General features: G+C 38.4%; 5 protein-coding genes and 1 long non-coding RNA gene across 11 annotated transcripts; 3 read left to right on the plus strand and 3 right to left on the minus strand.

Annotated features, from left to right (window-relative positions):
- The first annotated feature begins 3,263 nt into the window (after nucleotides 1-3,263).
- il4r.1 (interleukin 4 receptor, tandem duplicate 1) lies at nucleotides 3,264-14,991 on the plus strand. Its single transcript, XM_015360053.2, has 10 exons — nucleotides 3,264-3,568; nucleotides 4,065-4,179; nucleotides 5,087-5,219; nucleotides 5,407-5,576; nucleotides 6,217-6,368; nucleotides 6,879-7,032; nucleotides 8,101-8,194; nucleotides 10,561-10,639; nucleotides 11,711-11,796; nucleotides 12,168-14,991. Exons 2-10 carry the CDS (start codon nucleotides 4,125-4,127, stop codon nucleotides 13,498-13,500), a joined length of 2,256 nt encoding a protein of 751 aa, XP_015215539.2. The 5' UTR covers nucleotides 3,264-3,568; nucleotides 4,065-4,124; the 3' UTR covers nucleotides 13,501-14,991.
- A 4,001-nt stretch (nucleotides 14,992-18,992) lies between these two features.
- On the plus strand, nucleotides 18,993-43,859 carry LOC107078980 (uncharacterized). The gene is made up of 4 exons (XR_001479950.2): nucleotides 18,993-19,811; nucleotides 21,243-21,317; nucleotides 23,583-23,663; nucleotides 43,784-43,859. It is a non-coding gene; the product is annotated as an uncharacterized lncRNA (long non-coding RNA).
- Nucleotides 27,506-47,971, minus strand: LOC102692296 (ADP-ribosylation factor-binding protein GGA1). 4 transcript variants are annotated; one of them, XM_015360019.2, is made up of 17 exons: nucleotides 47,839-47,971; nucleotides 45,822-45,906; nucleotides 43,807-43,882; nucleotides 41,893-41,991; nucleotides 40,791-40,914; nucleotides 40,158-40,258; nucleotides 39,067-39,147; nucleotides 36,368-36,505; nucleotides 35,452-35,533; nucleotides 34,913-35,005; nucleotides 33,788-33,937; nucleotides 33,380-33,450; nucleotides 32,889-33,067; nucleotides 32,450-32,574; nucleotides 31,767-31,936; nucleotides 30,881-30,991; nucleotides 27,506-28,817 (listed from the first exon to the last, which is right to left on the minus strand). In XM_015360019.2, the coding sequence occupies exons 1-17, from the start codon at nucleotides 47,879-47,881 to the stop codon at nucleotides 28,707-28,709; spliced, it is 1,839 nt and encodes a 612-aa protein (XP_015215505.2). In that variant the 5' UTR covers nucleotides 47,882-47,971; the 3' UTR covers nucleotides 27,506-28,706. The 4 variants fall into 4 exon arrangements, with proteins under 4 accessions (XP_015215505.2, XP_069037055.1, XP_006637165.2 ...); XM_069180954.1 differs by having other exon boundaries at nucleotides 31,767-31,932; nucleotides 32,446-32,574; nucleotides 34,892-35,005; nucleotides 47,839-47,970; XM_006637102.3 differs by having other exon boundaries at nucleotides 34,892-35,005; nucleotides 47,839-47,962.
- Nucleotides 47,972-49,143: 1,172 nt separating this feature from the next.
- Nucleotides 49,144-67,021, minus strand: ears2 (glutamyl-tRNA synthetase 2, mitochondrial). Its single transcript, XM_015360020.2, has 10 exons — nucleotides 66,645-67,021; nucleotides 60,827-60,982; nucleotides 60,528-60,717; nucleotides 57,851-58,323; nucleotides 57,158-57,266; nucleotides 54,845-54,998; nucleotides 52,566-52,696; nucleotides 51,131-51,266; nucleotides 49,682-49,766; nucleotides 49,144-49,572 (listed from the first exon to the last, which is right to left on the minus strand). The coding sequence occupies exons 1-9, from the start codon at nucleotides 66,919-66,921 to the stop codon at nucleotides 49,683-49,685; spliced, it is 1,710 nt and encodes a 569-aa protein (XP_015215506.1). The 5' UTR covers nucleotides 66,922-67,021; the 3' UTR covers nucleotides 49,144-49,572; nucleotide 49,682.
- A 1,258-nt stretch (nucleotides 67,022-68,279) lies between these two features.
- Nucleotides 68,280-79,287, minus strand: LOC102685620 (UNC93-like protein MFSD11). 2 transcript variants are annotated; one of them, XM_006637071.2, is made up of 13 exons: nucleotides 79,021-79,287; nucleotides 78,161-78,216; nucleotides 77,947-78,054; nucleotides 77,456-77,535; nucleotides 74,321-74,417; nucleotides 73,948-74,006; nucleotides 73,179-73,320; nucleotides 72,394-72,443; nucleotides 71,860-71,925; nucleotides 71,504-71,629; nucleotides 71,021-71,195; nucleotides 70,763-70,898; nucleotides 68,280-69,886 (listed from the first exon to the last, which is right to left on the minus strand). In XM_006637071.2, the coding sequence occupies exons 1-13, from the start codon at nucleotides 79,108-79,110 to the stop codon at nucleotides 69,734-69,736; spliced, it is 1,338 nt and encodes a 445-aa protein (XP_006637134.1). In that variant the 5' UTR covers nucleotides 79,111-79,287; the 3' UTR covers nucleotides 68,280-69,733. The 2 variants fall into 2 exon arrangements, with proteins under 2 accessions (XP_006637134.1, XP_015215546.1); XM_015360060.1 differs by lacking the exon at nucleotides 78,161-78,216 and having other exon boundaries at nucleotides 79,021-79,108.
- A 497-nt stretch (nucleotides 79,288-79,784) lies between these two features.
- ubfd1 (ubiquitin family domain containing 1) lies at nucleotides 79,785-99,193 on the plus strand. Of its 2 annotated transcripts, none has more exons than XM_015360001.2 (7): nucleotides 79,785-79,884; nucleotides 80,819-81,097; nucleotides 81,547-81,755; nucleotides 82,891-82,956; nucleotides 83,385-83,490; nucleotides 86,206-86,288; nucleotides 96,897-99,193. In XM_015360001.2, the coding sequence occupies exons 1-7, from the start codon at nucleotides 79,869-79,871 to the stop codon at nucleotides 97,005-97,007; spliced, it is 870 nt and encodes a 289-aa protein (XP_015215487.2). In that variant the 5' UTR covers nucleotides 79,785-79,868; the 3' UTR covers nucleotides 97,008-99,193. The 2 variants fall into 2 exon arrangements, with proteins under 2 accessions (XP_015215487.2, XP_069037059.1); XM_069180958.1 differs by lacking the exon at nucleotides 79,785-79,884 and adding an exon at nucleotides 80,565-80,583.
- The last annotated feature ends 44,986 nt before the right edge of the window (nucleotides 99,194-144,179 follow it).

Below are 144,179 nucleotides of genomic sequence, written 5' to 3' on the forward strand. Positions count from 1 at the left end.
TTATTTTGATTGAAATTCGGCTATTTACATACACTTCCGGATCATTCGTGTCGCTTAGTGTAACTAGCTTCACGCTACTAGCAAGAGCACAGCTCCTTCTCACCCGGACGAAATTACCGGCTGTACCCAAACACGAACATGCGCAGTCCGATTGGTCCCCAGTTCCGGTTCATTGGTGGCGAAACCGCAGTTCGAGACACTGGGTCGCGGCTTGTGAGTCCTCGCAGGACTGCACACACCGGTTTAGTGTGTCAGGAAAATAAAAGTGGCATCCCTTGCAGCTCTATTAGCTGTATGTTGCAACTTTCTTTAGGGGAGAGTATTTCACTGCGTATGACCGAACGTATAGTGCGACTTTCCTGTTTACAAGAACCTAAAGCGCTGTACAAATAAACAGCATAAAATATCAACACTTGAAAATAGAAAAATAAAACACAACGAAAACAGAATGTAGTAAACACCAGAAATACAACGATAGGTTGTGAATGCTGGTTTCCCCACTGCCTACATTTCAATAAAGCAAAACTGAAACCTGGACGACTCGCAGTACTGTAAGGCTCTGTTAAAGCTGTGCAGAACTGTGCTAATGCAACTCATTGTTCCAGTTAAGTTTATGAAGTGCATGATATATCAGGCACAGTATATACTGCACATGTACATATGTAATTTGATTAACAGGTTAGTTTAAAAAGCGAATTAGTAGAGAGTTAAAATAAGCTATTTATTTGATGCTTATAACAATATTGTACAACAATCAGTGATTGTTTAGCTTTTATTTAAATCAGCCTTCTACTGTATAAGCTTCCAGAGACACTACGAACTGTTTGAGGGGGCATCATACAAGGTGGATATTGACTCTTTTTCCGGGGGTGACAAAGCGATTACTATGTTGAAAAAACGGATGAATATTACATTTACATCTGCAATGGCCTTGTTCGACCTATGGGTGTGTTCTGCTGTTAAAATTGATTACTTTTTAACATTCTTATTGGATGCTCAGTTAAAATCTCGCAAAGAACAAATATATAAGAAGTGCTCATTCACCCGATTCCTTTAACCTATTGAGGAGCTCCAGTCAAACATACAATACTAGATACTTTAGTATAAAATGATTCTTTATGTGGATAGCATGGTGGTGCAGTGGTTAACATTGCTGCATTGCAGTGCTGGGGCCCTGGGTGCTATCTGTGAGGAGTTTCTATGTTCTCCCAATGTTTGCATGGGTTTCCTCCCACAGTCCAAGGACAGGTTAAGGATAGGTTAAGTGGCTTCTGTGATAATTGGCCCTAAGTGTTTGCCCTGATGGATGGATACTTTATTATGGCATGTTATTATCATCAAAAGAAGATTTTGATCCTCTGGATTCAAACCAAAGCAAGTGACAAGGTTTTGAACCATTTTAGTTGTGAACAGGAAAGACTATGAGGGGACCTGATTCAAGAATTCAAAATCCTACATCAGTGACAAAGTCAAAGTGAACATCTTTTGAATCTGCAATAAAACACATTTCAGACATCACAAGAGAAAACTATGGAGAAGTGCTTTTTAAAACTGAAAACAGGAAACATTCCTTAACAAAACAGGTGGTAGGGGCCTGGAACAAGCTAAATGAAGCTTTCATTTAAAAAAAGGCTGGATAAGATTCTACAATCAAATAGTAACTAGCAACCACAGGAGCTTAATAGCCTCCTCTTATTTATAAATGTTCTTATGTTCTTTTGTTGTTGGCTTCATTTTGGGCAAAACCTGTTTTTGGCTACTGAGTTTTATTATTATTATTATTATTATTATTATTATTATTATTATTATTATTATTATTATTATTATTATATCACTCACTGTAGTTTGTATTATACGTTAAAACTTTTATTGACATTGTAAATATATGTTGAAATAAGGTTTAATCATACATAACCATCAGTTAACAAAAAATCAGTTAATAAGCAGTGAGTTTATAAATACTGTCTAGAACTCGGAAGTAGTGGCTCAATAATATATATGGAAATATAATGATAATAATAATAAAATAATAATTTTTAAATTCACCAAAATGTAACCAGATTCCTCTGAAAACTTTTTAGTGAAATTTATTCTTCAATTTTAACACAATGAACAACTGACAACCTTGTTGTGTATTAATTATATATTATATAATATATTATCTATATTGTGTTATTAATTTGATATTTATATTTTTATTATGAATAATTCATATGTTCATTGCAAACCATGGTCAGCACTGAATGAAGTGCTATATTCCTTTATCCTAAAATGATATTTTTTTTATATCCTACCTTCTGATTTATAAAGATACAGTAGTAAGAGTTTTAAAGAAAGCCGAAGAGCTGTACTCTGAAACAGGTAGATACTGTATAAATCGTGTCATCAGCCTTTATTTTTCAATCTGACCCTTTCTCTATCATCATAACTCCGTCACATTTTTCAGTGATAATGTGCAAAATTACTGTACTAAGGCATTAAATGTTTAACGCCTTAGTACAGTACCCACCTGAACTATTAATATTTAACGCTGCGCAGTTTTTTTATATACTGTTATCAATCTCTGACGGCACCAGGTGCACACTAAAACTTAAAATACATTGATGATTGCTGGTTGCTTTTATCTTATTCAATTTCTGTTTAACAAAGTCCTAATGAAATTAAGTTTGCTACCGGTACAATAACGTCTTTCACAGGTCGATGTCGGTCAAAAATATAATCTGAAATTATGCAAATATCTATTTGGTATCTATGGTTATTTGTAGATTGTTTGATCTGGCCACCTGCTTCATATAGCGCTGAAGTGAATATATACTGTACAGTGAGGTCGTAAAGCAAGCTGTATTTGCTATTCAAATTTACGACAAATACAGTGTATCAGCTGTGTGTGAATAAAGACATTGTCAAAAGAAATAACGCACAAAATTAACAGTACAATGCATTTTGTAATTCGAAATTATTCATTAATCGAAAACAAACCTAAAAACAAATGTCAAATGGTATGAGAAGCACTCTGGTTTTGTGTAAGAACAAAACAGCAATTCAACCTAAGATCACATTTAAACGATTGCATTGTTCAAAGAAAAAGAGAGTGATGGAATTAGGTTTGGTTTACTTTCTAGTTAAGAATACTATTGCCCTAAAAAGATCTGCGTTTAGTTGTAAATGCAAATTGTAAAAACCAAAACTTTGATCCGTAATCCCCACCTCCAGAATTCTCTCCCGTTGAGTGTCATACTGAAGCGGATATACTGGAGATCGTTCACTGGTTCCTGGCATTTGGGTGGACCGTAAATGCGTCTTTTTGTGTACTGATTAAGCCAGTTCCTCTTTAGTCACACAGTATATTCTTTGGTGGCGCTCTCAAAGAGTGAAGGACCTGAAAACCTAAGAAACAGCTGTAATTTTGTAGGAGACGGCTTTGGAGAATGTGACCAATGCTAACTCAGTTATGAACATTATTTGTGGAAATGCTTATTCATATTCTTAATGTTTTAAGATGTGCCTATTTTCAGAAGATTGCGACTTGAGAAGTTTTACTTTATACTAATCGGAAGATTTTAACAAGGTAAAGGTCTATTTAAGAGCTCTGGCAATATTACCTTTCAAGTTTAAACCGTACTTTTTTTGTTTATGACACATCGACGGAGACTGGTCTGTGAAGTACAAGGAAATATTCCAAGAAAAAATGCTTTCGAAAGTATGTGCGTAGTATGGAGTCAGTAATTACATTTGTGTTAAAAAAATTAAAGAAACAAAATAATATTTTTCTTCTATTCATATTTTCTTTAATATATATATACAGTATATAGGTTACACAGAGAGAGAATTTTTAATCATATTAGACAACTATCGAACAATTTTAGACACGTCATATTTAGTTTCGTAATTTCCAAGACTCAGAGGTTCCCACAGAACTGCACTCGTTTAAACTCGGTTAAGCAACATCGAAAAAAAACATAAAACTGTAGCTCAAAATGAAGACATGTTTATACAGTAGGGGTACATATTATTGGTGGTTCGTTAAATAATTATCCATTTTAACCTGTTTTTTTATTTTGTAGACTTCTGGAAATAACATTTGTGCGGCTTTCCCTTGTGAAATTGTAACCTACTCTGCAAACATGAATTATATGGTTTTAGCGATTTTGATTCAGCTCACATACAGCCTGGTTCATGGTAAGAGGATTTAATTTTTAAATAAAGCGTGATGTGTTGACCATGTCATGGTAAGAAACTAGTGGATTCAATGTGGTAATAGTTTGCTTCATTACCTTTTGTATTTCTTCTAAACTTCGGGAGATTGAGCCTGTTTTGTATGTGTTACGGTTTCAGTTGGTTAATACTTATGTGCTTAACACTACAACAATGAATCAACAAAGACAATCATCCGTGGACAATTGTACACGGACATGTTGGCTTTCCCCAGAATAATGCATGATTCTGCATGCATTTTATCTGAGGTGTGGTACATGTTTACTGTACTGCATAGGGTTGTTTTAACCTACAGTATATTAGGATGAGTGTTTGATATGGCAATTTTCTAAAATCTTTATGTCTCCAGAAGCAAGTCAACTTTCATTCTATTGAATTACTATATAATGCTAGTAAACACATTTCCTAGAAGAGTGCCAAATCTGTACTTATTAACCAGCAGATGAGCTAACCATGTTTATGTACACATTAGTTTTTGTCTGTGTTAGGTGTTGTTGTTTTCAATTACTTTGAAATTTGAAAGAAGTGGGGGTACTGTACAGTATAAACTGTGTGACTGAAGCCAGTTTTTTTTTTCAATTATGTGTTCACTTAAGAATTCAGAACAAAAATGTAGTGTCCCTATATTTCTATGTTTGGTTTGATTTAAATGAAACCATTTAATCGTTTGACTAAAATGTGTTATCAAGGATTTACACAGCTGAAAGAAACAATTTAATGTATTTGACTGATTTGCCTGTAGCACAAGATAAGTGATTATCTAATTTATATGCATCTCTTCATTCATGTGTTGTATTTAACTCCTTAACCTATGATTTACAGAAGACATTTGTTGAATCTGTGTCTCATATTTTGTTGTCTGTCCTTTTAGCTGAACTGGATACAGAGAGCCTGAAGTGTCACAATGACTATGAGACAACAATGATTTGTGAGATCGACGCAGAAGGGCCTGAGGACTGTAACAATAGTTCTGCTTTAGTTTTTTCAGGAACTAATTCTGAAAAGTAAATGAATGTTGTTTTTTAAAGAACTCTTTTTGTGTCCTTTACTGTTACAAAGTACATGTACATGTATAACTTAATTTTAGGTAATTTTAATTAACTTATTCTAATAAAAGCTCTTAAGTGATATGTGATATGATACATGATATTTCTTTAATTCAATGAATAATGTTTAAACTTCTGTTTTCAGAAACTATACATGCACTCTGGTGTATAAAAATGCAGACTTCAGCTCCTTAAAAACACATTGTTGGTGCAAAACTCAGATGCCACGATTTGTTTATAATGACAATTATACGGTATACCTATTGACTGGGAAAATAAGTTCACACTTGAAGAATATAATTCCCTGCAACAACAGTAAGTATGAACACAGCCTGAATGGAATTAATGTATTCTTGTAGTTTAAAATATTATTAAAAAATTGCTAGTAGTATACATTTGTGAAATAAAAACATATGTTTCTGTTTAGTGTGTAAATGTCTGGTATATTTGGCTATATGAAAGTATCATTTAAATGACAGCAAAATAATTAGTATAATAAAATATTTCTTTAATTGTATTAACTTACAGCTTAGTTTCACAGATAAAATGTCTTTATTTGCATAGTGTCAGCAGAAACTGATACATTTTGCACCTGTTATGACAAGTCTATCACTATCATTTTTAATTCACAATGACAAAAGACATGATAAAGAGCACCTAAAATACCAGTGTAGATTCCAACAAAAACAATGTGTATACACACTTTAATGAGATAATTAATGGAAGTTGTGTGTAGTATCAAAAGACACAAACTCACTTTACTGATTTATAAGTGTTTATTGTTTTGCTATATAACAGAGTGCATATGGGCATTTAAAAAAATACACTTTACAGCATGATTTTCAATTGAGGAAGTTCATGATAGAAATACAATATCAGTAAAGCAGAGGTATGTTTATTGAGCTCCAGACCTTAAATATCAACTAAATTAAGACCTGCTTTCTGTTCACTGTAGTCAAACCAAGAGCTCCCCATATACTGAATGTGAAACATGGAGAGAATGGAAATTTCCGAGTCACCTGGGAAAATAATTACTCTAATGAAAGCTTCTTATATGATAGCCTGAATTTTCAGCTGAGCTACGGGATAAAAGAGAAGGGAGATGAAGTAAGTGAGTGCTAAATTATTTTAAAAAACAAGTACTATAGCTTTATTGGACAAAGATAGCATTGTTTTTAGTAGAGGTGCACCAGGTCTATTAAAGGCAAATAATACTTAATAATTAGGGAATAACAGTAATCAGTACCTAACACGGTGCATGTGAAGTGGCTGCTACTACCTCAGTTTTTGGGTTTGAGTGCAGGTTTGTGAAGTTTGCACATTCATCCTTTTTGCAGATTTTCAGGTGTTCTGGTTCATTCCCTTCCATGTGTGTTTTGTGATCTCACTCAGGAAGCAGATCTGTGTTATTCCAATATACTGTAGGCCTGGTCTGTCAATCACTTGGTGGAATTGAGCAGCTTTTTGACAATGGATGTTAACACCTATCAAAGTTGTATATGATGTCTGTTAATGATTCTTGTACTTATTAATCAAAATACATTATAAAAACATTCATAGTGTGTGGATACTCATAGTAAAAAAGATCAAACAATTATTATTCTTCTTCCAAAACAGGTTGCAACAGTATTAAATGTCAGCGATTTCTTCTATGAGATTTTAAAGAGCAGCCTAAACCCTGGGCGTGATTATGTTGTGAAAGTGAGGTCATACTCAAGCAACTACCAAACACAGTTCAGTGACTGGAGTCAGGAGCTGGAGTGGCACAACTGTGAGTCATATATATAAACTGCATTAAAAAAACCTGTCTGAGAGTCTGCCATTGTAAGCCTGTGTGGTGAAACCAGTTCCTGATTCTTATCCATACAGTTAGCGTAGTTAAAAACAGTTTTAGAAGGAAAGCCAGAGCATTCTAGCTCTTGAGTACTGGAGTTGTTCCATTTCTTTATTTCAGTATATTTAAAAGTCTAAAAGTTTAAAAGTTTAGATTTCAGAGACTTTTTCAACCTGTATTAGAAGGTCTTGCTTCTTACGCCTTTACTTATTACTCTTAAAGTAATGCCCCGTACTTCTCCTGAGTTGTCTGAGCTTCAGGACTTACCTCATTATGTCCAAATTATAATAGAATCCATTGTGTGTCTGGGCAGGGGCAACATTGACATTGACCTGTATTTGGACTAAACATTAAACTCTCTGCTTACATCTGGTTTTTCCTGTTTACAACTGTTTTTTGTGCAATGTATTTTTATATTTAGAATGTGCAATACAACTTTTTGTGTACTGTTCCGTACTGTTTTTTGTATATTCTGTACTGTGAGCAACTTTTTTTAAGTGCACTTCTTACTGACTGTACTGATGCTATTGTATGTATTGTATTGTTGTATTATTTCATTACATTGTGCTGTGTTGACTGTGCTAAGCTGCTGTTGCACTGCAATTTCCCTCATGGGATCAATAAAGTATCTATCCATCTAGAATAGTACAAGTATGTGTAGGAGTTTTCTGTATTTTTAAACTTGCTCCTGTCACACCTCTGTAAAACGCATATACTATATAACTGTAAATGTATGAGATAAATCTAGACTAAAATGCTTATTAACTATAAAAAATAAATTATTCTAGCTATATGTGAAGTAACCTGCCAGTATATAGATTTGTCTCAGAAACTAGAAACTGACACACATAGTTCTAGAAGTTTTATTTTTCTAAAAGCATTCTACCAACAGGTAATTTTCAAAGCTGCATACTTAAACATTTGGTAGAAATATTACACAGTAAATTAGAAACCACTTTTCTGATTTCTCTGTTAACTGTTATATAACTTTATTATGTTGTCCAGCTATGACTGTTCCTGACATACTGAAGGTGGGAATCCCAGTTCTTTGTGTATTGCTTATTATCACCATTGTTTCTTCTTATCGATTCTACACTAGGTAAGTTTGATTTAAGTATCCCCTCATTTAAATAATGCTTCATAATATTAAGAAAACTGTTGGAAAACTAGAAACGTCTTCCCCTAATTAAATTCTAGAAAATAAAGATCAATGCTACAGTGGGTATAGAAAGTCACCAGTCCTTTTCAAAATGTTCACCTTTTGTTCCCCTAAAGCCCAAAAGAAGACTTTTTCCGGTTTTATTTACAAATTGTACCTTGCAGCATCCAAGTGAAAAAAGAAAGCAACATTTCTGAAAAAATAACAATAAAAAAGTAGAATAACTGGGTTGGATAAGAGAACACCTTTTGCTTGAATTACAGCCTTAAGTCTGTTTGGATACATCTCTACCAACTTTGCACAACTAGAGGGAGGGATATTTGCCCATTCCTCCTTACAGAATTGTTCAAGCTCAGTCAAACTAAGCACCTTGGGGCAACCTTGTTGTGAAAGGTGCTATATAAAAATACATTGAATTGAATTGAAACTGCATGGTGAAAGTTGTGGGACTGCCCTCTTAAACTCATTTCAAAGATCTTCAATTGAATTTAGGTCGGCACTCTGACTAGGCTACTCAAGGACACTCACGTTCCTGTCCTTCAGCCACTGTACGGTTGCTTTGGGGCATTATTATTTTGAAAGGGGAACCATCTTCCCATTTTCAACTTCCTGGCTGAGGGCTGCAGGTTTTCTTTAACAATTTCCCTGTATTTTGCACCATACATCTTCGCTTCCATCCTGACAAGTGCCCCAGTTCTAGCTAAAGAGAAACACCCCCACAACATGATAATGCCACCACCGTGCTGTACTGTAGGAATGGAGTTCTTTGGATGGTAAGATGTGTTGGGCTTTCTCCAGACTTACCGTTTTGCATTCCGGGCAAAAAAATTTTGGTCTCATCTAACCACAGCACCTTTTGCCACTTGGCCACAGAATCTTTAAGGTGCTTTTTAGCTTAACATAAATGAGACTTGATATGGCTCTTTTCTTGCCACTCTCTCATACAGGCCAGATTTGTGAAGCGCTTGTGATAGTTGTCACATGCACACAATGGCCAGTCTTTACCTTAAAGGCCTGTAGCTCATTCAAAGTCGATATCGGCCTCTTCGTAGTCTCTCTGATCAGTCTCCTTCTTGCTCAGTCATCCAGTTTGGAGGGATGGCCTGATCTAGGCAAGGTCTGGGTGGTGCCATACACCTTCCACTTCTTAATGATGTCTTCACTGTGCTCCATGGGATACTTAAAGCCTTTGAAATCTTTTTATACCCATTTCAAAGTTCTTTTGAAAGCACCTTTCTGCCCATAGTGGGTTATTTGCTTTGAAATATACTTCCAAGCAGTGGAATCCTTTAGAAACAGCTGCTTTTATTCTGAACTAATCAAAATCACTCCAGTTGATCACTGGTGGGAACCAATTAGTTTGCTGTGCATCTGTAAGGTGATTGGTTATACCTGAGCAAGTGTACAAATGCAATTGTAAGGGGGGTGTTCACTTATCCAAATAAGGTATTTTACTGTTGTAATATCAATTAATTTTTAGAATGTTTTAGAACTTTTTTTATTTTTTATTTTCACTTGTGTAGTGTAGGTTACTGTGTGTAAATAAAAATGGAAGAAGCCTAATTTAATTTTATATTTTCAGAGTGTCATACAACAAAAGGTACAAATTGTGAAAGGGGGTGGTGACTTTCTATACCCACTGTTTAAATAATTAACTTTATTTAACATAGCGCCTTTAAAAGTGGGTTCACAAATCGCTTTAAAGAAGAAACACTAATTAGAGGAGATAGCAGAATTGCACATGTTTGGAATTCTTGTTTGGGGTTTGGAATACAGTAGGAAAGCAAAGGGGCATACACAGAATCAGTTAAATGGCCTGTGACCTATAGAGTGTAGACGGGCTTGGTGGACAGACAGGAGATCAGAATTAGTTGAACGAAGGTTGCATGGTTGGCAACAGGATGATAGTAACTTAGACAGGAACTGAAGTGCCAAGCCATGGCAGAGCCTTATAGATGGGCATGAGAAGTCGACACAAAACATGATAGGAAGCCAATACAAGGACTCCAGGATAAGAGTAATGTGATTACTTGCAATGGACCTGGTCTGGATTCTGGCTGCCGAATTCTGAACATATTGAAGTTTATTCAGAGTGGATTTAGGTACCCCAGTGAGTAGGGCATTATAGTAATCAGTTTGAGAGAAATCAAAAGTGTTGAACAGCTTTTCAGCAACAGTTAGTGACAACATAGGAAGTACTCTGGTAATATTTCTGAGGTGGAAAAATGATGTTTTTACAATATAATATTGTATTATTATAATCCTTGTCTTATTGTCATCGTAATATTTTTTCCTTTTGTTCCCAGACTGAAAAAGTCATGGTGGGATAAAATCCCCAACCCTGGTAACAGTCGCATAAACCATGTGTACTCTGCAAATACGAAGGTACAGTAATTAAATCATTATTCATGTGAAGTATACTTTCCAAAAGAATGTGTCCAGAATGTCATGATAAAAATTCTGGGGTGGTGAGGCCTTTCCTAACTCAAAGAGTAGTTGGACAGCAGTTAAGCTGTTAAGTGTAATAAAATCATAAACCTAGAGTGTGAAGTACTGAAGGAAACAAATACTTAAGCATACAAGTATATAGTTTTAAGTCTACGCTGCTAATCACAAATCTCAGTCACAAAATCACAAATTGTGAAATGACCAGAGTCAGAGCACCGGCCTGTGTAGCTGGTGCAGATGTAAATAGTATAGTAAAGCCTGTGGCTTTCCCTGTGGCTGTGGCTTTCCTATTAATTAAAAATGTACAGACCATCACTATATGATATACAGCAAGCAAATCCTGGATGGGGATGTGAAAGGTGGTGCACCAATGCTTTAAAATTCTGTGAAAGAAAACTCATATTCAAGGAAAACCTGTCTGACAGGTTTCTCACAGCAGATTTCTAAAATAAGGCATTGTGTTTTAATTCTTCATTTTAAATTTCACTCTGGCAAAGTTAATTCAGCATTGTTGAACATGCAACAGTATAAAAGCATTTTAACATCTATGTTCTGTCATCAAGGCTTTGGAATGCTCAATTTAAGAACAAAACCTGAATTAAATCAAAATGTTGTCCCACCTGTTGATTGCAAATTAAGCACTAAATTTACAGACATCTTAGCTTGTTTCCACTAGGTTGAAGCAAAAGGCTATCAATATTTCTGTTTAACATTAACACATTTGTTTTGGTAAGCTATCAGCTCCTACTCCTTTAGTACAATGTCCATATAGGCAATCATTAAAAAAAGTGTGATATACGTGGGTGCTAGTAAAACATTAAATTGGTTTTTATTAGCAAAGATAATTATGATAATTATTATTCATCACATGTGTTACCATTAGCATAGACAGATGTGTTTAAGTCTGATGTTACTGAGAGCATCCTAGCTATACTCTGTATCAGTTTGCTACTGTTTTTAGAATCTTTTTAAAATGTAGTATCATTTATTTTTGTTTTACATTTTCAGTTGGTGCTTTCCCCACTTTATTGCAAACCTATCATCAACAATTTAACACTTGACATGCAGACATCTGGAATAATTGAAAAGCTATGGTGAGCCCTTTAAAATAAAGATTATACATTCAAAGAGGACTAGGTCGTGTTTTGCTGGATTATTGATCACCATATCATATACCTACATCAAGCAACTAAACCTTTCTGTTTTGTATTATATGTAAGAACTATAAAGTCACTTCTCACAGTTCATTTTTTATAATTACCAGGTTTTTACAGTTTTGCTAGTAGAGCTTTCTTGCATATTTGAACTCATACAGTAGCTGCCTTATATAAATTACATGGAATAATATTGTAAAGGAATGAAATGTAAATGATTTCTATTTGCAGTCTTATATGTGACATGTGTTGGAAATCTTTGCATGTATTCTTATATAGACTAAACCAATTATAATATATTTCCTGCACAGGCCACCATCACTTGATGGAGATGCCACATTGGAAAAATTTAACTCTGTTATCAGCAAGACTGTTGAAGAAGACCAAAAAGTGGTTGTGACAGAATCTCCTTATCATGGCTGTTCCAGTTCGTATGAGGCTGACTACCCTGATACAATCACCACCTATTCACTGACTAAAGAGAGGGACACAGCTAACTCAGAGATCATCACACAAACTCAGAATGCACTGCGTGCACTGTTTTGCCAGCATGATATATTTCACGGCCACCACCCTAAAGCCTTCATACCCACAAGTGTGCTACACAATAGCATGGATGTATGCAATGCATATAGTGGCAGTGACAACTGTGCATTAATGAAGAATAGGAATCTTGGATGTGGACAGCTTAATGTTCTGCCTTTTACTACTGATGGCCAAGCTCATCATTTCCGGAGCTCTGTGAGCTCAACAGGTTCTTCTGAATCAGGGTACAAAAGCATTCCGTACTCTTGGGTATCTCTTAAGGAGTATCCTGTTTTCAAAATGGAAAGTTCAAAAGAATTAGTTTTGAGTGAAAGACCACCAATGACTGCTCAGCCAGAGGTGTGGTGTGATCCTAGCTATCAAGGTCTCTGTCTAAACACATGCCTTAATAATAATGAGAAATGTCCTCTCTCCTCCGTGAACACAGACTCTCTGAAAGGTCCTTTCTTACCAACACCTGTGCAAACCATCTCAGAGTATCAGTCCTATGATGGCAATGGAACCCTATTAACCAATGGAACAACAGTTTTTCTCTCCTCCAGATCTCTGCTTTGTGGAGCTGGTAATTTGCTGTCATCTCCAGGAGCTCTTCAATTAGCAGATGGGTATCAGAGCTTAAATGACACTAGAACCAAAAGAAACTCGGACGTAACTAATTTCAGTGTGGCAACTACAGAACAGACCCCTACAGACATTGATTGGGAACTTGAAACAAAGCTTATCTGCAATGTCAACCCTGCCTATGCAGATCTGAAAATCTCTGCATGTAGTACATCATCTTGTGTAGAAGGCTACCAACCTTTTCAAACTATGGTTGAAAAAATAGCTATTGATAAGCCACCTGTTCAACATTTAAAGCACGTTGTATCATCAAAGAGTTTGCAAGATTTACAGTTAAGCTGTTTCTCAGGCTTGAATCTCACAGAGATCCCAAAAGATGGACCCACCATATGTGTTTCAGATTACCATGGTCTGCAAAACCCACACACCAGAATTAATCCAGATAAAGACTCTCATCCTGGCTCTGTTATAGCTATTCCAGAGATGACAATAATGCCTATAGATTCTACTTATAAAAAACTAAACATTTCCAAATAAAACAGATAACAAGTAATACATATGAATGCTGTAGATCCTATTAAGATGCATGTTTTATTGGAATGGTATCAAGTGACATATCGAGAAGGAAAAACTGGGGGCTCCCTGCATTCATAGGCTAACCTCTACAAACTGTGGGTCCATGTCACCAGCTGACTTTGACCAGGATGCCACATGAGTGGCATAGCAGTGCTGTGGGAATGGCTGAGATTAGTCAGCAGAGTCATTTTTATCTCCCAGTGACAACAGTGACTTCCCACCTCCACTTCCTGGTGACTGCACACATGCAGTGACATTGCTCTCGGATGCACCACTCAGGCATCCTGCATAAAAGCCTCCAGTACATCACGGACCTTGTAGTGTGTAGAAAGATAAATGACTTGATAATTAACTTTCTCTTCCTCCTCTCTGGAAGCTGAGACACAAAGACACAATTGGTAATTCCAGATTGGGAGGGTTTAGAAAAAAATATTTTAAGATTCTACATTTCAGAAAGAAGATAATGAATAAAGACTAAAGAAACATACCTTAATTAAAAATGTAAAAATAATGCTGAGTTATATTAAAAAAGAGAGATGACTCTTTCTCCCTTCTGGAAGATGAGACACAAAGACACAAATGGTAGAGTGGCAGACGTTGGCAGGTGGGATCCTCTTTCAAGGTTATCTTTCTTTATGTGGTTGGGAACTACCCCTACACCGGAATTTCAGGCAGAGAAAATGTGCTCACTCCTTGTTTGCTAATTTTAACTTAAATCATAGTTTACAAGGCAGAAGGCAATATTGTAAAAGACTTGCCCATAACTATGAAAAAATGTATATTATTTAATTGCAAGAAAGATGTAATGTTAATCTCTATTTTCTATACTGTAAATAAATTCATTTTTTTGTTTGTTTACTTGCCAGTGGAAAAAAATGTTTAGAAGTCTGCAGCCTTTTTATATTTTTTTTCCTCTGTGTATGTTAAGTGAAGTCTAATACAAAAAAATAAGGATACACGGTTTATGTGGTCATATCTTTATGAATCATTGTAAATAATTCACAAAAAAATCATGTCTTTATGAATCATTGTACTTTTATTTGAAACAAAAGATCCTGATAAAGTATGATTTCAAAAGGCTCCTAAAAGATCATGATTTTGTTCAACGCCAAGCAAGCGAGCTTTTAAAAGAGTTGCTACAAATATGTTTGGTGGACTGTTCCGTACACTATTTTTCACTTAACCATTTGTTTTTAATTAGCTTGGAAGTGCTGTGTTTGCCGTCAGCTTTAGATATAAACTGTTGGTTTCATTGTGTTTCATTGTCTGTTTTTGAAGATTTTGCATTTACCACCAAAATTGCATTTTTTGTAATTTGTTTTATATATGAACCATATCCAATTCATGTCAGTCACTTGTACTATAATTGCAGTGGTTTGGGGTGTTTCTTTAATGTAACTGGTCATTATACAATGGTTTGAAATGCACAGTTCAGTAAACATTTGCAGCTTTCTCAGTCTGTTGCTGTATTTTTATTTCTGTAATGGTTTGTGGTAATATTATCATGATTCTGAGAATTTCTGCAGATGAACACAGGTAAACAACACAGAGAGAACACTGTCACAAAGTGTAACTTCTTGATTACAAAACAATTGTTTCTCTTTACCGAACCACATTTTGAATTCACAGTAAAAATATTTATTTTCCATGAGACAGGATGTTAACATTCTGTTAAGTGAAACATTACTAACACTGTGCTTCAGATTTATGGTTTATGACATTAGGCACAGTCTAACTTTTTTTATGACTTACTGTAGGAGTTAATTCTCAGCTGAGGTAAGAGTGAGCATAATTCCAAGAAACTGCAGTAGTTAATAAACATTAACTGACACACTCTTTCAGATTCCAGTAATCTGAAGCAAGGGGAGGGAACAACAGGACCAAACTTGGTCTTGGAATGCATGTTTGCTTAAGCAAATATAAACATTTTTAAAGCTGTAGGTCATGAATGTTGTAGAAAGACACAATAAAAAATAGAATGAGAACATATTTGAGGTGTGAATATACCAAAATAAGAGTATGTCTGGAATATTTAAAAACAAAATGCAAAAAAAAGGTTAGAAACAAGAAAAAACAATTTTAACTCGTTGGGTTTCTAGTAGCTAAGTTATCAGAGAATTTCAGGAATTTCTGACATTAGGGTATTAGCTTCAACAACATGGCTGGGTAGCTTGTTTCATTATACTGTACATAACACTTCAAAGCCATACCATGACCATATTCATATCACAGATCTCTAATGGTTCTCTCACTTTTCCTTTCCTTATTTTATCTTGATTATTTGATAGAAATAGACTCCCTCTTTAGGTGCTTTGAGTAACAAAGCAGTTATAGCCACGTCTATTGATTTTATCTGTTGATGACCCTGATAGGTTTTCCCAATCAACAGAAAATTTAAATAACCCAAGATAACCACTTTTTCCTTTAAACATATATTCCTGGATTCACTGTAGTAGACAGCAATACAGTATATTTGATATGAATGTAGTGTTATTTAATATACTCCCAACACTAAGCCTTTTTACTACTGACTCAATCACATGCTGTGCCAGCTATGTTCTGTTTTAAATTAGCTGAGTTTATGAACAAACTGCTCTTACACAAAATGTTAGAAAAGAAAACTTTCACAAAACATTTTTTTGTGTTGTGCTACCAAACTGACAGGGCACAACAAAGGCTGAAAGAAAGTATAAGGAAATACAGTAAAGTTTCCATTTGATCATAATTGTGAAAGGAGACAGACGTGGGTGTTGAACTATTGACGCAACTTACTTGGAACTTGTCTGATAAATGTCATAGGAAGCTTTTTTTTAAAAGCAGTGTTGAGCATACTTCAAGATTTGAATGCTTACATCATTATAGGGTCTAAAAGTGGTCTCTTTTTTATGAAAGATCAGAGGAAAAACAAGGAGCTCCTGTTATCACTTAATCTTCTCCACCTCATGTGGTTTACCATAATGTGATAATCTTATAATACGTTGTATTGTACAGTACCAGATGCATGTGTTTGTTCTTTGCAGTAGGGTGGAGTGATGTTGAATAAGAATTTACATACTGTTTTTGTGGCTGAAAGGAAGGTTTAGTGAGTTGAGTCACATGGATGTTTCTTTTTATTTCCTGTCTTCAATGTTTGTAAGGAGTGAATTTAAATACTAAAAATTTAACTTTATTATGCAATACAGTATATAATTAATTAACAGCAATATTAAAATCAGCAAACATCCTGATTAGTTTACAACTTTATAGAAATCCATGTGATATGCGAGCCTTTGAAAACCTTTAGTCATAATAACCACCAGCATGGATCACAGGCGTTCCATGGATTCTGGAGATGTTCCCCTACTGTAGTGTAACTAATCTGCATTGAGTCCTGTCATTTTTCATAACATCCGTCCTGTTTATCTCATTTTAACTCCGTGGATAACTGATTAAGATATATATTTGGAGGACATTCTGCAGTCTCTTGTTGCCTGGATATTTTTAAGTAATCGTGTTACTGTACAATGAAACCATTATTTGTAAGTGGATAGTCACATGCAATAGTAGTTCAGGTGGGTAGCTGCGTCAGCATGCGTAGGCTGCAAAGAAACAAGTAATAAGTTTATTCTATACACATCCATGGGAAACCAAACCGAAACCAAAATTATTCTTCAGCTAGGATCACACATTCTCCCTTCTCTTAACGACAGACTACTGTTCTTTTAAATTTTCTCAATTCATTGGAAGTTTCATTTCACACCTCTCTGCACCCATTCTGACTAAACACCTCTTGATTGGCCTCTCTTTTTGTCCCCTGCTCCCGCCTCTCACTCCTCCTCCCTCCCAACCTTTGTTCTCCTGCTACTTTACCTTTGTCTACTGCCCTGTCTCTCTCACACCTGAAGAAGGCTCCACGGCCGAAACGTTGTGTTCTCTTTCTTCTTTATTTCAGCATGGAATAAACCTATTACTTGTTCCTTTGCAGTCACATGCAGTGGTTTGTTCAGTACAGAAGCTCATTAGCGCCACAGAGAAAAAAAATATTCAGTTTTTGGAGATAATTATTGCATTTAAGATAGAAAATTATTGCAACACTTTATTACTGCATATTACTATATTACTATTATTGAGATAATGTAGCTAACACATACTGTATGTGAAAAAAGGACTACTTCATAACTGCGATTGTACTCTGTTGGCTACGGCAGCATCTAGTGTTACATTCTGCAGCTGTTTCCTGGATTCTGAGGGTTGCATTCCCTTAAGCGTTTGCCTAAGTACTTTCATTCTTTGTTGCCCATTTCATTATACACTGGTGATTAAGGGTAAAGCCCTTTTCAAAAACAACACAAAAAATAAGACATTTGTCTCTGCTTGACTCATCTGTCATAAGGTTTATTTTCACTCTCGGTACTTTGCCAAAAGGCTTGGGATTCCCATAGAACTATGAAAAATACAGTTGCAAATTCAATATTTTTCGTGAAAATCAACGTCTCATGTGAGTTATATAGTGTGTTCTAGAACTCATGTAGCCTGGTGCATTACACGCAAGATGCAGGTCTAAGCCATTCACTGTGGATTGGATTTGGGTGAAGGTATTCGACTGTACTTAATAGGATGCATGTCATTCCACTCATGTCGATATTCAAATTTTTCAATAAGCATAGGCCGAAAGCTTGTGTTTTCATGATTAAATACTGAAATAATGATTACAACAACAAACTGTAAACCAGTAGTAGGCGAACATCTTACTGTTAAATCTTCCTAATTGCTCAATGTTTAAAAATTAGGCAACAACCTGTCTACAAGTTACTTCTGTTGCACACACAAGGAAACCCGTGTCTTTTCTGCTTTACACATAAATTGTGAAAATGATGTGTTAAACCCAGGAATGCTCAATTATAACATTATACTATACCCAAACATCCATTGTTAAGGAACATGTTCTACAGAACACAACTGAAAATTTAGATTTTAAAGTATAGAAAAATAAGCTTATAAATAAACTGACAAGTGTATACTGTTGTTAGTAATTCTTCTACTTGCTTGCTTATGCTTTTTTTTTTTGCTGCACTCAACCATTTGTTTTTAGAAACTTCTCATTATAGGTAGTTTTAACAAACTCTTATGTTTAAGTTAGTCTAGTAATAGTGAGACACTCCCTAGAGTAAGCTAGAATGTTAGAATTTGGCTGACCTGTAAACGGACACATTATAACGGTTTTAGTAAAAGTGAAGTTAAATTGCTTTTCCTGGTGTTATGTTCAACTGTGTTTAAGTTATATATAAAATAACCCAAAAAACACGACATGGCGTCAGAAGTGGTGCCGTTGAAGTAAATGTGTGGAGGAAATAATTGCTACACACTAATAAAAAAGAAATGTGAGCTAGTGGTGAATAGCTGTCTGTTATGCCTAATCCACTAGATGGCGGTGTCCCTTAGATCGCGGTGTCTTTTAGTTCCTGCCAGTTAATTTCAGCATTCTGCACATGGGCAGTAGGGACTAGGAAGCAGTGAGTTACAGTTAAAAAAAACTTTTACACCCTAAATGAGGTATGAAATCAAAAGTATTAACGAGTATAAAGGGGTATTTCATAGGATTATGACAAGATCAGCAAGATGGATATTAGATTTTAACGGAGTGGACTGAGGCCGTAGCCAGTTTCTAGACATCTAGTCGGGCTAGGAATATCTGTTTACTCATTTGTAAGTAATGAGTTTCACACGTTCCTTGTATTTTATGTTCCTTTATTCTTTACAGAGACTTATGTTTAGTGGTGAAATGGGTATAGCACTATTTGTTAAGTGTATGCAATTGTAAGTATTATACTAATTATCGTTGAAAGTAATGTAGTTCTCAGTGAGGGTAGAGCTGAGAGGTGACCTGCGCAGCCTGTGAGCGGATTATTTCTGCACGCGCTGCGTGGTGTGTTGTTTAAATTTGAACTGTAATGTAATTTTTTTTTCAGTGTAGATGCGATTTTGTAACAGTTAGATTGAATGTTGAAACCGTAAAACTAAAATGTGTTTTTTTATGTTTTCCCTCATGGTAGGAAGAGCCACTACTGTATTTGCTGTAGGCAAAAATATCATTATATGTCATTTCTATTGTTTTTTTTTATTATTTTCCAAACTAACAAAACAGATCAGACACCATACTTACCTGGAAATAAAGAACCCCAAAAGTATATTTGTGTCCTGTGCTGGTTATTCTTTGTCAGGCTACAGAAAGAAAAAAGAAAACGCCGGTGAAAATGGAGAAGTTACAGCCACCCACAGTCTCCAGTTCTCAGGTAATCTTGCTGAAAACTGGAAGCGATTTAAACAGCAATTCAAAGTATATTTATCTGCAATAGGGACGGATGTAAAAAGCGATACAACGAAACCATCTATTTTATTACATATTGTAACGCAACGGAGGCTCAGGCGGGCGCCCTTGCCGCATCAGGTCGGCCCCTGCACCGTCCGGGGCTCGAACCCGGGACTTCCGCGTCTCTCTGCAGCGACCTAGCCCCGTGAGCCAAAGAGAGATCTCTCCACAGCCCAGTAGCTGTGGTCCTGCTATCACAGGGAAGGGCGGTGACGTCACCCGCTCTGGTACGCCGGCTCTTACACAGTGCCTGTCGGCCGTAAGCGTTACAATATAATTGGAGAGGAAGCGCTGGAAATTTATAAGAACTTTCAGTTCGAACCCGGAGAACATGTGAAGTTAGATATTGTCATACTGGATAAATTTGCAAGATGCTGCATTCCAAAACGAAATGTGACTTATGAAAGACAGATTCTTCAGTTGTACGTGTACACAAACTAGGTGAAATGGTTGATCAATATCTTACTGAGTTACAAACACGGAGTAAAACATGAATTTGGAGAGTTAACAGAATCTCTAATAAAAGATAGGATTGTCTGCGGTATTCCAGATAACGCACTCAGGGAAAGATTGCTAAGAGAGCAAGATTTGGATTTGGAAAAAGCATTAAGTAGCGTGAACTAAAGCTGTACAATATGCAACGCAGGGGAAACCAAAAAAAAAAAACGCAAGTAAAAGAGAAAACTGCAATTACTGAGAAAAATAAAAAAATGGAAATAAAAAACAAGCGCATAGCACAAAGCATGCTTTTGGACGCTGTGGATCACAGCACGCTCCTAGAGAATGTCCAGCATATGAAAGAATTTGTAAAGAAATGTGGAACGAATATCCAATTTGCACCCTGCTGTAAATTGCAAGGAAAACTAAGCCAGGTGCATATTGTAGTAGAGGAACCTGAAGTTGAGTAATTTTATGTAGATACACTGACTGAAGTGAAAGAAAGAGTGCATTTTCCTGGTACAAGTGAACAATACAGTAATTTCATTGAAACTAGATACGAGAGCGCAAGTGAATATCATGCCTGAAAATGAATTTAGAAATACCTTTAAAGTGGAAATACCTTTAAAAGGGCTAGTGTTCTGTACAAAAAACAGAAAATACCTACTATAATTTGTAGTTGTGCCAAAAGATGTATAGGCAATTTTATGTTTGCATGTGAGAAAATGAACTTGAATGAGAGAGTGCTTACTATTAATATAGAGAGCAATGCAGAGTACAGTATGAATCACTGCTGCAAAAATATAGTATTCTATTTAAAGGACTCAGTTGTCTTCCCGGGGAGCAGAAGATAAGAATAGACAAAAATGTAACTCCTGTCATCTACCCCTGCTAAAAGGTTCCTTTCGCCCTAAAGGACAAACTGAAAGAGGAGCTGAACAAAATGGAAAGCATGAATGTGATCAAGAAAGTTGAGGAACAAACTGAATAGGTGAGCTCTCTGGTTATTGTAGAAAAGAAGAATGGTAAATTAAGAATATGTTTAGATCCCAGAGACCTGAATCTAGCCATTAAGAGGGAACATTTTAAACTGCTAACAAGGGAAGAAATTATGGCACGGTTTGCAAATGCAAAATATTTCAGTAAATTAGATGCATCTTCTGAATTTTGGCAACTAAAATTAGATTAACCTAGTTCCAAGTTGTGCACGTTAATAACCCTTTTGGCAGATATCGATTTCTGAGATTGCCTTTTGGAATAGCATCAGCCCCAGAGGTCTACAACAAAACAATACATATTATTTTTGAACATCTGGATGGAGTTGACACATCCATAGATGACATCATTGTGTGGGGATCTTCAAAAGAAGAGCATGATGAAAGGCTGAAAAAAAGTTCTGGATGCTTCAAGAGCAGCAAATTTGAAGTTAAACAAAGAAAAATGTATGATAGGAGTAAAGGAACTGATAGTTTTTCTGAGCAGTGATGGAGTTCGTCTTGATAAAACAAAAGTATCTGCTATTGAAAATATACCAAGGCCACAGTTAATTTTCTTGCAAATTATATTCCTAATCTATCAGAAATATTAGCACCTCTTAGACAACTGACTGAGAAAAATGTTGAATGGAGTTGGAACCGTGAGCAAGAGATGTTCCTGACCCAGATGATCTACAATCCACATAAACCAATCAAGATTTCATCAGATGCCTCACAATATGGATTAAGAGATGTACTATTACAAAAGCATGAAGAAACATGGCAGCCAGTAGCATATACATCTAAAACTCTTACTGGAGCAGAGATAAGATATGTGCAAATAGAAAAAGAGTTGTTGAGCATCACTTTCACTTGTGTAAGGTTTCATCCGTTTGTATTGGGATAAGCTGTGATGGTTGAAACAGACCACAAACCATTGATAGTTTTGTTTAAAAAAACTCTCAATGACTGTCCACTATGTATTCAACACATGATGATTAAACTTCAGAGATACACCCTGGACGTACAGTATAGTAACATTCACTCCAGGCAGATGGATGTTTACGACGACACGCTGTCAAGGGCAGTAGATAAAAAATCTAGACATCAAGAGAAGATCTCAGAGGCAGTAGAACAATATGTGGACATGCCAGTCCACATGCCAGTTACAGCAATACCAGTGTCAGACAGCATAACACAGCTTATCTGGAAAGAAGACAAAGCAATGAAAAGGCTGAAAGAAGTAATCCTACAAGGATGGCCAGAAAACAAGCATGACTGCCACCCACAAGTGACTGAGTACTGGAGCTGTCGGGCAGAACTTACAGTTGTGGATGGAATCATATGCAAAGGTAGCAGAATTGTGATACCAATGTCATTAAGGAAGCAGATGCTACAGAAAATTCATGAAGGGCATTTGGGAAATGAAAAGTGTAAGAAAATTACACTTTAGTGAATTAACTAATTAGCTTTCTTACTTTTTTGGCATCTGGTGTAGAATCTTTATAAACCTTTTTTAACATTTATTCTGTGAACCTCAGACATTTCAAGATTTCAGACCAGATATCAATCACAAACTCTTGTATGAATTCTTTGTGTGCACGTTCCACAGCAATCTGCCTGATGTTGTTAGCCCAGGGTTATTTTTTACTTGAATGATTTGCTAGTATTTCTGTGAGCTCAGAGATGTCCACGTTTGTAAAATCTAATATGCAGTTTGGACAATGTCTATCTCAGAAGGAAAAATTAACTTCAGGAAACAAACAAAATATGAGCTTCCTGAGACTGAATCTTTCCAAACAGCACATGCTGCATGAAAGCTGGTGCAAGTCGAATTGGGAAATACCCATATTGCTTATAACACACTAAGAAAATTCTTGCCAAGGTTTCCCATTTTAACTTTCCAAAATAATGACACAGATGAAGCGATGAAGCGATGAAACTCCGTGAAGTTACCCCCGTTGCTGTTTGTAAGGGGGCCATCTTCACAGAGCTCGCAGGTGAGATAGCTTGTGGGTTTTCCGAAGTGTGCATCTGCTATAAAACTCCTACTAGAACTCTGCAATGTGTCTTGTCTTGTGAGACTCCATGCTGATCGTTTGCCTCAGGATCCCATTGTACAATACATACAATATAATCAGTACAGTGAGAAGTGCACTAAGAAGATGTTATCTGTTCTACTGGATCCCTCCTTTCATCTATCAATGTGTGTGGACAGTCAGTTGTCCATGTCTCACAAGAAAGGTGCTCCTGATCAGGTGGGTCTCTTCCCTTTTCTGCAGGTTTGTCGGACCAAGTTACAAAATTACTGGATGCATCTTCTGAATCTGAAGATATTTCACATTGATTCTGCAGGTAACAAGGTAAAACCCCAACATTGGAAGTTTTGTTCATTGATATGTTTGTGCAACACTTTCTCCCATTAAGGGGATTCTTTTGAAAATCAGTAACAAAAAGTGAATTCATGTTCACATACACAAGCTGATTTTCCATGAGGTAAAAATATTTCCCTACCAGTCTTCAAAATATCTGTATTCTCTGAAAACAGACAATCTGTTGCAGATGGCGTTAGGAGCACCAGGTTGGACCCTATGCAGCTCTGAGACTCAAGGCGATTGAAACCAATTAACATCTAAATCCCAAAAGGCAAAAGTTGAAACAAGAGAACTAAGTCGGGTAGCCAAAAGAGTCAGGTCAAGTGAATCCAAATCCAACACAAAAAACGAGGCGAAGTCAAAGTAGGAGTAAACTTGGTCGGGTAGCCAAAAGTCAGGTCGAGAGTAGTAGCACGCACCAGAGAAAGCCAAGGGTAATTCTCAATAATGAGCGGGGACTGAGTGGAGTAAGAGGGTATAGATAGTGAAGGGCGTGAGGAGGAATGACAATTGATATTTAAAAATATTTAGGGAGAAATGGAATACCGGTGTGTATTTTTTTCTTTAAATTACCAATAAAAGCAATATACATTTTATATAGTATGTATATATTCCTAATTTAATATTGTTTATGGACATGGTGAATTGGAGATTCTCAAAACTTACTTTGTATGATTGGAAATGAATATGTGATCGGATCAACGGAATGCTGTGGTGTTACTTTTTGTCAATGAAAAAATAAAGTATTTTCGTTTACAAAGAATGTGGACCAGGTTAATACTTTCAGTTTACATCTTTTCCAAGGCCATTCATAATTAATACTATTAGTAATATCTTAGGTAATTTTGATTTTGATGCAAAAAATATTTCTGCATAATTAAAATATGTATGATAAAGGTGGTAGGTTGTGTACTTTTGTCCAACTGAGCAATCTTGCTTTCATAAAATATACAAAATTTTTAATTTATAATGATTAACATGCAGTAATACACAGTTTAAATTTAAAAGTCTAACAAGCATACAACTTAAATTCTTGATTGAATAAAGATTGTCCCTCAACAGTGATCGGGATTTTTGATGACAGCTCAAATGCTGAACGAGAGGTTAAGCTTCATTAGCTCCACCTGGCGGTTTCACAAGGTGATTCCGGATACTATTAACATAATCTAATTTGCATTCAGTAAAATGCTGTAGGACGCAGCATACCCCGCTCTTTTTGAATGGCTGCATCTGTAGTTGTGTGTATTTCCGTACGTTAAAGCCTGGCTGATATGTAAGTCTCCATTCGCTCCTAGACTGAGCCATTTTGGGAACGTAACATGACCTTTTCCTGATTTTATTTCAGAATTTTTAAAAAATCAGCCTTATCTCAAGGTGTTACACCTTGACTATTATTATAAAAACAACATGAAATACTTTGAAAACAATTTTACGTGTAATAGAGTTGTTCAAGTTTTAAAATAAATAAAATATTTTATGGAGATAAAATGTCTGTGTGAGTACGAGACCATTTTTAATGGTGCAAGCATTTAAAATAACCACTATTACAGTAGAGGAGCTTTTCAACTGAAGCACAACGAGTATTTATTCTTTAAATGTATTTGAGCCATGACAGGCAACTAGTGGAAGATACTACATCATTGCTGTGGCTCTAGATATGAATGAAAAAGGTGTGAGCCTGGCCAGTACCTGGATGGTGGTGTTAGTGGGGCCAGTGGACCATCCTGTGGTCTTTGTGGTTTCCAATGCCCCCAGTATAGTGATGGGCACACTATATTGTAAAAAGGTGCCATCCTTCAGATGAGCTGTAAAACCAAGGTCCTGACTCCCTGTGGTCATTAAAAATTCCAGAGCGTTTCTCAAAAAGTGTACAGGTGTTACCCCGGCATCCTCGCCAAAATTTCCCATTGGCCTTTATAAATCATGACCTCCTAATAATCCCCATCTCTGAATTGGCTTTATCACTCTGTTCTCCTTCCCACCGATAGCTGTTGTGTGGTGAGCGTACTGGTGCACTATGGCTGCCGTAACATCATTGAGATGGGTGCTGCACATTTTTTTGTGGAGGAGGGGAGTCCTCATTTCTTGTTTCAAGCCCTTTGAGTGGAGTGTCCAGTGCTATGTAAGTGTAAGGAATTATCACTTTGCCAAATATCATAATTCTTAATTCAGATATATGATTTGTTTATGATTTTAATAGAAGTGTTACTGTTCAACCATCTCACCACCAGAGGGCACTCCAACCTCTAGCACCTACTCCAGCTGTGCAGCAGAGGCACAGACCAAGCAGATGTCTGTAACCAGTACTTAAGCCTAGTGTCCCTAGCTCTCCATACCTCCCCTCCTCAGGCTTATTTAAACCCTGCTCTCTGACCATAATGTGTTTAATATTGTTTACTTCACATTGAGTGAGTGAATTAAAAAAAAAGTTGTTTTTCCTAGTTATAGTAGTTTCCCTCTTGTCTTTATTCCTTTCCTGGTTACCCTGTTTCTTACTTTTGTTCTTTGGAATTGTTTCCTTTTTGCATATTTTTCCCCCTGTTTGTTGTTCTGTGCTTCTGGTGTTTTGTTTTTCTTCCTGGATTACTAACCTGGTTTTGGGATTTGGCCTGTTTTTCAACATTGTTTCTTGGTTGTGTTTTATTGTTATCTTTCTGGATCTTCCTGGTTCTGGACTTTGGCTTGTTTCAAGGGTGTGGGTTGCGCTTTATTTTCCTCATTTTCTTTGTGACAGTTGGAACACACATATGGTCCATTTCTTGATTAGCTGAGCTGTCTGAGAGCCCTAACAAGAAGTGCACATAATATTCACCCTTTATGAGGTCATTTGTCCCATTTAGCTCAGATGGTTTCTAAGTTGTTAGTTGATTCAAAAATCTTATATAAATCTCATGAACTAACTTTTGCCACATTAATTTTAGTAGTACCTGATGAAACCAGTTTAAGACTCTAAAAGAGCTTTAAAGAATGGTCATACTAGATGGATACAGAAGGTATATAAAGGAAAACTAACAGTATGTGGAAGAACTACCCCCTGCTGGGAAATATATATATTCTAGTTAAGGCTCTGGGCTGTACTTCAGTGTCCAGTGCCTTCAAAACACCAGAAAAACAAAAAAGTTGAATCAAGTTGCAGCCTGGCATTTTGGAAAGATGAAATTAGTACTGTATGTGGCTGCAGAACTAATATTAACTTCAAACATTTTGGTCATTCTTGAAATGTTTTTTTAAACTTGTTAAGTCTTATTTCTTATATAAATGTATCTTTAAAAACTGAAAAAAAGTTATTCACCCAAAGGAATTTGTTTTAGCATACACCAGCAAAGGTCAATTAGAACAACTCCAAACAGATGTTCAAAGAATTATGCTATCATCTCCATTTGATGTCTGCACAAAAGGAATAACAATTAGATTATCTAATTTATAAAAAGAAAAGATGATCTTGTCAAGTGTGCATATGACAAAAAATAGTGAGAGTAGCGAAACGTTTCAGATACAGGAAATCAATTGCTTTAGGCACCATCTGGGACTCCTGTGAGAAACGTTATGTACATAAGTATGGAGTATAGTGTTGTGGTAATGATTATAAATATAAGATGGCTGACCCCGCGCTCTGACCCCAAGCTTCTCTCTCTCTCTGTGTCTGTATCTCATGGAGAGCAAGCTGGGGTATGCAAAAAGATGAATTCCTAATACAAGAAATTGTATAGGGCTAATAAAGTGATGTTGTTAAACCAGCACAGTGTTTACTAGTCCATACTGTACCTTATAGCCATAAGACCTGCATAAAAGACACCAGATATCAAACACAGAAAAGACAGACCAGAGGCTTACTTGATAACTATGTTTAATTAAGAACAACCATGCACACACATTTTGTCAAGCAGACATCCTAAAAAAATGTTTTCCTTTATTTCATGGGATTTGCACTGAGGCTACATCAGAAAGAAAAGCAGTGTAACCAGCTGATGCTATCAAAATGATATTAAAACAGGGAACCTGGGAAGAGAAGCACACGTAAAATGCAGAGTACAATATGCTTTGAGGTGATGTAAGGTTAAAGAAGCTGGAAAGTATACAGCTCAGTGCAGCAGTGAAACAACTTAATTCTTAACATTTCTTTCTTAAAATACTTATTATGAATTCATAAATCATAATGTTACTTTAAATATGAGAGAATACAAACATCTAATCAGTGTGTGATGGTCCAGCTGTTTCAGACAGATTCTATGCAGGCAGCATAGCTCCTCCTGCAATCCTGCTCATTATACAAACATTTCATTTAATGTCTGTATTATCCTATTATCCTTTTAATGCACTTAAAATGCTATCCTTCCTTTTAATGCTAACATAATGTCCATGATTGTACGGCAGAGATACAGGCAGCATATGCTGTGTTCTTGCATATAATTATGTTTTGTATGCTGTGAGTATTGATAGAAAACAGATACAGAACATGATTACTTGCAGTTTGATCATTAATATTACATTTCCACCACTGTATTAATCAAATCACCATGGCATTAGTTTGTATGTCAATACAGAACTTTTTCAGACAAGTTGTACTTGCCTCATCAAGCCCTGATCTTCTGCGATAACACAAATCTTTAATTGTTCTCAGGTGTGGGCACAGCAATTCTTATTCAATTTGATTAAAGACACTTCATAAGTATAAATAAAGACATCAGAAGCTACTGTCAAGGATATATCAATAGAAAAACAGCTGCTTCAGCTGAAGTGAGACAAGAGAATGGATTTCCACAACTGCATGTACTTTGTAGCCAAAGAATAAACAGCAGTCATAAATTGAAAAGTGTCCTGCAGTTCTCCGTTTGCTGTATCACACCATAGACATAAATACTGTACATTGCTTTTCCAAGTTTCTCTTCCACTTGTCACCTCTGTAAGCACTAAACAAACAGACCTCACTGCACACATTGCAAAACTGTCTTTGCTCACTGAGTGTCACACTTGCACATGGTAAGAATTTCCCCCTTCTGAACAGTCCGAATCCAATTTAATAAGCCTCTTTCACATGCCTGCCCAGGAGCTCAAGTCAGGAAAGTTCTCTACCTCCCCCAGCTCACTCATCTTCTGGGTGCCATGAGTAAAGTTGAGCTTGTACCGTAATCGCACTTTACCCTGTAGGGAAAAAAGGCCATTAAAGTTTTGACTGGAGGACACAACAACAGTAACAGATGTGGTTGACAGGTTTGATTGAGCTCTGTGATGACTGATACAGAGCTACTGTGAACACGTGTTCAAGGTAGCAGAGACAAGAAACCTTCTTTTTAATCTAAATCCTTCTTACTAAATGTATGGTCTAAGACATTACCCACAGCTGTAGCTGCACTGAGGAAAAATCAAAATTCACTAGGACAAAGTGAATTTAAAGGCAAAACCCAAATGTTCAATGATTATAATGTATTTAAATGTGAAATGTATTTATTATAGCTACATAACCACAGTGCAAGGGCTACATGAGGTTAACCTTGCAAAACGTAAGACATGACATAATTTTCTTATCTAAAACTTCATTTAAAATGACTAAATTAAGTCACAGTAAAAACCTTCAAGAATACACTTCTGTTTATCGTGTTCAATGTTCATCGTGGATCTGGCACTGTATTCTCAAAGTATTTCAGCACATATATATGTTCTGTGTGTATGACCAGAATCCTGGTATGGATTCAATGCATTCTAATTACAGGTCATTGCCCAGACAAGCAATAGACATATCAAGAGGTCAGTCCTCTGATGCAGGAGATCTGAAGGCTCTTGGGATCCTGGGAGAGTGACATCATTGCAACAGTCACAAATTTCACAAAGACACATGCAAGTGCATTTAAAAAGCTGATTCTTAAATTATAATATGTGTTAAATGTTTAAGAAACATATTACAAGATACATGGAATGTTTCAAAACTTATATCTGTGCTTCATCTAATGTAATTCAGATAATGACATTACATTTTTTCTGACTTTCCCATTTAATATCTTTTAATATGTCAAAATGTATTGACTATAAATCCTGAGAATACTGTTTAACTTCAATCTGACAGCCTGTAGAAATACATTCTTATTTAATATGCACAAGAAAATATATAAACTAGATTTACATCATTAACTTTTAATTGGCTCCCTATTTGTTTATGTTGTTATGTTAAACAATATCAAAATTGTTTTGATATTGTAAACTACTGTTTTAAACCACCCCTGAATGGTTAATCAATTTATATGCTTTCAGAAGGGGAGAGAGGACTGTTCTGGAGGAGTTTTTCAGTGTTTCACCTGCAGGCTCATTTTGATTGGGGATCTTCATATCTGGCTCATATCTGCACCCAGAAAAGCTTTTTCTGCTTTTACTTACTTGATAAAATAGAGTGTCTCGTTCTGTTTATCAACATTACAAATCCTTTAAAAGGGAAATCTGGTGCTAAACACAAGTCAAACAAACTATTTAAACTGAATACAAAATATTGTTACCAACTGAATTGTTGGAAAACCATTTAACTCTGTATGTGTTAAAGTTCAAAGCTGAGAGTTTGTCCTAATGGAAACATCCATTTGGCATCCTTAATAACTGTACTGGGAAGACACAGTGTGGTATTAAAGACATGTTTAGGGAACACAATTACTGCATACTGTAATTATCTTATATTTTCTGATGTCCAATTTGGTGTAGCTTACTCTGCATCCTTGTTTTGCACTGGATTTCTGCTGTAAGAGCAGAATCATTGAAATAAGGCTCTAGTTAAAGGAACAGGAATCCATGCTGAATAACGAAGACTATTCAAGACAGCAGGTTGGTAAGGGGGCTCATTATGGCAATTCTAATCTAAGCATGATCATTCTAAATCTTGCCTTTGACGAATTCCACAATAATATGAATTCTATTTTGCTCTTGTAATAACCTCTTTGAATAAAGGTGTCAGCCAAATAAATAATAGTAGTGATATTGCAAAACTAACAACCAAAATCACAAAAAGGCCTCTTTTTGTCTGTAAACTTTCTTACATATTGATGTTGTAATAATAATTAAAGGATGTCGTCTTTTTTTGTCCTTTGAACTCATCTAAAAATATTGCTATATTTAAAGATCATATAGGTTAAGAATCACACCTGATCTACATAAGCTTCCAAAGGAAAGCCTACTCTTGTAAAGCAGAGAAATAAGTAAAGGATGTGTGCATAGTTGATACTCACTCTCTGTGGGTTGGACAGTAGCATGACCTGGGAGATCACAGCTGGGGGCAGAATGGGGTTATAGGCTGGAAGCTCAGATCCTGTTGCCGATTGCAATTTAACTCTCATTGTCTGAAAGACATGAGGGTGCTTTTAAAGACCAGGATTACCAAACCAAAGTGCAAACTGTATTGGACCCCAACTCATCATTTGGCGTCCAATATCATGAGCAAATTTTATATTTAATAAACTGAACTACTGCACTACAGATTTTATAGAACATATATTCTTCATTTTAAGGCCTTTTTAATTTTGTGGAAAGTAAAGAAAGACTGCATGCTGGGATTGGCTCTGGTTCCCTCACGACCCTGTATTAGATGGATAAAGAAAAATCCTGAAAGAAAACCTGAAGGCAAGTCTAGCCAACTAGCTATATTTCCAATGTGCTCAATTAATATGCTTATTTATGTACCTGCTATTTAGAAGAATACTTTTATGATTAATAGTTAATAATTTCATAATGTATTTATTATAGGTACTGCTAATTAGTGAGCTGGAGGAGTCCAATGTTGAAAAATCTGGTTTAGGGCATGCCTGGCTATATCAAAAGCCTCTGCCATGGAGGACTGCATTAAGTACATGAACTCCTATTAGTATAAACTCCTTGTGGCACATTTTGAAATGCAAACCTGACTGTCACCTCATTTTAAAACCTGAACTTCTTTCATGTCTCTAAAGAAAGGTCCCAGACAGAGCCTAAAAGATTTAAACGTATTTCTGGCTAATCTTTTTTTAAATGAATTTAAAGTATATGTTTTATTTAAGCTGTAGTGGTCTAGATCTTACTTGGTTTCAAGGCTACATAATGCAACTTCACAATGAGCCCAGAATGAGGCTATTTTCTCACCTTTGGTACAGCAGCTTGAAATACAATATCTTTCACGGGATAAGGGGAAGTGCTCAGCATGGAGATCAAAATGAGAACAATATCTGGTCGTCCAACTGGCGTGTTTTTGGCAAAGTGAAGCATCACTCGCAGTCCATTCTTATCGTAGGCAGTAAGTGGTGGAGTACTACCTGTGCAACACAAGTCCCAACAATATTTTAAAATGCAGAATCAAATCTGATACTGTCACTGCATCCTAAACTGATATGACCCTGAGTGCTTAAATCCAATTTAAAATGCAAACTTCATGGCACAGATAATGGATTGACTCTTATTTATACATTTTATATTTTTCACTTATGTAGCACACTACATCTTTCACAAAAAGTTCAAAATTATTTTTTAATACTGTTTACATCTCTTAAATAGCTGGAGAGCTCAAGTTATTTAGAAAATGTTGCAGCATCTCCACATTAAGAGTAGAAAAGTATTTAAAAAGAGAAATTTCACTGATTATTAATTAAAACCTAATTTTAATTAAGACCACAACTGGAACAAAACCTAGAAGACAATGACGAAGACGTGGGCTCAGAAAAACAAAAATGAAAACTAAACAGAATATAAGGGTTATTTAAGATTAATTACCATATTTTTGAATTCTTTCAAATAATAGTCACAACATACAGTAAGTACGGTAGACTTACTTGGCATTATAGAATCTAATGAGATAAAGATGTCTGAAAAGCTCATATCCTGAAGCTGGCCTCCAGGACAGGGATGTGAGTTCACAATGGGCTGATTCTCAGGAATCCTGGGGTGGAGAACTGACCTTTCATAGAAGGGAACTGTTTTAGTAAACTGCTAAACATGACAGGATTTCATACAGAAAGTAATAACTTGCATTTTTCTATGCAAAATAAGGGTTACAATAATCAAACTGTATATTCATTTTTCAGTGGGACATTCTGATTCTGTGATTTTAATGACACATCTCTTTCCCTTTCTGTCCATGTGTATTGTATGAAGGTACTGATAAGATAAAAAATACTTTAAAATATCTTACATATGCATCTAAGTTAAAGTTATTTTCTTAGATTTCATTTAACCAGCTGAGAGATGTTGGCTTGCATCTCATTCTCTTACCAGTTGCTGTGTTGGGCTTCTGAAGTCAAAGATTTGGTTCTGTGGTCTCCCTGTCCCCTGGGGGCACTGTCTACATTGCAGCCTCTTGCAGTCAGCATGCTGGCTGGTTTCCTCTTCTCCACCTTGTCATAGAACCTACCACACTGTTCCTGGAAGCTGAAAGCATCTTCCTTTAAAGGCTGGAAAAGACCATGAAAAAAAGAAAATGGACCTCTTAAATAAAACTTAGATACCACACAGGACAAAAAAGGACAAAAAAGATGATAAATGAAAGGGAGAACATTGAGCCCTTTGTGCTTGCTAGGTTACTAGTAGCTATTTGAGCTTATTCTGCTCATTCTTGAAAGATGTTTACACTGCTGAATGACCCAAATCGTGTGTACTGCTCAGGTTGTTGGAATAGATCATAAAGTTGAAAAACTATACAAACTAACTGATATCAAATACATTTACAAAAACATATTTTTTAATAGATAAAATGAAGACCCTACCTTAGCTAACACCGTGCTGTTCGTTGTATGAATCTGTTGGGAAGTCTGTGGTACTGGTGGATCATTCAGCCCTACAAATAACAGGATATAGGATGCATAGCAACATTAGAACATCTACAGCAATAATAAACCTGTAAATACCATATCACTTGCTTAACTAAACAGGACAGGCAGATGTTAGCACACACTAATAATGTACTCTCCCTTCAAGTCTTCTGTGGGAGAATGTGTCTGACTAAATTTAGCATCACAAAATAATATCAACTACTGGAAAACTAGGTAAAGTTCCTTCAGACTAAAAGTAGCTTAGTATCAAACCTAAGGCATACTGAAGTGCAAGTCACAATCATTTAAACTTATTTTACATGCACTGATGACATAACAAAAATACCCAAATAAAACACCAACCTAATAACATAAATTCTTCATCCAGAAGTGACAAAGAGCTGCTCTCTTCCTGGCAAGAGCCTTTGTATGGAGTGGAGCCAGTCTCCAGACAGTTCAGCTCGTTGAAGTCTATAAGGTGATAACTTTTTATCTCTTTGGGGCTCTGAGGATCTGCACATGCCACAAGAAGTAGAAAGGAAAAGAATTATGGAGGAATCCTTGTCGTAGAGATCCACTTTAGTTTTAAACCAGTCTGAACCGGAGCTCACAAGTGGCCCAGTCAATAATGCTGCAATAAACTCCTATGTACAGCATGTCCCATGGTCTTGATTTCTGGTCCAGATATCCTCAGTTCTTTCTGGCCTATGTCACTAGCTGTGACCAGGATTCCTAAGAGGTAGTGCACTGGCTGATGACGATAACAATAACACCCCCATCCACTTACAGGCCAGGCTTACACCTATTAAGCTTCAGTGGTTCGCCTGCTGTTAATTGCAAGGTGATATAGCTGCTGGCGTACCTCAAATTGTTTAAATGGATGGACTGTGGCCAACAAAGGCATTCTTTTTCTAGGTCCTTCTTAGGTCCTTGTTTCCAGTTCCTGGGTCACTGGGACTTTAGTGCTGTGACCTTGTGCTTTTGCCAGAGAGAGATGTACCACTCCTCCAATTAGCACAATTACAATTGTGGACACTATGGCTAATGGCTGTGATACTGTAAGTGTAAGTGTAAGAGAAGTCCTCATTATGTCCAGGCCATGCAGGGAATCAACACTGAAAAATATCTGGTATAAGAATTTTAAAAAATTGACACACACTATTTCATAAAATTGCTCCTGCAACATCTGTACAACATTGTTGTCAGTCAATGATTCATGTGATTAAAGAAGAGGACTGTAAGGTTGCAAAAGACACTTTGGATTATTTTAACTTCATTCAGTGCAGCGTATTTTAAGTTGATTTCTATTTGAGACATTATATATGTATATGATTGATTTACTTCAGCAAGCTGGAGCAATTTCAGTTGAACATCGGTTCAGGATTTGGTGAAATCCATTTCAATTTCTTTTAACACAAACCAACTCTTTTTTCCCCCATACATTCTGAAGAAAAATGCATACTGTACCTTTAACTCTGGAGTACTCACTCAATCTGTTTCCATTTAGTTCTTTTTTTACCACTAGCTCTTGGTATGAATTTACTGCCAAGGTCAGCTTATCGTTGGCTTGAAGAATCTCCGCTGGGAAAGAGGAAAAAGGAAATTCTAAATAAAACAAAATAAGTAGTAAATGCTTTGAATACCCAAAATCCGGTTAAGTTTTACCCACTATTTTCCCAGAGGTAATATGCACCAAATAAAATGAAAATAAAATTGTTTTAAGCAATTGATAGTGGTGGCTCGGTACACTCTTACTCTCTTGTTTTCCTAGAATTCAATTTCCTTATCTCCTCCATAGCATCTACTGTAAAAGTATAAATACAGTGAAGAATGTAGACCTAACTGGAAAAAATTAACTACATTTTAGGCCAAAAACTTTTGGTTTAGGGTTAGGTTGGGTCTGCTTAGGTTACTTATCACATTTGTCATTCTATTAATACTTGACAGACCCAAATCTGAAGAGATATATGTAAATATGGAATAATTAGTTACAAGTAAAAAATCCAACTTTTGCCTGACATCTGTACCTAATGCTTCATCATTATCAACAGTATCGCTGGCCAGACGAAAGAGGGTGGGTCTCAGTTTTTCACATTTCTCATACAGGTCCTGGAACAAAGCAGATTCAGATGCTTTATCTTCTTTTACAGTGAAACTTTCACATTTGGAAAGCATTCAGATTTTGGGTTCTGGCCTTGTCACTACATGACTGGAGACATTTATTTTATATTGACCTTTTGTAACATAACATGAATTTGAATTTAAACAAAGTTAATCAACAAACCTCCAGAACTGTTTGTAATTTGTGACTAGTACATTTTCAGTTAATATAGGAACTCTAAACTGTGCATTTTGAAGTAAGCATATATTGGTTCTTATCTCCCTTAGCTCATCAGTTATCAGTTTCTGTTAACAGCAGAAGTTTATGTTCCAGAGTGAAGTTACAAGGGCGATTGTGAAATTTTACAAAGGCTTTAATATTCTTATGTTTAACTGCAGTTAAGGGCAATATTATAAAAGGTACTGTAATCTACTTTCATTCTAAATAGATCACACAGAGGGACAACACCCTCCACACAGGTCTGAGAATAGAGCAACTTATAAAAAAACTAAGAAGAGACTTTAGATATCCCAGCTACTGTTCAGTAATTATCAATCCATTAATTAGCAGCCATTAAGATAATCAAGTAGGTAGCTGTAGCTGTGTAGGTAGCTGTGTCAGCATTCATAAGCTGTAAAGGAACAAGTCAGGTGCCACACCTTCTTCTGTTTTCAGCATGGAATAAACTTTTACTTGTTCCTCATACATTATCATCATCATACATTAAACACCCACGCCTCTGCTGCTATTTCTTTTTTGATCCTCATTCCTCTTGATAATATTCAACAGTTCTGCTACAGTGTTGCTTATTCCTGCAACATGCCTCTCAGGATGTACAGTACCTTCATGGTGTCTCTATCGCTGCTTGACAATTGTTGCCTCCTGTAACTCTCCAGTAACTGTTTCAGAAGCTTTGTATTGTTCTCTACTTCTTCAATGGTAGCAATACGTTTGGATACTTTCTCCATCTTCTCTTGTTTCTGCAAAAAGTGAAACGATTAAAACTAAAAAGCACAGTGATTGCATCATCTAACTCCTAGGTGTGTTGCTTACTCAGGAACATGATTGTGACAAAAGCTTTAGAAGATCTGCTTTTCATTTGAGCACTGAGATGCTAAGAGTCTGATATGATTAGCATCCTTGACATTTTTTCTTCGTTTGGAACTTGGTAATTATTTTTTATGCCATTGTGACACCACAGGGGTGGCCTTGAGGATATTTAAAATAGGCAGGTTAAAGAGAAACACATGGAATCTGTCTCTTGTTCTGCACCCCAGCAAAGATCTGCTGTCTATATTTGCACTAGAAATGTTAATTAGAACCCACAAGACAGCAAAATAAATAGATGAATTGCCCAAGAACCCCCAACAATTATATAAGATTTTTCCCTCATTTTGGTAGTGTACTCGATAGAACAGAAAACTGTTATCACATAGTAAATGATTCATACTGGAACACATGTAACTGTTTCAGTTGTAGAGGATGGTCATGTAGCTGGGATTCCCTTTGCCAGCAGCTCTGTGCATTCTCGAAGATCATTACTTTAGGCTATGTGCACCTGCTGTATAACAGCACAGACTCTCACACAGGCCTTCGGGAGGAAATGAGATTCCTAGCAGTTCCCAGAGGATAAAATGTTGTTGTGACACTAACAAATCCATTACTGGAGGCAGATCTGAGCTATACCTATCCTGTAGTCCAGTGGTTCTCAAACTGTGGTACGCGTACCTGTAGTGGTACGTGGCGTGCCGCCAGGTGGTACGCCAAATGACCCTGGAACTGTGTTGTGTGCGCTGAAAAAAATCGGGACGGGATTTCATATTTTGTATTTTTATACGTGTCGAATACGCAGCCTATGTACTACGATACAGTGCGAGCTAATACTTCAGTGGACACAAGAGATACTCTGTAATTCTATACCACTCTATAGGAATGCATGCTACGGACGCAAGTGACCAATTGTATTTAAAAAAATCTACTTTATCTCCAGCAAATAGGGAGAAAGGAGAATGTGCGTGATTTTGGAACAATGCTAACGTTGTAAACACAGGAATGCATAGAAATGCGTGCTACGAACGCTGGTAATCTTGTGAGCACAGGAAAGCGTGAAAAATAACAGAAAAATAATTAAGAACTCTTCTAAGTTAATTTGAGAAAATACACCGAGCGTCTCTGTGTTTCTCTCCCATGCGCATGAAATAAATACTTAAAATAAACACTGAAATAAAAACGGAAACGTGGAAAAATGCAAGCTTGCGGATTGCTAAAGCAGGTAAGCCCCACACTATTATTTGTGGAGAAAAAGCTGCTGAACAGCTCGACCTGCTGCCCCCCCCGAAAGACACAGTCATTCATAGAATTATTGAAATTAAGGATAATATCAAAAGTATGCTGACAGAGCGCGTTACGATGAGCAGATGTTTTTCACTGCAATTAGATGAGTCTGTAGTCGATTTGGCCAATTTGCTCGTTTACGTTAGATACGAGTTTGAGGGTACGTCCCGTGAGGACTTTCTGTTCTGTAAGCTGCTACCAACAGGAACTACAGGAGAGCACGTATTTCAGCTTCTGAATGAATTTATCGAAGAGAATGGCATCGACTGGATAAAATGTGTCGGAGTTTGTACAGACGGTGCTAGAGCAATGACAAGCCGACACAGCTGTGTAGTTGCACGAATTAGAGAGGTTGCTCCAGAAATTAATGGTTTCATTGTAACATCCACCGCGAGACCTTTGCCGTCAAGAAAATGCCTGACGATTTAAAATCTGTTAAGACTGTTGTGAATTGTATCAAGGCTCGAAAAATTAATTCACATCTGCTTTGTTCGACTAAACAGGCTCACCCCTCTCACTGAAATGGTGCTTTTTTAGTTTTATTTGTTGTTGTTTTTTTTCGTAAAACACTTTGAGAAGCCACATTTTAATATATCAAACAAAGCTTATTATTATAATATTTATTATATGTATGTGTGCACATGCGCTCATGTTGGTCATTGAGAATTTTTGGGGTTCCTATGAGAAGATGACTTGTAGGTGGTAAATGGATGCTTTGGTTGGATTAGGGGTGGTACTTGGTCCAAAAAGTTTGAGAACCACTGCTGTAGTCCAATGAGACTTGAAAAACTAGAGTTTTGATGCTTTATATAATTTCAGTTCAAGCATATTAATCAATGGCTAATTAATCAAAATCATATAGCCCTACAGTGAATAAAAAAGAAGACAAAACTGCAATGGAACTAAGGTATGTAACTTTTTTGTGATTTTTAACCACTCCATTTCAGCCAAGGAAGATCCTGGACTTCAGGGAATGGCTAGATGGAGTTTTATGTTCCTTTAGCCACTAAATTACTAAACAAGCTGGATGGGCCAAATGACCTCTTTCCATGTACAGCTTTTCTTTTGTTCTTATCTGCTATGAGACAAACCAAATGAACATAAGCCTGGGCATACAGCAATAAGGCCACCTAACAATGGAAGAGAAACATTCATGGGATAAATGGTGAGAACCTTCTACAGTCATTCCCTCTATGAGAGATCATACCTCTTTTATGGTGTTCTTAATGAGTCTGTTGGCTGCTTGGAGATCCTCAGGTTGTTTACTTGTCAGAAGCTTCTCCAGTAACTATAAAAATATCAGACCTTTTTAGCAAACTGTGGGTTGACACAGTTCTGGCAGATTCAGTTATGTTACTCACATGGTAAACCATCCCTGTGGAGCACAGTGAAACTTATCAATGGCTGTAAGGCTATTCTGTTGCAATCAAATTATCTTCCTCTGTAAACTATCAATGACTCCAGTGGAGACTTAAAAAGTAGGAGGAAGCTGGAGTGTTTTCTCCTTTCACATCATGCTCTGGCATTGGCAATATGAATTCCCAAAATAGAGTTGTTCCTCATGCCAGTTTCAAATTTGTTCATGTTGTTCTTAAGTCAACTAAGGCTGTATTTCCAAAAGGAACAGCTTCAATGATTAACTTTTAAGAAATAATTTCATATTGAAAGTAAAAATCCTTTCTACTGTAATATATCACATGAACCTAAAGTTTAATTAAAACAGTTCTTCTCCCAGGCCCTTTTCCAATTTCTTTTGTATGTGCTACCATAATCTACCTTGTGTGTGGAAACAGTGTGGAACCCTTAGGAACACATCTCTGTGCTTTGTTTTGGAAAAAAAATTACATAAAACCCTTTTCTAAAAAAGTGACTTCTTGACTTCTTCGTGTTTTGAGCGACAGTAGAGCAGAGTGAAATCTGTACCTTCAGCATACACACTAATGTGTCGTAGGAGGATCAGCATAATTAAAAGGCAAGAGTGTGAAGCCACAGACTGAACACATTCTATCTAAAAAGCAAGACAGCATTTTAAGGCTTATTGTCATTCTGGGGAGTGGTGCTCAACAAACCATACCAGTTTCACTACACAGATTGCAGACAACAGTAAACAGCAGTCTACCTACATGGCACACATGCAGACAAACCAACTAGAAAATAACATGTTTACTATATGTGTTACTAGGAATCCAGGCAGAAACAGGCCTCCATAGGGGGAAACAGATTCACTTAAAATCAATACCTTATTCAGGCAGTGTTATCTGCGGTGCTTGCCACTACATGTTTATTAGCTAAAAATACCTTTGACTTGTCTTCGTCATCAAATACAGAGTCCTGTGCTCTTGGAGCAGGCGGTGGCATGACTATTTTGTCTGGTAACTTAGGATCCTTCTTTATAATGCCTGGGTGAGAGACACAAAATGCAAAGATTATTCATAGCACGTGATTCCTTTACTGAGCTTTAAACTATGTAAAAGTTAGCCTTTTCTTGTAGCTTAACTTCAAAAGTTTATCAGAGAGGTTTTTGGTATGTAAGAAGTTGAATGACATCAAAATCTATTTAGAAATAAATATACTTATGAATTTTCACTCATAGAGTTTTGCGTGGAGAACCCTCCATATTCAACATTATTTATTTGTGGATACTACAAGTATACAGTAAACATTCTTATTAGATAACCAGATAACCTTAACAGTATGAATGAGTGCATGAATTGAACTACTTTAACACCTGAACCATTCTTGACTGCAGTATCTGGGTTCTGAGAGACATTCAGGCTTAAACAGGACTTGCTGAAACTTTAGAAAGGACACTGCAACAGGAGGAAATCTCTCCCACAATCAAAAGGATAAGCTACTTCATTAAGTAAAGCAAATTTGATTAAACAGGAGACAAAAATCTGCTAATTAAATAACGTATTGTGCTCTACACACCTTGTTTCTTTAGCATGTGATAGGCCTCCTTCATTTTCACTTCATCAGGCAGCCACACGGTCCAGCCATATAAGACTTCTGCCACCCTGGACTTTACATTCTCTGCGCTGCACATTCCCAGATACTATCAGAGCAATGTACAAGAAGCGCCAAGAAAGAGAGAAAATATTTTAGCAAATGATAGATGAAAAGCAGGGATCCACAATCCACAATCCACAGTACGTAAAGTGCAGGAACACTTCAAGGATTTGCTTTGGGTTCAGGGATGATGTAGCCAAATGAGAAGGGCTCCTCATTATCCTGAATGTTGATTGAGTTTTGTTCTCCCAGCTGTAGAAGTTCAAGCTCAGCAAAACCACTTGTTTCTAGGGAGGAGTGGAGAAGACCGCTAAGTAATGATTCTTTTCTACTGGCCAAGCATCTTCAAGATTCCACTGGACACTGACACCGGAAACTGTATCAGTCCTCCAGCTGGCTCCTATGTCTCATTGTTCCTGTTCTGGATGTGAAATGTGCAGGGTGGAGTGACAGCAAAGGTCCTAAAGCAGAGATATTCACTCTTGGTCCACGAGGGCCGCAGTACACTAGATTTTATTCTGCAGCTAACTTAAAATTAGCAGTGAGTGAAGATCTGGACTTCACTCCTGGTCCCAGAAGCACTGAGTAATCCAGACCGATGAAGTGAACAATGGATTCCAATCAAGTCGTGAAGGATCCATGGCAGAATGAAAAACAGAAGACAGGGTGACCCTATAGGACCAGGAGTGAATATCAGTGTTGTAAATTTATGTTTTCTTGGTCCTATGTGATCACTAATGCACTAAAGAGGTGTTGTACAGAACAGCAGAAGCCAAATCAAAATTGGTTAAGGAACTGTAATTTTTTGTTCTTAAAAAAAATAAAACCACATCAAATGTAGCAGAATTGCAAGAATGAATTTTATAGTAATAGAAGGCACTGCTGATTCCCCCAAAAACCTTTAAAAAGATGGATGACAACAACTGTTCATGATCCAGTTCAAACAACAGCTGTATGTCTCTAATGTCACACTTTTAATTGATAGCTTTATTAGGACTTGCCAGCAAAACACTGATTATCCTACCTTTGGAGATAAAACTTTGATTAATTCATTCAGGAAACGGAACTTCCCAGCTTCATTGTGAAATCTCTTGCCACAGTTGTTCATGCAAGCCTCCAGCACCTAACAAGGATCGGAAATAAAATGGATTGGTTTGCACATAATTCATTACACGTATATCCTGACTCCCACATAAATACAAAGAATGAAATTGCAATGGCAAGGTAGAGCTTAGAAATTCTACTGAGTTGCTTTATGAAACCTAGTGATACCTAGAAGGAGTCTGTAAGAACAATTTTAAATAATTTATCTGTGACTTCCAGAAAAATCTCTTAGACTATATCTACTGCAGTGCTATTCCACATCTATAAAAGAGAAGACATATAAGCTTATTAGCTATGCACAAACTCTGGTGCAGGAGGTGACTTAGGTGAAGAAGAACATCGCCCATTATCTGCATTAGGGAAAAAATAACTTTATTTACTCTTTAAACAGTTTCAGAGGTGAGGTTAGGTCTCAGAGAGTCTTTAAGCAAGAGACTATTATCTGTCTGTCTCATGTCAAGGAAGAATGTCCATCAAACAGTTCTGATTCTGCTCTGATTTCTGGTTAACAGTGGGCTGCTGGTAGGCATGGACTGTTATTAAAGAAACATTCCCATTTGCGCATCTCCCTGCTCTGCTCTGAAACCACAGATCAAAAAGATTCCTGTACTTCTGCACACTTGTATTTCTCTTCACTATTTATGCACTCTTCATGCATTTTTCATTTTGGAGAATGTAAAACCAACACAAAAACTATACTCTCGTACTGGCTATACTCTGGTAGACTTGTTAGAAAACGTTTCTATTTTATAAAATATTCTGTTTCACATTCAGCAACTGAAATTCCCTATTTAACCAGGAAGTAACATTAGTCCCTCAAACAAAAAAGCTTTGTCGCAGCCAATGATTTTGGGCACTGTAGTTGGAGAAAACATGTGGGTTTTTGTCCTTCATGATTTTCCTTTATGTAGTACAATATGACAGAGGTCACAATGAGGTGGAACATTGACAAGTATGATATTGTGAGACCTCATGTAGTGTAGTTTACTATACAGTACTATACAAATGCTATCTATTAGTAACGCCTAGTAAAAAACAGTACCTGAAAGCAATAATATGGGAGAGGGTTTTGAATGGACATGTACAATAATAAGGGACATACAGTAAACTAGTATATATAGAGCAACAATGCTACATTTATTTTAAAAGAACAGATAAAAAAGATTCCAGTATCTCGAAAGATTCCAGAGCATCCAATTCAGAGCTTTGGCTGGATAGCTTGTACCATATGCCTATAAACAAAAATTTTTGAATAGCCTATGCTTAACATAGTTAATTGCTGCTCTTAATTTTCTCTTGTGACCTCGGGAAGTAATACATACTGTTTCGTGTCTAGATTTTAAGTCTATGCTTAATGCCATAGTTTCAGAATAGCTTTCTTGAAGTTTGATTTCTTTGAAGAATATTTCATTTTTCAATTCAAACAGCATTCTATTTTTTAAGTTTCAAATTGTGTATATTGTTGTTTAATATATACAGAATATGTTGATTCAGTGTATCAAATTCTATTTCAGATTCAAAGTTTGATCAAATAAAAAATAATCATTAAAATGTTGTATGTTTGTGTTTTAGCAGTGATTGAAAACTAGCTTTTGTGCTTTTTTATCTGTTCTTTTAAAATAAATGTAGCATTGTTGCTCTATATATACTGAGTAAGCCATCTTTTTTCAGTTTTAAATACTTTTGTTTGGGTGTTCATTAGTTTTTTTGTGTCTTGTGTACTTGTATCACACTCATTTTGTCAGTTTACTGTATGTCCCTTATTATTGTACATGTCCATTCAAAACCCTCTCCCATATTATTGCTTTCAGGTACTGTGCACAACAAATTTCACCGTCAGGGCCTGCAGGGCTTCCTTCTCCTGAGGAGACTGAATCTTGTGAGCCAAAAGCCGAAGAGCAATCTGTGGCCTGTGAGAAGAGAACATGCTATTAATTGCAGTTTTGCTCATTTCAGCTTTTGTCAAAATGCTTTCAAACCCCCGTTAGACTTGCATCATACAACAAAGCACTAAGAAAAATGAGATGAGTTATAAATGCTGAAACGTATTCTTACCCTGTGTTACCCTTCTTACCCTAAACTTTACAGCCCTGGCTCAAAAAAAAAAACCAAAGAGAAAGGGCCCTATCCCAACATTTCAAATAATAATAAAATAATTATAACAAAAATAAAGCCATTCAATTTTGAATCAGTTCTTAATACCATCCAGAGAAAAGCCTTTCAAAATGTTATGACGAGCAATAACATATAAGTATAGCAACCATTGGATTGATCTGAATTATTCTGATGTGACGTTTCTGATTAAGCACAAGAAGAATGACTTTCAATTTATCTTAGAACAATCTTGCCAAAATATCTTCTTTCTATTGTATACATTTGAAAGTACAGTAAGAGCACAGTGATCAATGTATTCAAGTCGTGTCTACAGATGCTGTCTATCACATTGAATGAAGGTTGTAGTGAGCCAGAGCCTAGCTCTGAAGCACAGACAGCAAGGTGGGACAGGACCACTGACAGTGCCCCCCCCCCCCCATCTGGTTGGGATACCAGTTCATTTCAGGACCATGGAAAAAGAGACAATTTAGAGAGCCTATAAAGGCTTTATGGGACACATGCAAACTACATACTGATCATATTAGAACTACCTAATTATTTGGTGCTATTAAGTATCGGAAATCTGTAAAACTGTAGCTCTCTCAGGATTAGAAAAACAGATCCTGTATGATTCCCTGTTATTGCTTTAGACGTGATTGTCAAATCTGCTGTAAAAGGGGGAACATCAAAACAGATCACAAATAAAGCTTCACAGGATGCACAATGGGTCCCTTATTCAATGGAGTTCATAACAAAAGTTTGGGAGGAATGACAACAACCAAGTTCAATTAGACTCATCTATCAGTAATTTGTAATCACTCCTGGTGTCATTTCGTTACCTAAAACATTATAAATGCTGTATGTGTTTCCCTTCTCTCCCTCCCATATGTCTTTTTGCATCCCACCTCCACCTCTGCAACTGCCTTGGTCACTCCTAACTCTTCACGGGGGTCCCAGTCTCCTCATCCTATTAACATCAGGAGGTTAGCCCTCAGTTAAGCAGGTTGAGCCACATTTTTTACTAAACACTCCATAATCCTTTCAGTATAGCTAATTCTTAGATGTTATTACTCCTAGTGAAAAATTCTTAAGTGCTTAAATCCCCTTTGCTTAAGTGTTTTGAATATAGAACAATTAATGCTCATGATAAATCATTTTCTGTGTGTTTGTGGCCCGTCTTGGTGCAGGTTTTACCAGTGTCATTTGTTCCTGTTGAAATAATATGTCACATGTTGACTAACATCTCTGTGCTCTTATCTCCTTTCCTGATCAATGAAGCTGCAACCACCAGTAATGTTCTTTGAGACTTTTGTAAACATGGAAAAGCAGAAGTCTCACATAAAACCTGTTTTAGGTTTTAGAAAACAGAGGAAATGATCAGGTGATCAGCAAACTGCTGTTGTTACAGAGCAACTGCCTTGCAGAGAGATCTTTCAGAAAATGTGGGGTGCCCTACATGAGGATGTCTGACAGACAGTATTTTTATAGCACAATGACTAAAGCACAGACAGCATGACAGTATACTGTACCTAAACACAGACTGAAAATTAAATCTAACAGTCATTTCAAGAAAACACAATACCTTTTAATGTCCTGTTATACTTGTGATGCATAAACACAGAAAAATGCACCAGTACTATTGCAGTAATATTGTTGCCATTACATATATTCTAGAGTTCACTATTGATTTTAACATGTGCTATAAGTATTTGCTATCAGCAGGTGATTTATTGTTCTTTTACTGTATATACTCACCCTTCAAGTTCTTTGTTAATACTCTCATAAAATCCCTGTATACAGTCCCATCTCTCCCTCTCATTACTGGGGTTTGTTGCTTTATCTGGAAACAATAGAACACTCATGGTTTAAATTTATATGGGCACAGACTGGCATTCTAAATCAAGATTAGGCAAGTGTAGTTTATTTGTGGCTGGTACAAAATCTGTCATCTCTCAGACATCTTCCAGACCCCTTAATCCGCACAGTGCACTGCCAGGAGAACTAATCCGGCGAATCCAAAGATTGGCAATGTAACCCAGTGGATCCGCAATGCTGTTCAAGCTCAAGCCATACAGGCATGCTCTAGTGTCCTCCCCAAAAGCACTATGTCTCACAAACTAAAGCTTGTTACCTGACAGGTCTTTGTATTTTTTATAACTCTGTAAAAAAGTAGCCTGCTTAACTGCCAAATCATGTACATGCAAATATCTAGCAACACTGTGTTATGGTAATAGAGTTCAGTGGCAAAGAACATACCGCAGATGTGATGTCACCCCCTTAAAACCCATTCAATATGGAATTCTCCTATAGCAGAGGACCTGGGGTTTGAGTGTAGTAGGGTTCACTGCTGTCAAGGGTGTGCACGCTCATAACCCACCAGTGACTAAAGAACAGAGCAGAGCTGCACCAGTCACACTATCTAACAGAAACATTTGAAGCAACAGGGCACAAGATCATCTTATCTACTGTATGCTCAAAAGATAAATGCCACAGTCATACATGATACTTTTTCTAAAAGCTTTACAAACAGTAGGTTACATTTTCACAGCAACAATACATGAAAATTTCTCATCACGACCAGGCTAAAGGTTAGGTTGAGTAACACCTACTTTACCTGCCTACTCTACTTTACCAATTAGAGTTTAACAATTCACAAGTATTTTAAATACATTTTAAATACTCAAACTGTAAAAACTAAACAATATCGCAGCTTGAATGTAGAAATGTAAAAGATGTAAAAACTAAGCAGGGACTGATTTCATGCTCAAAAGAAAAACAACTTAACATTACAGTTGTGGTGCCTTGTTCCTAAAGAAGAATCCACAGCTGAAACATTGTGTTTTTTAAGCTTTATACTTTTCACAGTGGAACTGACCTCTACTTATTCCTTAACAAGACACTCATTATAATACAGCATCCTTATAGTCACCGTATTACACGGAACTGCTGTTGTATGGCTGAAGCGCTCTTTCATTTATTGCTTTTGCAGAGATCTCTCATTTTCCTGTGTTAACACGGAACAAAACTGCAGCCGGTACTGCAGCTGTGCAGTACTAACACCAATGAACATCCGTAACTGGCAGTAATTTCTCCCATTAACACAAAAAACATGTGCACAACGAAAACTTAAATAATTAGCATAGCGGCTGTCTTTGACTGAGTTAATTACACTGATCCTTAATGTATCAAATCGAGTTTAAGAGGTTTTCCGCTTAGCCTGACCCAAAAACTATCAACGCATGACGACGTTTAGCGCAACAGCAGAAGGCTCTGCTGTCTGCGGATACGAAGGGCTTTGCACAGACCCGTTTGAACACATGACAGCACCGTCTTTCTCTGAAACTTCCTGTTTTTGAAAATACACACTTTTTTAATCTAAAGGTGATACTAGCGTTTGCAATGGCAATCTTTATATTATATTGTTATTGCGTGCTGTTATAAAATAAAATCAGTTTTAACACACCACAAATCTCAATTCAACAGCGTTAACACTATGAAATAAACTTACAGTAAAGGCATTTATGAGATTGTACTGTCTCTATCTGAAAACATAAAAAAGATACATTTGAGACTGTAAACGACAGTAGTGTTTAATTATAAATCTTCAGTTTTTAATTGTTGCTTTGACGTTTCCTAGCTGCATATTAATTTTTAAAAAGTTGGCATCGCACGTAAAACTGACATTACAAAACGACGGACAAAATGTGAGGTTTCTCCGAGCAGGGACGTGCTCCACACACAACCCTTTGTTTTCAGTCATGTTAAAACTTACTGAGCCAAGATTCTAAAGTTTCTCCCCCTTCATCAGCCGCCATGTCCCTCACAGACCACTGCTTACTGTGGACAAACCGTGCTGTACCTTTAATTCGGGCAGTGTCAGTTTGAACTCTAGAGACAGCCCGGAGGCACTTGACAGAACATGTGACGCTGAGTTCATACTTATCTACTTGGGAAGTACCGGAAAAGCATTTTTTTCATATAAAAAAAATCTTCGTTTGTTTGATGAAAGCTCTAATGGTTCTTCGCAATTTCTGTTGCTCGTAGGCATGAGGATGGATTTTTCACACCTGTGTTGTGATGATAATGTGTGCAACAGCAATTATTTTTTAAAAAGAAAACCGTTCCCTTGATGATCTTTAAAGTGTGTAAAAGACAATGATAAGACTATAAACGAGCCGCTTTCACACTGTTTTTGTCAGTTGTAAGTAGTGGGACAGGGTTTGAGTGTTAGACCACAGCGGGCATGTTTTTAAATTATGCAAATGACAACAAAAGACTCCAAAACTAACTAGGATTGCCCTAGCCACCCTCAGGATCTCCTAGTTCAGCTTCACTCATGGTCAGTCCAGGTCGGACAAATCAATGACAACATTAATCCAGTGGAACTCTTTTGAGTAAAACCGCACAATACAAACCAGAGGTCACAAGTGGAAACTGCTGTATGTGGAAGTGTATAAAAAACTAAGAATGTGAGGCACTTGTTTAACACAAAGGGTTTTGTAAGTGTGGAACAAGCTACCCAACCATATAGTTTAAGCCAAGACCCTGTCATCCTTCAAGAAAGGGCTGGATGAGACCCTTAGCTCAATAATGTACTACCAAATGAGCTAAATGGGCCAAATGGCTTCCTCTCATTTCTTAACCATTCTTAAGACTTTTAAAAGCAACTGCCTATGGTCATATTCACCATTAAAATTGTTTCCTTAGCAGACTATATCAAAAGATTAGTGTCAAATGCCTTAATTCAGGTATTTGTAAAATACAAAATTATTCTGTTATGCTTTTGTGTTCATTAAATATTTCATTCAAAATCTCAACAGCAAAAAACTTCAGGGCTCAGCCCCTTAATACATGCTGGGCATTAAGACTGCAGCTTATTTGCAGATATTATGGCTGCAAATTCACTGTCAAGCTGACCTTCTACTGAATGTAGGTTTACATGCTTGAGTATGACTGCTGTAACTGGTAAAACAGACTAATGGCACACAGTTTTTGAAATACACAGAACTCAACCGCATTCATGAGCACAATCATGTTTTTCTCTATAGTGATTTGTTAACAAACAACACAATCTGCATTTATTTTCCTTACAATTTTTATTTAAATACAGAAACTGGAGAATTTACATCTATTTACATCTTGTTATAATAAAAAATAAATTCAAAAGGAAATATTTGCAAAGCCTTATATACAGTATTAAACCAAAGGTGATGCTGTTAATCCATCCATCCATTTTCTAACTGAACTCATTCAGTTCATCTAACATGGCAGGGCACTTACAGATACACACATAAAGACTCTTCCCAGAAGCCAATTAACGGACCAGTATGTTTTTGGACTGTGGGAGGAAACCAATGCAAATACTAATAGATGATATAGTCAGATACAAACTAGATACATACAGCCAGCATCCTAGTCCAGGGTCCCAACGCTGTGAGGCAGCAAAGCTAACCACTGAGCCACCCATGAAGATGTTAATATAAATTCATTTTTGATGATACATACCCTGTATTATAAAAAAAAATATAGTACAAATTGATTTTTAATTCACACATTAATTTAATTTCAAAATGTCTACAGGATTTATTAAAAACTTCATAATACAAATCCCTTACATTAGGAGTTCAGTGCTCTCTGTAAACGGTGGCACACTTCTTTTGGTCCCAGAGAGACCATCATTTCAGCAACACTTGGTCCTTGCTACAAAAACATGGAACAAAGTATTGGAGAATTTACTCTCATTTTACAAGGAAAAATATATACACAGATATTTACTGTATCACCAATATGAAATAATACATTTCTTTAATCCAAGACACAAAAAACAACTTTGTTTTCAACTGCTGTAGAAATCAGTAAAGCAGTGATTTCTCTAATGACAATCAAGCTTTTCCGACAATCATAACGAAACGTTTCATGCACCAAAACCAGTTCACTTGTTAATTAAATGTTGCCATGCTAAAAAAAAACTTTCCAATATAAAATAAAGCACTTTAAGTTAAGCGAACTTTTACTCACACAGCCTGCTATGCACCAACACACTATAAAGCTACTGTATTGACTCAAAAATGAGCTACATATATACAGTGCCCTCCAGAATTATTGGCACCCTTGGTAAAGATGAGAAAAAAGACTATGAAAATATGTATTTTGTGTATCAGCTTGATGTTACACTGAAAATATGAGAGAAATTTAACCTTTCAGAGAGGTAAAATTATTCAAAGAAAAAAATCCTTATATACAATAAACAGGGTTTAAGTCAGGGGACTGGGATGGCCACTGCAAAAACCTGATTATGTGGTTAGTGAAGAATTTTTGTGTGGATTTGGTGGTGTGCTTTGGATCATTGTCCTGGTGGAAGATTCAACCATGACCCAGTCTTGGCCTCCTGGTAAAGGCAGCCAGATTTTCATCTAAAATCTCCTGATATTTGATGGAGACCATGATGTCATGTATCCTAACAAGATTCCCAGGGCCTTTGGAAGAAAAACAGTCCCACAACATCACAGATCCACCACCATACTTCGCATTGGGGATTAGGTTATTTTCTGCAAGACCTTGATTCTTTTTACACCAAACCCACCTCTGGTGTTTGTTGCCAAAAAGCTCTATTTTTGTCTCATCTGACCATAGAACCCAGTTCCAATCAAAGTTCCAGTGATGTTTAGCGAACTGCAGTCGCTTACGTTTGCGTTTTGACGACAGCGGAGGCCTTAAAAAAGGTATAATATGAATGGGAATATATGTCAATTAGATTTTATTCATAGAAATTTCTAGGGGTGCCAATAATTGTGACGTGTTTTTGAGAAAAATATTTATTTTTTCATGTTTTTTTTCTTTTAATAATTTTACCACATCTTTACCAAGGGTGCCAATAATTCTGGAGGGCACTGTATTTAGATTACGTTTAAATATAATATATACAATTTCTTTTTAGTATGTTGTTGATACCTTTTTAATAAATGGTTCACCAAGACCTACACTAAAGATCAATTAATTAATAGAAGCACCATACGGAGGGTCACCACGGGGAGATAATCAATAGAACATGCTTTTAAAATTACCTTTTGTCCACTAAGTGCTAGTCGGAGAAACTTCATCATAGCGCTATATTTAGTTTCCTTTGTCCTTTTTTGCAATGCCTTCAATTCCAAGTTAAGGTGTTCCGGGCTAAAGTCTGCAGTCTGGTTCTGAATTAATCTGCCACAAAGCACAATACAGGAAACGTCACTTAACAGGATAGAAATGCAATAATACAGTAGAACTTAAAATTAACTGTGTGATAAAAGACCATCATTTTAATTTCTTCACACATGTTAATTTGAATAGAAGCCAGAAAAAACAATTTCTTCATAATCCCTAAAAATACATTGATCTGAAAACATTTGAATACTGTTTATAAGCATTGTGTTGTTTTTTTTCCACACTTCCTATTATTTATGTAATGTTTCCATTTAAGTGACAAACGGTTCTTAAAAGGCCCAGTTCACCAGTTTATAATACAAAAGAAAGGAAAGTTCCTGGGACAAACCAATCAATACTTAATTGCCTAAAAGTGTACAAAATGACCAGCTAACTTTGTGGACTGGATTTCCTAATGCCCTGAGCAAACTGTTTCAGCTATTGACCTTATATTTTTGGATCCTAATGCTTCACTTAATAAAAATGTTATCTGTAGTGATGGAAGATTTCTAGAAATGGCACGACGTCACTGGAAGACCAAAATATCGCTCTGTCAGAAAGGAAAAGCAAGCAACAACTTTTAACCATCTCGTTCATTTTTTGTAATTTGCACCAGCAAATACACTCAGAATCATCAGAATCGATTTTGTAGTTAAATTCCAAATAACTTTCAATAAAGAAGTTAAAACCTTTTATCCTGGAGGATACAAATAGGCAAAGTTTTAACACTATGCATGTGATTTGTCATGACCCAATGGAAGCACGCCACACATTCACAATGAGGCCATATAACATTTTAATAATGACTGGCACTGTCAAACACTGACTGCTCCCTTCATACAACTGACCAATCTGAAAGAAGCCATTTGTTGAAAAAAGCCTAGATTACTGCATCAGGGTTTCATCTTGCTGCATGAGAATGCCAAGCCTGCCACTCCTCTGAATGTAAATGGCATTACAGATGGAAACTGTGGTGCCACCCACCTCACAGCCTGGATCTGATATTCACAAGTGAAGGCAAAGTCTTGGCTCCAGGAGCTTGTTAAGGATTTCTACCACGCTGGACTCAGTATGTTGGGGGTAATGGGACAAACACGTGGAAGCCATGTGGATCTCTATCATTGTTTTTGTACTGGCTATACATGTAGCATACTATGATGTGTGCATGAACACATTTCCACCTCGTTACTCTGATTATTAAAAAACTATTAAATAACTCAATAACAACTCTCATGCAATAGAATTATTGCAGGGTATAGCTCCGATTCCTGAAATTATAGCCTGTGCTCGGAATCTGCTTTCTCATTGTATACTTACTCCAGGATTAGTGTGATAATACTTTCAGCTTCCACAGAAATATCCTGTAACTGTTCTCGTGAAACACAGGGCCGCAGCCACAGGTAGGAGTATGAGGGAGACACCAGGTCTTGAATACAAGTTATGTGTCCCTGAAAAAAATATAGAACAAAAAATATTTAATTATATTTATTTCTGCATAAGAACATCACTGCTCAAACTATTCACAAAGGCCTCATAATACATATCACTCAGAACAAACACATCACACAGAACAGGCAAGCATTAGACTGGTTCAAAATCCTAAAACCATCTCACAGATTCTTTGGAGGAACAGAATGGCAATAAATTGTTTTATCACTCAAAAGTAGCTTCTGTCTAAATCTTATAAATGCGGAGCTCCTCCTAAACACATGAGGAGGTTTCTAAGTTATGACAAGTGTATTATTACTACTTATGTAAGATATGCTGTAGGTACTTTTATGGAGCCTTTAAAAAGATCATTTCTGAGGCCGTAATAGAAGCACAAATGAAAGTGCTTTGTTGCACAGACTTATGAAAATGAAGAGGTAACAGCAAAGATTGCAAATTGCTTCTCAGAGCATCCCTTCATCCATTTAAGAAAAACTTCTTTCAAACAATTAAAATGTACAGATTGCCCAATTTTCAACCAATGCAATATGTAGTGCAGAGTATATTAATATTAAAGTTTCATACATCTACTTAAACATTTTGATTTTTGTCAAAGTTGTCTTCAATTGTCTTTCCCTACAGAAGCAAAAGAAAACTAAAGGTCTGCAGTAAAGGTCTGCATGTTTGAGAAGCCAAAACAAACTGTAGAATACTTAAAGGGCATCAGTGTAACTTTTTTATAATGAAGAGGCAATGCTGCTTTTTATCGTCTATTGTTAACTGTCGCTAAAACTACAGGGCTGGAAATGGTTCAAGAGCTCAAGAGCCTTTGTATTCACAATCAAGAGTCTTGGTACCAGTTATAACTACTGTGAAACTGTACTTCATTTTGGACTGAAAAACTGAAAAAGCAAATTCAGTACTGCTAGTATTGAATAGAAGAACTAAACTTTCTTAATGCTGTGTCCACATTTATGTGCTGCACTTAATTACAAAAAAACAGAAGCTAGCCTGTCAATCTCATGCTCATGATCTCATGATCTGTTCCCACATAGTAAGAAAAAAAATCATGAATTATAAAAACTACCACAGTACGTTGGAATGTTGTCTAAAAGCTAACACCACCAAAACAACTACATATTGCAAAGTAACTCTAACTCTGTCAGCCTTATGCAAAAGGCCTACGTGTTGCTGACCACCTGACAAAAACTGCCCCCTGATTAATTTCAGTAGACCAAGATTCTTGCTTCATTTAACTTTTGTTGATGCCTCTAATTATTAGTCATTATCACTCTAAAGCCTATTTTAATAAACAACCAAAAGAAAAAATATTATTTATTTGCACACAATTTCTTCAATGCATTATCAAGCATCAGCCCACTAACTTGCACAAGAGCCTAAGGCCCATAAAACTTTAAATGAATCAAAGTTCTAAGGAATGGGATATATTTCAGATACGCTCATATTTAGTGAAAATAAGTCAATCACCTAAATACTGAAACAAAGTTCAATTTTCAAAGACTCACATGCCTGATCTGTTCTGTATTTGTATGACACGACCTACCATAATTTAATTCTCATCTTAGTCTGTTATCATTTGTGTCCTGGTAATTGCCAGAAACATCCCATGACTTTGTAAATTAAATCCAGAAGAGTTCCAGAGAAGTTTTTCATTGTTATGAGGAATTCCCCAACAGCAGGGTACATTCTAAACCACTCTGTCACATTTGTAATCTTTTATCAGAAAAGAAACAAAAATCTTTCACACCACTTTCCAGAATTCAAAACTGTTTAACCGAATAATCTAAAAATATTAAAGCAATACTTAATAATATATTATAACAACATATTAAAGCAAATAAAGGTTGTAAAAGGCTGTGCTGGAACTTTTCAGTATAAAATCACCATTTCCCTTTTGTCATACACAGCCACTGAACCATGCGACACAGCCCCCAGGCTTAATTTCTGCAAAATGCAATTTCTCTGTTGCAGGCTTGTCCCTTCCAGGCATCTTTCTTTCCTTTGTATATCTTGACCCAGAGCTTTTTTTACTGTGATCGAAGACCTGAAGGAATCCTCTGTTTAATTTTTTCAGAGTTTATATTTAAAAAAGTATAATTACAGTATGATTAAACACTAAAGACAACACGACAGATTTAAAAAAAAACCTTTCGCAACTGAAGAATGCGCTCAATGTATTCACTATCCAAAACATCCTTATCATGTATCTGCTCGCCATATGCCTGCATTAAGTAACTCTGTAGATCTTTAACAAGCTTGTGTTGCTTGTCATCATCACTGATTCTCTGGAACAGATGAATCCTGCAGAGAAAAAGGGAGAAATTTGTGGTTAAAATCAATTGTGAATGACCTAAATTATGAGGTATGTATTCTTTTCTCTAATGTGATACTGTATCAAAGTGATCAGGAGTCATGTATTACAAATTTCATTTATACAGTATCACGCAAATGCCATAGACATTTTGCATTGATCTGATCTTTTCACTGTTTGTCCTTCATGCAGAAATAATTATCTGGTGATATAATGCAATTGTAGCCATTCAGTTTTAAGATAATTCTGATAGATCTATAATTTCTTTAGTACTAAGAATAACCTTTCATCTTTATGTATGTGTAGAAATAACTGACATTAATGATGGGTAACAAGAAATGTAGTGTCAGTTAGATCGGATTGGTTAATGTGATGGTTTAGCTTAAATAGGCTAAACACTTTATACAGGCTGCATGTGAATAGCTTACATTGAATTGTGATCAGAATTTTGAAGATTCTGTTAAATGTTCATTTACACACTACTGTGCAAAACTCATAGACATTCTACACTGATCTAATCTTCTCTCTCACTGTGTTGACTGTAATCTTTGATTAAATCAAGACTTCTAACTGACAAGCTTGGTTTTTTTTTATCCAAAAGTAAGATGTATTAATAACTGTCAAAGTATTTACACAAGTAGAAAATACTAGTGGAGACTTTTAGTAAACTGTTGATGGTCATGACACATAATGCCACCTATACTGTTATTCCTGACAATGTCAATTTCAAAGACTTCAGCAGAATGATGAAACAATCTCAGATACTTCTGGTAGTCCTCTATGAACACGAACAAGGTTTTAAAAGACCCTATATAAAACTTTTTTTGTTAAAAAGTGAATTAACTAATCCAAACGGTACACAAAAAGTGCAAGATAGCTAATTTAAATTTTAAGTCTCTGTAAAATGCATTATTAGTATTGAAAAACCAGAATACTAAATAAAATGTAGACAGTACTGTATGTACCTAAAACAAAGAACTCATGGTCAGATGGCACCTTGTTTTAAATTAATGTTATTCCTCTCGCCAGAGGGCTTGAGAGACTGAGGCAGCAGTGTGGTCACACTTTTTTCCATCAAAAGCAGAAAGTAAGTTCTGATTCTTCTTTAAGTATCTATCACTGTTGAAATTAGCAATGCATTCACAGCAATTCTCTTTTATAAACCATCCACACTGAAAATTAAATGGCGAAGTGTCTACTTTTAATAGCAGTAAAATATACTTGTCTAAATCCAATGATACCTGGATTGACACCTGAAGAAGGATCCACGGCCGAAACGTTGTGTTCTCTTTCTTCTTTTTTTTCAGCATGGAATAAACATATTACTTGTTCCTTTAAATCCAATGATGCTACTCAACATTGCCGTCTACTTATCTCCTTGTTAATTACATGAGCATGGTTATCAATTCACTTTTGGTTGAAGTTTGTACAGATTCTGCTGATGTAGATCAAGTAGGTAGCTGCATCAGCATACGTAGGCTGCAAAGGAGCAAGTAAAGGTTTATTCCATGCTGAAAAGAAAAAAAAAAACACTGGTGTATTTGACACATACATTTGTGAAATACACTTGAAGAATGTTCCACAGCCAAAACAATGTTTCTTTTCTTCTCTTTTCAGCATGGAATAAAACTTTACAGATTCTGCTCATGCTGTCAATTTTTCTCACTAAATTTTAAATGAAAACATTAATAACATAAGCTCCTATTTGTACTCATCCCCTTTTTTAACCAAAATTGCTATCTATAGTTTGATTTGAATGCTCTTAAAAAAGAAAGACCTACGGTGGAACAGGAATGGAGGAACACTGGGCTATATTTGAATGTGCGCGCCAAATATACTGCAACCAACTGCTCTTTTCTCACCACTTTCCCAGATTTACAAGATCCACCCAATCATTGAATTTTGCTGTGGTATTGGGCCCTGTGCAATCTCAGTAAGGGCCTGTTTGGCACAAGGAGAAAAGTAAACATATAATAACGGAGCCCTGTGCTTGACTCCAGCCAATGTTTGTTGCCCCTTTCATATGTACAGTACATTTATAAACAATGTTATTGCATAGAAAGAATTTAACTGATACAATCAGTGTACATTTCTAAAGCAGAGAACTAAAGGAACTGAAAACTAGTAGCTTCCTCATCAATCCACACACCTATTAAATTCGGGAAGTTTCTCCAGATCCAGCAAAGCAGAATGGGTTGTTAGTTTTGTAGCATCAAATTCAGCAATCATTTCATCCAATGTTCTCCCCAGCCGATTTTCTGTAAAATCAGTAATAAGATGGATAAAAAAACTAAAAACTAAAGAAACTGCAAAGCTCTTTTAAGAAACTGTTTTGCTTTTCTAAAAGTATTACTACACCGCCTAGTGGCCAACCTGTAAGATGCAATTGGCTTCATTTTTAAGTTCAAAATTATACATTCTCCACTCCATTCCATACCATGTTACTTGCCACATATATATATAGTTATTAATATAACTAAATGTAATAATAATTGTATAACTGATTATGAATACTTACAATGCTTATAGATTGCATTCTATAAAAAGAAAAGCAGTTGAAAGGTGGCACGTTTCTTAATCTAACATATTTCTTGCTACAAATTCTGCATGAATTAAAAATGCAAAGTTGCGCAACTGAGAACTAAACCTTCTTCTCAAATCTGATTTTTTGTTGAATGTTTTTACTGCAGATTCTCAAGTAATAAAAATAATATATTCTACATCCAATGAAGAATAACATTTCACTACAGGCTAACTAGCATACCAAGGGTCACACTGTATAAAACTATGTGTCTTTCCTTTGTACAGATTACAGATCATAGAGAAAACAAAATGGACGTACGCACAAATCCCGATCCACAATTGGTGATCATGTCAAGCAGAGCCTCAGGTAAATACCCTAACTTGGCAAAATGCTCTATAAAGATATCGCCCTGCCGCTTGGAGAGCTTGCTACCATCTTTGTTCAGCAGCAGAGGCAGGTGTGCAAAAGAAGGTGGCTCCCAGTTAAAAGCCTTGTAGAGCAGCAGATGTTTGGATGTGGAGATGAGCCACTCTGTCCCTCTCAGAATGTGGGTGATCATCATGTGATGGTCGTCCACTACATTGGCCAAATGGTAGGTGGGGAAGCCATCCGTTTTCAGGATCACCGGATCCCCCTCCACGGCTGCTACCTCATGCCTATTCCACCCAAACACCATGTCCTGGAAGGGCTCCACTCCCTCCTGCAGGCGGAACCTGATCACGTGAGGCTGCTTCTGCATAAGCTTTTCCTTTACCTGATCCGGATCCAGGTGTCTGCACCTGTTATCATACCTAAAACAAATACAAGCTGTTACACGAGGCCTCCAATTATGCAGTCATTCCCAGCAGACCCACATGGATGCTACTAATATCCCATTCAGAATGTCCTGCTCTGATGTGCTCCTGTGCAAGGCAGTAGTACACACCCAGGCCTCATAGCTTCGCATCCCTGAGACCTAAAGAAACTCTTGGTCAATTTAAGGAATGCAATTCTTATGTTTTTGTTGATTTAAGGAGACTGATAAAACCTACTGTACTGTATTGCTTTCACAGCATCTGATATGCAATAAGCTACACTTACTTCTGTTTTGCTTCAGTTAAGTCAATGTAGCTTTGTACCATTTGATTAAATTAAAAAGATGTTGCTGGTGTCAGCTGTTCCAGCAAAAAACTGCACTTCAACTACCTATGCATGTTTGTATTGCGGATTTCTTCTTAAATAATATGCAGCGTCATTAATATAAATTCTTGTATATGAAGGGGGAAAATATATATTGACATCCATTTCAAATTGCAGAAATTGCAAATAAAACTGAAAACGAAATGCCCTTATGGGGGGTTATAAACTTTGTTCCCCATTTGTCTGCATTCATGAAAAATAAAAGGTCCAGTTACCATTTCCCAATTAAAGTATACAGTAGTTGTGGTATTTAGTAAGGAGATATCATACATATGTATACACATATAAGCAACATATGACAGACAAGAAAAATAGTGTCATATGGTGAGGGACTGTCTAAGAAGTGTTCACAGGTGCTTATTCTTACTGTGCAGCACCCAAATGTCAAAGGTAAATCACTCCAAACTGGTGGATTAAGGTGATCAGAGGCCCCTAGGCTACACATTGTGTAGACCCCCCTACCCATCGAATTACCAGAAAAAAGCGAGAGAAAATACTGTAATAATTCAGTGACGCGCTCAGAGTAAGAGCCTGCTACTGCCAATTCAAACGGAATATGATGTGGCACACACACTACTATAGCTTCTAATGTAGGTACAGCAATGCAACCAATAAATCGGATTCACAGCCAATCTACAAGCTGGCTTGTCATCATTATCGACGTTGTTGTGGTGTGCACCCAGCCTAGAGCTAGCTGCAGCTAACCTATCACCTATGGTTGTTGTAGCACTAGCTGCAATGTTAGCCATAGACCCAGGGTTGGGGTCTGGCTCAGGCTCACTGGATGACAATCAAGCAGACTTGAAATAATCAGTTAATTTGGGGATTTTTTTAAGATAAAGTAAGACAAGATCACTTTATTAGCCCTATACAATTTCTTGCATTAGGAATTAGTCTTTTCGTATACTCCAGCTTGCTTTCCAAGAGACACAGACGGGGAGAGAAGCTTGGAGTCAGAGCGCAGGGTCAGCCATTGTACAGCGCCCCTAGAGCAGTTGGGGGTTAAGAGCCTTGCTCAGGAGTATGGAGTCCAACGGAGTAGGATTCCTCTGCGGCTGCGGGATTTGAACCAGCAACCTTCCAGCCACCAGCGCAGATCGTTAGCCACAGTGCCGCCCCTACGATCTTAAGTAGATCTTGCTTACGCTGCTCTTTTCACTGCCGTGCTTTTTGTTTTTGCGCCCCACTATTATATTGTAATGAATACGGACGTCATACAGTTTGAACGAGCCGGTTGCTGCGTGACGGCACTGCCCTCTACCCCACTGCACATAACAGGGATGTTGGCCGCCTGGGCTGACGAAGGTCTTACCTCAGCTGGCAATACCCCTGCTGAGCAACAGCAGAGACCCTGGTTCGAGCCCATGCAGTGAGGGGCGAACTGAGGCAGGAGCGGCGAGGGCACATGCCATAGAACCTGAACTCACTAGAATATCTTCTATCACACATGTTGATGCTAGCCACCGTAAACTTGTACCAGAGATGACACACTGAGTGATACAACAGTGATATAAAATCTGCAAAAATAAATTTGAACTACAAGCCCATTGCATCTAACCAATCATCAATCCACAAATTATTCACAAAAGTTTTTATGGACCAATGGGGGCGCAGAGGTCCATTACAAAAATAATGATAACAATAATTCTGGCCAATCAGGACCCCTGTTCAATCTTGGCCCTAGGCTACAGCCTATGACAGCCTGTTCGTTAATCTACTCCAGCCAACCTGCAAAGATAGAAAATAGAAAATAGAAAAAATAACTGCTGACTCCTCAAGTTTAAAAAAAAAAAACTGATCTGTTTCCACCACTTACCGTGGGGTCTGTCTGTTCCTGATGGCCTCCTTTTTCAACAGCTCCAACCGCTGAGGGCTGCAGAAGCAGTAATAGGCGGCTCCTTTTGCCACTAAGGCCTGTGCAGCCTCCTGATAGAGCTCCAGCCTCTGGGACTGCTGGTAAGGTCCGAATGGGCCTCCCTTATGTGGACTCTCATCAGGTGGTATCCCTGCCCAACACAGGACACACATGCTACTGCGTGGAACATCTAGGGGTAAAAGAGGGCTTTGACTAAACAGCACAACTGCAGCGTGTCTGTAATGCCAGACATGCATTACCTGCCCACTCCAGCATGTCCTCGATCCTGTCCGCTGCCTCAGGGACCAGTCTGCTTTGATCTGTGTCTTCCAGTCTCAGCACAAACCTGCCCCCGTGCTTTTTAGCAAAGATGTAATTATAGAGAGCAGTGCGCAATCCTCCCAGGTGTAGGAAACCTGCAGCAGAAATTAAAGCTGATTGCGTCTGCATATGTCACACATAACCATAGCATGGTCTTAATTCTGTTTGCGTTTTCCATATGATGTAAGTATGCATATAACGGAACAATACGTACCACACTGCAGAGTGCAATTAAAATGAATGTAAGCAGCTTTATTTAAAGCATTTCACATACTCCAAAGTAATTAGTGGATTATAAACAGGAATAAAACACATAAACGAGGCTGAAGTTGGTTTCTTATTCGTATTTTTTTCATTCCACCTTATGTGTTATGTCGCCTTTCGCCTGTAAATGGTTCTCTTCGGTCAGTACTAATCCGGATGGAATACTGTAGACATCCTCAGTGAAAGGGAATATCCAAATAAATGGTGACAGTCCAAATTGTATTTTTGTATGGAATATATTGAAGAAAATCGCAAACCAATTTTAAAAACTCACAATAACACAAACTTACACTGGGAAAAGGTGATTGCACTTTCTGCTAATTACTATGGGCCCTCCCCAGATTATATAAACATCTCACAATTCAAAAACCGAGGTGTGGTGGATGCTGCACATTGGTGGTGGTGGAGGGGAGTCCCCATTACCTGTAAAGCGCTTTGAGTGGAGTGTCCAGAAAAAGCGCTATATAAGTGTAAGCAATTATTATTATTATTATTATTATTAATTAAAATATGACCCTCTGAACATGGCATGTGAGAAGACATTGGAAACGGTGATTGCACTTTCTGTTTATTTGCTATGGCCCTCCCTCCTGATTATAAAAACGTCTCAAAATTCTGACACTGAGGTGTGAGACACAATGTAACAGACTATGAAAATCATGAAGTGCAAGAAAATTGACTGTACCATTTTTTAAATATGACCATGTGAACATGGCATGTGAGGATTTATAGTCAACAAAATAGCACACCTTTTGCTGATTTGCTTTGTCCCTCCTTTCTCATTACCAAAACATGTTAATATTCCAACACTAAGGTAAGAGAGACAAAATCACTCATTATGTAAATTTGTAATTACAACATGACATGTTAAAGTATATAGAAAACTTAGATCAGGACAGGCTGATTGCAATTTGTCATTATCTTACTATCTGAATGAAAAATATTTTTTCAGTGATTATGACACTTCGGTATGACATTAAATATGCTTCAATGCCAGAATAAATAATCATGGAAAAAATGGCCACAGTGGACATTCATAGTTGTGTATATAGCAAAGAGGCAGCTTGTGACGTTTTACACACAGTTACAGCTGGACTACAAACGCAACACCCTAGCACTTTCATGGCTATCTCAGGGGACTTTAATCACATTTCTCTTTCTACTACCCTGCCTACTTTCCACTAGTTTGTTAACTGCTCTAATAGGTAAAATAAGACACTTGACTTACTGTATGCCAATGTTAAGGAAGCCTGTAGCTCTACTGCCCTTCCCCACTTTGGCAGATCAGATCACAACCTTGTCCTGCTTACACCACTATACAACCCCATTGTCCTTTGCCAACCTGTGACCATGGGGACTGTGAGGACCTGGTCTCAGGAGGCTATGGAGGATCTACGTGGTGGTCTGGATTCTACAAACTGGGATGTGCTGTGTGACCCGCACAGGGACAACAATGACAGCATGCTGGAGTGTGTTACTGACTACATCAACTTCATCTAACACCGCTCCTGTCAAAGAAGTACATTGCTGTCTCCAGTAATAAACCCTGGATCGCCAGCGACCTGAAGGCTCTTCTGAATGACAAGAAGAGAGCCTTTAGGAGGGGAGACAGGCAGAAGGTTAAGCATGTACAAAGGGAACTAAAGCAGAAGTTAAGAGTAGGGACCTCCTACAGGAGGAAGGTAGAGGACAAGCTGCAAATGAATAGGATGATGGACGTATGGAGCGGTCTGAGAGAGATCACTGGCTTGAAGCAGACGTGGGGACTAATAGCGGGGAACCTAGAAATGGCCAATAAACTGAACTATTTCTTTAATAGGTTTGATGCAGGGCCCTTTGCGGCTCACCATTCATTCCCCGACAGCCACTAACCCCCGAAGCCCTCGTAGTTGCGATTGCCCTACACCTCCTCTATTCCCCCACAACCATGGCCACCTACAGCGTAACCCCCAGCCAGCCAGCCCCCATAACCAGCCCCCACAGCTGCCTGTCTCCAACACCACCTCCATTAGCACCAGCACTGCTATGAGCACCATCCCTCAGGCCATGCTAACCATCACAGTTGAACAGGTGAAGAGGCAGCTGAAGAGGGAGGTGGAAAAGCTCTAGAACCAAACGGCATCTGTCCCAGAGTCTTAAGGGCTTGTGCTGAGTTGAGTGGAGTTCTCCATGACCATGGAGAGGCTGGTCTTGGCCCACCTGAGACCCCTGGTTAGTTCATCCCTGGACCCCTTGCAGTTCACCTACCGGCCCCATGTTGGTGTGGATGATGCAATCATTTACATGCTACAAAGGACCTACTCCCACCTGGACAGAGCTGACAGCACTGTGAGGATCTTTTGTTTTATTTCTCCAGTGCCTTCAACACTATACAGTCAGTACTGCTAGGAATGAAACTGGAAGAGATGCAAGTGGGTACCTTCATGATCTCTTGGATTACTGACGGGCAGACCACAGTTTGTGAGACTTCAGAACTATGTGTCTGAACAGGTGGTGAGTAATACAGGGGTTTCTCAGGGGATGGTCCTTTCTCCATTCGTCTTCACCCTCTATACTTCCAACTTTAAGTAAAACTCGAAGTCATTCCACCTGCAGAAGTTCTCAGGACTCTGCAATTGTGGGATGTATTGAAGGTGGGCTGGAGACGGACTGCAGAGGAGTGGAATAGCTTTCTGGAGTGGTGTGGGGAGAACGACCTGCAGATCCTGGTGGCTAAGACCAAGGTGTTGGTGGTTGACTTCAGGTGGACGAAAGCCCAACCTACTCCTGTCTGTATACATGGGAGCGCCGTGGAGATGGTTAACTCGTACAAATACCTGGGTATCCACATTGATGACAGACTGGAATGGACCAACAATACAACCCAACCACGTTATGTCTGGGCAGGGGCAACACTGACCTGTTGTGCTTTGTTTTACTGTTCTGTCTACATCTGGTTAATAGAAGTGCAATACATGGAAGTGGAAAGGCAATTTATTTATTATTCACAACTTTGCAATAGTTGCAGTAGTTACCTAGTCTGTGCAATATGCTTGAGAGTGTGTGAGATCAATACCGTGTATTACATCTTCCTGGTGTTCGGTATATTCATACTTTATTTTGTTTGTGCTTACACCCGAAGAAGGCTCCACAGCCGAAACGTTGCGTTTCCTTTCATCTCTTTTCAGTATGGAATAAATCTTTACTTGTTCCTTTGCAGCCTACGCATGCTGACGCAGCTACCCACCTGATATAAAAGATACCTATAATCACAACTATGAATGTCAACTGTGGGAATTTTTTCCATGATTATTTATTCTGGCATTGAAGCATATTTATGTCATACTGAAGTGTCATAATCACTGAGAAAATACATTTTTCATTCATAAAGTAAGACAATGACAAATCACTATGAACTGCAGTAAGCCTGTCCTGATCTAGGTTTTCTATATACTTTAACATGTGTCCAGAATGTCACAATGCAGAAATGCAACAGTGAAGTGTTGTAAATACAAATGTACATGATGAGTGATTTTGTCTCTCGTACCTTATTGTCGGAATATTAACATGTTTTGGTAATGTGAAAGGAGGGACAAAGCAAATCAGCAAAAGGTGCGCTATTTTGTTGACTATAAATCCTCACATGCCATGTCCATAGGGTCATATTAAAAAATGGTACAGTAAATTTTCTTGTACTTCATGATTTTCATAGTCTGTTACATAGTAAGAATTTTGAGACGTCTTTAAAATCAGGAGGGAGGGCCATAGCAATACAGCAAAAATTGCAATCACCATTTGCCAATGTCTTTTCACCAGCTGTGTTCAGAGGGTCGTATTTAAAAAACAGTACAGTAAGTTTTCTTGTACTTCAGGATTTTAAGAGTCATTTTTTATAATCAGGAGGGAGGGCCATAGCAAATAAGCAGAAAGTGCAATCACCATTTGAAAATGTATTCTCTCATGCCACGTTCAGAGGGTTTAGTGTGTCACATTGTCTCTCACACCTCGGCATCAGAATTATGAGAGGATTTTATAATCAGGAGGGAGGGCCATAGCAATCATCAGAAAGTGCAAACAACTTTTCCCAATGCATTCTCTCATACCATGTTCAGGGGGTCATATTTAAAAAATGGTACAGTAAAAATTCCCATAGTGAAGAATTTTGAGAGTCTGTTATATTGTCTCTCACACCTCAGTGTCAGAACTGTGAGACGATTTTATAATCAGGAAGGAGGGCCATTGCAATACAGCAGAAAGTGCAATCAGCTTTTCCCAATGCATTCTCACTTGCCATGTTCAGAGGGTCATATTTAAAAACAAATGGTACAGTAAAATTATCTTTGGTTCAGGATTTTGATAGTCTGTTACATTGTCTCTCATATCTCAGTATCAGAATTTTGAGACGTTTTTATAACCAGGAGGTAGGTTCATAGCAATAAGCAGAAAGTGCGGTCACCCTTTGCTCATCCTCGGTTAATCATATATTCTCATATGCCATGTTCTAAATGTCCCATTTAATACATCTATATTAAAATGTCATGTAAAATGCAAGATTTTGAGAATTTTAATGATCAGAAGGCAAGGTCGTGGTAAATATGCAGAAAGTATCAGTAAATTCACGTTTTGCCTTTGTCTTATTTATCCGTTGTCTAACTTGCCAGTTTGTGTTATTGGGAGTTTTGAAAAATTGGTTTTCAATGATCCACGATTTCAACAAAAATGCAAACTTGACAATCACAATTTACCAGCAGCCATATCACCCTGCAACTCACAACTGGCAACCCACTGAAGCTAAGCAGGTGTGAGCCTGGTCAGTACCTGGATAGGAGACCTCCTGGGAAAAACTAAGGTTGCTGCTGGAAGAGGTGTTAGTGGGGCCAGCAGGGGGCGCTCACCCTGAGGTCAGTGTGGGTCCTAATGCCCCAGTATAGTGACGGGGACACTATATTGTAAACAAGTGCTGTCCTTTGGATGAGACGTAAAACCGAGGTCCTGAGTCTCCGTGGTCATTAAAAATCCCAGGGCGTTTCTCGAAAAGAGTAGGGATGTAACCCTGGCGTCCTGGCCAAATTTCCCATTGGCCCTTACCAATCATGGCCTCCTAATAATCCCCATCTATGAATTGGCTTCATTACTCTGCCCTCCTCTCCACTGATGTGTAATGAGCGTTCTGGCGCACTATGGTTTATATTCCCCTTTCCTGAGGATATGTAGAGAAATCCATCCGGATTAGTACATTTAAAAAAAGACTGTAAAGAACCATCTACAGGCGAAAATGATATAACATCACAGTAACGTACAGGAACGAAAAACGCTAATAAGATTAGCCAACTTCAGCTTCGTAACATATAATACGTATTTTGTTGTTCTTGTTGCAAAATTCTCGTACCGTGGTTTCAGAAAAAATAATAAAAACACTGAACAACATCGGGGCAAATGTTATTACAATAATTTGACCTTGGATCTACACATTTTTGGAATTAACAATACAGCGTCACACATCCACTCGTTTACCTGTAGGACTTGGCGCAAACCGCACCCTCACGTCCCTGCTGTTGGTAGACAAAGACCTCGCGTAACCTCCAGCAGACCCTGCACTGTCGATTGCATCGCCTGCTTCACGCCGGGTTGAAGAGGCCTCGGATCCCAATCTTCTTCGGTGTTCTTTTGTCGTCCATATACCCTTCCCAGACCTCGCGCAAGTGCATAAATTGCAGCGTTTTAAAACTGAATAATAGCAAAGTGAACTGCAAAAACGCGTAATGTGTAAAAAAATGCTATATGGTAACATACTGTATTATCAATGTATTGCTGGCACACTCCTCCATGTGTTCAAGAAAATGTTGCATAAAGGTTGGTGAAGCTGTTGGAAGTTAATGGGTCCTGATGCTGTCAATCACAAATACTACCCGCCTCTTAAAGGTAACGTCACGGTAAAAGCGCATGTTAACACCACATCGTTCAGTAATATAATTTCATTCAACCTAGATTCAACACATCAAAACTAAATTAACATCTAGATTACAGAGTACAAAATACAGTTTGTAGAATCAAACATATATACCCTAATCCATTGGAGGGTATTTTCATTTAAAGATTTAACATTTTATAGCCAGTAGCTGAAAAAGTTTGGGCAGGCCTGGTTAAATTGCATATTTCACTGAATCACTGAAGTGAAAAGATGTTAACACAACCTCTGATGGATACAAACTTAAACATGACACATTTCTGCACATTTTAATGCTCAATTTAACAGATTCTGTGAAATATGCAATTTATAATAATAATAATAATTGCTTACACTTATATAGCGCTTTTCTGGAAACTCCACTCAAAGCACTTTACAGGTAATGGGTACTCCCCTCCACCACCACCAATGTGCAGCATCCACCTGGATGATGCGACGGCAGCCATAGTGCGCCAAAACGCTCACCACACATCAGTTACATCACACATCAGTGGGGAGAAGACCAGAGTAATGAAGCCAATTCATAGATGGGGATTATTAGGCCATGATTGGTAAGGGCCAATGGGAAATTTGGCCAGGACACTGGGGTTATACCCCTACTCTTTTCGAGAAACGCCCTGGGATTTTTAATGACCACGGAGACTCAGGACCTCAGTTTTACATCTCATCCAAAGGACAGCGCCTGTTTATAGTATAGTGTCCCCGTCACTATACTAGGCCATTAGGACCCACACGGACTACAGGGTGAGCGCCCCCTGCTGGCCCCACTAACACCTCTTCCAGCACCAACCTTAGTTTTTCCCAGGAGGTCTCCTATCCAGGTACTGACCAGGCTCACACCTGCTTCGCTTCAGTGGGCTACCAGTTGTGAGTTGCAGGGTGATATGGCTGCTGGCAATGGGTGTCAAATTACAACACATACAACTGTATTTCACCTTGCAATTCACATCTGGCAACCCACTGACAATAAGCAGGTGCACACCTGGCAGGATGGGAGATGGATGGAAGACCTCCCGGGAAAGGTTGCTGCTGGAAGAGGCGTTAGTGAGGCAATTGGTGGTGGTGGAGGGGAGTCCCCATTACCTGTAAAGTGCTTTTAGATGAGTGTCCAGAAAAGTGCTTCATACTGTATACATTTTAAATACAGACAGGTATTAGAGTAGGTTTACAAAACACTCAAACACAGGAATGTATTTTTTATTTTACAAAATGTACAAAAGGAAATGTTAAATGGAAATATGGACTTTCCACTCTTGCACGTTTGACAATTCTGAATGACAGTCAAAACGGTTTATGTCCACTTTGTATAATGTTATCACATCTGAGCTAAATATATTAATAAAAAATATTCAGTTTCAAAAGTAAGCATGTAGTAAATGGGTTGTTAAAAAATGTAATAAATATCCATCATTATATTGTTTTTCTATAAAAAATTAGTGTGATTACACCTTAGTGTTTTTCCAAACTTTTTTATATTGGTTTATGAAAACATTTTCCATCTCTCCAATATAAAATTAAACAATTCAAATTTCCTGGGTGTACCAGAATTACAGAAAACTACTATCATTAATAAATATTGTGTATAAAACTTTAAAGATCAATAAATCAGTTGTCACTTCAGTGTTTGCCTGGTGACAGCCAGACAGTTCTTCGATAACATGTTTTTTCTAGGAACACTGGGAGCTCCATGGACTTTGTCTCGAATTTTCACAACCACTGAATTCAGATGGTGCAAATCGGTCAAGGGACCATGAAACTGAGAGGATCACTCGGATCCTCATCAGCAGCATGGGTAATTCATGGGTAATCACATGCACAACTGTTAGAACTTCACAGAATATGCAGGGGAACATGTATCACTTGCAGAGAGCACCAGTAAAAGTTACAGCATAGTCATGGTGTTCATGGAGCCAACGGTATTCCACACAAGTGACTTCTAGTAGCATCAGGTGAAAACTTGCATATACTATTTATAATAGCCAGAAGCCCCAGAGCTCAAACTGAAACCCAGGAACCAAGAATTGTAAGGCAGAAAATGGCACTGTGCTACTAATTGTTAGATATATAATCAACAACTATTTTGCCAAGTATATTCATACTGATCAAAACTTAAGACCATTGTCATGGTAGTCAGGAGACATTAAAAAGATGACTAGGTATTCATAGCACATAATGAGAATGACTGTAGACATTTAATTACATTCTAGGAAATAAAATCCACATACACAGCACTCAAATGAGACATTTCAACATATTGTAATAGCTTCTTAAAAGTTCTTGTATCATGATTGTTATTTCCAGATATCATTGTAGTGTAACGTTGAAGAATAATAATGGCATTTCATCAGGCTATTCCAGAATTATGCATTGATTTGTAAACATGATTGCCTTTTCTGGATTATCACACTTAGAAATACAAATACTGTAGATACTTTATTATCACTGAAAAGCACTTGATGTTCATTAAACATGATTATACCATGTGAAAAATTATGTCCTAGAAATTAAGATCTAAATTAGTTTACCTTTATTAGCTGTAGTACACTGAATAATAAAAAAGGACAAGTTACATTTTACATAGAGCTTACTATTAAAAAATGGTCCACCCTTCATGTACATGATTCCACTCCTTAAATTAATACTCCTGTAAATCTGCAGACATACCCTGTGTCTTCTCCACCAAGAAGAAGCACAGTGTTCCAGCAAAGCCCAAGATGACCATCAAGAGAAGCTGCCAGGAGAGCAGTAGGTAGTTGCTGTAGAAAAACGCTACTGCTGCACATACAGACTGTAAGAAACAAATGTTTATTAATATCATTTTTCAGAAGGCACAAACAAAACCAACATCTGTAAACTTTAACAACACAAATAAAGACACAAGAGTTAGAAGGGTTTTAGAAATTCTAATGTCTGTGATCTTGATGAACCTTGATAAATGCATTAAAAGACATTTCAGTACAACTCCACTAAATGCACTGGAATCTAAACTGAGCAATAGTCTCTGCAATAGATCCACCACATTGTGCAGATTAGAGGTACTGAAGCTGTAACGCACTGCAGGGTAACTAAGCAACTTTGCAACTAAGGGTAGCCCTGTAAATTAGCTACTACAAAAGTCAATATAATAGGAACTAGTAATAGGTTTATTCCATGCTGAAAAGAGAAGAAAGAAGACACAACATACAGCTGAAACGTTGTGTTTTCTTTCTTCTCTTTTCAGCATGGAAGATACCTATTACTAGTTCCTTTGCACCCTACGCATGCTGACACAGCTACCCACCTGAACTACGTCAATATAATAGTGCTGTTGTACATCAAATGTCTTGTTAAAAATACTGCATCTGTCCTGGACATGAGGGAAATAAAGCAAATTTCTATGTACAACAAAAGTTATTTAGGATTAGCAGTAGTAATAGACTATTAGGTACTCTTATTTTACTAGGTGAGCCAATTGATATATTCTCATTTACAATGATGACCTGGTGACCCATACACACTGGAGCTATTTAAGTGACGTATCTTGCTCAAGGGCACAACACAAATGTCTCACCCATATACCACTGATTATTAGTGCAGAACTCTAATCCCTACCCCTTGTTACTATCTGAGAACTGAGCTGCAGCACAGGTGCCAAGGAGTGTCAGTACATGACTGTATTCATTACCTGTATGAATTTGAAGATGGCAAATGCAGGAGAGCTTTGCTCAGCATACAAACACCCCAGGAGGCTGTATATCTGGGTATTGAAACAGCTATCTCCAAGCCCAAGTAAAAAACTGCACATCAAGGTAACAGGCACACTATAGAAAAGCAATCAAAAATTACCTTGGGAGAAACATCATCGATAATGGTTCAGTTTTAAAATGAGAATGATTACAATTCAGGGTATGAAACAAAACAGTTTAATGAGAATGAATCATACCTGGGGGTGAGGTAGGGTTCAAGCACAGTGACAGATTCAAAGACAATTGGGGCATCATCAGGGATGTTAAGGAAAATTAAATAAAATGAGATAAAATGCACCATCATTCCCAGGAAAACAACAGAGGTACGTCTGAACCGGCTGTTCTTACACAAAAGCCCAAATAAGCCACCACCTGAAAATAACAATAGATTTATGAACCAACTTTCAAAACAAAGTGCTTGACTCATGTGATCGTGCCTAGAACTGGAATGGATGTGGTCACCAATATTCTCACATGGAGAAGTAATTAATTCCTCATAACAGTGTTGTCAGCTGTTTTCTTTAAATGATTAGTAAGAGAAGGCTCAATCAGATAACTATTACTATCAGGAAGACGGACACTTCCTATATATTCTAATTTCAATTAACTAGTTAGTGCAGTAACAAAGATAGTGTGCAGTCTCCTGCTCCCTTGCCAGTAACCTAATATACTGTACCTACCGACAATCTCTCCGATTCCCACCAATATTCCAGAGAGCCCTATTAGGCCTTTGGCTGAAGTTCCAAATTGTGCTGTTGCTCCTATGCAGGTCCCATACACGCCACTATAAAATGTCAGTTCCAGGCCTACAAAATGATCAGATATAGAATATTGTACTGAAGATATCACTGAATTAGCAAGGCCTTTCAAAATTACTCAGTGAGTAAAAGAAACTGAAAAAAGAACATATAGGATTTTTGTGAAATGTCTTAACATAGTAATATTGCAGCTTTTCCAAAAGTGCAGTTTGTGGGCTTAAATTAAGTATTGTTGTTTTGCTTTAATAATGCTGTTTTTAGATATTTACAGTACTTACCACTGTAAGCCATACAGAAACTTAGAAGAAATATGGTCTTAGTGCCAAACATGTTTATCATTGTTCCTAAAAAATCAAAAACCACATTACAGTCAACATACTAGTGTATCAACATGGTATGAACCAACACAAGGAAACATTGCAGTCAAGGAAATCCCGAAAATACTAATACAAACTAGGTAAAATCTTAACTGTTAATATTTAAGATGGATAAGTGCAGGGTGCCACACACAGGTAACAGAATAAAATACAAATAACATCTGTGAAACCCTAACCCTGAAGAAGCAACCTATGAAAAAGACTGTTCCTTAAGTTGATACAGTACATACAGTACACAGCATGCTATAACAAAGGTAACAGTTTGCTTAATTGGGATCTAGTAAAGACTCTGAAACTGATAATAGGAAGGAAGAGATTAGAAAATAAACATAGACAGCAAAGAGTCATGAATGTAATGTTAATATTCTATTTATTTTTTATGACTTTGTCTCCACAAAATCTTGACAAACTGGTGCAGTTTAAAGTTGTACTTACTGAACTCTGTTGTGGCCTCTCTAACAGCAGAAAGTGCTCTTTGCTTGTAACTGTAGGAAAAGGAACAGTAACTTAAACTTAGCCAGCAGCCATATCACCCTGCAACTCACAACTGGCAACCCACTGAAACTAAGCAGGTGTGAGCCTGGTCAGTACCTGGATGGGAGACCTCCTGGGAAAAACTAAGGTTGCTGCTGGAAGAGGTGCTAGTGGGGCCAGCAGGGGGCGCTCACCCTGCGGTCCATGTGGGTCCTAATGCCCCAGTATAGTGACGGGGACACTATACTATAAACAGGCGCTGTTCTTCGGATGAGATGTAAAACCGAGGTCCTGACTCTCTGTGGCCATTAAAAATCCCAGGGTGTTTCTCGAAAAGAGTAGGGGTGTCCGGGCCAAATTTCCCCATTGGCCCTTACCAATCATGGTAAGAGCATTACTCTGCTCTCCTCCCCACTACTAGCTGATCTGTGGTGAGCGTTCTGGCGCATCCAGGTGGATGCTGCACATTGGTAGTGAAGGGGAGTCCCCATTACCTGTAAAGCGCTTTGAGTGGAGTGTCCAGAAAAGCAATTATTATTATTAAACATTAGTCAAAACCACTCAAGGGTAATGAAATCTTAGTAGTACTGTGAAGTCAGGTTTAATCAATCTGCATCAGAGCCCCTGTTTCGCTCTAACAGTAGAATTTCAGAATTACTGAAATCTAGTGTCCCATGAATGTGTCCTGGAAGAAAGCTGTACAAAGTTAAATAAAATAAAAGAGATAAAATCCCATATGTATTTACATCATGCTTGCTGGAAGCAAGGAATCATTTTCTTCATTTGGGGCTTCATCTGGATCACAGTTCTTTCTCAGAACAATAAAGCTCAGTGTTCCCAGCAAAGAAAGGACCAACAGAACAACAAACACAGTCATTCTGTCTTTATCTGCAAAGACAAACAGCAATGTGAAAAAATAGGACTATTGGATGAGTTTTGCAAAACACTGTATCACAATATAATTTAAAGTAAAAGGGTATTTCACAACAGATACACAGCAGTTCATTGAGCCAGAGCACATCCTGGTTTCTGTAGCATTAAGAGGACTAGAGAACATGTGACTTTCCTCCTAAGATGGAACACAGATCCATCACAAGGAGTACTTCCCAGCACTGCTGGTTCCTATTGATACAGCTGGAGCAATTAGAGCAAATTCAAGGGTCAAGGGTAAAACATCTCAGTCAAGGGTACAACATCAGTGTCTGCAGAGATCTTGAACCCACGACCTGTTAGTTATGATCCAAAAGGTGTACGTATACTATGCCACCCACACTGAATGCATGAAATTTAGAGCTATGGTCTGTCTGTGTGGCTGCTGATAATAAGATTAGCACCTGTACTTTATTGACAATGCATACATACAGTAGGTACTACTCTTTTACCTGCAAGGTGCAAAAAACATTTAACAAAAGAGAAAAAAGACAGGGTTAACTTCTCACTTCTAGCTAAGGGAAACTTGTTGTCATGAAATAATCCTACAGGCTTCATAGCAGACATTAAGGCAAAGAGCCTTACCTGTTACTGTAATTTTTCCATTCCAATCGAAATAAATATATAGATTGCCGAACAGCATACTGGAATTGAGAAACATATGCTCAGTCTTAAAAACTAACATTGAAAAAGTTCTCAATAGCAGGTAGCAATGTCTGTATTCTCTTAAGCATATACTCTTAAGCATAAACTATTTAAACTATTATATAAGGCTTAACCTTTATATAATTATGAAAAATCAATTGGATAACTCCAAAAACTGTATCAGCTTGCTACACTACTTTTCCTCTACCTTTCCTGAAAGAAAAAGCACAGCATATGAACAGTTACTGAACTGGATTTACATTTCAAAGGCTATAACCTGTGTCTGTAATAGTAACAATGTTCCAAGGCTTACCTGCACTGCAGGAGAGCCCAAAATAGCCCAGTATTCTTGTTGATAGTGGAGGCATCAGAGTTCAATACCAGGAAATTTCCCTGAGCTGTCCACAACACTGTCAAAACACAAAAGCAGTCATAGCCCAACTTAACTTGTAAGAAATATGCGTCCACAGACTCCGTAACTAGTAGGACCATGTGAAAGGATGTCTCAGTTCAACACAGTCCTATTTTTTGGACAGGGGCTATCTTTTCAAATTTGGGGTATCCTGAGTGAAGATGACAAAAATGTGTCATTTTCAAATTTGGGTGTGTATACCCTGCAATTCAAAATTGTGAAAAACAAATCATCACCAATGTAACTGTTCATGTCAAAAGGCCTGAACAGCTGTGATATTATGGATACAGCCGTGAGAAACATCACATTCCCTCAGGTCACAACTAACTGTGTTAGGACTGATTGGGTTTGCGCTGTAAATCAAGGATTTTAAAACGTAGAGGTGTTAATCTGAAATGGATTTTGACTATTTTTAACACTGGATTAGAAATTGAATACCCTTATAATACCCTTATACCCTTGAATACAACTTCTTGTTCCCTCCTCCACGATCTCTCACATATTTATTGCCATGTTCTGGTTCTCCAAAGTGATTAATTTATACACCAATTAGCAAATAAGCATCATATTCTAGAGCCAGCTACAGAAATTAGAACGGTGTCATGATATTAAACATGAAGCGGCTTACTGGACAAATTAAACAAATCAATGACAGTGCAGGTATGGATAGCATTTGCAACAAAATGGCAAAGTTAATATGGTTTAGCTTGGTAAATGTTTACTTTTTCACCATTTGTTACAATACTATTTTTTTCTCCCGTTTATACTGTGTGTTTATAAAAGATATGAAGATATTTTAATAAATTTGATAACATTATGTGGGTCAATATGTCCATAGACAAAGGTATTGATAATGGTTCTGATTACAAGGTCTCCATATCACCTTTCAATCACCTGACTTCGAAGTACCTGGCTCTCATCTCTGGCAAGCTGTCTAGATTGCCGTTAGCATGGCCTCGTATTTTCATCTTCTGTAAAATGTGTACAACAAAGATCAGCATTAAGATTTCAAAACAATTATTATTCCAGTCCCACTCTAGACTACTGAATGGATGATTTGGCTGTTGAAAGTCACATTTCTAAATGATGACCAAAAGATGCACTGTGTAAAGGTGTGATGTTATGAAATAGCAGCACATTGCTGTCAGCACTGATAGTTTACTGCAATGGAACAATTAAAGGTTTATTCCATTATATCCTGTGTTGCCATCTTATCTTTCTTGCTGCAATGATCCACTAATACTAAGGCAGATAATTATGTCATCCATGATGACATCAAGAGGGTATCCAGATTCCAGAACATCTTCAGTGGATACACACTCACACTAAAGAGCAGCTGACCACTTCCATTATCTAACACAATATGCAGGTTTTCCTCTTTCTTGAGTGGGATTCATCTTGGGATTCCCTCTACTGGATGTGCCAAGATGCTAAACATTTTTTGTTGTGAAGAAATAATATTTGAATTGAGCCAGGTAATTGATAACTATGATTAAGTTAAATAACTTATTCTATGAACACATTGACCACCTGTTTGTGTGCATATAAATATAAATACTAAAACGTTAAATACTTTAAATACTATATTTTTAAGTACAGTATATATAAATATGTACACCACATCTGCAGTATGTGTGTACTGTATATGTTGTATAAATATGACAGATAAAATATTTTGAATTTTAAAAATTGAAACTGCTCAAATTACCAAGCTTATACAATTTGTGTATGTGCAGGTTAAATGAATATTTAGATAAAATGTACCGAATTCTAATTATTTGAAGATTATTACATTCTGTTTCTTGCTATACAGTTTGCCAGCATATTCCACCTACCTGTTTAGTTGACACCCTGTAATCTGAAAACAAACACATTTTAAAGTATGCACTGAATTTCATAAACCACTACAACAGAAACAGATTAATTTGCTCCTCTAACAAAAGATTTTTTCACCAATACGTGAATTAATTTATCCATAAGTCATCTAACTATAACATAATTTTTGTAAGTTCCTTACATAAAACATAAATCAAATTAATAATTAGTTAATAAACCTAGCCAGTATGTCTTTGGAGAGTGGGAGAAAACTGGAGCACATGGAGAAATGATGGAAATGAAACACAGTTTCAACAACAGAACATGACCCAGAGAAAATGCATTTAAAACTAACAACAGGAGGGACTTCTTCCATAACAGGCTCAGGCTATGGGAGCATGGGAAAAGCTCATGTCGTTAAAACCAGTCCCCTAGCTTCTTTCAGGGAACGGCTGCATGAGATCCTCAGGTGAAATAACCTCTAGCTATCAAACAAGTGAGATGGGTCATTTGGCCTCTTCCTGTTTATAACCTTTCTTAAGTTCTTATGACAGTCATCTGTGAGAGGAATCAAAACGTGGATCCCGCAGCTTCAGGGAGCAAGGAAGTTAACAATAATTATAAATTTCTCATTTCACAAATAACAAGTTGTTGCTGCCAGAATTTATCAGTTATTCATTAAAAGCAGGTATCACACACCAGGAAACAACACTGTAACCTTTGACCAGCAAGGGATTTCTTGCCAAGAAAACTCCAATACATAGTCCATAAAAGCTTAAAGCTTTTCCATTAAACCTCGGTATGTTTAAAAACAAACATTTTGCATTACCAATGCTCTTGCTTTATTGTTTTAGCTTTATATAACATAATGTAAATAAAATAAAATGCAATTTTAAGATACAGTATTTGAATAATTTCATTTCTAGAAGACACAATGACTACAATACCTTCCATTGTACTTTGATGTATTTAGACAAGATTTATAAATATTACCAGAAGACATTTAACCCACATGACTTTGATTTCCATTAAATTAAATGTTGGCTAGCTTTGCAATACGAAATGGGAACAGAATAGAAGACTATTAAAGAAATATTAGTCCACATTGTGTGGCTTCCTTCCCTCCAAAACCTAAACATCAGTTCTGTAAAATAATACTGGGTCAAAAAAAATGTAAGTGACAGAATGAATAACACAGATGTTAAACAGTTGTTTACTTACTAGCTGCAGCCACACCGATGAGAAACGAAGTCAAGTAAAAAGACCATGTTGCAGGAAGGATGAATGCAGCAATATACCCACTGTAGGGAATAAAAAAACTGAACACTGATTTATCAGTGCATGAGTCTACTAAACAGCATCATTTTTTACAAACCTGACTTCTGTCTTCATTTCTGTTCATCCACCTGCTTTCTGGTAACTGGCCTATATTACTCCCAGTGCAATGTGCAGATAACACAGATAATTAATCAAATTCAAGCTATACATATTATAAAACATTAAGTCAGAGCAAACCAATAACTTGTGTCATATGGTCAACCTCAAGGCCCAACTTCATCAATTATTATTCTGGCTGTGAAAATATGTGCTTTCACTCCAGCACAGTGCAGAGCTGTGTACTGCACACACTGGCCCTGTAGAAATGGGTTGCTTGTTGTTCTTTTTGGAGGGTATGGCATTTTGAGACAATTACTATTTTCAAAGACACTGACCTGTACAATAGTCCACTAAGCATCATCGTCAGTTTAGGTCCAATTACTGCAATGACCGAGGGAGCTATAAAATTAGAAGCTGCAAAAACTCCGTAGATAATAGCAAAACTACAAGGAGAGAAGATAACAAGGCTTATTAGTCAGGCTATTCACCCCTAATTTTACAGTGTCTACCTTCAAAATAAATTAAAAACAAGCGTGAGTCTTGCCTTACCTGTTGTAACCACTGCCCTCAAACGTAGTGTTGGCCAAACTCTTAATAACTGTTTGCTAAAAATAAAAGCTTAAAATAAATCAAAGAAGAACAAAAGTTTTCTCCTTAAAAATTACAAATTCTACATGCTCTAAATGTCACACAATGGAATTAAAAGTTTCATTATGATGCTGTAATTTTGAGAATATGAAGATAACATGCTTTAACATTTCAAATGCAGCTATGTTTTGAACTGAAAAACCTGTGGCTGGATATATGCAAAACTAGGCTCTTGACACTGGCATGTCTTTGTGAAGAATTGATCTACAGTATGTGGAGAAAAGTTAAAAGTGTGTAATAAGATACCAAAAGAACATGGGGCAATGTGAGGAACAAAGGTCCCATTATTTGGCTTAAATCACATGCTGTATTTAATGCCTTAAGCAGGAGACGCCGAGTTTATATTTCTGCAAGAAACCAAGTAGCAAATTAGATATCTTTAACTGCTTCACTTCGATTACTAAAAAAGCAAATGCAAGTTTACATCGGAAGATTTTAAGGACCTTATTATACATTACAGTTTACCGCCGTCGCCTAATTAAAGAAAGATGACAAACATTTGCCATTTCAAAATAGAGTATACTGTAACTGTAGACTGAGTAAAGCGATCAAAATTTGAACTATTACGAAAACATTTAATTTTCATGTTATTTAAATGTAGTCCCGAAACTCAAAAGCTCTCATTATATGTGATACAAACCCCAATACTTACTATAAGCATATAATCAATACAGTACATATGTTTTGTTTAAAGCTATCTAGGTAACTTTACGACTCCAGTAAAACGCTCGTAATGTCTTTAATAAGAAATCACGACTTACTTCAATGTTTCCACAAGTCGTAAAAGCAGTAAATATCAGCAGAAATCCTATTCCAAGAATGACAACATTAAAGGTCCTGAAGTCTGCCATAGTGGAAGTTTAAAAATATGTTAAAAGCAAGATTAATCTTCAATTTAAATTAAATAACAGTATTTTTAATGCAGAAAAGATCCGTCCTCGGATCTGCTTGTCATCGTTCCTTCATGTGGATACGCCAGCGTAGTTTTACTGCCGTATTCTGACAACAATCTGCGCCACCTGGACAAGATGAGGCGTACTGTATGTGTTATGGGGAATAGCACACTTGGACAGTTCATCCCTCTTTACCCCGCCTCTCCTTTCTTAAAACGACAGTGCGCTTCTAATTCACGTGTTGGACAGGGAGCTGTAGTTGACCAATCGAAAAGAAAGCCATTTATTTTACACTATTTTCAAGTTTAAAGGTGCACACTAACCAATACAAGAGATGTTGTCAGTACATCTTTGACAAACAGACATGCTTATAAGATTGTAATACTAACAAATATACATCTTGAAAGCATTGCGTTGATTAAAAAATGTATAGAACTGCATCGTCATCGACTTCATAAAGCCTTTTTTATAATGTGCTTCTCTCCTTTATTAAATTATTGTTACAGCAACATGCACATATCGAACAAAATCAAACGCAATACTCTTAATCGTTGTTTTCGAGACGAATGCTTTGTTGTTGTAAATACACTGAAGAACAGTGAGTGATTTCTGAACTTTTAAAAGCAGCGCCGGGTTGCTACGGAAGCCCGTCAGCTCGAGCTGGAGAGGCACGCAGGTTTCCCAGCAGGCTCGCCGCGTTATTGTACACAATCATCATGGCGTCGCAGGATGGTGGGTACAGAGAGAATATGGATTTTTATACCGTTACAACAACCATAGCGGTTTCCTGCTTTTATTTGACATACGCGTAACGTTGTATAACTTATACCGATTAACCTGATGGGTGTGTAGCCAGCCAATCGTTTATCATGATAATTTTGGAGGCGATGTAACACTCTGTGGTCGCTTACGTTACAGAGCAGAAGGGGGTTATGTAAGTTTTTCATTAAAAAACAAAAAAGAAAAAAAGAAACCACGGTCTCTCTCTATATCTTTCGAGGTGAAAATATGTAGGTTGGACAGTTTGTCATGTCCTGTTGGTGTCATGTTGGAATGTTTTGTTTGAAAATCATGAGATTGATTTGAACAGGGTGCAGCTGTCATTGCTAAATGCAAGTGATACAAAAATACCCTTGTTAGTCATCGTAGCCCAAAGCCAGGCTGGCGGTGTTAATGAAACTGCAGTTTCTTTAGGTTAACCAAGAGTTATACATTCAGTCATACAGTAAATAAGTTTGTAATTTCAATGCAGTATGACTTATTTTCTTAAAGGGGCAGGCAGTTACATGCGTCCAATATTGGGCTGGTTTTGATATGTTGTTTTTTAATTCTAACTTTGTGTAAAAGTTTACGCTTGGCAATACTGTCCAGGTGATGGAGGACACGCAAAAAGCGACGCCTCGCAGAAAAGACGAATTTTTCTCCGAAGTTGTGAGTGAAAAGGCGTATATAATATGTAGTTTTACGTTTTACGTATAACTGACAGGGAGGAGTATCAGTGCATATCAGTATCAACACGTTACATACATGGAGCGAGTAAACTAGTGTTTTAAAATCCTTGTGAATGAGTCTGCAGTACTGCTTAAGTTCAAGTTTAACTGCGGAAGCAGCAATGCAGTGCAGCTCTGTTCTTAGTTAAATGCTCATGTTTCTCTTTGCGTTAAAGGGGGTGAAAGTATGATGCAAACTGGTGCCAGTCCCAAGAAGGAGCCGGTGCCGTACGGAAAAGCCGGTGACGGGGATGCCGAGGCCGCTGAACAAGCATCGCAATCATATGGGGAAAACTCCACAGCTCAGGTCTCTGCCGTCAGCAACGGGAGCGACAACGATGATGGGAAAGAAATGGTAGAGTTGAAAATTATCTGGAACAAGAACAAGTACGATTTAAAAATTCCCCTCGATGGCACTGGAGCCAGTCTAAAAGAGAGAATTCACTCGCTTACAGGTAAGCATTCCTCTACAAAAAGTCCTGTAGTATAGGTTTATGGTCAAAGATGTTATTTTGACAACAACTGCGGGGTGAATTTTTGAGGCTGTTACTGTATGCTGCATTTCTTTTCACATTAAATATTTAAATTAAAGATTAAAGAGTAAAGATGAAGGTTAAAAGATACACATTTACATCTGCTTGATAATTTATCACCCTCAGTTATTACCAGTCTCCTCTCCAGTGACTTACCCTTCAAAACTTTTTTTTTGTTTTTCTGATTGGTTGCAGCTGTTTGGTTGTACTGTAATATTGCAGTCTGTCAGCTTCAGATTGTTCAAGGAGCTTCCTTTTTAATGTGTGTTTATGAATTATTTTGTCTAATAGTGATTTGAGTTAAGAATCCCAAGTTAGTGCATGAAGTTCAGTACACCTTTTTTTTAAATGGTGTTTGTTTGTCTCTGTAGGTCTTCCCCCTGCTATGCAAAAAGTGATGTATAAAGGACTGCTGCCAGAAGACAAGACCCTGCGTGAAATTAAAGTAACAAATGGTGCAAAAATAATGGTAGTAGGATCTACCATAAATGATGTTTTAGCAGTGAATACACCTAAGGAAGTCATTCAGCAAGATGTAAAAGCAGAGGAAAATAAAAAGGAACCTTTGTGTCGGCAAAAGGTGAGTTTTTATTAAACAGCATCTCATTACGTAAGGGGCTGAACCTTATTGGGTGGAAAAATAGTACAATTTAGTTTTTTTTGCACAGCTGTTTGGTCCATTTCAGGCTTTTCAAGCTGCATGTGTACTGATAGTAATGAAAATACTTGATGTCTTTATTCAAGCATTAAAGCAATGTAGAACATCATAAATACAAAATAAGTTGATGTACAGTACTACTAAAACATTGCATGATGCACAAATTGGAGTAGAATAGTATACAAAGATGTGGATATGGAGAATAGTATAGTCTTTAAATGCACGGTGTTCAGTAAGTGAAGAAAACAATGCAAAATACAAGACGCATAAGTTAAAGCACTATCATACGATCTCAAGGTGCTGTCTGATCTGGTAGGCCTTGATCTTGAACTTTTTAGTAGTGAAAGATCTGTAGACAAACTCTAACCACTGCCAAACTATGTATAAGTATAGGTTATGAAAACCCTTTCCGAATGTTAATTGTTTTGCATCCCTCCCCACATCATCAGCCTTTTGCTCAGTCCATCTAATGGCAGAGTTCATCCCTAATTAGGTGGGTTAAACCAAATCTGGATCTCAGATTGCTCACACTGTAACCTGCTCATTCTTAGCATGAAGGTACTGAAATATTATTACAACTATCACATCTTGCAGTGCAAACTTCCTCAAAGTTCCATGCTTGAAGTATCAGATACAAGCTTATTGACAAGAACCAGCAGATTGTAAAACATAAAAATAAACTGCAGTGTGATCCAGTCCGTTTCCCATGGTTTCACAAAGCACAATATTGTTACTCCAAACAAATCAAGGTACAGTATTTTTCAGAGAATAGCAGTGCTCGATTATATTTATAGGCCATATTATAAAGTGGTAAGATTGTGTTCACATCAAGTAATGGAACAGGTAATGGTTCTATATAGGATTTATGGCGGAGAACAATCAGATGTACGATAAATGATTATTCACCCATTTTTTAACCACTTACTTCAGTTGAGGGGTGTGGTGGTAAATTACACAACTTTAAATAACTGTCCCCAATGTAATGTAACACAACTGTATGTTATGTTTTGCTACATACCTTTGATTAGGGAAAGATTAACACCTGCCATTCTTTCAGCAACACAGAAAAGTGCTGGACAAAGGGAAACCGGAGGATATAATGCCATCCATAAAAGGAGCAAAGGTAAGTTGAAAAGATTTGGAGTGCATCGTGAGCTATGTAAACTCCATATCTATAGTAAAATTGTTTTGGCTTTTTTTGTATGTTTGTAAGGGAGAAGTTTACTGATTTTAAAATATCTATCTCAGTACTAGAGCTGGTTTTCAGCTTCATTTTAATTTAATTGAAATGTAATTTTAATTTAAGGAGATTTCTCGCTCTGGAAAGTAGATATACAGAATAAAGGCATGTTAGATTTGATGTTTTGTGTAAGGATTATTTTTGTACTTTGCAAAAGAGCAATAGATCAGCACTCTTTATATCAGATGTTTAGAAGTGTTACAGAAAACTGGCTCTTATTCTGTTCCGTGGTGAGAGAAGCTGCATTAGTGTTGCAGTTACTTTACATTCATAATTGATGAACAGCTGCTGATTCCTGGTCTGTTCCACAGGAGCGCTTGCCAACAGTGCCTTTATCTGGAATGTACAACAAATCAGGTGGAAAAGTGAGGCTCACGTTTAAACTTGAACAAGACCAGCTCTGGATTGGAACCAAGGGTGAGAACATCTTGTATGGCTGAGCTTCATTGCCCAGCAAGAGTCCTCAGTTTTACCTTGAAAATACTTTTTTTTGTAATATTAGAATGATCATCAGACAAACTTATAAAGGCATAAATTCTGTTTTCTGCCAAGTGCATCTTAAAAGAGCGTTGATTACTTTCCTTGAGCTGGATTTGAAAGTAACGTAAGATGACATCCTGTTTGTATCTTACTGGAATGGCATTCTTTTGAGCACTTGTGGTAACAGGTAAAATGATCTAAAATGCAGTTTTTTTAATGTTGGAGGCTGGGCAAGCTTTAGTGGTAGTTTGCAGAAATAACTAATACGGTGCCTTGCGAAAGTATTCGGCCCCCTTGAACTTTTCAACCTTTTGCCACATTTCAGGCTTCAAACATAAAGATATAATTTTTTTATTTTATGTGAAGAATCACCAACAAGTGGGACACAATTGTGAAGTGGAACGAAATCTATTGGATTTTTGAAACTTTTTTAACTAATAAAAAAATGAAAAGTGGGGCGTGCAAAATTATTCGGCCCCCTTGCGTTAATACTTTGTAGAGCCACCTTTTGCTGCGATTACAGCTGCAAGTCGCTTGGGGTATGTCTCTATCAGTTTTGCACATCGAGAGACTGAAATTCTTGCCCATTCTTCCTTGCAAAACAGCTCGAGCTCAGTGAGGTTGGATGGAGAGCGTTTGTGAACAGCAGTTTTCAGCTCTTTCCACAGATTCTCGATTGGATTCAGGTCTGGACTTTGACTTGGCCATTCAAACACCTGGATACGTTTATTTGTGAACCATTCCTTTGTAGATTTTGCTGTATGTTTGGGATCATTGTCTTGTTGGAAGATAAATCTCCGTCCCAGTTTCAGGTCTTTTGCAGACTCCAACAGGTTTTCATCCAGAATGGTCCTGTATTTGACTGCATCCATCTTCCCCTCAATTTTAACCATCTTCCCTGTCCCTGCTGAAGAAAAGCAGGCCCAAACCATGATGCTGCCACCACCATGTTTGACAGTGGGGATGGTGTGTTGAGGGTGATGAGCTGTGTTGCTTTTACGCCAAACATATCGTTTTGCATTGTGGCCAAAATGTTCGATTTTGGTTTCATCTGACCAGAGCACCTTCTTCCACATGTTTGGGGTGTCTCCCAGGTGGCTTGTGGCAAACTTTAGACGAGACTTTTTATGGATATCTTTGAGAAATGGCTTTCTTCTTGCCACTCTTCCATAAAGGCCAGATTTGTGCAGTGTAAGACTGATTGTTGTCCTATTGACAGACTCTCCCACCTCAGCTGTAGTTCTCTGCAGTTCATCCAGAGTGATCATGGGCCTCTTGGCTGCATCTCTGATCAGTCTTCTCCTTGTCTGAGCTGAAAGTTTAGAGGGACGGCCAGGTCTTGGTAGATTTGCAGTGGTCTGATACTCCTTCCATTTCAAGATGATCGCTTGCACAGTGCTCCTTGGGATGTTTGAAGCTTGGGAAATCTTTTTGTATCCAAATCCGGCTTTAAACTTCTCCACAACAGTATTACGGACCTGCCTGGTGTGTTCCTTGGTCTTCATGATGCTCTCTGCGCTTTCAACAGAACCTTGAGACTATCACAGAGCAGGTGCATTTATACAGAGACTTGATTACACACAGGTGGATTCTATTTATCACCATCAGTCATTTAGGACAACATTGGATCATTCAGAGATCCTCGCTGAACTTCTGGAGTGAGTTTGCTGCACTGAAAGTAAAGGGGCCGAATAATTTTGCACGCCCCACTTTTCATTTTTTTATTAGTTAAAAAAGTTTCAAAAATCCAATAGATTTCGTTCCACTTCACAATTGTGTTCCACTTGTTGGTGATTCTTCACATAAAATAAAAAAATTATATCTTTATGTTTGAAGCCTGAAATGTGGCAAAAGGTTGAAAAGTTCAAGGGGGCCGAATACTTTCGCAAGGCACTGTATTGTTTCTTCTGAATTTCAGCAGTGTTGTTTTTATGGTATTTTCAAACATTAGAGATAATACATCAAATCTGCTTCAGATGTACTGCTGCTACAAACAGGCAACTGAGTTAGTGTTCCCTGTTTGTGATGCAGTGGTTTTGGTGAGGTAGTGGACTGCAGGTGATTTTCTTGTCTTTGATATTTTTAAGTTGATGTATAATAATATCTAAATTTTAAATGTTGCTGCTGTAGGCTTTTCTGTTGCAAGTGTAGTGCAAGAGGGTTTAAATCCAATGTTAATATGTTCTTGTGGGGAACTCGCAACAAATATAAATACCTTCTGAATAATGTCTGAGATTTACTGTGTGATTTAGAGTTGAAGCATGTTGGAAGGCTTACAGATGAGAGTTCATTTTTCTTCTTTCTGTTATTATGTGATTAGTCATTTATTGACCCAGAAATTCAATCCACACACCTCTTGAAAAATTTCAAAGAATCCAATTCTTCACCAAAAGCCCCTTTCTGTTAAGAAATACCCCTTATTTTAATTTCTAAATGCAGTTCTTCCTAATTTCTAATGCCTTTTCTGTATCATTGTCCAGCTGATTCTGAAGTAGACTTCTGGAGTGATTTAATACTTCAAATATTTGATTTAATTAAGATCCTTTGTCATCTCCTTTGTGTGAGACTAATATGGGACTGCTTTGTGAATTGCATGCATAACATGACCTGGAATATTACAGGCTTTGTAAACTACTTTTAATTTTCCCACAGAGAGAACAGAGAAGATCCCAATGGGCTCAATCAAGAATGTGATTACTGAACCTATTGAAGGGCATGAAGACTATCACATGATGGTAAGTGTTTTATTTTGTTGACCTATCACTTTTGTTGACTAAAACCTAAAGTTCTGAAATTGATTTTATCACTCAGTTTTAAATCCAGAGAGCCTTTTTATTTTTTATATTGTATTTCTCATTTAAATGAGTACAGTAGGCTCAATGAAATTAAGCACATTAAGAGCAAAGGAAAGCCCCATAAAACAGATGGGTCACTTGAGGAATGTGTCAAGGTGTCAGTTTAAATCTACAGTGTTCCATTGACTGTGTCCATGTACTTGCTCATATTAATTTCGCTTGTTTTGGTGTGCTTTTGGTAACTGGGATTGTAGGGGCTTGAATTGCTTAGTGATTTGCTGCTTCCCTTCTTATCATACTGCTGTGCGAACGGGTAGCAATTCTAAATTGGTGAGATAATAAGAAAAGTAATTGTTTACAACCTTTAAAAAAAAAAGTTTAACCATTGACAATTGTTCATAAAGTCTCCCTTTCAGCCAGTAAATCAACATTGTTTGTGATTCTGTAATTGAAATCCTACAACTCCCAAAGCTTTTTATTCAAGCATATTAACTCTGGATTAGCTGATAAGCATGATGTAAGTAATGGAACTATTCTTGGGTGCTTTTCCAAGAGAAATTTAGTGTCATAAGGATAGGAAGTGCTTAAACAATACCATATGTTGCATCTGTGATTTCGAATTAAGGAAAACCACAATACTACTGTATCTCCAGCAGCCATGTCACCCTGCAACTCACAACTGGCAACCCACTGAAGCTAAGCAGGTGTGAGCCTGGTCAGTACCTGGATGGAAGACCTCCTCTTCCAGCAGCAACCTTAGTTTTTCCCAGGAGTTGGTGGGGCCAGCTGGGGGAGCTCACCCTGCAGTCTATTTTGGTCCTAATGCCTCAGTATAGTGATGGGGACACTATACTATAAAAAGGTGCCGTCCTTCGGATGAGACATAAAACCGAGGTCCTGACTCTGTGGTCATTAAAAATCCCAGGGTGTTTCTCGAAAAGAGTAGGGGTGTTTCCCATTGGCCCTTACCTATCATGGCCTCCTAATAATCCCCATTGTGATGTGTGGTGAGCTTTCTGGCACACTATGGCTGCTGTCGCATCATCCAGGTGGATGCTGCACATTGGTAGTGGTGGAGGGGAGTCCCCATTACCTGTAAAGCGCTTTGAGTGGAGTATGCAGAAAAAAAAGCGCTATATAAGTGTAAGCAATTATTATGATTATTATTAATTATTTCAGTGTAGTTTAAGTTGTGGGTCCATCAGTGATTGAATTCCAAGGACCCGAAAATAGATACAATTTTTCTGAAGAACTTTTACACTAAACTTTCAAGGTACCGAGAGAGTAGCTACTGTCACCTCTCAAACATATATTACTATTACAGAGAGAGTACAAAACATAAGGGACGTCATCCTAATATTGTGTTGTACCCCCTTTTGCCCTCAGTCTCAATTTGTCGGGGCATTGACTCAAAAGGTGTCGAAAATATTCCACAAGGTTCCACCAAGACTTCCACAGTGGTGTTGAGTTGGCTGGTAGTGGATCTCTACTCTGAATAGCTTGTTCCATCCTGTCCCTCAGATGTTCAGTTGGTTTGCGATCTGGTGACTGGGCAGGCCATTGCATGTTCATAGAACAATCTTTGCGTTAGTGCACAGGACATTATCCTGCTGAAACAATCCATTCGCAGATGGATACACTGCTGCCATGAAGGGATGCACCTGATTGGCAATGATATTCAGATATCCTGTGCATCATCAGACCGTCTGCTGATATGCTCATCAAATGAGCTGTTTTCCACCACTGACCTGCCATTGGCTGGATTTTGGGTGGTGGGCCATTCCAGATACACACAGGACACTGTTTAGCGTAGAAAAACCCAGCAGCAGTGCAGTTATTGACACACTCAAAGCAGTGCACCTGGTACCTACTATCATATTTTTTTCAAAGACACTTAAATATTTCTTTCTTGTCCATTCTCCCTCACATGTGCAATCCATGTCTCAGTTGTCTCAAGAAAGAAAAGAAAAATCCTTCTTTAGCCTGTCTTCTCCCCCTCATCTACACTGTTTAAGTGGATTTAATAGTTTAATTCAATTAGAGATTATATATTTAACCCTTTCAGTCTAATTTGTTTTAAGAATACATTTTTATTAAAATTAATTGCTGCCAATAATTACCAGTACTATTTCTGAAATAGTTAAAGGTTTTAATAAAAAAAAGTACTGCAGACATGGTTTTGTCACAAGCTGTGGAACAATAAGATATTACAACCATAAGACATGTCGCAGTCACAGAAATTTCAAGGTACCTAAACTTATATACTGAGGTCTAATGGTATATAAGCCTATGTGGTAACCCTGCACAAACCAATACAATTACACGAAAAGGCTCCATTCCTTGGATGAAACAGAAAACTGAGGTCCTGACTCTCTTTAAACCCTTGCAAGAGTCCTGGGTACATTTCCCCCTGGCCTTTACCAATCAGCACTCCCCCACAGGCAGACATCAAATTTCACTTAATGCTGATGATCGTATATTGCTTTTTTCTGATATTTCAAGTTAAATTCTTAAGTCTTAAACCTGTTTGAGAACTAGACTGTCTGTTAAATAAATTGGGTTTTAAAGTTGTCCTTACTTTTGAACAAATTTGTAAAGAGAATGTGAATGCTGGGAGTCCTGAATTAATTTAAAGCTTTTCTGACAAAATGGTTTTCTTTACAAATTATATACTTATGGTAGAATAATCATTAAAAAATAAATATACTTGGTCATATTAATTTTTAATTTTCTGCATTCCTCTAAAAATGTGCACACAAGGTAATCAATTTTAAACTGGCACCACAAATATACACAACACCATGCCAACAGCTCTCTTCCCTCTCTGATTTACCTGATTTCAGAGTATACCCGATAACTCCTTAGACATGTTTGTGGCATGTGATTTTTTTTTTTAGACTGACTAGTAGGACTTTGTCACGAATGATTTTCATGTTAATGTCAATCTTTATGCATTGTGTTGTTTCTAAGTAACTACAGCCAAAAACATGTTTTTTTACAGAGTTGGTTGAAGACTGATACCTTTAAATCACATTAAATCTCATTTATGTGCAGAATATTTTCTGGTGGAAAGAAGTACAACTAAATTACATTTTGCTTGTGCAAAACTTGTTTGCTGTAGTCCGATGTCTTTTTTTGTATATAGAGTAGGGTCTCGAAATCTGCAAATTTAACAATAGCAAATTAGCTTTTTTCTGATTCAGTCTGACTGAGGGGGTCTTGTATAGAACAAGAGCAGAGCAGGATGAAAGCAAGCTGGAGATTGTTAACTGCAGCTTTCAAATAACTGTTTAGGATTGTGAGACGAATCTAACTAATGAGTGACCCTCTCCCTGCTTCCTGCTCAAGTACCCACTACCCAGCATCCAGCATTGCTTTTATATTGTAACAAAAACTCCAGATTTTGTGTTGGCGTTGAGGGAACTGACAGGCTGGAGATGACTTTACAGTCTCTCTGACAGTTTTGTAGTATGTCTCATTACAGTGGGGTGTGCTAATCATGGAGGCGGAGAAATCAAGTGCACAGAGGAGGGATTCAGGTTATTTATTTTAATTGATTTAAAAAATAAATATTTTAGAGAACAAAACAAAACCATTTTACATATAAACCATCATTATTCAGCCTTACTTTTACAGTACACATTCGACTATACATCACAAGCACAAATTGTCTATTCCTGTTTGTTCCCCTAGTATTTTACAATTATATCACTTTTAACAATACTATATACATTCAAAATGAGGAAGATGTATACATTTCTGAATATGAAAAGGGAGGAGACTACAGTATATAAATGTACCTTATTAACATTCAGTTATTTTGTATCTCAACAAACTCTGACCTTAAAGGTTTAATGTACTGAACCCATCTAGACCAATATTTGACACATTTTTTCATTTGTAATTTTAGTGAAAATGTTATTTTTTCCATTATATATATTTCCTTTATTAATTCAATCCAATCATTCATTGTTGGTAAATCTGGGAGAAGCCACTTTCTTGTTATAACTTTCTTCCATACTGATAAGGATTCCAAACAAATATTTGTCAGTTCCCCTCCAATCAAAATCCAGTTTGCCAAAATATAAAGCGTCAACTGTAAAGGGTACATTCCTTTCAAATACAGTTTCCAGGGCCTCATGTAACCCCTTCCAGAAAAGCCTCATTTTAGGGCAGTTCCCGAATATATACCAATGATCACTTTGGTTTCCGCACTGTCTCCAGCATTGAAAGTCCCCAGTATGGTGTGCCTTCTGACTCAGAATAATGAAAAATCAAACAATGTTTTTCCAGCAAAACTCTCCATAAATCTCTATTGAATTTCACAAATTTTAAGCCACTCTTCATTCGATATTCCAACTTCACTTTCTTTCACCTATTTATTTTTTATATACTCTGTAGAATATAATTTCTGTTCCATAAAAACATTATATAATCTAGATATAATACCTTTACTTAATTCTGATTTGTTGGCATCTGTAACTACTTTCACTACCCCATCATTAACAATATCTAAATCTCCCCTTATAATCTCCCCTTTAAAATAGTGGTGCATTTGAAGACTGATTCATATCCATTATTAGCAGCCATATCACCCTGCAATTCACAACTGGCAGCCCACTGAAGCTCAGCAGGTGTGAGCCTGGTCAGTACCTGGATAGGAGTCCTCCTGGGAAAAACTAAGGTTGCTGCTGGAAGAGGTGTTAGTGGGGCCAGCAGGGGGCACTCACCCTGTGGTCTATGTGGGTCCTAATGCCCCAGTACAGTGATGGGGACACAATACTGTAAACAGGCGCCGTCCTTCGGATGAGACGTAAAACCGAGGTCCTGACTCTCTGTGGTCATTAAAAATGCCAGGGTGTTTCTCGAAAAGAGTAGGGGTGTAACCCCGGCATCCTGGCCAAATTTCCCATTGGCCCATATCAATCATGGCCTCCTAATAATCCCACTCTATGAATTGGCTTCATTACTCTGCTCTCCTTCCCACTGATAGCTGATGTGTGGTGTGTGTTCTGGCGCACTATGGCTGCCGTCGCATCATCCAGGTGGGTGCTGCACATTGGTGGTGGTGGAGGGGAGTCCCCATTACCTGTAAAGCGCTTTGAGTGGATTGTCCAGAAAAGCGCTATATAAGTCTAAGCAATTATTATAATTATTATTATTATATTACAAAATGCAGTTATTCCATTTGTGATTCAAATTTTAAATCTATTATCCACTTTATTTGGTTTAAACTCTGTATCATAGGCGCACCATCTGAGTATCCTTATCGCTTCACCTAAATGCTACTCTTTTGTAATCGTATTCCATGTCCTTAGTTGAAACCTTATTCATGGACTGAATATTTTTTGAGTAATTTTGTCTAAATTCCTATTACCTAATAATGCCTGAATTGGGGGGCTGTTTACAAGGGATAATTCAATATCTTTCCACCTAGCTTGACATTCTGGATTACAAGAATTAATGAGAGGTTTAATTTGAGATGCATAATAATAATCTTTCAAATGTGGTAAAGCCAAACCCCCTTTATCTTTTGAAAGCTGCAATGTTTTGAATCTAATTCTAGTTTTTCTCCCTGCCAAATACACCTAGAAGTCATATTATCCCATTCTGAAAATTGTTTTGCAGAGACTTTTACGGGGAGAGCTTATATATAGGAAGAGTAATCAAGGCAGTAGATTCATTTTTACAGATTAAATTCTAGAACTAAAACTCATAAAAGGGATTAGGTTCCATTTCAGTATATCTTCTTTAGTTTTAGTTATAAGGGGTCCATAATTAATTGTTTCTAATGTAGAAATATCTTTTGGTAAATAGACTCCTAGATATCTCAGTGAACTTTGGTCCCACTTAAGGTGGTATTTGCTTTTTAAAAAATTAGAAGGGTTGTAATTAAAGGTTAGGAATTTGGGTTTTTTGAACATTTAACTTATAGCCTGCTAGCAAGCCAAAGCTATCTAAGAGTTTCATTAGTACTAGAAATGAACTAGTGGGATCCTCCGGATATAACAAAACATCATTTGCGTACAGTGCTATCTTGTGTTCATTCCTTTTAGTTTACCTTTTAGTTTGCTATTTTGCTGTATCCACTGGGCTAGTGGCTCTATATGTAGAGCAAAAAGCAATGGAGACAAAGGGGAGCCTTGTCTAGTCTCTCGTTCTAAAGTTATACTAGCAGATAAATAACCATTTATTTTAATTTGTGCCATTGGTCTATCATATAAGGTTGGAATACCTTTGATAATATTTTCACAAAAACCAAACCTACCTAAGATCCTATAGAGGTATTTCCAACTAACAGAGTCAAAAGCTTTCTCAGCATCTAGGCTCATCAAATAAGCTTCTAAATTATATTGTTGAATATGGTTCATGATATGCAATGTGCGTCGAATGTTATCATGGGTTTGTCTATCTTGACTAAACCCTGTTTGATCACAGTGTATCAAATGAGGGAGAATCTTTTCAATTTGTTTAGCCAGTATTGCTGTATAAATTCTATAATCCACATTAAGGAGTGAGATTGGTCTGAATGATCCACAATCTAATCTATCTTTCTCCTCTTTAGGGATAACTGAGATGATAGCCTCTCTCCATGATGGGGGCATTTTCCCATCAATTAATGCTGAGTTACAAGCAGAAAGAAGATTTGGTATTAATTCTGCTTGGAAGGTTTTATACTATTCTGAATTAAAACCATCAGTATCAGGTGATTTATTAGCTCTGAGGCTCATAATCATTTAATTCAATTCTTCTGGTGTTATCGTTGCTTTTTTAATATTATTTTGATCTTCCGTAAGAGTTGGTAAACCAAGAGATTCCAAAAAGCATCCATCTTTTCTTCACTTTTTGAATGGGGTTGTGTATATAGTTTTCTGTAAATTTGTCATTTCTAAAAGTGTTTTGGATTTCTTCCCATTTATATAATACACTATTACAGTTCTGGTCCCTTATTTTATATATTGTATAATCGGTCTGTTGGTTTTTTAATTTTCTTGCCAACAGCTTTAGTGTTTTTGACCCTGACTCGTAATATTTTTGTCCCGTAAATATAATTTAAAAAAAATTTCCTGAGACATCTATTTTGTTTCTAATCTTTATTTTTTGCATGTTTTTTTGAATCCTGTTTTTCTTGATGTTTTTTCTCCAACTCTTTTAACTTTATATTCAGATTAGATAATTGTAGTTGCTTTACCTTCTTCTTATGACTGCTCAGAGCAATAATTTTCCCCCTTACAACTGCACTTAATGTGTCCCATATCATCTCTGGTCATACTTCCCCATTATCATTCTCCTCCAAAAATATTTTTATTTCTTGTTTTATCTGTGCTTTACATTGTGGATCGTTTAAAAGACTGGAGTTCATCCTCCATGTTGTATTTCCACAATTATTACTTAATCGTATGGACAATGACATAGGAGCGTGGTCTGAAAAATATTCTACCAATATTGCAATGTTGAATCCTATCCTATATACTGAAAGAGGGAAGGAATAGTCAGTTTAATCTCGCCTACTTGGATAGAAATCTCTCCAAAGATCTCTTATTCCCATTTCCCCCATCAGTACATTAATCTTTTTATGCAATGACTCAGCCTTCTGAGAAGATATATTTGTAGAATCAAGCCTGGGGTTAAGACACACATTCCAGTCACCTCCACAAATCAGTATCCCTTGTGTATTAGCCATCAAGACTAACATTTTTTATAAAAATTAAAATCACTACCAGGTTGGTATACATTAAGTAACGTTAGTAATTTCCCTTCCATTTTTCCCAATACTAATGCATATCTCCCCTCCTTGTCTTTAACTTCTGTAAGCAACTCAAATCAAACCTTTTGAGATCAGTATAGCCACACCTCTCCTATGTCCAGATTTATATGAGGAGAAATAGATTTAATACATAAAAAAATAACAATTTAAGCCCATTCTTTCTTCATTTTAGAGAAAATCTTACTTCTCTTAATAGGGTTAAGTACTCCATTAACATTAAATGTAGCTATTTTAAGGTCTTGCTTGGACATATTTTATGTAAATGGTAGAACTTTCAAACTTTTTCCCAAAAGACATATGTTTCATTTTGTTAAACATCCTCTTCCCATCAGTTTTCTCTAATAATGCCTCACAAACAAAAAACACAATAAACAAAAACATTAACCAAACAATCTTAAACAAAACTGTATACATCTCCGTCTCACTCACAGTACTTCTTCTAACTGGGGTTCTTTTAAAACGAACCCTGTATGGGCTTCTCTTTTTTTTTTAAAAAAAAGGAAAGTCTGTTAGGGAAATCCTCCTTCTCTTCTGGAGGAGGGCCCTTAAGCAGGTGGCGTGATGGCACATCCAAATTTTCCTAAACTTATCCAAAAGAAAAAAGAGTGTAACCAGAGAAATAAAAAAATAAATAAGTCACTTTAGTCGTAATTACCAGCTATCCCGACATTTACAAATTCTCTTAATTTGCAGGAAACTTATTCAAAATATAAATAAAAAAAACAACTTAACAATTAAATCCTGACCGAATTTTAACACTGTATCCATTTACTTCAATCTTACAAGAGGGATCTCCGCCTGAAACTCTGTAGTTTCTCCTTATATTGCTGTTTCAAGGACTGGTCTTTCCCAGGGCCACCCCGTCTGCCAGCCTTCTGCCAAGTAAACAGTTGCTCAGTTGCTTCTTCCAATATAGGCGCTGGCGGTATAACTTGAACTTTAAGTCCCCACTCTGCCATGTCCATTTTGGCTTCTACTGCTGAATCGTATAGACAGGTAACGTCTTCATAGAACACTCGTAGCCTCGTTGGAAATTAAGTCTGAAATTTTATTTTTTGCACTTTCAGGGTTGGCGTCAAGGCCTCTAGGTTTCAGGCACTAACGCTCTATGCGCCCTTTCAGTTCTCAGTTCCACATCCTTCGGTAAATCAAGTTCCCCCCCTCAGCAGATTTTCAAGGAAGGTGACCATGCAACGTCCCGCAGATTCTTCGAGGATTCTGTAAATCCGAATGTTTTCTCTGCTTGATCTTCCTTCCTGGTCTGTTAATTTCGTTTCCTGAAGTATTTTGTTGTTGCAGGATATTCTTTATCACAGTTTTTGTTGTTAAGACCCTTGTTTCCACTTCTTTTTTTTCCACTTCTTCCCATCCCTCTGCCTTATCCAGTCTCTTATTAACCTTGCTCAGCTCCTGTTTAATATCTGTAAGCTGCTGTTTATTGTCCCGTCTGAAGTCTTTAGATTCCTGTAATATTTTCTGAAGACTGGCATCCGCACCATCTTGTTCAGAACTCGCTGAGCTGCTCCGACTGCGGTCAGAAGTTGCAGTTTCGATATTTTCCGCGGTCGGTAGTTATCTCCTGCTTCTCCTGACAGCCCCTTCAGCCATAGTTATTACTTTTCAAACATAATGTAAAAAAAACATATTTTTCAGGATTTATTACAAAATTGTAGGGAGGTGATCTGTATTACGCTGCCATTCCGGCCCACATCCTAACCAGTTATTTTTAACTGATTTTTATAAATTTATGATTACAGTTGTTTCTTTTAGTTGATCTGTGTTATATTAAATAACTTCAAGCCAAAGAATTAGCAATTTAATTACCATCTTTTTTATTATTATCATATAAGGCAGGATTACTTATGTCTTTTAACCCTGCATACTATATATATATACTGTGGTACATTATGCAACCGTGGACTTGGTTATATGCAAATTGAGCTATTTTCGACGGTTCTCTGAACCGTCAAGTCCCTGTCAATACCTTACTGTGACTTTTTTAAAGATTCTGTTTTGGTATGTTTTTAAGAAATAAAGTTCAAAATCTGAGCAGCACGGTGTTGTGGTGGTAAGCATTGCTCCCTCACAGTACTGGGGCCCTACATTCGATGCCTGGGGTGCTATCTGAATGCAGTTTGTGTTTTCTCCCAGTGTTTGCATGCCTTCCACAGTCCAAAGAGGTAGATTAATTGGCGTCTGTATAATTAGCCCTGGTGTGAGTGTGTGCTTGTCTGTGTTTGCCTTGTGATGGACTAGCATCATATCCGTGGTATGTCCTGACTTCCACTCGTTGCTTGTCAGGGAAAGCTCCTAATGCCAGTGTGACCTTGCAGAAAATAGATGGGTGGGTATTCAAAACAAAAACAAGCAAAATATTTAAATCTAGAAAGTTTGCGGTAAATTTCTCCTGGCAGCATCTCTACTTTCTTCTACAGTATGAAATGCTTCTCTAGTCACACAGAAGAATAATGAAACATCAAACAGCTGTTGTCTATATGTAGAGGGATCTTGTTACTGGACAGCAATGTACTGTAAATGCTATTCTCAATATCCTCTTCGTGACTCCAGAGCTAGCCATGAGAATGAATGCATTCTTGAGGACCTGGACATTTTTATATTTCTTCATCACAAAAAATGTACCTTAGAGCATACTGAAGTAAACTAATGACCTGAGGATATTAAAGCATACGAACAAGAATATTTAATGGAGTTGTTAATTTTAATTTTCAAAGTTTTATGACTTTTTATCCTTTTTAATATAATGTGTTTGTTTATTTCAGGCATTTCAGCTTGGTCCCACAGAAGCATCTTACTATTGGGTTTACTGGGTTCCTGCACAGTATGTAGATGCAATCAAAGACACAGTCCTTGGAAAATGGCAGTATTTTTAAATGTGCCTCCTCCCTTGACAATGAAGAGCTGGGATTTCAGACAAAACAGAACAAGAAACAACAGAACCAAAGGACATTGTGAGGAGGGAGATAACAACCAGCCATCTGTAGACGGTGCCAGAGAACTTTCAAGTTGAAACAAAGTGATATTGTATGAATGAAAAGAAGAAGGACACAAATGGAATCCAGAGACAAAATGTCTTGTCTTAGGTTTAGTTTGAAGGTCATTAAGTTGCAGTATCCCTTTTCTTGGACTGACTTCACCTTAGGCTTTATCTTTTTAGAGTAGCCCTGACTAAATACCAGTGAACCGACTGTATATAGACCACTGATTCATTTTTCTTCTCCCAGTCATTCTCAAAGTAATAAAACTATATTTAAGAAAAACATTGCCCAGGAAGATTTGTATTTACTTAAACACGGATTAAGAAAAACACAGAATACTTGCCCAAACTTGCCAAAGTTGTTTAAAAACTTGCATCTAATGTGGATGTTAGGTTTTGCACATTATGTGAGTAAAGCATATTTACAGAGCAAAACAAATCTAAGGACCAGCCATGTTATTATAACAGCCTGAATATTCTGTAAATATTCTTTCACTTACAGCTGTCAAAAGAAATAGATAGGGTTAAAATACAGTATGACCAAATACACACATTGTAGGACCTTGGGAAGCACACCTTTCAAAATGGCCTAGATTTACTTGTTACAGTATGTCTTCTTTGAGTACAGGGATGCCCTGAATGATAAAACAAGTGATGAACACATTGAGGTGTAGTCACTTATTTTTTACTTTTAGGCTATGAGGCCAGATCCTGTTAAGGCCCGGGACAGGGTACAAGTATTGTACTGGTTCTGTCACCACAGGAAACACAACTAATGCTAAAATAAGAGTGCATTTTTCACATTCCCCTCATGAAGGCAGAATGTTCTTTTATGAAAATGTGGTTCCTGCAGTTTTGCATTCATCATGGCTGCCGTCGCATCATCCAGGTGGATGCTGCACATTGGTGGTGGTGAAAGGGAGTCCCCATTACCTGTAAAACGCTTTGAGTGGAGTGTCCAGAAAAGCGCTATATAAGTGTAAGCAATTATTATTATTATTATTAGTCTTGTCTCATCTCATCTTAATAAGGAAACATTGGCAATAAGATCTTTAGTGATGATCTCCATGAAGCTTCAAATGTGTCAAGTGAAATACATCTTTAAGAAAACAGAACATTAATAATAGGACTGAACTTGACCCACACAAAGAAAAGCAAACTTTATATGGATAACTTTCAGAATAAATGTTTGCTTTTCTGTGATAGTATGTGATTTTAATCTATTATAAGTCCTCTAGTACAGTCTGTATAGAATGGTTGCCACAAATACAGAATATGAAAAGTGGTGTAGTCAAATTAAATCAAGCCTGTTGTCTTAAGACACTTTGTGAAGATGTGTGGCAGATATTTTTTTGCAGGGATTGGTAAAAGATGTTTAAACATCTCTAAAAATGCAAAAGTCATATTTACTGGAATTTCTGCAATTGAAATGTATTCACTAAGAGAAATCAGATCTATATGAAACCTAATGTTTAGCCTGTGACAAAAAGGGATATTGCAGCTTACATATTATTGTAAACATTTAGGGAAAATAATTTTTTTGTGTCCATGCAATTATCTTTGAAGCTTTTTATTAAAAAAAAAAACATGTAGCAGCATGAAATCCAAGAAAGCTGATTTAATTGCTCAGTGTTTCACACCTGCAGGACTTTTTCTTTTAATAGGCCAAAGAGTAATGTCTGATTTGCCACATCTTATAAAGAAGTAAAGTTGCCATATGTGAGTGGTACAAGACCACTTTGTTTTCAGAACAAGGGCATTGAACCAACCTGAAAGGTCAGAGCCAGTTAATAATGTCATGGAAAAGGATGCTTTCTTGTTTTTACACCTCTGATTCTAAAGTTTGCCTTCACAGAAGCAGTGTTTCATTGGCTTTTACAAAATAACAGGTAATGTCTTTATGTTGGTTGATCCAGTGCCACTAGATCCCAGGATCCTAAATAAAGTACATCATTGCAACTTAAATATTCATGTTGGCGTTGGTAGAAGGTCCTACCTGTAAAACAGGAAACTTTATTGTGGCTTAACAAACTTGTACTGCTGGATATTCTGGAATAAACTCCATTTGTGTTATTTTATTGATTTGTTTGGTAGAAAGCCTTGGTCATTAAAGTTTATAATTGACCTGCATTTTCCCTTTTAATCTCAGTTCTTGAATTTCAGTTCTCATATGATATTTCACATCTTTAAATACGAGTATTGACAGAGGTCAGTGTTAGTTTTATTAACCAACATCTTGGCTATGAAATATTAATATTTTATAGAATGACGTACAATCCTGTTTACAATTCCTACAGGTGGCTGAGGCTTATTGCTGCTTTAAAGGTAATTACATTTTTTTTATCAACATCATAACCAGTTACAATATTACGTTATTAGGGTTATATTAATAAAATTATTACTTGAAAATTACTTTAATTTTAAATTGTGAATATTAGTCATGTCTAGTTTATAGTGAAGTTGCTGAATAAAACTGGTATTTATGGCATGCTTTGAGTTATGTATGTTCATAATTCTTACAAGGGATGAAATAATAACTTTTTTAATTATTAGCTTGCAGTTAATGGTCTTTTGAAATTAAATGAATCTCTATATTGCACAGGTATAAGATGCAGAGGAAGGAACTGTGCTGGAGAATGAATGATACAAAGACCAAACTGCTACCTAAAGGTATTTGTTGGAGTTTTCTTATGTTGCATTGCAACACTATGGGCTCTAAATAATGATCTAGGGAAAGGTGAGATATGTTACACAGCATTCTGCCCAAACATTATTTCTGCACTGTGTATGAGGACAAGTCATGTACAGTACAATTCACATATGTAGTGAAATTACTTCTTAATAGGTGTATGCTGCATTTTGTTTGGTTTAGTATGTAAAACTAGAGAGCTATGATGGAAATACTTATTTTTCAGCCCTACCTAGAATGGTTTCTGATGGTATGGCCCAAGGCTTTAGAAGCAATTTAGCCACATAGCTAGAATGTTCTTCACAATATACAGTAAATGAGAAAAGTTAAGCCAGTCATTGCTTTTCCTATATGTTGAGCGATTATATCATACTTTTACACTTAGCTGTAAAAGATCCCCAATTCGTCCTCCACAGCATGTCTTAGCCATCTGTTCCATTTATTGAAACTTCTATAAAATGAGACTGTTGTACTGCTCTAGATGTTCCCTAAAGCTTTTTGTGATTTTAGAGTCCAGAACTGTATGCAGATTTTCAGATGTGATCTAATAGCATATAGCCTAATGAACCAAATGCCCACTTTTAGCATTCTGCCTGGCATAGAAAAGCGTAGAAAAATAGCAAAGCATAATTTACCTCTTTTGTGATGATTGCAAAGGTCTTGAAAATTCATTAAGTAGCCTGTTAATTTCCAGCAGGCTGTCAAAAACTGGCTTAACTAGTTTAAAGAATCTGCTCCAACCCTTAACTATTTTCCCACAGTTCACTATTTCTATGCTACCCATGGTATAGTCACTGACCCGAACGTTAAAAACCACCATGGAATGGCACGTTGGAGCTCTGTGAGCAGCAGTTTGAATAGGTATTAGCATATATTCCATAGGATAGCTTGGTTGTATCATTCTTTCAAGGACTTGAGGTAGTGATGCGATTAACGGTGTGTGGGACTGAACTTTGTCATATGCCCACAAGCTGTCAGTGGAATTGAGATCTGAGTTGTTTTTTTTTGTCAGCTCTGGCAAGAGAAGTCTTCATCAACTAAAACTGATTTGCTGTTAATGCCTTTATTTTCGTCTTCATATGCATGAAGAAGCACGGTGACTCAGCACCAAATATTACTGAACTCTATCACCTACATTACCATATCCGGGTGCTTTACACATTAATTGTTAATTTCCGTGTCCAATACAAAAGTAAATTGTGAATCCTTCCTGATTCCCACAATTTTAAGCTAAAGCATAAATTGCTAACAAATCCTTCTTGAAAAACAGAGTCAATATTATAATCCCTATACATGTCTAGTTTGTGAGATTTTTTAAATAAACCATATTTTTATATGTTTTTGTTAAGATCTTAAGTAATGGAATTTACACAGTAACCCTGGAATTTCCTCAGTATTTGGTGACCAGTAAAGAAATGGCTGTAAATGTTCTCACTGTTTTTTTAATAATCCTGGGATAAACAGTGGGTATATCCCACCCCCTTTCAAAATTTGTACCTTTTGTTGTATGACACTCTGAAAGTAAAAACAAATTAAATTAGGCTTGTTCCATTTTTATTTATACACAGTAACCCACATTAGACAAGTGAAAATAAAATTCTAAAACATTCTGAGAATTATTTAATGTTACAACAATAAAATACTTTATTTGCTTTCAAAAGAACTTTGAGTTGTGGAAAACAACAAGTTGAGAACTGGGTATAAAAAGATTTCAAATGCTTTAAGTATCCCATGGAGCACAGTGACGACCATCATTAAGAAGTGGAAGGGGTATGGCACCACCCAGACCTTGCCTAGATCAGGCCGTCCCTCCAAACCTGATGACTGAGGAAGAAGGAGACTGATCAGAGAGACTACCAAGAGGCCGATATCAACTTTGAAAGAGCTACAGCCCTTTAAAATAAGATAAGATCACTTTATTAACCCTATACAATTTCTTGCATTAGGAATTTGTCTTTTCGCATACCCCAGCTTGCTTTCAATGAGACACACAGATAAGGAGAGAGCAGCCCTGGAGCAGTTGGAGTTAAGGGCCTTGCTCAGGCGCCCAACGCGGTAGGATTCCTCTTCCGGCCACGGGATTTGAACCTGCAACCTTCCAGCCACAGGCGCAGATCCTTAGCCTCAGTGCCACTGCTCCGCCCTTTATTGCAAAGAATGGTCATTGTATGCATGTGACAATATCACAAGCGCTCCACAAATCTGGCCTGTATGGGGGGGTGGCGAGAAAAAAGCCACTCCTTAAAAAAAGCCACATCAAGTCTCGTTTATGTTTTGCTAAAAAGCACCTTAAAGATTCTGAGGCCAAGTGGCAGAAGGTGCTGTGGTTAGATGAGAACAAATTTGTTTTTTTTACTGGAATGCAAAAGGGTACGTCTGGGGAAAACCCAATACATCTTACCATCCAAAGAACACCATTCCTACAGTAAAGCATGGTTGTGGCAGCATCCTGTTGTGGGAGTGTTTCTCTTCGGCTGTGACTTGGGGACTTGTTCACTTGGGATCATGGATGGTGCAAAATACAGGCAAATTCTTGAAAAAAACCTGCAGCCCTCAACCAGGAAGTTGCAAATAGAAAGATGGTTCACCTTTCAACATGAGAATGACCCAAAGCACACCGCCAAAGCAACCGTACAGTGGCTGAAGGACAGGAAGATGAATGTCTTTGAGTGGCCTAGTCAGAGCCCCGACTTAATTCCATTGAAAATCTTTGGAATTACTTGAAGAGGGCAATCCAACAACAGTCACTGCAGTTTGACTGAGTTTGAACAATTCGGTAAGGAGGATTTGGCAAATATTCCTCCCTCTAGGTGTACAAAGTTGGTAGAGATGTATCCAAACAGACTCAAGGCTGTAACTCAAGCATAAGGTGCTTCCGCCAAGTTACTCAGGGGGGTGTTCTCTTATCCAACCAGAAATTTTGCTTTCTGTTTTCACTTGGATGTTACAATTGTGGAAGACTGAGTCAAAAGGTCAGGACAGTGACTATACGCGGGAAAGGTTTTCTGTTCGCACCTAAGACCACTGTCTTAGGTGCAAACTAAAGCCTGTGATTCCTCACACCCATTCAACCAGAGAGATATGAAACAGATTGTAGAATGCCAAATGGCATCTCCCTGTCCTGTTTGTTTGACTTCTGACACTGCCCCTTTCCCTGTATGTTCCTTTGATATCTTGCCTACTTTTAATGTATAAAAAGGAAAGTATAACTTCAGTTCAGGGAGCATGTCTTGAGTGCTAGGGGAAACTTTATCTCTGTGATGTGCCCCCCTTCAGCTGATTGTATTAAAGATCTCTGTTTGACAATCTCCTAACCTGAGTGAAGACTGAGTTTTCTTCGACAATTATGGTGCCGTGACCCAGATGGCAACGCCGAACCAGTAAGTCTGATCGGACTGGGAAACTACCTTCTTGACACCAAGCGCGCCAACAGAAAGAAGGTAAGGGACCTTTTGAAATCCCTATCTGGTGTCGAGAAGAGACTTTCCCAGGCTGACCGAGTTCTTGCATGTTGGGCTTACGCCAATCGAACTTTGTTTGAGATTGTCTACAGATTTCTCTGGTATAGTGTACACAAATCTGGTCGGGTTATTTAGCACTCTGGTTTGTGAACTGCTGGAAAGTTCACCTGGTTTTGTGAAGGTCTAAATAAGATCTTTCACCTGGTTATTTAGCGCTCTGGTTTGTGAACTGCTGGAAAGTTCACCTGGTTTTGTGAAAATCTGAATGATCCTTCACCTGGTTATTTAGTGCTCTGGTTTGTGAACTGCTGGAAAGTTCACCTGGTTTTGTGAAGGTTTAAATAAGATCCTTCTCCTGCTTATTTAGCGCTCTGGTTTGTAAACTCGGTTAGGGTTTACTTGGTTATAAAGATATTGTGAATTGTTAAATTGGTAATTACTGCAGTATGGGAAATTTTGAATAATGTGATTTAAATTGTGCACAAGGGAAAGGTTAAGTAGGTAAAAGAAACGCAGAGTATGTCGATTGAAAGAGTTGGCGAGAAAGGAATATTGTGGAAAATAAGGAAAAGGAATGTATGATGTGAATGAAAGTGGGAAGTAGAATCACTTTGTAACAGGGTTTAAATGATGTTGGGGGCCGAGTATAGCTCTGACTGGAGCAGTAAAGCAGTAATGGTGGTGTTCTGGGGATGGTGAATTACTGATCCAGAAAGAGAGTACTCGAGTTCTCGTTTCTTACCAATTTGTAAATAAAACTCGAAGAAGGCTGATTTTTTTTAATCTTCTTTTTGGCATTTAGGACAATAAAAGGAGAACATTTTGAAAGGGGGACTTTCTATACCCACTATATATTAACAGGACCTGGTGACATCTGTGTCTTTTCATTCTTTCTTTAATACAACTGAAAAGCATTTTGGCATTACTATAAGAAATATTCCTTTCATATCCCCTCTTCACAGTTCTCGCTTTCCAGAGCAAAGCACTTTTGTTTTGTTCTTTTTAACCCTCTGAACTTTCTTGTTCTATTGATTTAATTTTTTTCTTTATAAATCCCTTACAAAAGCATTCATGTACTGTTGTGACAAAAATATTTTTGTTATCCTAATTTTTAGAATATAATGCCGGTAGCTGAGACTAGTTCATGTCCTGAAGGATCAATCTCTCTGAAAATTCTCTCCCTTTTTCAAAGTTCCTTCGGCTATGACGATTATGCAACGACGACATTGACTTCCAGAACCAAGCCCTCAAAATGTACTTCATCAACAGAGGATACTCCAGCAGTGTTATTGACAGGGCCCTTGCCCGAGCCAAAAACACCCCTCGGACCAACTCAATCAGGAACTCCTGCCATAACAACCGCAGTCCATTGGTGCTTCCCTGTCACCACAACACACTTCCTATTCCCAGGACTATTAACGACAACTTTTTCATCCTACATGATGATCCCTCCATTGGGCCCCTCTTTTCTGACCACCCCATCATCTCATATCGCCGACCACCTAATCTGTGCAACCTTCTTGTTCACAGCTCCCCTGACCGCCATCAGCAACCATCCACATCAGGCACTTTCCCTTGCAACAGAGCTCGCTGTATCACCTGCAAGTACACATCTAACACCACACTCATTCAAGGCCCCTCAGGACAATTCCGGATCACCCAGATGGCATCTTGTACCTCCAGCAACCTTATTTACTGCATTACAGTAAATGCCCAGCCATCTACATTGGAGAAACAGGAAGGAGACTCGGAGACCGCTTCAGAGAACATGTTAGGACTGTGAAGATTAAAGATCTCTCCAAGCCCATTGTTTCCCATTTCATTTCTGACAGCCATGACCACTCTAATCTCTCTGTCTGTGTTCTCCAAGACGGTTTTCTGAACTCATACATCAGAAAGACTACAGAAACCAAAATTATCCTGCAGCTAGGATCACACCTTCCCCCTTCTCTTAACGACAGACTACCTTTCTTCAAAATTTTCTTCATTTCACACTTCTCTACACCTAATTTGACTTCAAACCTCTTGATTGGCCTCTCTTTCTGTCCCCTGCTCCCGCCTCTCACTCCTCCTCCCTCCCAGCCTTTGTTCTCCCGCTACATTACCTTTGCTTACTGCCTTGTCTTTCTCACACCTGAAGAAGGCTCCACGGCTGAAACGTTGTGTTTTCTTTATTCTTTTTTTCAGCATGGAATAAACTATTACTTGTTCCAATGTGTATGCATGCACATTAAACATAGTCACAGTTTTCTCAATTGCTTAGACACTTTTAATAAAACTGGGGTCAACTTCTATCTTAACCTGAGAACATCATTTTGTGTTTTTGCCAAAAAGTAAGTAATTTCATATTGCTTTCACACACAATGCAAGAGCTAAGTACATTTTTGCAAAGCAGTAAACAACTCTACAAAAGACACTCAGCTGAGTAAATCATGTCAAACCAAACTGAAACATTTGGTCACAACTGATACAAATTACTCCCATGATTATGAACCTCTACGTATCTGTGCTAAACTTTGCACAATTGGTCAATCAACAATAAACGCTTATTCATGTATAAAAGAGGCATCATCAAAGTTGCTGTGTGCAAGATTAGACCAAGAGACCAAGGCTGAGAGCAAGGACAAAAAAGAGGTAAGGGAGCCCACAGAGGAAGAGGGGTTCTGATGCATGGTGGTGGAGTAACTCAAAGGGAAATACAAAGAGCTGATATTTCAGATGAAATTTGTGCCACAGTTATTGACCATGTTGTCAATCATGCCTTTCCATGAGAGGTTGGACAGCAGGTCTCAGTAGATCAACTGTGGCATCAATAGGATTCAGGAATGAGAATAAATTACAATGATATAATGTACTGAAAAGTATTTCATTAATACTATAAACAATACATGTGTGAATCAGTCCTTCATGTGAGTGTCAAAATGTGAATTTTATTGTATTTAAAGGAATCAAAGACAACCACATGCAGGTGTCAGAGGTAAAATAAAATTGTAAGAAATTCAGACAGAAGTCATTCACAATATATCCAGAAATGTCAACAGTGTGAGTTTGGCCGGTATTGATCGGTTCCTTACAAGACATAACATTCAAATGAAACAACTTTGCAAGGTCCTGTTCCAAAGAAAAGAATAAAGGAGACTAGATTCCGTTATGTACAGGTAAGGGGTTGTCACCCTAATCCCTTTTATTATGGGGTGATGGAATATTGCACAACATATTTATAGTGTGATTACATGAAGAAGTTCTTGCGTCAGCACGCGTACACTGCAAAGGAACAAGTAAAGGTTCATTCCATGCTGAAAGGTAAAGAAAGGAAACACAAAACCTTTTTCAGGTGTGAAGGAGAGAGGGAAAGTAACAGTACATGTACTGTATAAGGCACAGGAAAACAAAAGACAGAATAGTTTACGGGGAATTGCAGACCCAATTTCTTAAGCAGGTTATTAAATTTTGGTAACAAATTTAATTTACTGTATTGCAAACTTTTACGAATTCCTAAATAAGCACAAAATCATATACTTTGTGAATGTGTGTATGGTCCCCATGTTGTCTGAAACACCCGGTCTTGCCACGGGTTACAGCAAGAGTTGTGACTTAAAACGGCTCTTCCTGCTCACTGGTCACCATACAGTAATTACAAATTGAATGTCATTTATGAGTGAATACGTACAGGTTGTGTAGCTGACATTTCACTGGAGGAATGTTTTAACATAATCTGCATGCAGAATTAACAAGTAAGTAATGTTTGTCAGCAAAACCATCTAGAAATTGAGAGCAATATCAATATAGTGGATTGAAAGAGATGTATTCCCAAGCCGCTTGTTTACAATGTAATAGGCCGCTTCACCTCACCGGATGTTTTGTTGCCTCGTTCTGACTCATGCATAGACAATGACGGCAATAAGGCAATGTGCATACTTATGAATTTCGTCTATATTGTGATGTAAATGAAAGGTTTTACAAGTGCCAATTCTTTCGAACCCCAAAATATAGAAGCAGCGTTGCAGTTCCCCTTTAAGAAGGAGTTAGGAGCATGTGTAACGGAGTACAGATCTAATCGTCAACTGAATTACGAAATGAGTTGTAAAGGGTTTGTTGTAAAGGAGGGTGTCCCAGGCAGGGCGGGGAAGGTACCACTATAGGTTTCCCGGTAGGGGTGGGAAAAATATAATTGGTATTAGTGAATGTACTATGTAAGTGACTTTGTGGTGGATGTTAATTTTAATTTTAATAGTTGTAGTTATTGTCCCTATGACAGGTTAGAGAGTAAATGTCCTTAGAGAGAAACTGGACCTGCTGACAAATTAGTGGTACGTGCAGGACAGATGTGAAAAGAGCTTTTTTCCCGTGGATTTTTCTCTGTCCTGCCTGGGAGCACTCTCCTGGTAAGATCGTCGTTTTTTTGTTGTGTGCTCATTTGGTTATGTAGATCTGTTGTTAATTCATATTTTTGGTTATAATGAGATAGTGAAGTGAAAGCAGTAGGCATATGAGATGGGAGTCATAAATTGTGTGTTTTAAAGTAAGTTTTGTTATATGTGGTGTTTTTACTTTATGTTTTTCATTTATGGTTCTTTAGATTGATTGTTGTAATAAGAAGAACGTTTGGATGGACCTGTTTCATGTGAGTTTTATTTTCCTGTATAGGTATGTTTGCTTTATTTGTTCTTATTTTTCAATAATCAGTGCACAATGAGACATGTGATTTCTGATGTTTTTCTGTTAGCTGAATTGTTCTATGTTTGTAGTTGTATCTGTAATTAATGCTCCCTTTACTGTATGTATTGTTTCTGTCCTGCCTGGGAGAGCTCTCCTGGTTGATTGCTGTAATAAGAAGAACCTTTGGATGGACCTGTTTCAAATGAGTTTTATTTTTCTGTATAGCCCTTTCCTGCTGGTTTCATCACATCACAACACAATGCAGAGAAAGGACGGTGATTGTGGCGGGTTTACGGCCACTACACATGGAGGAAATTGGCATGATGCAGGAGAGAATGACTATTCAAACTCGGGGAGAACAGAAGGAGAGATGTGAAAAATCAAAATCTGCAAATGAATAGAGAAGATTTAGAAAGAGATGGGTCTGTCATTGGGGAAGGGGGAAGTTGTCATCCACGTTTCAGGATAGTTTTGATTTCAGATGTCTTTCTGTAATAGTAGTTGTGAAACCCCTCTGTGAGTATGCAGATGGAGATGTCAGAAATATTAATGGCCGTTGGAGGTGAAAAGGGGAACTATTGGTTTGGAGGGAATCTTTGATCCTCACAGCTCTGACATGTTCCCTGAAACAGTCTGCAATTCTTCTTCCTGTTTCACCAATGTAATTGTGTGTCCATTTTCTGCAAGGGATGCAGTTAATGAGGCTGCTAGAAATGATGTGAACTGGAGAGCTGATTTAATCCTATATGCCACCATTGCCAGTGCTGGGGCTCCTCTTCACGTTCCTAAAATTGGCCCATACAGTACTGAACATATACTAACATTTCTTGATGCATTGCACCAGGAAGTGGTACTACCATAAGAGAGGGCTCTCCTAGGCCTGACATGTCCCATTTCATCATCATATGGGGCAGAAAAGCACTTGACTCTGGTAAATCCACAACAAGCTTATCACTCCGGTTGATTCATATAAGTACTTAGGTGTACACATAGACAGTAACCTGTGCTGGTCTACTCATGTTGAGAGTGTTTGCTCAAAGTTCAGCAGCTCTTATATTTCCTGTGAAGACTAAGAGTGTTTGGGGTCCCACAGGAAGTAATGCTACTGTTTTGCCATGCTGTAATCGAGAGCATTATCAGATATGGTATTTCAGTGTGGTTTGATAATCTATCAGTTCACTTTAAATCGCAAATTAACCACCTCATCCAGACATCTTTGAAGGTCATGGGATTGAAACAGCACCCCTCCCAGCAGACAATCTTTGAAAAATCCATAATCAACCAGGCAGGAAAAATTATATTAGATGCTTCCCACATCCTCAACTCTGAATATCAACTTCTTCCTTCTGGCAAACATTTTAGGGTTCCCAAATGTAAGTCAAACAGATACAAACATTCCTTTGTTCCACTATCCATTAAAGCTGTCAACCCAAATGTCAAGGATGAACACAATTTTCATTCTTGCAACCCACTTGAGTGCAATATGTTTTGTGATGCGTTACATTTTGTTATGTGTTATATTGTACATGTGCAATAGAATGATGTGCAATGTTTTCTATTTTTTTGTAACAGAATAATGTGAAATGTTTTTCTTTTCTTCTCTTTTTTTTGCATTCTATTTAAATGTACAGGAGTACTGGGTGTCCATAAAAGATTTCCCTCATGGGAAAATAAAAATCTTATCTACATCAAGCTGGAGATTTATGTATTGCAAAAAGCAAGTAGAGCAGAGAAAGTTAACAGGATAACCTCATCTCTCACTCACTTTTCTAATTAAAGCAACAGGCATTTATTCATGAAAATGAACAAAAATTCCATGCAAATACATACATTTATTATTGGTCTGTAACAGCCTGTTACCATATAAGGTGTAAACAAGGTAAAAATGTTAGGGAGTCAGGTTAGCCCTCTGGGCACATAATCAAGTCCCTAATAGGCTAAGCTCCCCTGTTCCCTTTCGTGTTCCTAAATAGATTACAACTCCACTCAAAAGACCTACCTTGGAGGAATGTAGGCCAGTTGAGAATGTACAAAACAATAAAACCGTTCTTGAATGCTTTTTAACGTATCACAGGCATAAGGGCCTTTATTTTCTACCACTCCTGTCTGAATGGCTACAGCCTACAAATGATGATTGACTCTCTCCCTCATTACTTTTTTTCTCAATCCAGTTGAGGAATTCTTTGCATGGAGGTGGAAAGTTTATGATAACTTTCTGCATGACCTACATGTATCTCTTAGATGCATTCATAATTATAATAATTGCTTCCACTTATATAGCACTTTTCTGGACACTCCACTCAAAGCACTTTACAGGTAATGGGGACTCCCCTCCACCACCACCAATGTGCAGCATTCACCTGGATGATGCGACGGCAGCCATAGTGCGCCAGAACGCTCACCACACATCTGCTATTAGTGGGGAAGAGAGCAGAATAATGAAGCCAATTCATAGAAGGGGATTATTAGGAGGCCATGATTGGTAAGGGCCAATGGGAAATTTGGCCCGGACGCCGGGGTTACACCCCTGCTCTTTTCGAGAAACACCCTGGGATTTTTAATGACCACAGAGAGTCAGGACTTTGGTTTTACATCTCATCCGAAGACGGCGCCAGATTATAGTATGGTGTCCCCGTCACTATACTGGGGCATTAGGACCCACATGGACTGCAGAGTGAGCGCCCCCTGCTCGCCCCACTAACACCTCTTCCAGCAGCAACCTTAGTTTTCCCAGGAGGTCTCCCATCCAGGTACTGACCAGGCCCACACCTGCTTAGCTTCAGTGGGTTGCCAGTTGTGAGTTCGAGAGTGATATGGCTGCTGGAGGAATACAGCTTGTCCGGCACCCACTGCAGGGGACTGTCAAGTGTGGAAGCGCCCCATGTCAAAAGATATTTTCTTCACTGAATTGCAAGGGAAAACATCCAGTGTGATGTGGGCTGATCGACAAGAATGGATGGACTAAATGTGGTCTATTGTGTATTTGTGTTGCCTTTTTTGGCATTTCTTTGATTCTACAGTAATGTGTTAGCTTGGTATATTTCATTTTTCTCTGTATTCTCAGCATCATTGAATTTGTAAAGGACAAAATGGAAAAAGGTAAAATAAAGCCTTTTCTTTCTGGGTATTCATGGTCTTGGAATTCATGATCTTACCTGAAGGAAAAGCCTAAGTGGCTTACTGAGAGCATCAGGAAAGCGGCGCAACCTGTTGCAGGTGTCCAAATGAGGAGACGCCCAAAGCGGTGTGAGAGAAAAAGGAAACGAGGCAAGTGGGCTGGAATCTGTTGCAGGCTAAAAGCTAATCCTAACAGACTGGCTCTCCCGTAAATTTTTCTTTGCAATTTATGTTCTCTGGAGAACAAGCTGGACTACCTAAGATTGCAACAGGCTACTCAGTGAAAGATGAAGGAAATTGGTACAGAAATGCTGCTCTCTAGTACTCTCTAGTTACTGCTCACTGCTAGTGGAATTTATTATGGTTAAGTGTCAGCCCTACTATTTACCAAGGGAATTTACTAAGGTTATTATTGTGGCAAAGAGGTGCTTCGAGTCCCTTATGGGGCCGTCAGTGATCTGCAAACTGCTCATCCTGACGGCTTTGTCATTGTTGCCGGCGACTTTAATCACGCAGATCTTAAGTTAGTTCTCCCTAAATTTGATCAATATGTTAACTTTGCAACCAGAGGGGTGAACACACTAGACTTAGTTTATACAAACATCTGTGATGCATATAAGGCTATTCCCCGCCCCCACCTGGGCTACTCTAAATACATCTCTGTTATACTAATCCCAGCATACAGACCGCTGCTCAAACATGCCAAACCAGTTGTGAAACAGATCAGAGTATGGCCAGATGGGGCCATCTTGGCATTACAGGACTGTTTTGACTACAGAGACTGAAATATATTCAGGCAGGCTGTTACCTATGAGCATCTTATCAATTTAGAGGAGTATGCAACATCTGTGACTGGCTACAACAGTAAGTGTATAGACGACGTCACTGTCTCCAAATCCACCATGACACGGGCCAACCAGAAGCCATGGCTGAGGTCCATGCACTGCTAAGAACCCATGATGCTCAATTCAGATCATGCTACAAGGCAGCCCTCATGACTGTCTACAATGCCTATGTCAGTGTCCTGTCTGTCCTGCCTGTATTTGCACCATGGACGAGGAGGAACAATATTTCATTCCACTGTGGACTTGTATATGGCCTGAATGACAAATAAACGTGAACCTGAACTTGAATGACAGTCTTTCTGCATGAGTCATCTTTGTTAAAATCATTTTAGGGAAAGAGAATACAGCCCATGCTGTGATAATATGTTTACTTGCTATTTATGGTACAATATCAACAAATGAAAGAAACATACAGCAAAAGGGGGTTAAGCATGCTGAAGTGTATTGCTTGATTGAAATGTAACCTTTTAGTTGTATATTTTGATGGAAGTAGTTGATTCTCTGTTGTGTATGTAAAGCTTTATTTAGAGTCTGCATTTTTTAATGTAATGTCATTTTGTCTCAGTCTGAGGCTGTGTGTTATTTTTGAAGAATTGAATTCTGTTTGAACAAACGGGTAATCGAAAAAAAAACTATTCTTACCCTAAAAATATTGTTGCACACTAAAAATTAAAAACTAGGAATTAAAATTTTCCATCTTTCCAATGGATTAGACTGAGTAAAATTAAATATATATTAATTTAGCTATAAATAGTAATAGCAAGTAAGAAAGACCTCTATAGAGTAATAAACGTGTAAGGAATAAATTAATTCACCCAAATGTTTATCTGCCTAATATGTGTTTTAATGAGCTGCAGTTAAGACAAAACTACACAAATGTTGCAAGTTTGTTTTGTCTTGCAGTTTTATTATCTTTACTGGTGGTGGGGAGGTCTTGGGAAGTACCAAAACCAGAACTTGGCACTTAGACCCATGGTAGGGAAATTCCTGAGTATATCCATTCACTGCAATTTCTGCAATCAACTCAAAGGGCTCTGAGCTTGAAAAGTGATTGACTATGCTCTTCCTTTTCCTGAGGAAAAATTCTCTCATGATGAGTACTATTACAAATATCAATGTATAATTATGTTTCCTATTTTTTTAAATGAAATGAAAAAATGAAATATTTTATATTTCAACTTATGTTTGTCTTTCTGCTCTTTTCCTGAGACAAACGGGCTAGACTTAAGCAAATTCACATTACAACCTGATAACCTGAAAATGAATCAAACATTGAAAATGAATTGATGCAGAAAGCATTCTAAAGTGAAAACTGCAAAGCTAATTTAATTCATTGTGTACTGTACAGCTGTTGTAGAATCCTATGGTTTCATATTTTAGATTTGTATTATTTTCATTTAAATGTTAGTGCAGATGTCATGCCCTCTGCATGACATCTGCACTTCGCTCAACATTAACGTTCGGATGTCCTGAGACCCGCCTAGCACCAGGTCGCCCCACGTCCGCAGCCAGAGGGCATTGGTTTCTATATGGCATTCTGAACAGCTGAGCCTGGGCTAACCCCCATCTCGCTGCTACGCATAGGGTCTTTTTTGCTCTCCTGCCATTCCACGGTTCGTCATTCCACTCAGTTTTGTGCATAGCAGCACTCATAAGGTGCAGTGACAGGACCTGAATAATATACTTATGTGTTCCTAAGAACTCGGAGAAGTACCCTCCCAAAGAGAAAACAACTTCTGCTAATTAATGGCACAGAATAAAAGATTAATTTTGACCGGTCACTCCATTATGGGATTATTTGTTTGCAGATGAGGTATATATTGTTTTTGAGGGACCTCTTCTCCTTATTTGGGAATCGGATTATTAGCTGTACACTGTATGCCCCTTACAGCCTATTTTTGGTTTTGGGTATATTATCCACAGCAGCAAATTCTACAACCATGTTGACAATTTTGCTCTTCCTATAGTTTTTTCTTGACTTTTCTTGATTTTAAAAATCTGAACTTTTTAAAATGTGTAGTGAATAGACCTGGATCCCTAATGTTGGAGTGGGGATCTGTGTTGAAGTGCATTTTTTCTCTAATGGCAGGTACCTGTAGACCAGGCATTGTAGATGCAGTAGGGACATCCAGCGGACAGGTGTCACGAACACGGACTGAAATCTGTGTCAGATCTTGTAGAAGACCCTATGCGATGCGGTAAGAGCTGGAGAAAACGGGAGGCGTGGTAGAAGGGAACACACAGGGGTTTAATAGTGCACAAAATAATAGTGACAATCCGTGAGACAGTGTACGGGGAAGACAAACCGGCATCCAAGTCCAAACTGGTCCAAGGGCAGGTCAAAGCACAGTCCGAGAGCCCATCAACAAGGAATCCATCCTGGGACACGACAAAGTTAAAATCCCAAGGAGGGGGGAACACACGGACAAACAAAACATGGAGGTCCAAGGGTGACGAGGCGAGATCCTCCAGACCCTGGGCTCAGGAAGCGGGAGGTGTCGGGGATGAGGCCTATGCCCTCAGGAGACGGACATAGGGTTTCCTGGTGCTAGGCGGGCCTCGCAACATCTTACCCTAATGATGAGCCCCGAGGACTGGAGGAGCTGGTCTTTAAATAATAACACTAAAAGGGTACACCTGAAGAGCTTAATCACACGGACAATAATGGGAGCAGTGGAGCCCCCTCTAGAGAGGGATGTCGGGCGTGACAACAGGAGGATAGGCTATTCCAACTTTGAAGAAGAAAAGTAAAAAAAAAGTTTCTATCTGAATGATCTTTTAGATCTTTAAGGGAAACAATGAAAATGTTTCAGAGTGACTTAAAAGATTGTGAATGGATATAAGAATAACAGTTTCACTTCTCATTCTGTGTTCTGAGGTTTTTCAATAAAACATCAGTGTTACGATCCCTGCCTCTCAGCAACGAAAGAGGCAGAAGAAGGCGTAGCCTTAGTTCATCTGTCCACCTATCACTGTACGCGTTCACCACCACACCTCCGTCTCATCTGGTATTTAAGCATTAGTTTTTCCCTACCTCCTCGCTCAGTATTGGTTCCCCTTTCGAGCTTCTTAGTTGCGCTACGCCTTCAACCTCCTCGTACTGTTCTGGTTCCGACTTTGGTTTTTCCCCTTTTTACTACGTCTATTGGATTACGGCTCGGCTTCGGTTGCTTTCTTCTAGTTTGGTTCTCTGGCTTCCCTTGGATTCTTGGCTCTCCCCTTCGTCTACGGTTTTGGATTACGGTTTGGCTTTGGCTACTCCCTCTCGGTTTGGATCACTGGCTTCCCTTGGACTCTCGGCTCTCTCCTTCGGCTACGGTATTAGGATCACGACTCTTCTCTGTCAGCTCCCGCAAGTGTGTTCACTACTTGGTTTCGGTTTCACTGACCGAATCCGTAACAGAATACTGAGCCTCTTAAGATGGACCCAGCGGAGCAAGAGGAGATTCGCTCGGTTTTGGATCAGCACTGGCAAGCCTTACTCCAGTTACAGGCTTCCGTACAACAGATTTCTGAGCACCTGTCGGCAATGCCGCCTACTGGTAATACTGTAAGTAACGCTGGAGCTGCCACTTCGGCTCCGCCCCCGCCAGCTTCTACACCTGCTCCTCGACTCACACCCCCCTGACAGGTTTGACGGCAACCCTACAAAATGCCGGGGCTTCTTGGCACAGTGTGCGCAGGTTTTCAGGCTCCATCCGGTAGCTTTTTTTTCTCCTCAAGACAAGATTGCCTTCGTAGTTTCTCTGTTAACTGGCCGTGCTCTGGAATGGGCTACTGCTTTACTCGATCGCGGGGCTCCTGAGGTACAGGACTATGATCTCTTTCTAGAGAAATTCAAGGTTTTTTTTTTGTCATTTCGCAGCTGGTCAAGACTCCGCCTACCGCCTCTCATCTATCCGTCAGGGCTGCAGGTCTGCACAGGATTATGCCATAGACTTTCAAGTGGCAGCAGCAGAGACTCCCTGGGATAATGAGGTCCTAATTTTTTTTTTCCTGCAAGGATTATGTGAAGAAATAAAGGATCACCTGGTAACTATGCCACAGTCGGGCAGAACCTTGGAGGAAGTGATTTCCCAGGTGTTAGAGTTGGAGTTTAGATTTCTTCAGAGGAACAGAGAAAGGTCTCAGACACAGATACAAGAGGTTCCTCGGCCACCACCTACCAACACTCTAGACTCAGAACAACCCATGGAAATTGCCCACGCCCGGTTAACTCTTGAAGAAAGAGAGAGACGCAGATGAGAGGGCTGCTGTATGTACTGTGGAAAATTAGGACACTTTAAAGCTGACTGCCCTGCCTTATGTTCGTCTCTGAGGTGCCTCCCAGCTGCTCAATATCCTGTGGTGAGTGAGTTGACTCAATCTTCTAAGTGTTCCTCAGGATTTTCTATTATGTCTACTTTGTTTTGGGGTAATAAACAGTTCCCACTTCTAGCTTTTATTGACTCAGGGGCAGCGGGGAACTTCCTCGACGTCTCCTTAGCTCAAATTTGGAAACTGCCCCTGACCCAGGTGACTCCCCCTCTTCGTGTACTATCTATTGATGGTTCTCCAGTGTCTCCAGGACTTATAAGATGGCGAACTGATCTAATAAGATTTCAAATTGGCGCCACACATGTAGAAGATATCTGGTTTTATCTCATTGAGACCCCATCACATCCTCTTGTACTAGGATTTCCATGGCTCCAACAGCATGACCCTACCATTTCATGGTCCCGTAGAGAAATTTTAACTTGGGGACCCCAATGTATTGGTAGGTGCTGTCGTCTGCCTGTAAGAGTTGCACTCACGGAAACACCCCCTTCTGGCGTTCCTACGATACCTCCCCAATATTCTGATCTACAGGAAGTCTTTAATGAGCAAGAGGCCTTGGCTCTCCCACCCCATCGACCCTATGACTGTGCCATAGACCTTTTGCCTGGATCTATTCCTCCTAAGGGTCGTATATTTCCGCTCTCCAATACGGAATCTGAAGCCCTGAAAGTATATATACAAGGTTCTCTAAAGGCTGGAATTATACGCCCATCTACTTCACCTGCTTGTGCCAGTTTCTTTTTTGTGGAAAAGAAGGATGGTGGGCTCCGTCCCTGTATTGATTATCGTGGCCTTAATGAAATCACTATTAAAAACCTGTACCCTTTGCCCCTAATCCCGGCAGCACTTGAGTCCGTGCATGGGGCCAAGATCTTCACTAAACTGGATCTACGGGGGGCCTATAATTTAATCCGTATTCGGGAAGGGGATGAGTGGAAGACAGCGTTTATGACAACCCATGGACATTACGAGTATTTGGTCATGCCTTTTGGTTTGGTAAATGCCCCGGCAGTGTTTCAAACCTTTATTAACGATATTTTTCGGGATCTGATACAAAGGTTTGTCTTAGTATACCTTGACATTCTAATTTTCTCTAATACCTTCCAGGATCATGTTCTACATGTCAGAGAAGTACTCACCCAGCTCATAAAGAATAAACTTTATGTTAAACTGGAGAAGTGCACTTTCAATGCTTCTAGGATTCACTTTTTAGGTTACATCATCTCTCCAGAAGGGGTGGAAATGGACTCAAGTAAAGTCTCCGCTATTACTGATTGGCCCACACCCAAGAACCTTAAACACATACAACGATTTCTTGGCTTTGCCAACTTCTATAGAAAGTTTATTCGAAACTTCAGCTCGGTGGTTGCTCCCATAACCTGTTTAACCCGCAAAGGACCCAGACAAGGTAAATGGACCCCTCAAGCAGAAGAGGCATTTCAGCACCTGAAACACCTTTTCACCACCGCCCCCATCCTGAAACACCATGATCCTTCTTTACCTTTTGTCGTTGTGGTGGACGCTTCTGGCCATGGTGTGGGCGCTGTTCTCTCTCAACGCCATGGAGAAAAACAGATTCTTCACCCCTGCGCCGTATTTTCTAAGAAGTTATCTCCTGCACAGATGAACTACGATGTTGGTAACCGTGAGCTTCTGGCTATTAAGTTAGCATTGGAGGAATGGAGGCACTGGCTGGAGGGAGCTCATCATCCCTTTTTGATATACACAGATCACAAAAACCTTGAGTATTTACAATCGGCCAAACGTCTATGTCCTCGCCAGGCCAGATGGTCCCTCTTTTTCAACCGATTTAATTTCCTTATCACCTACACTCCAGGCTCTAAGAACATCAAAGCTGACGCACTCTCACGGATCCACGACCCCCCTGAGGCTGAACTACTTCCGGAACCCATCATCCCTTCTGGTAGATTCCTGGCAGCGGTCAGATGGGACATAGAAGTCATAGTTAGACGTGCCTTGGCTGGACAAACAGTACCTCCTCAGTGCCCTCAGGACAAGTTATTTGTCTCGACCCCAGTCAGATCTTCTGTCTTGCAATGGGGACATGACTCCCGCTTCGCCGGACACCCTGGATTTCGACGTACCCTGGAGTTCATCTCTAGAGATTTCTGGTGGCCAACCATAGTTAAAGATGTCAAGGAGTATGTCCAAGCCTGCTCAATATGTTCCCGAATCAAGTCTTCTCGGATGAGGGCGGCAGGCCCTCTTCAACCCTTACCTATCCCCGACCGTCCTTGGACCCACCTCTCAGTTGATTTCATTACTGACCTTCCACCAAGCCAAGGATACAGGACAGTCATGGTTGTAGTAGATCGTTTCTCGAAATCTGCCCATTTTATTCCCCTACCTTCCTTACCCTCAGTTAGGGAACTAGCAGACCTGTTCGTACTGCATATCTTCCGTCTTCATGGCATCCCTAAAGACATTGTTTCCGATAGGGGCCCCCAGTTTATTTCACGATTTTGGAAGGCCTTCTGTAAATCACTGGGAGCCCCTGTTTCGCATACTTCAGTTTACCACCCGCAGGCCAATGGTCAAACTGAACGTATGAATCAAGAACTGCTAACGTACTTACTGGCATATATCTCTTCTACCCAAGATAACTGGGGATCATTGCTTCCATGGGCAGAATATGCTCATAATTCTTTGTATACTTCATCGACCGGCATGTCACCATTCAAGTGTGCCTTAGGTTATCAGCCCCCTCTCTTCCCGGACTCCCCACCGGACACAGAAGTTCCTTCTGTTCAAGAATATATCGCTAACCTACAGGAATTCTGGAAGAAGGCTGAAGCCGCCCTTCTTCACACTGCAGCTCGGCAGAAGACCGCGGCGGATAGGCGCCGTCGAACCGTACCCAGATTTCGACGTGGACAATTTGTCTGGTTATCTACCCACAACCTTCTTCTAAAGCAACCTTCTGGCAAGCTGGCTCCCAGGTTCATCGGCCCTTTTCGTGTCCTCACCCAGGTTACCCCTGTAACTTATCGGCTTGCCTTGCCTCCTACCCTCAGGATTCACCCTACGTTCCATGTTTCCCTCCTTAAGCCCTTTCGCAGATCCACTCTGTCCAAACCACAACAAAAACCCCCACCACCTCGTGTAATTGATGGACTTCCTGCCTACACCGTAAATAAGATCTTAGATTCCCGATGGTCTCATGGATCCCTGCAATACCTAGTGGATTGGGAAGGCTATGGTCCAGAGGAGCGGTCATGGGTAGCGGAAAGAGATATACTGGATTCAAACCTGATCCGGGATTTCCATCAGAATTTCCCTAATCGTCCAGCTAGGGCATCGGGAGCCGCCCATAGAGAGGGGGGTAATGTTACGATCCCTGCAACGAAAGAGGCAGAAGAAGGCGTAGCCTTAGTTCATCAGTCCACCTATCACTGTACGCGTTCACCACCACACCTCCGTCTCATCTGGTATTTAAGCATTAGTCTTTCCCTACCTCCTCGCTCAGTATTGGTTTCCCTTTCTAGCTTCTTAGTTGCGCTATGCCTTCAACCTCCTCGTACTGTTCTGGTTCCGACTTTGGTTTTTCCCCTTTTTACTACATCTATTGGATTACGGCTCAGCTTCGGTTGCTTTCTTCTAGTTTGGTTCTCTGGCTTCCCTTGGATTCTCGGCTCTCCCCTTCGTCTACGGTTTTGGATTACGGTTTGGCTTTGGCTACTCCCTCTCGGTTTGGATCACTGGCTTCCCTTGGACTCTCGGCTCTCTCCTTCGGCTACGGTATTAGGATCACGACTCGTCTCTGTCAGCTCCCGCAAGTGTGTTCACTACTTGGTTTCGGTTTCACTGACCGAATCCGTAACAATCAGTCTCTGTTTTTTAATGTGGCATGTACTAGGAATGGAATTTGACCCATGTTTAGTAATTATTAGAAAGAAAATGGATTAAGATCTTAACTAAAGCTCTATTTGAAACACTTATGAATAAATGTTATCGAAATTACCAGGCTACACTTCCTTCACATCTTAATACTTGGATAATTTAATGTCAATGTGTTACTTGAAGGTACAGTATGGTCTTTTCAGTTTGAAAGACCATTACCATATAAGATAGATGACCTGAATTACCTCCTCTCATTTAAAACATCTTTCCTTATGTGATATGTACTAAAACAGGGTGATTGCTTTTGAAATAATTTTAATGAGAATGCAGATTTTGTCTTAAGAAATAACCTTTAATTCAAGAGTCTCCAACAACTCAGGGAGAATCTGTAGAGCCCTGATCCAGTAAGTATTATAGGTCATTCTAAATCAAAGGATTTCCAACCCTAGTCTATAGAGCCTCATGTTTTAAAGTTTTAATTCTGTCATTTAAAGATGAAGACCACGTTTAAGTAATTGATCAATTAAGTAACATTTCAATAAAGGGATAACTGGTCCTTGAGGGCTGAAGGATATTCTAATTTTTGTTTCAGATTAACCTAATTGAACACAACATTTAATAGGTCATAGTTAAATTGTTCCAGGACTGCCTACAAAACCTGCTGGTCTGGAGCTTTAAACCTTTGCAAAAGTTTACCGTTATAAAAAAGCAGAGGTAAGTGTAATAATAATCAGTAAAATGATCCCAGAGACAAAGTTAAGTTTGAAAACGTGATTGCATATATTGTGTAGAGGTGTCATAAAGAAAACAACAGAGCTCAGTATTTTTTCTGTTGTCTATAAGAAGACATAATCTTCAAGGTGTGTGAAATGTAGATTTCAAGTTTCTTTCAGTCTCAATGCACTCAACCTTCCTTATTCAACAAATAACAAAAATGTACTAAATTACAGTATGTTCTAGTATTTCCCAAACTTTCCATAGTTCATGCTTCTAGCAACAAGACAATATAAGAATCAAAACCGGTTTCAATAGTGGGTAATGTTGAGACACCCCTGTGTGTTCCTTTAGAACCGATATCCTAATTTAATTCTTTGACTATACATCAATTAATTTTCTAATAATCAATAAACTGTAATGTTTATTTATCCCCCTTCATCACATTTACATGAAATGCAAATATATTTTAATACCTTTGAAGCTTTTTAAAAATATTGATCTTGAAACATGGAACTAGTGAAACTGTGTATGAGGAAGCTTTATTCCCCTTAAACCGGTGACTAATGTGATGCGTGTTAGAAAGATTGTAAGCACAAATAAATGGTTGTATGGTTGTTCAAAACAATCTAATTGAGCAGTTAAGCATGTTTTGTTGAGTTCTGATGACTTCTGACAAATTCTGAATATACATTTTTTTAGATACTAGTCACGTTGGGGAGACAGAATGTGCATAAAAATATTAGTTTGAGCAGATAAGCATGTTTTGGTAAGTTCTGAAGATTTTTTACATATTCTGAATGTCTATGAACATCTTGAAACACTAGTCACTTTGGGAAGACAGAATGCGTGTACTTCTGTAGTTTTAGATTGGGCAGTTAATCATGTTTTGTTGATTTCTGATAACTGTTGAATGTCTATGAACTTAGTGAAACACTAGTCACATAGGGGAGTGTTCGATTGAGCAGTTAACCATGTTTTGTTGAGTTCTGAATGTTACTGACAAATTCCAAATGTCTATGGACTTTTTGAAACACTAGCCACATTGTGGGGACATGGGCTGAAGATACATTGACAGAATTCGAATGTTGGTGAAAGAAAAGATTTGTATTCGTGTGCACAGAATACAAAAGCTAGTCTCCTTACAAAAGCTAGTCTCTCTGATAGACGTTGCTCAGCACTTTTTATACACAGTAACAGACAAACTTCCTACCTTTAACATAGATTACCTAATCCCTTAAACGAAACATCAGGTTTTTAGTCAAGCATGGGTAGTGGAAAACAACTCCTTATTAAGATTTTCTTTATTGCTTACTTTTGCATTACACGGCATTTGACTTTCCTTTTTACTATATTTTAAGACATGAGCTGTACTTTTCCACTGACCTATAGATGCCCCCTGGTACGTTTCCACTTGTCAGGGTTATAAGCAGTTTGGAAGCTAAAAGATAAGCAGTTTGTGAGCTTTTATAAGTTTTTTAACATTCCTTTAGTCCCTCCTTTAGAACATATTTGTTTTCATACCACTATGTTCTAAACAATGAGATTCATGTCTTCCTTATGATTATAGTGAATTATCATAACAGAGTTAGTAACTTTGGTACATACAGGTTTAAGATAGTGAATACATAAAATAAAAATGATCAGTAGTATAAGGCCATAAAGTTATATTGTACCAGTGATCCTCCCCAGACTGCACACACTTTCCCACTCCCCAATCATCGAGATTATAGTCGTGACATTTTTGTCCTACATCATGGATGTGCTGTGCTAAGTCCATGATATATTCAGAATTGTCTGGAATATGAGTACTACAGTACATACAGCTGCTTATCACCCTTATAGAGGATGGCCTAATATGGTTAGTTCCATTCTAATACATTTGAGGTACACTCAAACGAAAAGCAGAACTATTTACCCATGCCAATAAACCTAAATAATCACCTCTATCAAAGGGGATTACTCCTATGTGCATCATGTATAGTAATACAAACCCAACATGAGCTCTGATTATTATTTGTAGCTGATAGATATGACAACACCAAGAAGGTATTGATTCCATATTCCCCATTATTAGTGTAACATTCCTTATGTTCTCTCCCCAAGGAAGCCTGCAGACACAGAAACAGTAACAACATAATTATTTCTGTTCACTCAGTCTCTGGTGCAGTGGCTCGGTGGCAGTGCGATGCGTAGATCCAGCGATCTCATCCTGTTACTCGGATGGCAGAGTTGGTAGTCAGTAGTACTTGATATGGTCCCTCCTCAGCAGAATTGCAACATCTGGCAGGGTATCTTCTTCACCCACACCCACTCGCCAGGTATCAGGTCATGTCTTCCCTCTACTGGAGGTCCCCAAGTGTCCAACTCCTGTTCACCAGCCCCATGTACCACTTCATTTAACAACCTACAATTCTACAATAAAGAATTAGCAAATTCAACTATCCATTAGCTAAATTTGGCCTCTAGGAAGTTTCATTGGTTGCCCTGAGATGAAAACAGGCTCAGTAACACAGTTCTGTTTGATCCAGCCCAAAAGCAGAGCATCTACCCACGGTGTTCCTTCAGTCTGATGTTTTGTTGATCTTTCAGAGTTCTGTTCCTGTAGACTGAGGGTAATGGGGACAATGTAGGTCCCATCTCACCCCGAACAACACAGCCACAGCCTGACACACCTTCCCTGTGAAGTGTGTCCCTTTTTCATAATACAAGCGGCAGGCAAGTCCCCACCAAGGGCTTCAAGTGTTTGGCAATCACAGATGCAGTGGCCTCAACCCACTGGGAAAACAGATCCACCATCATTATAAAAGCACAGGTTTCCTTTACGTATCAGCAAGCTACAATAGTCAATTTGCCAGTGCATGCAAAGTCCCTCAGGAGCAGGCCTTTGGAGCTGTAGCACCTATCCCTTTGACAAGCATCACATCAAGATACCATATAGGTGGCTACTGCTCAAACCCAGTCCCCACCCCCACCTAGTTTTGGGAAAACTGGCACACCATTTGACTCACACCTGGGTGTCCGACAGAATGCATTTGGCATCAGAGACTTAAGACATGCTAGCCTTCCAATGCTCTGATGTCACCATAATCCATCAGCTCCTAGCCCAATTCCTTTTTCAAGCCAGGCCCACTTTTCCTCTTTGGGTGCTTCTGTCTGTATGTGCTGTAATTGTCTGTCTTGTACAGCTGGCCTAAACCTCAGGTTCCTGTTTTTGCTGTTCTTCTTTTAAGGCTGCTTGTCTGGCTGCTGCATCAGCAAGGGCATTGCCTTTAGCCACAGCTGAGTCCTCTTTGGTGTGTTGTTTACATTTAACAACTGCTATCTGTTTTGGGAGGGCCAGAACTTTTAACAATTCTGCTACCAACTCAGCATTTTTTACTGGAGTTCCTGTAGCTGTTAGAAAATCCCTGTTTCTCCACAATCTCCCAAAATCATGGCATACCCCAAATGCACACCGTGAATCCATATAAACTGTAACAGTTTGAACCTTTAGCATATTTACAAGTTTCAATTAAGTCTTTTCATTCGATCTGCTGGTTCAACACCAGATTATTCACAGTTTATACAGCCAGGCAGGTAGCCTGTACAACACATAAACACAGCCCCTTGGCCACCACATCGAGGGGTCCTGAATAATAACCCACCAGACGATGTCTACCTCCATGCTGCTGCGCCATCACAGCAGCTCACAACCCATTTCATTCACTTACATACAGATTAGATACAGATGATCCGTCTGAGAGAATCCAGCCCAGGGCCAGTGCCTGCAAGAAAGCTTGTTTCAAATCATTAAAAACTATCGGTTTCTGCTGCAGAGGTCAAGGCAATTTTGTCTTTAGACTGTACTACCCTTCTTAAGCCAATTCATCACCAGGTGAGCTCGTTCAGTGAAGGAATTCACCCTGGCTTTATTATATAGCTGGTTACATTCCTTTTATTCCCCGTCAGAAGATCTAATACGTGGAGTAACTGTAAGATTATTACTCTTATTTCAATACTGAGATAAATTTAGGGAGGCTACAAAGGAGTTTCCTCGTTAAAATCTATTATTTCACGCAAGGCTCTCGTTTCATCTTCTGACATATTCTTTAACTATTAAATCCAGCCTCATTCTTACAATTTCTCCAAAAGCCCCTGTTTTTTTACAGTAACTACACACCAGCCTATTAGTAGTTTTATCTTGGGGTTTTGTCTCCCTTTTCCCACAGGGCTAGTTAACATACCCCCCATCTGGATATGCTCAATCAGGATATTTTGACTACTGCAATGCTCTGCTCCCTGGTGTATCTAAATCTACTCTGAACAAGCTGCAGTATGTCCAAAATTCAGCAGCCAGAATCCTGACCAGGTCTAGTACAAGTGTTCACATTACTCCTATCCTGGAGTCCTTGCACTGGCTTCCGGTCAAATTCCGCGTAGACTTTAAAATCCTCATGCTCACCTACAAGGCTTTACATGGCTTGGCACCTCAATACCTGTCTGAACTTTTATCGCCCTACTCCCCACCTCGCAACCTCTGCTCTTCAAATTCTGCCCTCCTTACTGTCCCCCAAGCCCGTCTACATTGTATGGGCGACAGGGCCTTCTCCTGCTATGCCCCCAAGCTCTGGAACTCTTTACCCAAGGATATTAGAGAGTCACCTTCTCTAAACTCCTTCAAATCCAGACTCAAAACTTTCTTCTTCAGTAAAGCCTTTACTTAACTGGTTCCATTCTTCACCCCTCTGCTCTTCTTAATACCATCTTCCACGGTCTCCTCTATTGTTATTGTTGTATTGTTGTAATTATGATTGTGTCCTGTCTTGTGAAATTTTCTTATTTATTGTTGTAGTCTTCTTATTTATTGTTATTGTCATCCTGTAAAGCGCTTTGAGAAGCCACCTTTAAAGGCGCTATATAAAATAAAGTTTATTATTATTATTATTATTATTATTATTATTATTATTATTATTATTTTATCCCATTCCTCATTATTCTTTGAAGGGGTCTATTTGGGTATAATTTTGGGGTTGCACTATAATTGTGAAGGCTCCTTTTTCCCCTCCTTGGGAGTCTTTTTACCTCCCATTTGCATACAGTACATGCTTTGCGAGTTATTAAATCAAATCTGTCTCCACTCTCCGTAATATCAGGAAAACATAGTTTTCATTTGCGGTCCTCGCTACAGCATTGAGAAAATCCCATTCAGTGGTGTGGAGAGGAGAAGGGACTTTTTAGAAAAAAGTTTAATTTAAATTTAAAGAGTCCATTTAACAACGGCGCCTAACTTTTTCTCTCCACCAACCAACGGGAGTTCCCTTCTGCTTGGAGGACCCTGCTCACAATGCCAAATAAAGAAACATTAAAATGACAGAATTCAGATGTTGGTGAAAGAAGAGCTGTTTATTCATGTGCACACGGGAGAGAAGCTTGCAAATCTAACTTCTCTGATAGACGTTGCTCAGAGCTTTTTATACACAGTAACAGACAAACTTCCTACCTTTAACAAAGATTACCTAATCCCTAAAACGAACCATCAGATTTTTAGTCAAGCTTTTAGTCAAGCGGAAAACAACTTCTTATTAAGACTTTCGTTATTGCTTGCTTTTGCAAAACACAACATTCGACTACCATTTTTACTACATTTAAGACATGGGCTGTACTTTTCCACTGAGCTATAGATGCCCCTTGGTACGTTTCCATTTGCCAGGGTTATAAGCAGTTTGGAAGCTAAAAGATAAGCAGTTTTGTTAGCTTTTATAAAATTTAGACCATTCCTTCAGCGCATACAAGCATTAGTGTGAGCAGATAATGTTTTGTTCAGTTTTGAATATTTCTGACACACTGAATGTCTGTGTACTCTTTGAAACACAAGTCATATTGGGGAGAATGTGCATACAAGCCTTAGTTTGAGCAGGTAAGCATGTCGTATTGAGTTCTGAAGATTTCTGACATACTGTATTCTGAATGTCTATGAACATCTCAAAACACTGCTCACTTTGGGAAGACAGAATGTGTGCACCAGTGTTAGATTGAGCAGTTAACCATGTTTTGTTGAATTCTGAAGATTTTGGGCAAATTCTGAATGTCTATGAAGATGTTGAAACACTAGTCACTTTGGGATGACAGAATGTGCATAAAAGCCTTAGTTTGAGCAGATTGTTGAGTTCTGAAGCTTTCTGACAAATCCTGAATGTCTATGAACTTTTTTAAATAGTAGTCACATTGGGGAGTGAGAATGTGCATACAAGCGTTTGATTGAGCAGATAAGCATGTTTTGTTGAGTTCTGAAGATTTTTTACAAATTCTGAATGTCTACAGTATTAACATCTTGAAACACTAGTCACTTTGAAAAGACAGAATGTGTGTACTAGTGTTAAATTGGGCAGTTAATTATGTTTTGTTGAGCTCTGAAGTTTTTGGACAAATTCTGAATGTCTATGATCATTTTAAAACACTAGTCACTTTGGGAAGATAGAATGTGTGTACTAGTTTTAGATTGGGCAGTTAATCATGTTTTGTTGAGTTCTAATGATTTCTGACAAATCCTGAATGTCTATGAACATCTGGAAACACTGGTCACTTTGGGAAGACAGAATGTGTGTACCAGCGTTAGATTGAGCAGATAAACATTTTTGGTTGAGTTCTGAAACCTTCTTCAAATCGTGAATGTTTATGAGTATCTTGAAACACTGGTCACTTTGGGAAGACAGAATGTGTGTACTAGTGTTAGATTGGGCAGTTAATCATGTTTTGTTGAGCTCTGAAGATTTCTGACAAATTCTGAATGTCTATGAACTTTTTGAAACACTTGTTACTTTGGGGAGACAGCATGTGTATACCAGCTTTAGATTGAGCAGCTATGCTTGTTTTGTTGAGTTCTGAAGCTTTCTGAGAAATCCTGAATGTCTATGATTTTTTTGAAAATCTAGTCACTTTGGGAAGGCATAAAGTGTTGTAAGAGGACCAGGGGAAGGGTCATTATACGGTATTTCTGTAATGAAACACTGGATATACTTGATATAGACCTAGGCAAGATGGCCGCCAAGGATAACCACCTGACCTGCTGTTGGAAAAGATCTATGCGGCGAAACAATGAGACACAGGTGAGCTGCGTCAGGAAACAGAATATAAATGCCCCAGAAGCAGTGAGCCGGTGCGGAAGGCGATAAGGTGAATGCGTTTGGGAGGAAGGAGAGGTTTAGGATTGTGCTGGAAAGAAATAAAGAATAACGGGTTATGGGATACGGTTTATGAAGAAGATTTATGGATTATGACTTGGATACGGTGTGGATTGGTAGGGATATACGGACTTGGAACTTTGGATCATTTAAGGATACTGGCAACGGATTATGGAATAGAATTGGGAAACGTATGGACAAAGAACAAAGAAGATCAGTGTGGTGTGAGTTATATCCCCGTTTACACCTGCTTTTCCCCCGGCGACACCACAGTGTGTACCAGCGTTAGATTGATCAGTTATGTTCGTTTTGTTGAGTTCTGAAGATTTCTGACAAACTCTGAATGTCTGTGAACATCTCTAAACACTGGTCACTTTGGGAAGGCATAATATGTGTACCAGTGTTAGATTGAGCAGATTAACAGTTTGTTTTGTTTTTTATTTCTGAAGCTTTCTGACAAATTGTTAGTTTATAAGCATCTTGAAACACTGGTCACTTTGGGAAGAGAGAATGTATGTAGTAGTTTTAGATTAGGCAATCATGTTTTGTTGAGTTCTTAGGACATCTGACAAATTCTAAATGTCTATGGACTTTTTGAAACACTAGTCACTTTGGGAAGACAGTGTGCATAAAAGCCTTAGTTTGAGCAGATAAGCGTGTTTTTTTGAGTTCTGAAGCTTTCTGACAAATCCTGAATGTCTATGGACTTCTTGAAACAGTAGTCACATTGGGGAGTGAAAATGTGCATACAAGCGTTTGAGCAGATGAGCATGTTTTGAAGATTTCTGACAAAAATGGAATGTCCATGAACATCTTGAAACACTCTTCACTTTGGGAAGACAGACTGTGTGTATCAGAGTTTGACTGAACAGTTATGTTTGTTTTGTTGTGTTCTGAAGCTTTTTGACAAATCCTGAATGTCCATTAACTTTTTTTAAACTTGTCAGATTTATGAGATACAATGTGCACAGAAGCATTAGTGTGAGAGGATAAGAATGTTTTTTGACTTCTGAAGATTTCTAAACATCCTGAATGTCTATGAACATCTTGAAACACTGGTCACTTTGGGAAGACGGAATGTGCATAAAAGCCTTAGATTGAACAGAAAATGTGTTTTGTTGAGTTCTGAAGCTTTCTGACAAATCCTGAATGTCTGTGAACTTCTTGAAACAAGTCACATTGGTGAGACACAATGTGCACAGAAGTGCTAGTGTGAGAAGATAAGAATATTTTGTCTATGAACTTTTTGAAACCCTAGTCACATTGAGGAGACAGACTGTGCATACAAGCCTTTGGTTGAGCAGGTAAGCGTGTCGTGTTGAGTTCTTAAGATTTCTGACATATTCTGAATGTCTATGAACATCTCAAAACACTACTCACTTTGGGAAGACAAAATGTGTGTACCAGTGTTAGACTGAACAGATAAGCATGTTTTGAAGATTTCTGAGAAATTTTGAATGTCTATGGACTTTCTGGAATACTAGTCAGTTTGGGAGGACAGAAAGTGTGTACGAGAATTAGATTGAGGAGAGAAACATGTTTTGTTGAGCTCTGAAGATTTCTGAGAAATTCTGAATGTCTATGGAATTTTTGAAAGTGTAGTCACATTGTGGAGACACAATGCGCATACAAGCGTTGGAGTGAGCTGCTAAGAATGTTTTGTTGAGATCTGAATATTTCTGAGAAATTTTAAATGTCTATGAATATCTTGAAACCTGTCACATTGAGGGGACAGAATGTGCATACAAGCCTTAGTATAAATAAACGCTCCTGTGCACGGTTTAACATCCAACTGTATCGCACGTTATCATAACTTCATACAGAGTCAGCTTTTATCAACAATGTTGAGAATGCTATAAAACTTTATTTGCAGCTCAAGAAAATGCTTTTCTACACTGTTTTACATACAAATGTTATCAATGATGTTTTAGAATACTACAAAATGTCATTTTCAGATATAATAAATGCTTTTGTGCATGGTTTTACATCCAACTGTAGCTAGTTACCAGAACTTCATACATAGTCAGCTATTATGAATAATATTCAGAATGCTACAAGACGTCATTTTCAGCTCAAATAAATGCATTTTTGCAACCTTTTCTATCCAACTGTAAGTTCTTTGGCAAGAACTGCATATTTAGTCAGGCATTAGGAACAATGTTCAGAAGGCTACAAAAAGTAAATAAAATGGTTGAATGGTTTAAGGTTTACTAAGCTCAAAGCTTAGTCAATGTATTATTATGTTTGTCCTAATTAAAGAGTACCCAAAGTTTGAAAGTACAACAGAATAAGAGTATCTTTAATTGCTCTAGAAAGATTTGTGTCTCCTAGGCACCTCTTTTGTCGTTGATCTTTCTGGATTGTGCCAGCGAACTTGAATTCTATCATCAGTTCATTTGTCTTAAGTCTCTAAAAAACAAATTATTACTGAGCTTAGATATTTTTCAAGTGATTTTCCACTCAACGTTGATTTACTCAAATATTTAGGATCGAATGTACTACTGTAATCCTTATATTTTAAAAGACAATTTTGCAGTTTTACACCTTGTTCAAATTCAGCGGTTAACACATGGGTATCTATAAGCTACATTTTGTGGATATTTTAACTTGATCAAATTAAAAATGTAATGTAAAAACATTTAAAAATCAATAATCAATGCCTTGACAACACTGTGAACACACTCTGACATCTACTCTCCGAAGTTGGTTTATCTGGAAATAGTATTATATTAGAAATAATATTAGGAGCTGTTTTTGCTACTGGATCTTCATTAATCAACTAATCAGACAAACATTACACATGACTATTCAATGGAATGAACACATTTTCATGTATTAACTGCACTTTTCTGCAGTATTTGCTAAGTCTTAGAATACAAAGTGACCATATTTCAAAGTTCAAAAGTTGTAGTAACTTTTTAGAACATGGCACTTGATGTAAAACACTTTATTTTGGCATTGAAAGATAAGCAATATTATACATTATAAACTAAAAATAAGAAAGTATGCCAGAGATGGATCCTATTAATCAGGTGTAGGCTGTCACATTATAACCTATCTGTAACCTAGAATACTAGTATTCAATATTTTCTACACCACAGAGAGAATATAATATCATACCAGCAGCAAGGACTTGCTCTTGTGTACAGAACTCTTCCATTGTGCTCAACCTCTTGATGTGGAATTCGGAGTCAATCAGGAGACTCAATACCCGCTTCTGAAACTCTGAAATCATTCACATTTTGTATCAGCATTTGAAAGGAATAAGGTCAGGATTTCCGTACAATATTGTTATATTAGCATTACTGTAGTGTTGCTAATGTGCTACATGCAATTTATAACCTTAAAAATTTAAAATCCCCACATTTGTAGTTGATTTTGTGTGATCTTCACCTTCATCCTATTTTATGTGCCATGTATTGCTTATTCACGTACTATTTTTAATCAAAATAATTATTAAGTAAGATCTGTATGTATTCAGATAGTATTATTATTTATACTTTCTCATCAAAAGAGGAGTGCTGAGATTTTTGCAGATTTCTTCTTTGTTGAATAACGTGACAGTATATAACCAAAATGGTGACTAACGAATATAAACAATGCATTGTGGTATATAACTGGAAACTTTACTGTGTTAGATATGTTTTCAATGTCAATAATATATGCGTTTAGTAATGTTGTCGATATTACGGTTGCAATTAAACATTGATAATACATTGTGGCAATGTGCCCACTGCTGTCTGCTGATGTGCAACTTTAATGCATGCAGTTAGTAAGGAAACGATCCTTGTTGTAAGGCATTATATATAATGACATTATGGAATAAGATGGGGACAGGCCTGGCATCACAGGGGGAGGGAGGAATGTCGCCCCCTCAGTTCTGGGCAAAAGGATTTTTGAACACTTTCTCTCACTTAACCTGCACCCTAAAAAAGTTGTACTTTGTCAATGGTCAGATAAAACTAATTGACACTAAAAGTCACTTGGACTGTCACTTGGACTGTTTGATGTGCAGGAGGGCTATCCATCCAGGAACGGCACATATAGCCGAAATAAACGCATTTTTTGAAACTTTGGAATCTCAATGTGACTAATTTGCTCAGAAGGGCTCAAAACGTGTTTTTCAGCCCGAAATAAACGCGTTTTTTCAGACTGTTGAATCCCAGTGTAACTGCAAAGCTCAGAAGAGCTCACTGCCTCAGCTCTTAACCCCAGTGTGCAGAAGTGTCAAAATGTGTTTTTCAGCAGAAATAAACATGTTTCTGCAACTTTGGTCACACCCATGTAACTTATGGGGCAGGAACAGCAGACTTTTCAAAACGTGTTTTTCAGACAGTTGAATGCCAATGTAACTGCTAGGCTCAGAAGAGCTCACTGCCTCAGTTCTTAACCCCAGTGTGCAGAAAGTGTCAAAACGTGTTTTTCAGCAGAAATAAACATGTTTCTGCAACTTTGGTCACCCCCATGTAACTTATGGGGCAGGAACAGCAGACTTTTCAAAAAGTGTTTTTCAGCCCGAAATAAATGCGTTTTTTCAGACTGTTGAATCCCTATGTAACTGCAAGGCTCAGAAGAGCCCACACACTCAGCTCTTAACCCCAGTGTGCAGAAAGTGTCAAAACGTGTTTTTCAGCAGAAATAAAGATGTTTCTGCAAGTTTGGTCAACCCCATGTAACTGATGGGGCAGTAACAGCACACTTTTCAAAACGTGTTTTTCAGCCCGAAATAAACACGTTTTTTCCGACTGCAGACTCCCAGTGTAACTGCAAGGTTCAGAAGAGCCCACACACTCAGCTCTTAACCCCAGTGTGCAGAAAGTGTCAAAACGTGTTTTTCAGCAGAAATAAACATGTTTCTGCAAGTTTGGTCAACCCCATGTAACTTATGGGGCAGTAACAGCACACTTTTCAAAACGTGTTTTTCAGCCCGAAATAAACGCGTTTTATCAGGCTGCTGAATCCCCATGTAACTGCAAGGCTCAGAAGCGCCCACACACTCTGCTCTTAACCCCAGTGTGCAGAAAGTGTCAAAACGTGTTTTTCAGCAGAAATAAACATGTTTCTGCAAGTTTGGTCAACCCAAAGTAACTTATGGGGCAGTAACAGCACACTTTTCAATACGTGTTTTTCAGCACGAAATAAACACGTTTTTTCAGACTGCTGAATCCCCATGTAACCGCGAGGCTCAGAAGAGCCCACACACTCAGTTCTTAACCCCAGTGTAGAGAAAGTGTCAAAACGTGTTTTTCAGCAGAAATAAACATGTTTCTGCAAGTTTGGTCTACCCTATGTAACGTATGGGGCAGTAACAGCACACTTTTCAAAACGTGTTTTTCAGCCCGAAATAAACGTGTTTTTTCAGACTGCTGAATCCCTATGTAACCGCAAGGCTCAGAAGAGCCCACACACTCAGATCTTAACCCCAGTGTGCAGTTAGTGTCAAAACGTGTTTTTCAGCAGAAATGTACATGTTTCTGCAAGTTTGGTCAACCCCATGTAACTTATGGGGCAGTAACAGCACACTTTTCAAAACGTGTTGTTCAGCCCGAAATAAATTTGTTTTTTCAGACTGCTGAATCCCCATGTATCTGCAAGGCTCAGAAGAGCCCACACACTCAGCTCTTAACCCCAGTGTGCAGAAAGTGTCAAAACGTGTTTTTCAGCAGAAATAAACATGTTTCTGCAAGTTTGGTCACCCCGATGTAAGTTATGGGGCAGTAACAGCACACTTTTCAAAACGTGTTTTTCAGCCCGAAATAAACGCGTTTTATCAGGCTGCTGAATCCCCATGTAACTGCAAGGCTCAGAAGCGCCCACACACTCAGCTCTTAACCCCAGTGTGCAGAAAGTGTCAAAACGTGTTTTTCAGCAGAAATAAACATGTTTCTGCAAGTTTTGGTCTACCCTATGTAACGTATGGGGCAGTAACAGCGCACTTTTCAAAACGTGTTTTTCAGCCTGAAATAAACGCGTTTTTTCAGACTGCTGAATCCCTATGTAACCGCAAGGCTCAGAGGAGCCCACACACTCAGATCTTAACCCCAGTGTGCAGTTAGTGTCAAAACGTGTTTTTCAGCAGAAATGTACATGTTTCTGCAAGTTTGGTCAACCCCATGTAACTTATGGGGCAGTAACAGCACACTTTTCAAAACGTGTTTTTCAGCCTGAAATAAACGCGTTTTTTCAGACTGCAGAATCCCAGTGTATCTGCAAGGCTCAGAAGAGTCCACACACTCAGCTCTTAACCCCAGTGGGCAGAAAGTGTCAAAACGTGGTTTTAAGCAGAAATAAATATATTTCTGCAAGTTTGGTCAACCCCATGTAACTTATGGGGCAGTAAAAGCACACTTTTCAAAACGTGTTTTTCAGACCGAAATAAACTCGTTTTTTCAGACTGCTGAATCCCAATGTAACTGTAAGGCTTAGAAGAGCCCACACACTCAGCTCTTAACCCCAGTGTGCAGAAAGTGTCAAAACGTGTTTTTCAGCAGAAATAAACATGTTTCTGCAAGTTTGGTCAACCCCATGTAACTTATGGGGCAGTAACAGTAAACTTTTCAGAATGTGTTTTTCAGACCGAAATAAACTAGTTTTTTCAGACTGCTGAATCCCCTTGTAACTGCAAGGCTCAGAAGAGCCCACACACTCAGCTCTTAACCGCAGTGTGCAGAAAGTGTCAAAATGTGTTTTTCAGCAGAAATAAACATGTTTCTGCACGTTTGGTCAACCCCATGTAACTTATGGGGCAGTAACAGCACACTTTTCAAAACGTGTTTTTCAGCCAAAAATAAACGCGTTTTTTCAGACTGCAGACTCCCAATGTAACTGCAAGGCTCAGAAGAGCCAACACACTCAGCTCTTAACCCCAGTGTGCAGAAAGTGTCAAAACGTGTTTTTCAGCAGAAATAAACATGTTTCTGCAAGTTTGGTCAAACCCATGTAACTTATGGGGCAGTAACAGCACACTTTTCAAAACGTGTTTTTCAGCCTGAAATAAACGCGTTTTTTCAGACTGCAGAATCCCAGTGTATCTGCAAGGCTCAGAAGAGTCCACACACTCAGCTCTTAACCCCAGTGGGCAGAAAGTGTCAAAACGTGGTTTTAAGCAGAAATAAACATATTTCTGCAAGTTTGGTCAACCCCATGTAACTTATGGGGCAGTAACAGCACACTTTTCAAAACGTGTTTTTCAGACCGAAATAAACTCGTTTTTTCAGTCTGCTGAATCCCAATGTAACTGCAAGGCTTAGAAGAGCCCACACACTCAGCTCTTAACCCCAGTGTGCAGAAAGTGTCAAAACGTGTTTTTCAGCAGAAATAAACATGTTTCTGCAAGTTTGGTCAACCCCATGTAACTTATGGGACAGTAACAGCACACTTTTCAAAACGTGTTTTTCAGCCAAAAATAAACGCGTTTTTTCAGACTGCAGACTCCCAGTGTAACTGCAAGGCTCAGAAGAGCCAACACACTCAGCTCTTAACCCCAGTGTGCAGAAAGTGTCAAAACGTGTTTTTCAGCAGAAATAAACATATTTCTGCAAGTTTGGTCAACCCCATGTAACTTATGGGGCAGTAACAGTAAACTTTTCAGAATGTGTTTTTCAGACCGAAATAAACTCGTTTTTTCAGACTGCTGAATCCCCATGTAACTGCAAGGCTCAGAAGAGCCCACACACTCAGCTCTTAACCGCAGTGTGCAGAAAGTGTCAAAACGTGTTTTTCAGCAGAAATAAACATGTTTCTGCAAGTTTGGTCAACCCCATGTAACTTATGGGGCAGTAACAGCACACTTTTCAAAACGTGTTTTTCAGCCAAAAATAAACGCGTTTTTTCAGACTGCAGACTCCCAATGTAACTGCAAGGCTCAGAAGAGCCAACACACTCAGCTCTTAACCCCAGTGTGCAGAAAGTGTCAAAACGTGTTTTTCAGCAGAAATAAACATTTCTGCAAGTTTGGTCAAACCCATGTAACTTATGGGGCAGTAACAGCACACTTTTCAAAACGTGTTTTTCAGCCAGAAATAAACGCGTTTTTTCAGACTGCTGAATCCCCATGTAACTCCAAGGCTCAGAAGAGCCCACACACTCAGCTCTTAACCCCAGTGTGCAGAAAGTGTCAAAACGTGTTTTTCAGCAGAAATAAACATATATCTGCAAGTTTGGTCAACCCCATGTAATGTATGGGGCAGTAACAGCAAACTTTTCAAAATGTGTTTTTCAGACCAAAATAAACTCATTTTTTCAGGCTGCTGAATCCCCATGTAACTGCAAGGCTCAGAAGCGCCCACACACTCTGCTCTTAACCCCAGTGTGCAGAAAGTGTCAAAACGTGTTTTTCAGCAGAAATAAACATGTTTCTGCAAGTTTGGTCTACCCTATGTAACTTATGGGGCAGAAACAGCACACTTTTCAAAACGTGTTTTTCAGCCTGAAATAAACGCGTTTTTTCAGACTGCAGAATCCCAGTGTATCTGCAAGGCTCAGAAGAGTCCACACACTCAGCTCTTAACCCCAGTGGGCAGAAAGTGTCAAAACGTGGTTTTAAGCAGAAATAAACATATTTCTGCAAGTTTGGTCAACCCCATGTAACTTATGGGGCAGTAACAGCACACTTTTCAAAACGTGTTTTTCAGACCGAAATAAACTCGTTTTTTCAGGCTGCTGAATCCCAATGTAACTGCAAGGCTTAGAAGAGCCCACACACTCAGCTCTTAACCCCAGTGTGCAGAAAGTGTCAAAACGTGTTTTTCAGCAGAAATAAACATGTTTCTGCAAGTTTGGTCAACCCCATGTAACTTATGGGACAGTAACAGCACACTTTTCAAAACGTGTTTTTCAGCCAAAAATAAACGCGTTTTTTCAGACTGCAGACTCCCAGTGTAACTGCAAGGCTCAGAAGAGCCAACACACTCAGCTCTTAACCCCAGTGTGCAGAAAGTGTCAAAACGTGTTTTTCAGCAGAAATAAACATATTTCTGCAAGTTTGGTCAACCCCATGTAACTTATGGGGCAGGAACAGCAGACTTTTCAAAACGTGTTTTTCAGCCCGAAATAAATGCGTTTTTTCAGACTGTTGAATCCCTATGTAACTGCAAGGCTCAGAAGAGCCCACACACTCAGCTCTTAACCCCAGTGTGCAGAAAGTGTCAAAACGTGTTTTTCAGCAGAAATAAAGATGTTTCTGCAAGTTTGGTCAACCCCATGTAACTTATGGGGCAGTAACAGCACACTTTTCAAAACGTGTTTTTCAGCCCGAAATAAACACGTTTTTTCCGACTGCAGACTCCCAGTGTAACTGCATGGTTCAGAAGAGCCCACACACTCAGCTCTTAACCCCAGTGTGCAGAAAGTGTCAAAACGTGTTTTTCAGCAGAAATAAACATGTTTCTGCAAGTTTGGTCAACCCCATGTAACTTATGGGGCAGTAACAGTAAACTTTTCAGAATGTGTTTTTCAGACCGAAATAAACTAGTTTTTTCAGACTGCTGAATCCCCATGTAACTGCAAGGCTCAGAAGAGCCCACACACTCAGCTCTTAACCGCAGTGTGCAGAAAGTGTCAAAACGTGTTTTTCAGCAGAAATAAACATGTTTCTGCAAGTTTGGTCAACCCCATGTAACTTATGGGGCAGTAACAGCACACTTTTCAAAACGTGTTTTTCAGCCCGAAATAAACGCGTTTTTTCAGACTGCAGAATCCCTCTGTAACTGCAAGGCTCAGAAGAGCCCACACACTCAGCTCTTAACCCCAGTGTGTAGAAAGTGTCAAAACGTGTTTTTCAGCAGAAATTAACATGTTTCTGCAAGTTTGGTCACCCCCATGTAAGTTATGGGGCAGTAACAGCACACTTTTCAAAATGTGTTTTTCAGCCCGAAATAAACGCGTTTTATCAGGCTGCTGAATCCCCATGTAACTGCAAGGCTCAGAAGCGCCCACACACTCAGCTCTTAACCCCAGTGTGCAGAAAGTGTCAAAACGTGTTTTTCAGCAGAAATAAACATGTTTCTGCAAGTTTTGGTCTACCCTATGTAACGTATGGGGCAGTAACAGCGCACTTTTCAAAACGTGTTTTTAAGCCTGAAATAAACGCGTTTTTTCAGACTGCTGAATCCCTATGTAACCACAAGGCTCAGAGGAGCCCACACACTCAGATCTTAACCCCAGTGTGCAGTTAGTGTCAAAACGTGTTTTTCAGCAGAAATGTACATGTTTCTGCAAGTTTGGTCAAACCCATGTAACTTATGGGGCAGTAACAGCACACTTTTCAAAACGTGTTTTTCAGCCTGAAATAAACGCGTTTTTTCAGACTGCAGAATCCCAGTGTATCTGCAAGGCTCAGAAGAGTCCACACACTCAGCTCTTAACCCCAGTGGGCAGAAAGTGTCAAAACGTGGTTTTAAGCAGAAATAAACATATTTCTGCAAGTTTGGTCAACCCCATGTAACTTATGGGGCAGTAACAGCACACTTTTCAAAACGTGTTCTTCAGACCGAAATAAACTCGTTTTTTCAGACTGCTGAATCCCAATGTAACTGTAAGGCTTAGAAGAGCCCACACACTCAGCTCTTAACCCCAGTGTGCAGAAAGTGTCAAAACGTGTTTTTCAGCCAAAAATAAACGCGTTTTTTCAGACTGCAGACTCCCAGTGTAACTGCAAGGCTCAGAAGAGCCAACACACTCAGCTCTTAACCCCAGTGTGCAGAAAGTGTCAAAACGTGTTTTTCAGCAGAAATAAACATATATCTGCAAGTTTGGTCAACCCCATGTAACTTATGGGGCAGTAACAGTAAACTTTTCAGAATGTGTTTTTCAGACCGAAATAAACTAGTTTTTTCAGACTGCTGAATCCCCATGTAACTGCAAGGCTCAGAAGAGCCCACACACTCAGCTCTTAACCGCAGTGTGCAGAAAGTGTCAAAACGTGTTTTTCAGCAGAAATAAACATGTTTCTGCAAGTTTGGTCAACCCCATGTAACTTATGGGGCAGTAACAGCACACTTTTCAAAACGTGTTTTTCAGCCCGAAATAAACGCGTTTTTTCAGACTGCAGAATCCCTCTGTAACTGCAAGGCTCAGAAGAGCCCACACACTCAGCTCTTAACCCCAGTGTGTAGAAAGTGTCAAAACGTGTTTTTCAGCAGAAATTAACATGTTTCTGCAAGTTTGGTCACCCCCATGTAAGTTATGGGGCAGTAACAGCACACTTTTCAAAACGTGTTTTTCAGCCCGAAATAAACGCGTTTTATCAGGCTGCTGAATCCCCATGTAACTGCAAGGCTCAGAAGCGCCCACACACTCAGCTCTTAACCCCAGTGTGCAGAAAGTGTCAAAACGTGTTTTTCAGCAGAAATAAACATGTTTCTGCAAGTTTTGGTCTACCCTATGTAACGTATGGGGCAGTAACAGCGCACTTTTCAAAACGTGTTTTTAAGCCTGAAATAAACGCGTTTTTTCAGACTGCTGAATCCCTATGTAACCACAAGGCTCAGAGGAGCCCACACACTCAGATCTTAACCCCAGTGTGCAGTTAGTGTCAAAACGTGTTTTTCAGCAGAAATGTACATGTTTCTGCAAGTTTGGTCAAACCCATGTAACTTATGGGGCAGTAACAGCACACTTTTCAAAACGTGTTTTTCAGCCTGAAATAAACGCGTTTTTTCAGACTGCAGAATCCCAGTGTATCTGCAAGGCTCAGAAGAGTCCACACACTCAGCTCTTAACCCCAGTGGGCAGAAAGTGTCAAAATGTGGTTTTAAGCAGAAATAAACATATTTCTGCAAGTTTGGTCAACCCCATGTAACTTATGGGGCAGTAACAGCACACTTTTCAAAACGTGTTCTTCAGACCGAAATAAACTCGTTTTTTCAGACTGCTGAATCCCAATGTAACTGTAAGGCTTAGAAGAGCCCACACACTCAGCTCTTAACCCCAGTGTGCAGAAAGTGTCAAAACGTGTTTTTCAGCCAAAAATAAACGCGTTTTTTCAGACTGCAGACTCCCAGTGTAACTGCAAGGCTCAGAAGAGCCAACACACTCAGCTCTTAACCCCAGTGTGCAGAAAGTGTCAAAACGTGTTTTTCAGCAGAAATAAACATATATCTGCAAGTTTGGTCAACCCCATGTAACTTATGGGGCAGTAACAGTAAACTTTTCAGAATGTGTTTTTCAGACCGAAATAAACTAGTTTTTTCAGACTGCTGAATCCCCATGTAACTGCAAGGCTCAGAAGAGCCCACACACTCAGCTCTTAACCGCAGTGTGCAGAAAGTGTCAAAACGTGTTTTTCAGCAGAAATAAACATGTTTCTGCAAGTTTGGTCAACCCCATGTAACTTATGGGGCAGTAACAGCACACTTTTCAAAACGTGTTTTTCAGCCAAAAATAAACGCGTTTTTTCAGACTGCAGACTCCCAATGTAACTGCAAGGCTCAGAAGAGCCAACACACTCAGCTCTTAACCCCAGTGTGCAGAAAGTGTCAAAACGTGTTTTTCAGCAGAAATAAACATTTCTGCAAGTTTGGTCAAACCCATGTAACTTATGGGGCAGTAACAGCACACTTTTCAAAACGTGTTTTTCAGCCAGAAATAAACGCGTTTTTTCAGACTGCTGAATCCCCATGTAACTCCAAGGCTCAGAAGAGCCCACACACTCAGCTCTTAACCCCAGTGTGCAGAAAGTTTCAAAACGTGTTTTTCAGCAGAAATAAACATATATCTGCAAGTTTGGTCAACCCCATGTAACGTATGGGGCAGTAACAGCAAACTTTTCAAAATGTGTTTTTCAGACCGAAATAAACTCATTTTTTCAGGCTGCTGAATCCCCATGTAACTGCAAGGCTCAGAAGCGCCCACACACTCTGCTCTTAACCCCAGTGTGCAGAAAGTGTCAAAACGTGTTTTTCAGCAGAAATAAACATGTTTCTGCAAGTTTGGTCTACCCTATGTAACGTATGGGGCAGTAACAGCACACTTTTCAAAACGTGTTTATCAGCCCGAAATAAACGTGTTTTTTCAGACTGCTGAATCCCTATGTAACCGCAAGGCTCAGAAGAACCCACACACTCAAATCTTAACCCCAGTGTGCAGTTAGTGTCAAAACGTGTTTTTCAGCAGAAATAAACATGTTTCTGCAAGTTTGGTCAACCCCATGTAACTTATGGGGCAGAAACAGCACACTTTTCAAAACGTGTTTTTCAGCCCGAAATAAACGCGTTTTTTCAGACTGTTTAATCCCAGTGTAACTGCAAAGCTCAGAAGAGCTCACTGCCTCAGCTCTTAACCCCAGTGTGCAGAAGTGTCAAAATGTGTTTTTCAGCAGAAATAAACATGTTTCTGCAACTTTGGTCACACCCATGTAACTTATGGGGCAGGAACAGCAGACTTTTCAAAACGTGTTTTTCAGACAGTTGAATGCCAATGTAACTTCTAGGCTCAGAAGAGCTCACTGCCTCAGTTCTTAACCCCAGTGTGCAGAAAGTGTCAAAACGTGTTTTTCAGCAGAAATAAACATGTTTCTGCAACTTTGGTCACCCCCATGTAACTTATGGGGCAGTTACACCACACTTTTCAAAACGTGTTTTTCAGCCCGAAATAAACACGTTTTTTCAGACTGCTGAATCCCCATGTAACCGCAAGGCTCAGAAGAGCCCACACACTCAGCTCTTAACCCCAGTGTGCAGAAAGTGTCAAAACGTGTTTTTCAGCAGAAATAAACATGTTTCTGCAAGTTTTGGTCTACCCTATGTAACGTATGGGGCAGTAACAGCGCACTTTTCAAAACGTGTTTTTAAGCCTGAAATAAACGCGTTTTTTCAGACTGCTGAATCCCTATGTAACCGCAAGGCTCAGAGGAGCCCACACACTCAGATCTTAACCCCAGTGTGCAGTTAGTGTCAAAACGTGTTTTTCAGCAGAAATGTACATGTTTCTGCAAGTTTGGTCAAACCCATGTAACTTATGGGGCAGTAACAGCACACTTTTCAAAACGTGTTTTTCAGCCTGAAATAAACGCGTTTTTTCAGACTGCAGAATCCCAGTGTATCTGCAAGGCTCAGAAGAGTCCACACACTCAGCTCTTAACCCCAGTGGGCAGAAAGTGTTAAAACGTGGTTTTAAGCAGAAATAAACATATTTCTGCAAGTTTGGTCAACCCCATGTAACTTATGGGGCAGTAACAGCACACTTTTCAAAACGTGTTCTTCAGACCGAAATAAACTCGTTTTTTCAGACTGCTGAATCCCAATGTAACTGTAAGGCTTAGAAGAGCCCACACACTCAGCTCTTAACCCCAGTGTGCAGAAAGTGTCAAAACGTGTTTTTCAGCCAAAAATAAACGCGTTTTTTCAGACTGCAGACTCCCAGTGTAACTGCAAGGCTCAGAAGAGCCAACACACTCAGCTCTTAACCCCAGTGTGCAGAAAGTGTCAAAACGTGTTTTTCAGCAGAAATAAACATATTTCTGCAAGTTTGGTCAACCCCATGTAACTTATGGGGCAGTAACAGTAAACTTTTCAGAATGTGTTTTTCAGACCGAAATAAAGTAGTTTTTTCAGTCTGCTGAATCCCCATGTAACTGCAATGCTCAGAAGAGCCCACACACTCAGCTCTTAGCCGCAGTGTGCAGAAAGTGTCAAAACGTATTTTTCAGCAGAAATAAACATGTTTCTGCACGTTTGGTCAACCCCATGTAACTTATGGGGCAGTAACAGCACATTTTTCAAAACGTGTTTTTCAGCCAAAAATAAACGCGTTTTTTCAGACTGCAGACTCCCAATGTAACTGCAAGGCTCAGAAGAGCCAACACACTCAGCTCTTAACCCCAGTGTGCAGAAAGTGTCAAAACGTGTTTTTCAGCAGAAATAAACATTTCTGCAAGTTTGGTCAAACCCATGTAACTTATGGGGCAGTAACAGCACACTTTTCAAAACGTGTTTTTCAGCCAGAAATAAACGCGTTTTTTCAGACTGCTGAATCCCCATGTAACTCCAAGGCTCAGAAGAGCCCACACACTCAGCTCTTAACCCCAGTGTTCAGAAAGTGTCAAAACGTGTTTTTCAGCAGAAATAAACATGTTTCTGCAAGTTTGGTCACCCCCATGTAAGTTATGGGGCAGTAACAGCACACTTTTCAAAATGTGTTTTTCAGCTCGAAATAAACGCGTTTTATCAGGCTGCTGAATCCCCATGTAACTGCAAGGCTCAGAAGCGCCCACACACTCAGCTCTTAACCCCAGTGTTCAGAAAGTGTCAAAACGTGTTTTTCAGCAGAAATAAACGTTTCTGCAAGTTTTGGTCTACCCTATGTAACGTATGGGGCAGTAACAGCGCACTTTTCAAAACGTGTTTTTCAGCCTGAAATAAACGTGTTTTTTCAGACTGCTGAATCCCTATGTAACTGCAAGGCTCAGAGGAGCCCACACACTCAGATCTTAACCCCAGTGTGCAGTTAGTGTCAAAACGTGTTTTTCAGCAGAAATGTACATGTTTCTGCAAGTTTGGTCAATCCCATGTAACTTATGGGGCAGTAACAGCACACTTTTCAAAACGTGTTTTTCAGCCTGAAATAAACGCGTTTTTTCAGACTGCAGAATCCCAGTGTATCTGCAAGGCTCAGAAGAGACCAAACACTCAGCTCTTAACCCCAGTGGGCAGAAAGTGTCAAAACGTGGTTTTAAGCAGAAATAAACATATTTCTGCAAGTTTGGTCAACCCCATGTAACTTATGGGGCAGTAACAGCACACTTTTCAAAACGTGTTTTTCAGCCCGAAATAAACGCGTTTTTTCAGACTGCAGAATCCCTCTGTAACTGCAAGGCTCAGAAGAGCCCACACACTCAGCTCTTAACCCCAGTGTGTAGAAAGTGTCAAAACGTGTTTTTCAGCAGAAATTAACATGTTTCTGCAAGTTTGGTCACCCCCATGTAAGTTATGGGGCAGTAACAGCACACTTTTCAAAACGTGTTTTTCAGCCCGAAATAAACGCGTTTTATCAGGCTGCTGAATCCCCATGTAACTGCAAGGCTCAGAAGCGCCCACACACTCAGCTCTTAACCCCAGTGTGCAGAAAGTGTCAAAACGTGTTTTTCAGCAGAAATAAACATGTTTCTGCAAGTTTTGGTCTACCCTATGTAACGTATGGGGGAGTAACAGCGCACTTTTCAAAACGTGTTTTTAAGCCTGAAATAAACGCGTTTTTTCAGACTGCTGAATCCCTATGTAACCGCAAGGCTCAGAGGAGCCCACA

The sequence above is a fragment of the Lepisosteus oculatus genome, chromosome 19 (assembly GCF_040954835.1).
Source record: "Lepisosteus oculatus isolate fLepOcu1 chromosome 19, fLepOcu1.hap2, whole genome shotgun sequence".
Taxonomy (NCBI): domain Eukaryota; kingdom Metazoa; phylum Chordata; class Actinopteri; order Semionotiformes; family Lepisosteidae; genus Lepisosteus; species Lepisosteus oculatus.

What these genes read in the sequence shown, in the direction of transcription:
- il4r.1 (XM_015360053.2), top strand. Translation starts at nt 4,125, where the DNA reads ATGAATTATATGGTTTTAGCGATTTTGATTCAGCTCACATACAGCCTG. An exon ending in TCTTATCGATTCTACACTAG is followed by an intron (nt 8,195 to 10,560) that starts GTAAGTTTGATT and finishes TTTTGTTCCCAG; the next exon opens with ACTGAAAAAGTCATGGTGGG. An exon ending in GGAATAATTGAAAAGCTATG is followed by an intron (nt 11,797 to 12,167) that starts GTGAGCCCTTTA and finishes TTTCCTGCACAG; the next exon opens with GCCACCATCACTTGATGGAG.
- LOC102685620 (XM_006637071.2), bottom strand. Translation starts at nt 79,110, where the DNA reads ATGGCAGACTTCAGGACCTTTAATGTTGTCATTCTTGGAATAGGATTT. An exon ending in CATCGGTGTGGCTGCAGCTA is followed by an intron (nt 74,418 to 77,455) that starts GTAAGTAAACAA and finishes GTGTTTTGACAG; the next exon opens with TGTTGTGGACAGCTCAGGGA. An exon ending in GGGAATCGGAGAGATTGTCG is followed by an intron (nt 71,196 to 71,503) that starts GTAGGTACAGTA and finishes TGTTATTTTCAG; the next exon opens with GTGGTGGCTTATTTGGGCTT.
- ubfd1 (XM_015360001.2), top strand. An exon ending in GAGAATTCACTCGCTTACAG is followed by an intron (nt 81,098 to 81,546) that starts GTAAGCATTCCT and finishes TTGTCTCTGTAG; the next exon opens with GTCTTCCCCCTGCTATGCAA. An exon ending in ATGAAGACTATCACATGATG is followed by an intron (nt 86,289 to 96,896) that starts GTAAGTGTTTTA and finishes TGTTTATTTCAG; the next exon opens with GCATTTCAGCTTGGTCCCAC.
- LOC102692296 (XM_069180954.1), bottom strand. Translation starts at nt 47,881, where the DNA reads ATGGCGGCTGATGAAGGGGGAGAAACTTTAGAATCTTGGCTCA. An exon ending in TTAAGAACACCATAAAAGAG is followed by an intron (nt 36,506 to 39,066) that starts GTATGATCTCTC and finishes CACTTTTTGCAG; the next exon opens with AAACAAGAGAAGATGGAGAA. An exon ending in ACAGCACGGTGTTAGCTAAG is followed by an intron (nt 33,068 to 33,379) that starts GTAGGGTCTTCA and finishes GGTCTTTTCCAG; the next exon opens with CCTTTAAAGGAAGATGCTTT.
- ears2 (XM_015360020.2), bottom strand. Translation starts at nt 66,921, where the DNA reads ATGTTACCATATAGCATTTTTTTACACATTACGCGTTTTTGCAGTTCA. An exon ending in GGACATGCTGGAGTGGGCAG is followed by an intron (nt 60,718 to 60,826) that starts GTAATGCATGTC and finishes TGTGTTGGGCAG; the next exon opens with GGATACCACCTGATGAGAGT. An exon ending in ATTATCACACTAATCCTGGA is followed by an intron (nt 51,267 to 52,565) that starts GTAAGTATACAA and finishes GCTTTGTGGCAG; the next exon opens with ATTAATTCAGAACCAGACTG.